At 38.6% G+C, this 112,500-nt stretch overlaps 2 protein-coding genes across 2 annotated transcripts; both read left to right on the forward strand.

Moving 5' to 3' along the window:
* Positions 1–4,951: 4,951 nt before the first annotated feature.
* Positions 4,952–6,991, forward strand: LOC137636601 (neurotrophin 1-like). The gene is made up of 2 exons (XM_068369002.1): positions 4,952–5,042; positions 6,242–6,991. Exons 1-2 carry the CDS (start codon positions 5,028–5,030, stop codon positions 6,914–6,916), a joined length of 690 nt encoding a protein of 229 aa, XP_068225103.1. The 5' UTR covers positions 4,952–5,027; the 3' UTR covers positions 6,917–6,991.
* Positions 6,992–19,109: 12,118 nt separating this feature from the next.
* On the forward strand, positions 19,110–94,881 carry LOC137636600 (dnaJ homolog subfamily C member 13-like). The gene is given in 41 exon segments (XM_068369001.1): positions 19,110–19,247; positions 24,617–24,695; positions 25,864–25,993; positions 26,358–26,498; positions 26,831–27,010; positions 30,723–30,886; positions 31,852–32,103; positions 33,173–33,422; positions 34,634–34,806; positions 35,499–35,706; positions 36,292–36,471; positions 37,776–38,006; positions 40,551–40,751; positions 46,043–46,129; positions 49,834–50,016; positions 51,604–51,711; positions 52,464–52,573; positions 52,726–52,933; positions 54,118–54,297; positions 54,722–54,725; positions 55,405–55,526; positions 55,528–55,569; positions 56,650–56,856; positions 58,196–58,360; positions 59,013–59,144; positions 59,384–59,608; positions 60,113–60,304; positions 60,817–60,952; positions 61,671–61,855; positions 62,341–62,532; positions 71,607–71,786; positions 73,396–73,566; positions 74,015–74,245; positions 75,650–75,812; positions 78,465–78,613; positions 79,510–79,633; positions 86,591–86,873; positions 87,692–87,902; positions 88,211–88,390; positions 89,422–89,709; positions 94,580–94,881. Coding segments are annotated over 40 exon segments (6,840 nt in total). The 5' UTR covers positions 19,110–19,247; positions 24,617–24,630; the 3' UTR covers positions 94,787–94,881.
* Positions 94,882–112,500: the final 17,619 nt, after the last annotated feature.

A 112,500-nucleotide genomic window follows, 5' to 3' on the forward strand; every position in this document is an offset into this window, starting at 1 on the left:
AATAGGCATAGGAGATGATGATGATGAGTATATATATATATATATATATATATATATATATATATATATATATATATATATATATATATATATATATATATATATATATATATATATATATATAAATGTGGGCCAAAGACCCCAGACATATCCTTACTCATGTCTGGGGTTTGGCCAGTTTTCCTCACCATGCTGGCGAGTACGGATTGGTGATGGTGGGAGATTTTCGTCTGATCACTCACAGCAACCATCCTAGTATGGATGCCCATGACTAGTACAGCTTTGCTGATCATGGCAATGCGTAAATCCTTTTACTATGTTAAGGTATCTCCAGTCAGAATATATATATATATATATATATATATATATATATATATATATATATATATATATATATATATATATATATATATATATATACAGTATATATGTGTGTGTGTATAAAAACGATCTGGACAGATAAGTGTAAAAAGACAATAAAAAGGAAAGTATAAAATTTTAGTATGAAAGACATGGCCTATAGAGAAATAAAGGTCTTAATTTATTAAAGATATAAAAAAAAACGATCAAAAAAGTTAGATCAACAGGGAATACCACTGAGCGAAATCGCTACAAAATAAGGAATGTTCGCCATCTTGGAGATGGCGCTGTTGTCATACTCAATAGTAGTACGAGAACGGGGGTAACCTTGAAACGGCTCCCCTTCTATTCTGCCACACCCCCCTCGAAGCGTAAACGCTATTAGGGGTGCAGATTGCTATGTGGCGTATCAAGAATACGTCCTCTGATATTATGCGATATCCTCGAGAGAAAATTTAAGGATATTCGCGCCAGGAGTTAGAATTCTGGATACCTAAAGGTACAATTCTCTGGGAATATCACTGTAGTACATATATCCCTTAAGAAGCTACTTTAAGGAACTTCCATCAGGCCGACATGGCTATCTCACCCAAAAATAGATTTTTCGCTTTGCTTCAAAATCCGTTAAAAATTCACACGCAAAATAGGGATGAAATGGCCCAAACTATGATGGGGGGGGGGGGGTCCAATTAGAAACAAAATTCTAAACACTTGTCATAATTTCAAGGCAAAATGAAGAAAATGGTATATTTAAATAACATTTTAGAGGGAAGCAAAGACATTTTAAAAAACTATTCTGGATTATTTGATATAATATCCTAATTGAAAGATAACTCATCTCTTCTATATCATAGAAACTTAATAATTCTCTGATCAGAAATTCCGGACCCCTCATAGTACGTACAATTAATTTAGGACAAGCAATAACTTTTACACCTAGCTAAGGCTGTCTAATACTTGTCCATGGGTCAGGTTAGGTCAAAATGCAATATGATATACTTTAAATCTTATAGCCATTTAGGTCGGGCCAAGTAACGAATGTCCCGTTGGCTAGGGCAAAACACCCTAGATTAGGTTAGGATGAATATCTGCAATGCTCATTGTCAGACTTACTCGCTTTATGATTTGTTTTGCAATTTAAACCAATTAGTCACATGAACCATTAATTCTTCTTACATACCATGTAATTCATGTTCTCTTTGTCATTTTTACTGATGCAATTAGTCTACATGAATTTTGGCTTTTTCTCCACCCATTGGATTCCCCTTGTTAGGGGTACATATAGTAAATAAAAGCAAAAACAGAATTTTAGCACAAAAATCAAAAGAAAATATAACAAAACATTAGATTAGTAACTGAAAATTGCACAAAAACCAAAAGAAAATATGACAAAACCTTAGATTGGCTATCTGAATAATATAGATTTTTCATACCATTGGCAAGGAATTAATATATCATATAAAAACCATTAGCTATGATGAGAAAATTTCTAGGATAGATTACTTCACTTATAATGAATATAGAGGATACTTTGCACCTTAGACTATTCTGATAGACAATTTATCCTTAATTTAACCTATCTTGGATAGCCAGGCTTAGCTTGTAGGCCTACTGATAAGTAATTTTTTACTTAACCTGATTTTGGATTGGAATTTTATTATGATCAAAACCTGGGAGGATAATTAAGCTTTGTGTGATATGACCTGAAAATAGTCTTTGCAAATAAAATCTCAAATAAGACTGTAGTCTAGACAAACTTTGACACTGGCATTGCCAAAAAAAAAAATTGAAACAGGCAGCCATTTTAGCTCAATTTCATTCTTAATATGACTTTTAACTAGACGTATTGTAATCCTAATTATATAATGCATATTGTTTTCAATCATTATCAAGTGAATTTAATTAATATGGACAATAGGCTTATAAAAATTACAATCTCAAATTTTGACTGGACACGAGTCTCCAGAATACTTTGCACCTAAATTCTACTTTCCTAAAAAGTGCAACAAACTTTCCCAACTTTTTCATTGTTATACAGTATCCTAAAACATCCCTGCATAACTATAAACACAAACATATATTATATTTTTACATTACACAGTGTAAAATACGCTTTTAAAAAAATATAACTAGTAGCCTACTTACCATTACGACTGTGTCCAAAAGTTTCAAGTCAGCCCAACCGTAGGTAAAGTTGCCATTCTTGATATTAAAATCGGTATTTATATTATCTTGTTAACATTTTTTTAATATTAAATAACACCAATGAATAAAAAATACACCATTTATTGGGTTATGTTGGTTTTAAACATCGATAAACGGTGGAAAATAAGCCATGCACTCGTATGGGGAAAGACGTTTGCCCACTGTGAACTATCATATTCGATTGAAATACCTATATAAAACTTATATCACGCATTGAATTACAATTATTCTTAATATATATATCTTCCAGAATTTCACGAGACAGATATTCACATATTTTAGTCCGAAAAAACAAATAAAAATCGTGGAAAAATACAAAATACACATCACCCGCGTTTCCATCAGACAAACGGGAACCGCGAACCTCACCACTTGACATTTCTTTCAAAACTAAAACAAAAAGTAACGTTCTGATTGGTTATTACTTTGACAGGTCGAACCGATTGACCAATAGCAAGGCAGTATTCATGTGACGTCACAAAACGTGTTCGGATACAAGTTTTATTTCAAATATGAGCTAAACGTGCTGCTGATAAACCTTATGTCTGTTATTTTGGAAATTTTATGTTTATGTGGTTCATCCATGATTCTGAAGTTACATATAACTGTTGATATTGTTTTTTTTTTTATCTATGAAATTGTAGTAGAACCGATTGACCAATACCAAGGCAGTATCCATGTGACGTCACAAAACGTGTTCGGATACAAGTTTTTATTTCAAATATGAGCTAAACTGCTGATAAACCTTGTCTGATGTTTAGGAAATTTCATGTTTATGCGGTTCATCCATGATTCTTTAGTTACATATAACTGTTGATGTTTTTTTTTTTTATCTATAAAAAAGAAAACTATGACCTGAAACTTTATAAGTATTTTTATAAGTTTGGACATGTTGATTTAAGTGCAATTCCTCCCTAGACTTGTTGCAATCAAACAGAAGACATGAGCCTATATTTTTCCTTTTTTTGAGTATTCACACTATACCACGGTATGATTATTCAATAAACATAACCAAAATAAAGTTGATTTAATATACTTTAAATGAAAATACTGAAATGAAAGTTAAAACAACGCAATGAATAACGAATTGGTAGGCATACATTTAACATAGACTTACACTAGCTTTTTATTTGTTATTAATAGCCTAAAAGGCTATTCATTTTCCTATAAACACAACTTTACTCTGATCTTCCATCTCAATACATGTAAATACATTCATATAAAGTAGTTTTCATATATTTATAATGTAATTATGCTTAGAATACTATAAAATGCAATTAAAATTCTTTAGACCTACACAGTTTTTGATGATCCAAGATATGTTTACAAGACTTCTGACGTAAAGGTTGTCAAATGATTCTATAAATGAAACCAAAAATTTATATTCCAAATTCAGTATAAGATAAAAAATATATAACATTTTGATATTTTTCATAACATTTCGACTGAAAATAACAGATGATATAGACATAGAAACGTGTGTTACAACCCCTAGCTCACGTTTAGTAGGTCCACACATCATTCCCAGCTTAATGCAAAGCATTTATGAGTATCTTATATGGATTTAGTTTACCTTTGAGGCTTCATTGAGATTCAAAATTTCCAAATATGTTATTCAGTTGCAATCTTCAAATTCAGTGTGGTTTGATAACCGTCCCATTGTGATATTGAGCTAACCTCATTATCTTTTGCACAATGGGAAATTATTGTCCTACTGAAAACTCATCATAATTGTTATTATAATTGAGATGTTATCTATAATTTCTACCGGAAAAACGTATTTATTGTTTTACCAATTTTTACTAATTAACATAAACGCTACTTTTCTTATACGCAAATCAAAATAATTTATTCTTACAGATTCAATGGCCAAATATTGATAAAAATCCGACATAGGTCTACAGTTGTAGCTACAGATAGGCCTATATATACATAGATAAACATGTTAGAGATGAATTTCTTATCTGTTTATCAATAATAAGGCATCCTTTAAATATATTATGACCTACAGGAACAAATATAGATAAACGAAACCTGGCCGAGCTTCTTTCCAATCTATCAAATAGGCAGATATATAATAGGCCTACTTCCTTACCCTAGAAGATATAGGCCTACAGATTGCTCCTGATCTACTAGTGCTCTCCAGTCTACCCAGGTATGAATGGAAAAGAATGTAGGCCTAAAAACCTCACCCTTGAGAAACTACAAAGTTGTGAGCTTTTTATACCCCTTACGAAGGAGTGTAGGCCTATGGTAAAATAAATACATCTATACACGGTGATATATTTACTTGTTTGTAGACATATATTAATTACCCAACAAAAAAAGATTATATATAAGTTTTTGCCTCTCAAGGTTACTACAGGACTAGCCAAGGTAACAGCCTCAGCTAAGTACAGTATATAAAGAGGTTTGCTGTGTCCAAAAACACCAGTGTCCTATTGGAAGGTGGACTGTAAGCAATGGATTCTTCTATGGTAAGTCTCTCTCTCTCTCTCTCTCTCTCTCTCTCTCTCTCTCTCTCTCTCTCTCTCTCTCTCTCTCTCTCTGTGGGTAGAAGTTTCTTAAACAGTAAACCTTACGTCAATTCACAACGCAGCAGTCGAATGATGAATTGGGCATGGACTATTGTGATTCTACATTCTAGAGCCACCCCTGTTAAGGCAACTGCTTCATGTGTGTGTGTGTGCTTGGGTGTGTGTTTATGTAATTTTCCTCTTATAAAGAAATTTCCTTTAGTAGTGGGTGTCTCCAGAGATAGAACAACATAACGGTCACTGCTACATTCCTTCCTACTACCTAGTGACTTTGAGACTGGTCACACTAACATGGGAACCTATAATAAAGTTTCTTAACTGTTTTATTAACCTTTCGTGTTTTTCTTGTTCTTTTTCTTCCATTCATTATATTGTACTTATTATTCCATTTGTTTTCATGTTTTTTTAAATAATGTTATTTCCTTATGATTAATTCTATTCTTTGCTTTCTTTTTCTTCTTCTTCTTCTCCACAACCGTTATCCTCACATTAAAGGGTCGGTTGCCTAATGCGCCCTCTCCAATGCCGTCTATCCTCTTCTCTCCATGTCATCCTTCACCTCATCTCTCCACCTAAAACTCTGCCTCCCTCTTCATCTTCTCCCCCCCCCCCCAACAGGTTCCTCCCAAGCCCTCTTCACTCCCTCCCCTCCTCACCACATGTCCACACCATCTCAATCGTGACACTCATATCTCTGTAATCTTTACTATGCCTGCCATTCTACTTATTTCATCATTTTCCCATCAGAAGTGATAAGATAACTGCATGGGTATGCGATCGTAAAAACTCCCTGCTAAATTAGTTACCGTATTTGATGCTATTAAAGTGAGCATTGGTTACCCGATGGGTTGGACAGAAGACTTGAAAAGGCTGCATACATTCTTTATTTTTCTTTATAATTATAGAATAATTTTTGCATAATAATGACTATGATTAATAGTTATCTTTTACAAAGAAAATCAAACAATAATAACTGACTCTCCTTCAAAAACTATTCATAATCAGCATATTCATCAGTTCTAATCATACTGTTTTCACTATTACCATTATACAAAATGTTACCAGAAAACCTTTTATTGTAATTCTATCTAATTTTCCTCTCACAAATGAATTAATAAATGTCAATGTTAATTATTCAGATGATTTGGCTGGCAGCTGCTGCACTATGGCTGACAACGCTGCAAGTGACCTCGGTTAACCTTGCCTCAAATCCTGGCTACGTTCTGACGTACAAACAGCGGGTGCATTGCGACGCCTCTGCACAGCCATCTTGCGCCAACGGCTCTGCTCTCAGTTACTGCTTGGACGACGATGAATACCCTCTGAACGAGGTGAAGGCCTACGTCCATGCTGACCCCATCTTTCGGAAGAAGTATTCCGACATCAGGAGCCAGTCCGCCAACGACCTGGTAGAGGACGTCAGTCGCGGGCAAGAGATAAGCTTCAGTTACCCCTACACTGGAGCGTCAACCTTAGACTCCCCTTACGACGTGACCCACTGGGTCGGTCCCGAAGGTTATATCTGCCCCTCGGAGGTTGCTTACGCAACGCCGAAGCGCGCCCAAAACGGAGAAGGCAAATGGCGGGTGATTATCAACGACGTTCCTTTCTATACTCAGACAGTTCGTTTGGAGACTTGCTCTTACCCAGGCGCTGCCTGCCGTGCTTTGGCGCCGTGCTACAACAGCGGCTGCACACAGAAGTACGTCTACCACCGCCTTCTCTCGTGGGACCCGTGTGATCCCTATAAGGGACTCTTCATCGACACTTATCGGTTACCCTCTACTTGCTCTTGCCATGTGCCGGCTATCTGATTTTACATCCTACCCCATGAACTCTCAATATCAAATTTATATTTGAATAAACTACAAAGCAAATGAAATACTTTGTTACCCTTTTTATGTAGGCCTATTGTGTTCTGCAGAAACTTAAGGTCTACTGTCTATAAGTGGAATATAACATTTTCTAATGGGTCAAACAATAAAAATATATATCATATTGTATTATGTGTGGATGAATTTAAGCACAAACAGTTGGTATTTACAACAACTGTTTACACACATCTATATTTCAAGAGAGTAGAGCACAAGATTTAATTTCTTTTGTTTATAACAAAACGTGACTTTCTTCGAGTTTGAAGAAGAAGAAGAAGAAGAGAGAGAGAGAGAGAGAGAGAGAGAGAGAGAGAGAGAGAGAGAGAGAGAGAGAGAGAGAGAGAGAGAGAGAGAGAGACTAAATACTTTGAAAAGAAAGAAAAATTCAGATATAGTTCAATAATTCAAAGCTTTTAGATGTAGGCCTATTATTATCAAACTTGAATAGACCTAATAGGCCTACATATATTAAAATTAATTGATGAAATTGATAAACATTTAACATTAACTAACCAAATAATACTGGATAATCTAGTATTTTGTATACATTGAAAAACCATATGTTAAAAAATGTAATACCTAATGTGAAAATGATGACGTGGCAAATAAACAAATCAAGTACTGGACGTGAAGGATAGCGTGACGTCACAGTTTCACCAAGGCCACACGTCAAAAACATAGACAAGCAATTTGCATACCTTTTCCTTTCTAATTTTCATGGTCTATCGAATATATCAGGCAATTTTAGTTGGTTATTATAATTTCCTTCATTCTATGCTACTGCTTCTATATTTTCTTGATTCTCTATAGATAAATAAATGCTCTTCTCTCCACAACTCACATAAACCTATTATTTTCATTCCTGTTTCTATAATTCTAAGTATCGTATCCAACCTTGTCTTCATTACTATAACAGCTTCTTTAGAGTAAATTAATCTATATAATTTCTTTTGTTGTTACCAATTACAATACTCAACTTTGTCATTTCTACTATATCTTTTTTTATTTTCTTTTAATTTCATTTGTCACTTTACATTTTAATAATTTCTTGAGGTTTTTTTTTCTATGTTTTCTTGTCTCTCCAATTTTAATGTTTTTTCTTTTTTTTTTCTTTTTCATATTCTAGAAGATTTGTTTTCCCCAGAACTCCCCATACAATATTTCAAGAAGATAAAAAGAAGAAATTATGGAAATGGAGAAAGGATAAGTAACATGACTTTGAAAATACGAATTAGAATATATAAAACTATTGTAAACCAAATGGGCTAATGTAGAGAGAGAGAGAGAGAGAGAGAGAGAGAGAGAGAGAGAGAGAGAGAGAGAGAGAGAGAGAGAGAGAGAGAGAGAGAGAGAGAAATGAACTGTAAGGCATAGGCTAGGCCTACAACCTTCGACAACACGCATAGGTTTAAACATAAACAAATATGTCATATAACAATATATTACCTAAAGAAGGAAATGTATTAGTGCAAGAGATTGTAGATTAAATTAAATAAGAAAAATGTATAAAGAATGCTTGGGTGAAAGTATGATAAAATTAAGTAAATCAAATATTGAAATAAATGGTGGAAGAAGAGAAAAACAAAAATAAAACTTGAAAAGGGAAATGAAGGATAACATAGGCAAATAAATAAAAAAAAGAAAGTTGTTAAAAAAAACAGATGACGTTGAGAATGATCTAGCCTATATAGATTAGTACAAGGGATAGATCATGAAGACCATAGGCCTACACTTAAACTGCAAGTTAAGATTTCAGTATAAAGGACTTGCAGAGCACAAAAAGGAAGTGGACCAATATACAATAAAGTCAATGGAAACTAGAAAAGTATATAGGAGGAAGGAATTGCTCAACTGGTAATTAATTCCAGTCTGGGACCAAGAACTGTCCAGCTAGCTACCAGCTCTTCACACCAGGAACCACAAGCAGAGCTAAAAAACGGATTTTGAGCGAAGCGAAAAATCTATTTTTGGGTGAGATAGCCATGGCGTCCTGATGGAAGGTTCCTGTTTGGTAGCTTCCTTGGGTATAAGACTACTAAGATATTCCCAGAGAATTTAACCACAGGTTATCACAGAATTCTAACTTCTGGAGCGAGTATCTCAAAGGTTTCCCTTTAAGACATCGTAATACAACAGGGGACACGCATGTCTGGTCGTGCCACATAGCTATCTCCACCCCGAACAGAGTTAACGCTTCGGTGTGTAAGGGCTGAGAATAGCTGGGAGCCGTTCCACAGCTAATCTCACTCGTGGCTACTACTGATACTCGAGACGTAAACAAACGGACGCCATTGCTCTAATGACGTCACGCGCGTCTTTATCCTGGCGCCAGTTGCTGCCCATCACCATGATACAATTGTGTAGGGTGGGAGCAAACTGAACGAAGTAGTAGGGAGGGTCCATCAGGACGCCATGGCTATCTCACCCAAAAATAGATTTTTCGCTTCGCTCAAAATCCGTTTTTTGGGCTCAAGCCATGGCGTCCTGATGGAAGAGTACCAGAGAATCAATGTATCGTGGTAGATTTTCCCCCAGAGTTAAGTGCCTAGGCATTGACAAAACAGCAAAGTAATCTTAGGTAAGAACCATAGGAACGAAATATCCTGCCCCCCATTGGTAGGAAGTTCCCATGGGCTATGCCGACGTCAAAGTGGTATTGAAGGGCTATTCATCTTGACAGAAGAACTTTTAAGAGCTTAGAGATGAAGCAGAATGTTTGATATTTGTATAGGAACATTCTGAAGTAGGCCAGTGGTGGTTGGGCACTGTGTGTAGAGTTCATCTCCTGATTATCAGAAGTAAGTATTCGTGTAGGAACCTTACTGAGGCAAGGTGAATATAATTTAGGAATAGACATCTTAAATTCTTCATGACCATAAGAAAGGAGGAATAAATAAAACTATGACAGTATGTATTTCATAGTAAGTAGGAGCTGAAAGAGACGCATAAGTAATAAAATAGAAATTTTATTTCACAATGCAGAAATTAAATAATTTACAGCAAAAGTAAAGTTCATTTACAGTAATAATAATGTACATAGAAATAAAGGCTTGCTCTTGAATCTGAAAGGGAATTTCAGGATTAGTAGGTACTCGTTCTCGAGGAACGCAAGTCTTTAAATAACACATCATGCTCAAGGCATGCGGCACTTGTGTAACACTATGACATTTCACCTGGGATAAGAACAGTTATAAAAGCACTAAGTGTTTTTAGACATCACTATGAATCACTCGAGGGTCAACATAGGCACCCGAAGAGTTAGAGTCCCAAGTAACTCACTGTTCTACGCAGAGTTAGGTGCAGGTTTCATAACACTACCTGCGGCTACCACAAAATGTTTGATTTCGTGCACTTGTTTCGCATAATGTTTAAAGAAAACTCGCGAGGACTTCCAGCCCGTAAAGTTTTTAAGGCTCTCAAAGTCCATGCTCTGAAAGAAGTTCAGAGAAGATGCCACTTTTCTAGGATCATGACCAGCGGGTGTACTGTTCGGATCCGCTCTGCGAATGAAGTAGGTGATTTTCGCTCTTAATTGTTTCAGTGACAGGTCGCTGCCCGATGTTTCTCCTTTGAAGAGTTGGCCTCCACCAAAGTTTGAAGTTCTGCGAAGATAGACCTTGAGGCTCTCTACTGGACATAGAGAGACATCCTCCTTCAGGGGGCATATTCTCCAAGGGCCCCATCTTTTGGTGGGTAATTCATTTTTGGCGAGAAACGTCGGATCAGGGGAGAGGGTCACTTCTCCTGAATCAGCAAACAGGATGTGTCCCTCTTCTCTTGATAATGCCACTATTTCGCTGACTCGAGCTCCCGAGGCGAGAGCAAATAAAAATATAACTTTCTGAGTCAGATCCTTGAGGGGGCATGAGTCATTGTCCAAGTTGGAGGCGAAATGGAGCACCTTGTCTAGTGACCAGGAGATCGGTTTCGGAGGGGGTGCTGGGCGTAGGCGAGCACATGCTTTCGGCAGTTTGTTAAAGATGTCGTTGGACAGATCAATTTGGAAAGCATATAGAATTGGTCTAGTCAAAGCCGATTTGCAGGTTGAAATCGTATTGGCTGCTAATCCTTGTCCATGAAGGTGAATGAAGAAGGACATACAGAAATCAATGGTGATTTCTTTAGGATTTTTTGCTTTAACAAAGGAGACCCATTTCCTCCAGGATGATTCATATTGCCGTCTCGTGGATTCGGTCTTGTATTCCTCTAGGAAGTCTAGACTTTTCTTCGAGATCCCAAACCTCTTCTTTGCGGCAAGGGAGAGAAAATCATGAGATGAAGGTCCTTGATTTTCGATGATGAAGCGAAGACAGTCGACTTCTGTACTTGTTGAGAGAGAACTGGGCCCGGGAGAGGGATCAGCTTGGGCTGCAGCTCCAGGACCAGGGGGTACCAGTTGCTCCGGGGCCACTTGGGAGCCACTAGGGCCGCTGTCCCTTTGAAGGTTCTCAGTTTGGAGAGGACTTTCAACAGAAGGTTGGTGGGAGGGAACAGGTATATCTTCGACCATCTGTTCCAGTCCAGTGACATGGCGTCCACCGCTTCTGCTTTGGGGTCCTCGTACGGGGCTACGTACAGAGGAAGTTGATTGTTGTCGCTCGTTGCAAAGAGATCTATCTGAAGTTCTGGGACTTGATGAGAGATGAAGGAGAATGATCTTGCGTCTAGAGACCATTCCGACTCTATCGGGTTTGTCCGAGATAGAGCATCCGCTGTCACGTTGCGGAATCCTTGTAGGTGAACTGCAGACAGGTGCCACTTCTTCTTCTCTGCCAGACGGAAGATTGGGAGAAGCACCTGATTTATCTGGGGCGATCTTGAGCCCTGGCGATTGAGACAACGAACTACCACCGAGTTGTCTAGGGTTAGACGGATGTGGATCGAGGGCGGCGGGGATAGCTTCTTCAGAGTAAGAAGGACCGCCATGGCCTCCAAGATGTTTATGTGGAACGTCTTGAATAGTGGAGACCAGGTCCCTTGAGCTTGTTTCAGGTGGGAGTGACCTCCCCAGCCCTCCAGTGAGGCATCCGTGTGGATGTTGAGTGATGGAGGAGGGTGTTGGAGAGGAATGGACCTTTTCAGGGCCATTGCTTCCGACCACGGCTTTAGGAGGCGTCGAAGTCTGTTTGGAAGCCGTCTCTTGAGGTCTCTTCGAGCGATGGATGCCGATCGTCTCCAGACTCCCGCGGCATCCTTTAGCTGTGCACGAAGCACTGGGTTTGTCACTGAGGCGAATTGTAGAGAGCCTAGAACTCGTTCCTGCTGTCGTCTTGAAATGCGTTTGGATTTCAGTAGTCGCTTGACAGACCCTGCTATTTCCTTCCTTTTCTTCTGGGGGATGGAAAGGCGGTGTGACTGAAGATTCCAGTGGATTCCCAGCCACTGAAACTTCTGAGCCGGAGAGAGGCGAGATTTCTTCTCGTTGATCTTGAATCCCAGGTGTTCTAGGTACTGGGTAACTTCGTCGCAAGACTTTGTACACTCTTCGGGCGATGGAGCCCAGACTAGCCAGTCGTCGAGGTAGGCCATCACCTGGACGTTTCTTAGGCGGAGCTGTTGTACTATGGCATCCGCCAGCTTTGTGAAGATCCGAGGGGCCACATTGAGGCCGAATGGCATGGCCCGGAAGGCGTAGCTTTTCCTTTGGAGTCGAAATCCTAGGTAGGAGGAAGCGTGATGGTTCATTGGAATGTGCCAATAGGCATCCGCCAGGTCTATAGAGACCGTGTAGGAACCTTGAGGCAGAAGGGTCCTTATTTGTTGAAGCGTCAGCATCTTGAATTTGTTGTTCTCTATGAACTTGTTGAGGGGGGATAAGTCCAGAATGACTCTGAGCTTGTCTGAGTCCTTCTTGGGAACGCAAAACAGTCTCCCTTGGAACCTGGTGGACTTTACCTTCCTTATCACCTTCTTGTTCAAGAGGTCTAGAACATATTCTTCCAGAATGGGGGTCGATTGTTGGAAGAACCGCTGGAAGATTGGGGGTGGTTGCACCCAACTCCAGCCTAGACCGTTCTTGATGATGCTGTGTGCCCAAGGATCGAAGGTCCAACGATCCTGGAATTGGCGGAGTCTTCCTCCCACCGGAAGCACTTCATTGCTTCTGGTGTCCCGAGGACTTGTTGCCTCGGCCGCTAGCTCCCTTTCCTCCTCTACCTCTGGAGGGACGACGAGAGGCGTCTCTGCTTGCACCCCTGGACGAGCCTCTACCTCTGGCATGAAAGGTAGTGGATGGCTGCTCAAAGGCAGGGGTGAAGACCGGTGACTGTGACAACACCGGTTGGGGGACCAATTGAAAGGTCTGTTGTGGTTGGGCAACCACTTGGGAGGTAGCGGGTCCCGGAAACTGACGTCTTTGTTGACGTTGCTGGGGTTTCGGCTTCTGAGGTTTCCTCTTAGGCTGAGGTCCATCGTCCTGAGAGGTTTTCCTTTTTCTGGACATGCCCCACTTGTGGAGAAGGTTCCTATTCTCCGTGGCGGCTCTGTCCGTTATTTCCTTGACAAGGTCAGAAGGAAACAGGTGCTTTCCCCAGATGTTGGAGGAAATCAGCCTCCGGGGTTCGTGTTTCACGGTGGCACCGACAAACACGAATTCACGACAGGCTCTACGAGCCTTTATGAAATGGTACAAGTCCTTCATTACCGTGAGTAAGTGGGATTTGGCCAGTACCATGTAGTGATCGGGTACTGCTGTGTCACAGGCCATAACTTCAAGTTGGACTTGATGAGAAAGAGACGCTGCAAGCCTCTCCTTCGTGTCTTGTTCCCGGCGAAGGAGGTGATCATTGAGCTTAGGGAGGTCTTCATTAAACTGACGTCCGGCGACGTCAGGATCGAGCCTACCCACAACGAAAGTATGTTGGACATCTTTCCATTGTCTAGTGTCAGGGGGTGTCACGATGGAGAAGGGTCTGCACTCCTCCAGTGCAGGGCAGGGTTTTCCTTCTTCCGCCGCTTTAAGGCATGCAGCCAAGGCCTTTTCCAAAAATGGAAGAATCGCAGTGTCAGGTGCGACATATGTAGGATGCTTCTTGCTCAAGGCAGGAAGCTTAGAGCAGGTAAAGCCCCTGCTCTTAAATGCGGAGGCTAGCATAGCCTGGGCCTTTGCGAGATCGAACACTATCTCTTCTTTAGGTTCGGTCTCCTCCTTCGAGGCAGGTTCGGAACGAAGCCGGACGTAACAGTCCGGGTAGGCCTCGAAGCTTGGGAAGAATTCCACATCTTCCAACGGGACCGTGCCGATTTTGTCACTAACAAAGATCCTGCCGGTCGCAATAACCATATGCTCTGCATACCTCCACGGGTTGGCATGAGAGCAAGCTGGGAGATCCTTGACCGAGATCTTCTTCGGTTCTCTGGATCCAATCATAGACCTGATGGACTCCTGGTTCTCCTTCAGTCTGTCGTCCATGACAGCTCTAATCAGTCGGATCAGTTCTTGGGTAGAAGAGGAAGGATCCGGGGTCGAGGAGGTAGACGGGATGGACACATCCGTCGGTGTAGGAGTAGGCGGAGGGATGGACGAGGGAGTAGCTCCAATCTCCGACTCGGTGTATTCCACCTTGTCTTCGTCCTCTTCGGCTCCTTGAGCCATAAGCGTCTTCTCCGTGTCTTCCGAGACGTCAGAGATCTGTTCATCATCCTCGGAATCTAAACGACACTCGTGCATGGACTGAGCCATGACCACATCAGGTTCCACCGTAATTTGGACAGTGGGGATTGCTTCCTTTGGAACCACTGAGTCAGGGGAGGCCTTAGGGAACAACAGGGACCTCAGTTCTTCGGTGGCCAGGTACGGTCCAGTAGCATTTCTCTGAAAACCACGCACCCACTTGCGCAGTTTCTCACGAGCAATGTCTCTAACCTCCGCTGAGGGAGGGTTATGGAAGGCCTCAACTAGGTAGGCCTGGCAGACCGTACATTCCAGTGGATTCCAGAACTTCCAATCCCCTTTCTTGTCTGAGCAAGGGGCGTGAGTCCTGCACGCCGTATGTCCGTAAAACTGGGAGCGTTTCACAGCACAGTATGCGAAATCGCACTTCATCTGCTCCTCCTGTGGAAGAAAGAGAAAATGAGTATGGGGGAGTCATAGGAATGGCTCTTAAATTAAGTTAATATTAATCATTAATTTTAACTTAAAGAAGGTGTGATGCATAGAGAATGAAACAGTAAAGGAGAACACGCTCCATGCATCTCGCCCGGCTGGTTACCATAGGCTTGGTCCTGGGATAATCCAAATGACCGAGATCATTGGATATAGTTTTCTAGGATTCCCATTATATTGGAACTCCATGGAAAGCCAAGGACAAGGTTGGGATCGAATTCATTCGGTTCCCAGATAAGAGCCAGAAGGTCTCATTAAGGGAAACTGCTTCTGGCAACCAGCCGTGCTAAGATGCACATAGCATGCTGGAAATAGAAGAATGCAAAGAGACAGCATGATCACTAATAGAGCAGTACTAGGTACTGATCTTAGAAGCAAAGCAGCTTATCTATTTGCAAGGTAGGGCTATCTTAGTCTTATGATAGCTACAGAGAGGGGGTGCAAGTATTCTTGACGCCTCCGGGGCATCCGGCAAGCCGCCGGCACGCCGGAGCTCGCTCCAGCATAGATTCTGGCACTAGAACAGACAATTTTCAAAGTCAGTTAGATACCAGGATGGCGGCCGCCGGCACAACGGCGGCACGCCGGCAGGGAGCGGCGGCTCCGGCAGCCGGAGGATGCCGGATTGGTGACTGGGGTAAGGATGGTACAGGTAGTATCGGGTTGCCGGCAGTATATGCCGGCACTCCGGAGATCGACCGGCAAGCGGACGATTAGATAGGAGTAGGAGAGCTGCCGGTAGTAGCCGGCGGCAGCCGGCAGTCCCTCGGTACACGGGGGGCTGGCGGCAAGGGTAGGGAAGTCACCAAGAGGGAGGCAGGTATTGCCGGCAGAAGAGGCGGCAAGAGACCGGCACCCGGATAGATAGAGAGACAGGGGGAGGGGGGGGGGAAGGATGCAGGAAGTACCTTCAGGGTTCCAGACATCCCTCCCCCTCCCTGAGGGGGTGTACCCATGATAGAGACAGGCTCTATCATCCATAAGCAGGGGTCACTAGGGACCGGGAGCAGGTAGCCCAAGGGAGGACTAGGGAACACCCAAGAGGGGGGGGGGGGGAGACTCCCCTATGCAGAGCTACACTAGTAACTAACCTTATAGGACACTATGAAGGTATATGTACCAGAGCGGACTGCACAAGGAAGCTCGGGTAGCCCTACTCTTCCACCCTAAGGAGGAGTTGTAGGACAGGGGACAGATGAGTATAAACTAACCTAAGCATAGGCTAGGCTATACAAGAGATAGGTGGGGAGGGAGAAGAGAGGGGTCTTCCCAGGAAGGGTTTCTGTACCAGAGCGGCCACAAAGGGAAGGGAGGACACTCCCTAACCTAAGATTAGGCTGATCGGCTAAAACGGTGCAAGAGTACAGTTTCAGCATGGAACAGAGAAACCTTCCTAACCCGACCTAGATCAGGGCTAAAAGTCCTGAACTAGGCAAGGAAGAAGACGTATCGCTATCGCAGGAAAGTCGTAGACTATCCTAGCCATAGAGGTAGGCTAGCCTAACCTCACTCTCAGACGCAATCCTAAAGGGGGTTCATTCCTTTAGGGAGGACTGAGAGGCGATATAATACTCTATTAGACAATAAATCCCTTTACTCAGAAAAGGGATCAAGGCTAATTAGAGGGAATGCCAAGGCAGCGGATGAAGGAAGCATATAGGGGTCCTAAGGTTAGGTTAGGCTAGTAAGAATCACTGACTAGCCTATCCCCTATATGGTCCCTGAAGGCGAAAACATTTGCATCACTAGTCAAAAGTATTGTAAAATAATAATGCCACTATCTTCATAACTTAGTCTAGGATCACTGATAAATCATGCATGAACACTTGTATATAGGCTCCTGGCCTGGGGGCTATAGTAGCCGACTGGTATGAGGTCAATCGATGACCGATAAAAAGCGTCTAAACACGATATAAAAGTTCCTAGCTATGAAGACTAAATAAACTAATGTATTCGATTAGTATATAAAGCCGGAAGCGTTGTTGTGGCTAACTAAATAGAACATGCAAAACAACAACGACGCCATAAAATGGCGGGTCCGGTAGAGGCACAGCTCTGCCACAAAACATCAATTATTTCGCGAAATAATATTTACTTTACGGCCAGAGCTTAATTAAACAATACTGGAACCTTGTACTCAACTTTCCAGAAGAAGGCGAGGCTGAAGGTAACGACATAGCGAAGATGCAAAGCGATAAAGTTCACACAAGGGAAAATCCGTCTCAGTAGGGCAGCTACTAAACAAAGGATGAAGACGCGCGTGACGTCATTAGAGCAATGGCGTCCGTTTGTTTACGTCTCGAGTATCAGTAGTAGCCACGAGTGAGATTAGCTGTGGAACGGCTCCCAGCTATTCTCAGCCCTTACACACCGAAGCGTTAACTCTGTTCGGGGTGGAGATAGCTATGTGGCACGACCAGACATGCGTGTCCCCTGTTGTATTACGATGTCTTAAAGGGAAACCTTTGAGATACTCGCTCCAGAAGTTAGAATTCTGTGATAACCTGTGGTTAAATTCTCTGGGAATATCTTAGTAGTCTTATACCCAAGGAAGCTACCAAACAGGAACCTTCCATCAGGACGCCATGGCTTGAGCCCAAAAAAGAAAATATTTAGGTAATTACATTAATAAAACAAATGCATAATCTTTGTTATTGTCTGTGATTTCAGCCTAGTCACACTTTTATAAGATTGTATGTCACTTATCTAAATATACTGATTTATGTAACTATTTTAAGTATATAAGTTTTAGTAAATACTATTATTGTGCCAATATTTATATTTCACCTTAATAATATGTTACTTCTAAACTAAATAATTTCAGAATAAAGACCTAAATAACCCAGAAAATGAAATGGGTTTAATAATTTCCAATTCCAGCAAACCCGTGTATGGAAATTGACATGGTGCCTAAAATCTTTAACATGTTCCACCCCAAAAAACATTTTTTTTACCACTGATTCCTATAAATATACCAATAATATTAATAAAACAGATTATAGGTGATTATGATGCTTTAATGGTGACCCACATGGCTGGCATATACTGTACATCTATGTAACTATTGCCGGAATATAAGAGAAATGAGACAAGGCCGGCTTTTGGGTGGAGCCTGTTAAAGATTTTAGGCTGGACATAGAACTCCTTAGGTATAGTGTTAATTCACAATAGCTAATGTACAGTTAATCTACTAAAATCCTTTATAAATTTGTAAAATTAACATTATAATAACTATATGATATATTACAGTAAATTAATCTCTGCCAAGAATTTAATTTATTAAATAGATTATGCAAATATATATTTTGACTAAGTCTAAGTCATATCAATCGATTACCAAAAAAGAAAAAAAATTACTAAAACAATGTATTACTATGATTTTACTTATGTAAATAGTAAATAATATATTATAAACAAATATATCTATTTCTTTTCCCCCATTGAAATAACTTAAAAGATTTAACAAGAAATTAATCCAAAAGGAAAATCTTGTGTTCGAAAGACCCGCTGTTATCAGTATTACCATCATGGTGATGTTTTCTTCTCTCAGCTGATCATGATTCTTGCATTATAACTAGGAAATAAACATTATTTATTAATAAATAAACAATTATGAATTAGTAGAAGATAATTTATAAGATAGAATTATATATAAAATTAGTAAAAAATTAGTTAGAATAAGTTTTAAAGATAATTTTCGAAAATCGGTCTAGTGATGGTATAAGGATATGCTCTAGACTACATTAAAAATACTACATTTTCAAACGATAAAATTAAGAAAAAGATAAATAAAAAGTTGATTATAAATATAAAATCTATAAAAAATCATATAGATTAAGTTTCGAGGTTTAGAATAAGTTTTTAAAATAATTTTCGAAAATCGGTCTAGTGAAGGTATAAGGATATGCCCTAGACTTACATTAAAAAATACTTCATTTTCAAATGATAAAATTAAGAAAAAGATATATAAAAAAGTTTATTATACATATAGAAATATAAAAATTCATATATATTAAGTTTAGAGATAATTTTCGGGTTGTCAGGACCCGAGTTCCTCCCCCAGTAAAAACACCCACCGTAAACATTGTGTGAACTGTCACAGATGGAGCAAATGGAGACTTGTTAGCCGTAGTACACCTTTTTTTCCAATTTGTACTTCTTAAACAGGTGTGTATCGTATCCCCAGTACACCTGGGTGTATCCCCCTCGAGGTGTATCCGTTTCTTTTCCCCTATTTTTTGATTTATGCCATAAACTTTAGTCGGGATAACCTAGACCTAGGTTCGTATTTTGGCTTATCAGATGATTCTGTCTGCTTTATTAAACCTATTTATGTAATCATGTGTTGCAATTGGTGATTATTAATTGTATATTCACAATTATGATTAGATCTTATTACGGATTAGCCTAGGACTATGGACAGGGGAAGATAGATGGATATTTTGACACTAGGCCTAAGTCAAAGTTAGGATATCTTTATTCTGTCCTTATACTAGTTATTACCAGTTGCCAATGTAGAGGGATTCGTTATATAACAGGTCTTTAAGCCTAATTAGGTTCTTGGATTAACAAACAGGGAATAATGTCCATGTATTTTGACAGTTGGTCTAGGCCTAAGCTAGGCCTGCTTATCTTAGTAGTCTAGGCTAGCTAGGTTTTAAAGTTGGCAACCTGGATAGAAATTGAGTCGAGAGAGACTTGGTCTAGCATGGTGGTCAATGCATAACTTTAACCTAATTACTAATAAAGGCGTTTCCTAGACCAGGTTAATTTCATCTACGTAAATGGCGATATCTTAGTTTTTATCGGAATATATTATTAGATTTGGAGCCTTTGTATATCAGCGGCCAGTTCCTCACGCATTGATTGAAAATGGACATCAACTAAATTATGCTTCCCCCCCTAACCTAACTTACAAGGTGTTTCTTTACTTATTTGCCTATCGGGGTGGCTAACGCCCCTGCGACCCCCTTACACTGTCGTATTCTGAGTTAGCCATAATAATACATACAGGTGGCCGCTATCATACATACACCCCTTAGATTTAATAGATATAGTATAGTGATTAAGTTTCCAGCTGAAACTATTCTTATAACACCAATTGCTTTGTGATGCTGATGATTGTGTGTTTTTTTCCTTGATTGTTATGGGCTAATAGCATCGCCTATTTGATAAACTAAAGGAGATATTTTAATTCAATTGTAAAGATTTCCTAAGTGGGGGTGTATGTATGATTGCGGCCACCTGTATGTATTATTATGTCTAACTTAGAATACGGCAGTGTAAGGGGGGGTTGCACGGGGGCCGTTAGCCCCTCGTTAGGTAAGTAGGTAAGGACACGGCTTATAGGTTAGGTTAGGGGGGAAAATTTAGGCTTGTTGATGTCCATTTTTAATGAACGCGCGAGGAACTGGCCGCTGATATACAAAGGCTCCCCTAAGTGTTCTATAGATTACAAATACGCAGCCCCAAGACTATATAGCAAACTACCACTAGACATCCGAAAGACTGATGATGTTAAGTCTTTCAAGAAGAAACTGATGACTAGTGTTCTAAGTGTTTTGATAATGTGGATTTGACAATTGACGCATACATTGTGCGATATGTGAAATACCCAAGAATGTATTCGACATGCAGATCTTATCGGTCCTTTAGTGCATAGAGTTTACGTGTGTGATATCGGGAAAATACCTCTTAAAGTAAGTGATTTTTTCCCCAAAAGATCTAAAGGATATTTTTGGACTCCGCCCACTTCCTCTGGTTTTATTACAATATAGTACAATATTAGTTAGGACTCCGGAAATGATATAATTGAATAGATCTCTTCAAGCCGACTATTTTGAACCCCATAACCAATAGTGGATAGCAATTGATGACCTAAATGATTATTTTTTGTAAAAAAATCTTATTTTACTCCTGCCGTTCTATATTTGATTAAGTCGATCTGCATCCCGGTGTGACGGTCTGAACGATCCCCCGGTCTCAGAATTCTCCTTGATAATCTGCGCATGCGTGAACATTACCTTTTGTCAGTGGATACGAGGTTGATGTTTTATTTTCCTGTAATGTTAGCGTGCGCAGCTCAACATTACCGCTTGCCAGTACATACGAGCTTGATGTTTTATTTTCATGCGAGCGAAGCGAGCTAATGGAGGAAAAGAACCATTATATAATGTCAAGGAGAATTCTGAGACCTGGGGATCGTTCAGACCGTCACACCGGCCACAGGAAGCACTTGGATACAGTTCATGAAAATCCCAACCGCTGTTACTCTTGCCTCGACTTTGATATCCCATTTTCTTTATTAATTCAGGTAGACTTTTTCAATTTTCAATCGGAAATGTGTTCACTGTCACGTGGCTTTCCGCTGTTACTCTTGCCTCGACTTTGATATCCCATTTTCTTTATTAATTCAGGTAGACATTTTCAATTTTCAATCGGAAATGTGTTCACTGTCACGTGGCTTTAGGCAAATCTCCTTCCTCCATATCTGACGAATTGAAAATCAAATTATTTTTATTTTGAATCTCAATTAGTGAAGCTGTCTTTATTGGGAACCTTTCAAACAAAGTGTCTTAACAATTCGGAAAGAATAAGAGATATTATGGTATGTTTATAGGTATTTTGAGCAGTCTTTATGACTCGATCGTCAAAAAAATATAACAAATTTCAAAATACATCTGAAAAGCCTGTTTACAGAAGGGAAGCCAGTCCATAAGTAAACTCAAGGTTACAACTTGTCCTGGTGTAAGCTAAGCACCTGGAGGTCTAAAGTAGGAAAGGATTTCACTCTTAGGTTAGGTTAGGTGGGGAACCTTAGTTTAATTCCCATTTAGAATAATATTTTTCAGTCGTAACTGCTTGAATACTAAAACGTGTGTACTGCTATTTAAAAAATGTGAATGTCTGCCAAATACTGTATTCATATGAGAAGAACCTTTTCATTCTCCTATGAATATGCCAGGAACACTTTTTTTTTTCATCATTACGGGTATTGTACTATACTCGTACAATTTAACCTTATTGCTAACATGCTATTTATCTTCAAATTCAAATTGTACTTTGTGTTATTTTTAAAACATTGCGATCTGTCATTCCTGAGTTTGTGCCGATTTCACACTTTGTCAGATTTCATTAGTCAACATGACTCGACTGTCCCTGTGGGCTCTGGACAGCCCATGGTTTGGTGGGTTTAAAGGCCGCTCATGAATGGCAGAGGCAAGGGACTGTGACATTGCCCTATCAAGCAGGTCAGTGCCCTAGACACTGACCATATATACATAATCAGCACCCAAGCCCCCTCTCCACCCAAGCTAGGACCAAGTAGGGCCAGGCAATGGCAACTGATGACTCAACAGATAGGTCTATAGGCTCCCCCAAACCCCCCATCCTTAGCTCACAAGGATAGTAAGGTTGGAGGCACTAAAGGGACTAACGAGTTTGAGCGGGACTTGAACCCCAGTCTGGCGATCAGCAGGTGGAGACGTTACTAACAAGGCCACGACAATCCTAAAATCTTACCAAGTCATGGAAAGCCTTCACCTGCTCTCAAGTTAGACTGATCATATATGCATATATTCTGTCTGTAGAATCACAAATCCTTTGTGTCTGCTGCCTATGAGCAGCCTTTTATCTTCTATTGATATTTTGGATCTTGTCGTTGAATCTGTGATCTCATACTGGGAGTTTGTTTCATAGCATCAAGAAACATCGGCATGAGCTACTCTCGTACAAGGCTGAGCACACTGCTGATTGGGATGAAAGGTTGCCACTCTTCTCCCACCATTCTAGACTTATCTTTCTCTTTTGGGAAAAAGGTCTCTGGTGTTTCTCCACCTGTGTTTGGTCTTTTACCGAATACAGCACCCTTAACCAAGTACTACTTTGCCTAAAGAAAAACTTGTCTAAAATAACTGATCAGTGTAGCTCTGTCTCCATTTACTGTATATCTCCCCCATGATCGTGAGGATGGTACGTACCAGGAGGAGTGGTATGTACAAAGAATGTACCCAGCATTGAATGGTATGTAGTACAGGTGTTTATGTGCTCGTTACCAGTAATTATGCCTTCGATCGGGATAAAGGTCGGTGCCCTCTTTAATGTCCTTCTTTCGATGGTTCCTGAGAGACGACGAGATCACCACCAAGGAAGATCTCAATTCAACAGAAGGATCATGGGGACCAAACAGCCCTCATACAAACAGAGTGAGGATGTAAGGAGACTACCGAGACAGCTCTCCATGTACAAGGCTTCCTCACACACTGTCTCGCTACAGTCACAGAGACTGCTGTCTATGTGCATAGACTAAGAATGTGCTGCCCTTCAAGTACACAGTCTCCATTTGTACAGACTTTGACTGTACTGCCTTCCACGCACGCCTGAAACTCATGGCACCTGAAATCTACACCTGGTGCTTACTCATCAATGACCATAACATTTGAGTCACAGGACATCTGTCACTGCTTCTTTTCAGCATCCTACGCTGACATATCAAGATCTTCCTACACTGAGATCACCCTGAATAACTGACAGAGGGAACCGAAGTGTATGCGCTTGCCTTCCCCTATCACCTCGTCTGTTCTTGCATCTTCTTCCTCACCTCTTGCCAACCCTTGGATGTGATGCCTGCTGCCCTCAAAAGATGAACCTAGTCACCGAAGCAAGGGACGACCAAACTGGCCGAGTCTCATGAGACATTGACTGATTCCTCTACATGGTTTCCAGGGATGTGCCCAACCGTGTTTCAGTACAAGGTAATGCAGCTCTCACTCCTGCTACCAGTGCTAGCACAAGCATTTAATGCTGGGATTCTTCTGTAAATGTAATAACATTAACAGATAGTCTTGTTTCAGCTTACTGATTATATGACAGAATCATCACTCGCATAATCTCCACAATCCCGGCCTTCCATATCACCAGCGGTCCAAGTGCTCCATCACTGCTTGAGCAGTCTCGGTATGACCAGTCAGTACGGGATTGGTCTTCTACATGCTTGTAGGACTCCAAATGATTGGATGTCCCGTCCTTATCCTTCAGTGGCTTTCGTGTAACTTCTGACTTCTGCTTTGTTCCAACTTTTCCAGTCTACGATACCAGCGAATGAGGAAACTATCATGGTTCTCTTTGCTTGTACAGGCTGCGATATCTTCACAACTGCCAAGATATCCTTGTGGTCATCCCTTCGTGTTTCGTCTTCACAGGAACATTCTGATTGCGTTTCTCTCCCCTCAATATAAATTCCACGCGCTTTTTCTTAACGATTGTCCTTTCCCATGGCATTAGTTGTGCACTGTGAGCCATGCAATTGAGAATCACATGATTGGAACTTACTGTACGCTCATTTTTCAGGTAACCGTTACTTTTGAGTCAACAGGGAAATATTACACTATTCACGTACTGTAGTATATGTTCATTCTCACTCAGGTTTGTATAACTAGCAATACAAATTATGTCCGAATTTGTAATTTCAGTCACCCTGAAATTGTCCCGATTGAATAGATTTAATCTCCAATGTAATATGTAAATTTTTCTTTCAGTTTTGTCATGAGCCATGGGTACTAACAACCAAGATGTTGCCTGTTATCTTGTCACCAAACATTCAGCATGGAAGGGAAAGTGAGTATTAAGGTGGAAAATCTTCATCCTATTTATTGATATGGCGCTGTCAGATTTGCTCCTGTAATGAAGGACAGTACGTACTTAAGTTTCAGTGGGAAAAATCCATTCTTGCACTTTTTAGATTCTTTTTTCTTAGTTGGATAAAATTCCGAGTGCTTACAGGTCTGCTGTTATTTACCTTACAGGAGTTATATTAGTTTAGTGTAAAATCTTTGATAATCTTGAAATATATAGAAAATGATAAGTCATAAATACTACAACAGCATTTGCAAAATATGACTTAATATTTCTGATAAAATATTTATGTGAAAGTAAGTCTCCAAAATCTCCGTATATACATTGCATCCTATTCCCTCTCAAACAATTTTCCAAAAAAAGCCTTGCCGGGCAACTTTAGTCGATTGTTTGGGAAAAAATTAAGAAGTTATATTGTTTTTAAATACTGTCTTTTAAAGTTAAGAGCATTCTCATCAGGGGCAAACTCATCGTACTGTCGCTTGGATAGTGATATCACAGCCACTGAGCTTGACGTTGATATGCTCCTGTAGTAATTGTGAGGAAAATTATTCTTGTCTTATTTTGTAAATAAATTTTGTACGAGTCAGTTATGATTTCAAAAAAAGGAAAAATTTCACCACTTTACTAATTCCTCTGTAAGAAACAATCGGTAGATATACACTATTGTACGGTAGCTTTTATTTGCTCAAGCTAAGGAATTTTATGTTAACCCTTTTACCCCCAAAGGACGTACTGGTACGTTTCACAAAAGCCACCCCTTTACCCCCATGGATGTACTGGTACGTCCTTGCAAAATACTGCTATTTATATTTTTTTTTAGATTTTTGATAACTTTATGAAAAACTTCAGGCATTTTCCAAAAGAATGAGACCAAACTGACCTCTCTATGATGAAAATTAAGGCTGTTAGAGCAATCTAAAAAATATATACATATTGCAAAATGTGCTTGAAAAAAAAAAACAACCCCTGGGGGTTAAGGGTTGGAAAGTTCCAAATAGCCTGGGGGTAAAAGGGTTAAGTTTATAAGATTAAGAATTGGTATAGTCTTGCACATTTAGACTTGTTAAAACTTCAGTGTACGTATTGCCTTTTTTTTTTCATCGTACTTTTATCTAAACGTCACAATTCTTTATCAAATTCCTTTTAGATACAAGAGGATATTCAGTGTGGGGAATGCAGGCATCACCACCTACAACCCAAACAGCATGGAAATTACCAACCAGTGGTATTACTATGACTTTATTAACATAACACCAGCCTTGAAAGGCATTGGGCAGGTAAGACACCTTTAAAATGTTATGAATTATTCTTCTGACGATAAGAATTTCTTCACTAATGTATGTGTTACGTAGATTAACCTGTCGTAAGTTTGTTATGGGGAAGGGAAAGTTATCACCTATTCTGTCATAACTTGGATGAGAAAGATTGAAATGTTATAATTATTCTCTTGACGATAAGAATTTCTTCACTAATGTATGTGTTGCGTAGATTAACCTGTCGTAAGTTTGTTTTGGGGAAGGGAAAGTTATCACCTGTTCTCTCTTAACCTAGATGAGAAAGATTGTAATTTATTAAATCTTTGGGTTTCAGAATACAAAATAACCTTGATCGTTTCCAGCTGATTTTCGTTTGACGTTTCAGGTTCCCAATGAATTCATCATAACGATGCGGAAAGGCAAAAAAGTTGACCACATGAGATTTTCGTCCGAGCATCGCACCGACATAATTTCCGAGGCTCTGGTGTACAGACACAGTTTTTCAGAGTCTGTCTCGGATAATTTGGTGAGTTTCTGTGAATGATCTTTTATTTAAAGTTGTAACAATTGAGTTTTAAATTGAGTATGTTATATGCTAAAATATATGCTCAAGTGAATGGAGGAAATAGAAAGGATTGCTTTTTATTTGGTTGATAGAAATCCCTGGTTGGAAACCAATGGTCACTTTAACTTTCAAGGAATTTTCCTGTGCCTCAAGCTTACGTGCCAACTGCTTCCTATCATAGTATACTTAAATTTTTTATTAGTGTAATTGGTAAATTTATTGACAATTTTATAATAATTCGTACTTTATCCTTCCTTCTCATACTTACAAGATATACTTTAATCTACCAACAGCGAGCTAATGCACAGAAAGTTCACTGGACAGAGAGTAAGCAGTCGGTGGTGCTGGAAGTGACACCCTGCTCTGTCGATCAGCTGGACCCTACCACGGGAACCCCCCTAACATCATATATGTTCAAAGACATAGAAGCTCTAGTTCCCATATCAGACCTTCCTGGAGGTATTTGTATACAGGTAATAATCTTATTTGTTCCTACACATATACTGTACAAACCCTTTGTCCTTTGAAATACAGGTATGTCTTTAGTGATGTTGGAAGGACGTTGAATCGTTAATGAGGTAGTATGTTAACGACAGGTGCTATAAGGGGAAGCTCCGCCCAGCTCCCATCACGGAATAAGTACTTTTGTCTTTAGCTGGATTGGGTACAGACACTGTTTCTTCGTGCTTGATGGGCCTCTTTGCTTGTAGATGCGACTTTGCCCAGTGTGTACCTCTGCCACTTCAAGTAAGAACCCACAACCCTAGCACTTTCAGTACCCTTCTGGTTTATCTGTCGGTAAGCTTGGCACTGAAGGTGGGTCTGAAAGTGCTGGACCACCTTTGTATCTCTCTACCTTATGAACATTGCCCACAGACCCTTAGACCTCTCTTTCATGGGTCCTGAGATGGCTACTTAGTAAATGTGTAACAGTCCCATTTCCTGTATGGAACTTAATATGCATCATGTGTAAGGTAAAGCACTAGGAACATATCTTGAGGGGAGGTAGAACGACTGACTTCCACCTCTTTCTTGTTCCTCTCTCAAGAGGGCGTCAATGACCTTTGATGTCAGAGAACTTCAAATCAATGAATCTCGAGAGGGCATAGCAACTGCAACTGTTACATGCTGGTAGGACATCTGATACCGACTAGAGTTGCACGACAGAGAGCACATCTGTTCCGTCTGTGTATAATGGGCCGTCGGCGGACACGCGCAAGCAACTCGTGTCTTGCCAAGAAGCATCTCTTCCATGCTCCTGGCATGGGCGAGGATGGGTCATCTTATCAAAAATTTTTCTTGATTTGCCTGGTTTGGCTTTGAGGGAGATGGTTCTTGGGGTCATATTAGTATCTTCTATTTAAGCCGGTACTGTCCGAGGCCCTAATAACTTCTGCATCCTTATAGTTAGCTGTTAGGATGTTGTCGAAGTCACCTTTCTCGCTCTTGTATTGGATCAAGAAGGATGACATGTCCAGGGAAGAAAAGAACCTTCCATTTTGGTTCTTAGGGATTTCTACTCTCCAGTGAGTAAGTCTCTTTCTTTCAAAGATTGAAATTTCAATTAATTTTCCCCACCTCACCACCTATCTTAGACTTAGGCCTAAGGACAAAAGTGGTTATTCTGCGACACTTGGGTAGGTCGGTGTTCCTTCTCATTCCACTTGTTAACGATTAAATAGTTGTTACAGAGCCGCTAAAGACATATCCGTCTTTTAGAGGACCGTGGTGTTTGTATAACTACAGAAAATACAAATTAATTTAGATTTTTTCATTTTTATTATTACGTATTGAAAGCACGTTTAGCTAGTTTTTAAGTGACAGGTAATGTGCATATTGAAGAACTTTGCTTCAATTTTTGTAGTAACTAGGTAGAAAATTAGTCTCTTAGAATATAAGAAATAATCACAAGTTGTTGCCTATATTATGAATTCATATCTGATGGTTGCAATTTCCCTCTGTTTGCTACAATATCCTCGTGTTATAAATTACCATCGTTACTTTCTGTTCATCAATCCAATCATTAAATTCTGTTTGATATCAAGAAAAAAATTAGAATTCTATCGAAACTTAATATCAACCTATCTTTGAACAAGCCGGCAGACTTGCGATTCCCAATCCCAGTTGATCCTAAATGTTAGTAGAGACCTGAAGGAGAAGTCTCTGAAGAATGTGTGTGTTCCTCCTAGTAGTAACATTTGATTTTATTGTACTCATTTAGGAATATCTTAAAAATCGCACAAACTCACAAAAGGCCATGCCAAAGTAAGGGCTTTTTAGGGGAAGTCGTTTTTATGCCCTTCTCTTTGTAAGGAAGATATATACAGGCCAGAGCTCGCTGATAATAGATGATGATACATTCTCTTTACAAAATTGTGAAGACAAACCTACAACTATCCTGAAGCTGAGGATAGGCAAACTAACCAAATAAAAAAACCAATAGGATGGATTATTCCACAACGGTGGGAGCACACTGAAAATAAAGAAATAAAAATGTAGTGGGGAGGGTGATTTGTCAAGCTTTTGGCATCAACTGTTGCCGATAGACTTGGATAAGGGTATCGTACAGTGTAGACAGGATTGTTGTTCTTATATTTTAATTGTCTAGAGGTTCTTGGCTCATTTAGGTAAGACTAAATGAAGATTTGCAGGTCCCCAAAACATTCTGAGATACAAACACAAATCAAACAAATAAATTTCAGATGTTGTATCAAAAGTTCATAATGAAATACTGTTAATATTATATGAATTAATGCAATAAGCAAGCCGACATTTGCAATATGAACCAGGACTATTTGTTGACTTTTGAAGCTGAAAATCTTAATCATGCGAGTTAGGTGAAACGTATTCGAGGACAAATTGTAACAAAATTTGACTTTCAAATAATCCGACTCACAAATAAGTTGTCTTACAACCAAATAATTTGTCTGACAACCAAATAATTGACCCACAAATAATTTGTCTGACAACCAAATAATTGACCCACAAATAATTTGTTTTACAACCAAATAATTTGTCTGACAACCAAATGATTGACCCACAAATAATTTGTCTGACAACCAAATAATTGTCCCACAAATAATTTGTCTGACAACCAAATAATTGACCCACAAATAATTTGTCTTACAACCAAATAATTTGTCTGACAACCAAATAATTGTCCCACAAATAATTTGTCTGACAACCAAATAATTGACCCACAAATAATTTGTCTTACAACCAAATAATTTGTCTGACAACCAAATAATTGACCCACAAATAATTTGTCTGACAACCAAATAATTTGTCTGACAACCAAATAATTTGTCTGACAACCAAATAATTGACCCACAAATAATTTGTTTTACAACCAAATAATTTGTCTGACAACCAAATAATTGACCCACAATTAATTTGTCTGACAACCAAATAATTGACCCACAAATAATTTGTCTGACAACCAAATAATTGACCCACAAATAATTTGTCTTACAACCAAATAATTTGTCTGACAACCAAATAATTGACCCACAAATAATTTGTCTTACAACCAAATAATTTGTCTGACAACCAAATAATTGACCCACAAATAATTTGTTTTACAACCAAATAATTGACCCACAAATAATTTGTTTTACAACCAAATAATTTGTCTTACAACCAAATAATTTGTCTTACAACCAAATAATTTGTCTGACAACCAAATAATTGACCCACAAATAATTTGTTTTACAACCAAATAATTGACCCACAAATAATTTGTCTGACAACCAAATAATTGACCCACAAATAATTTGTCTGACAACCAAATAATTTGTCTGACAACCAAATAATTGACCCACAAATAATTTGTCTGACAACCAAATAATTTGTCTGACAACCAAATAATTGACCCACAAATAATTTGTCTGACAACCAAATAATTGACCCACAAATAATTTGTCTTACAACCAAATAATTTGTCTGACAACCAAATAATTGACCCACAAATAATTTGTCTTACAACCAAATAATTTGTCTTACAACCAAATAATTTGACTTGCAAATAATTTGTCTTACAACCAAATGATATGACTTACAAATAATTTGTCTTACAACCAAATACTTACACTTACAACCAGCTTCTTGGAACCCAGTAAGCTGACGACTTTCTGGTACTGAAATAATTACCTCTTGAATAAAAATTATATCATTCATCAATTACAGAGCGGAGGTTTTGGTAGGCTGCACATATTTTGTACCGACCGTCGAGACGAAATCCTGAAGAAAGTCGAGGATAATGCTAAGAAATACATAGGAATTACTATACCAGCGAAAAAAGTCTGCATAACGTTACAGAAGGCATTAGACACTAGGCTAGGAAAATATAGGTAAGTGCAATTTTAGTTCCTGTAATTTGCAGGTTATTTCCTTGAAGGGTTTTTCATGCTTGTGATAGAAATTGTTTACCCGAAGTATGATTGATTGATTGACGAGCTTAGGAGTTGAAGAATTAATTGCTCGTTGTATGTGTTTATAGTTTATTTGGAGAGCTTATTACAACCTGGAATTATTATTATTATTATTATTATTATTATTGTTGTTATTATTTATTTATTACCTGCTAAGCTACAAGCCTAGTTGGAAAAGCACAATGCTAGAAGCCCAGGGGCCCCAACACGGAAAATAGCCTAGTGAGGAAAGGAAACAAGGAAAAATAAAATATTTTAAGAACAGTAATAACGTTAAAATAAATATTTCCTATATAAACTATGAAAGCTTTAAGAAAACAAGAGGACGAGAAATTAGATGGAATAGTGTGCCCGAGTGTACCCTCAAGCAAGAGAACTAATAAAAAAAGAAAAAACGGGATTGAAATGATTACTCCTCTAAGGAAAAATCGTCAAAAACTGTTTGAAATTATATTTGATTAGAAGTTTCATTTAAAATTAGATTGCATAAAGATAGGAACAAAAAGAAATTACCTGAACATTATTTTGCACAGACAAACGGCAGCCATTTCATGATTTACTCTAATATCTCTCGCATTTGCCAAAAGGGAACGCAATATATGAAAATTAAAATGCTTGGTAATGCCTTCTGTAACCATCGCTTTCCCTATTGAAAACAGTTTTCTGATCCTGTAATGAGATGATAATAAATGATTTAGCATTGATTTATATACTCTGAAATCTCTACAATTATTTTGTATCTAATTTTAAAACCTTTTATACTATGTACGTATATATTTTGAATTATTACAGACATTTTCTTTCTGTTAATGTTAAGCTTTTACTCATATAAATATTTGCTCAACTTCAAAATATGTATCTCTGAATCCTTCGTATTTTTCCAGCGGCGATGAGCACATCACATCGTTATGTGAATTTTCAGTAAATAAAGTGACCCACAGACACAACGACCCGGTGAGAAGAACGCTTTGCATAAGCGAGACGTGTCTGATCGAGCGAGATCCCAACTCGTACTCGATCGTCACTCTAAAACCCCTCTCGGACGTCTTTGCGCTTGTCAGGAATCAGGAGAATCCGCAGAAGCTCACAGTCGAGTATGTTCGCGGAGGCAGTAGGGTCTACACGTCGTCCGACAGGTGCGTCAAGCTGTTTTACCGTTCTTTTTTCTTTGTAGAAACTCTGTTTATTTGTTGTTCAGTTTTTTGTAGACTTCAGTCCTCATCATTCAATATTAACTCTTTCCACTCTTCTGAACTCATCCTGAAATTCCTTGTAGGGACGCTGTTTATGCTGTTATCATTGCTGTAATATGTTTATTGTTCAGTTTTTTTGTAGACTTCAGTCCTCATCATTTGAAATTAACTCTTTCCACTCTTCTGTCTCCTGAACTCATCCTGAAATTCCATCAGGTCTAGGTCTCTACCTATCCAGTATTCCCATGATATGCATATCTATCCTACTGAGTCCTTGTCTTGCTTCCTCTCTATCTGCACTGCTTGTTTTCTGACCAACTGTTCGTCACCCCTTTACATCACTTCTCTGAGCTGTGGTTTTTGCTCTGATTAAAATGTTTTAGCTAGCTATAGTTAATGGCTATCTTTTTACAATCTCTGAGCAATTTGACTCATCAGAGCAAATCACAAATTCTAGTACAGCCCATTATTATATGTTCATCATACTATCCTGTGCAACACAGGATCCTCCTATGATTTTCGGCACTGAGCCAGCTGGCTCAGTTTTGTATTGCTATTAAAATATTTATCAACAGTACATACATACATATACCAAAGCACTTCCCCCAAATTTTGGGGGGTTAGCCGACATCAAACAAATTAGAAAAAGGGGACCTTTCCTCTCTATGCTCCTCCCAGCCTGACGAGGGACTCATCCAAGTTTGGCTGGTACTGGTAGGATGCCACAGCCCACCCTACCCCGTTATCCACCACAGATGAAGCTTCATAACGCTGAATCCCCTACTGCTGCCACCTCCGAGGTCATCCAAGGCAACCGGGAAAGCAGCAGGGATTACCGGAACTGCGTCACAATCGTTCGCCATTCCTATTTCTAACACGCTCTCTTTCCTCTCTCACATCTATCCTCCTATCACCCCGAGCTTCCTTCACTCCATCCATCCACCCAAACAGTAACTTTATGAATTTAACCTAGGCCTCAGCAGTTTTTATAATCCGTAATTCTCTTTCCCAGAGATTCTTTGCTGGCGTCGCTCATCGACGGCGTCCGTGCGTCGGGCAACTTGGACGTTCACGTGCGCATGACACCCACGCCGAGGGGAAAGAGATTAGGGCCCCTAGAAGTGCCAGTCGACGAAGAGGTCGAATCTATGCACGTCAAATTCCTCCAGCAGCCGCCTCCCGGCTGGACTTTTTCTGAAACTGTCGATAGATTCAATGCAAACGTTTCTTACTCAGGGTTATTACATGCTGTCACAGGAGAGGTTAGTGTCGTTTGTAATTTTTGTATTAGAAACATTTGATAAAATTTGGATAACTTAAGTACTCTATGAGGTACAGTTGTAATATATTTTATGTCTGAGAATTTTGACAATTATAATATTAGCTTTTTCTTTAAAATATTCAATATATGAATGTGAAAAAAATTGTACTATTTAAAGAATATCCATCATACATAACCATCGAAGTAATGTACTCTCAGGCTTAGCTAGGTAATTTTCTTTTGAGGTCAGTGGTTTTTCTTAAAGGGTTATTCTCAACCATGACTTAAACATCTTTTCTTTACCTGATTTCATAATTATAGATAATTGAACTTTTTATGTAAACAATGTATTCTTTTTCCCTACTATTCTAACACCATCTGATAAATGTATAGTTTTAAATTCTAGTTATGTATTCTATGTATATGAATACAGTATATACAGTCATACCTCTCTTCACGAAAGACTCGGCTTACGAAATTTTCAAGCTACGAAACGAGATGCAAATATTTTTATGACTCGCTTTATGAAAAATGTTTCACTTTAAGAGATTTGCCAGCCAGGCCGAGAGTAAAATAGTCACCCATCACAGAGTTGAAGAAAATGGGTTGAGACGAAAAAGGTAGCTGTAGTCTATTATAGGGGTAACTATAATAGTGCAATATTGTACTGTATGTATTGCATTATTTTCAATTTATTATTACATTATGTTGTAATAACTACTTAATTTACAGTTATTAACATTTAGTGTAGGTAGATTGAAAGGTTCAAATGTATTTGGCTGTACAGTATTTCATTGTGGTTATACTTTAAAGGTAAAGGTAAAGGTGTCTGGTTTCAGTTCCAGTTCCATCAGAATAGATGCTTACCAGAACGTCAGCCGGGCAAGCCCAGCCCCCCACTGTGGTGCCCTACCACAGCAGTAGCCTCCCCAGTAAACAGCTTAAACTCACGGCCCTGGGCGGGGAATCGATCTCTTGCCACGCGAATGCGAGGCAATCACGTTACCACTGTACTAGCCAGGAGGATAGCTTTATAATGAGATTTAACGTGGTGTTTTGTAGGGTTTGGAACAAATTAGGCAATTTGCATATGAAATGTGACTCACAACACGAAAAAATCACTTTACAAAAGCCACTCCAGAACGAATTAATTTCGTGTTGTGAGGCATTACTGTAATAGTATGTGTTCATACGTGTTTTTTTCCCGAATAGGGACTGTTTGCCGAAAACAAAGAGAGACTGATCACGGGAGGATTGGGTGCACTAGTCTTAAGAGAAGGAGACCAAACGACATTGCCAGCCGAGGAAGTTGAGGCACAATTTCACGCTCTGCGGAGATTAGTGGCGTCGAAGGCTGGCTTTGCCTGCCTCACGTCTCTACCGGGGTACGCCTCTATACTTTTTGTGTGTTAGCTGCATCTATCTAATAACAGCCCTATAAAGCATTTGCTGTTCATGAATCTGGCCTGGGCTCAACGGTACATTTATTTATTGGACTCGAATACAGCACTGTGAGCTCCCAGGTGTCCATCATTTCTCCTTTTCATTAATGTGTGATCCTGAACCTACACTTTGCAGTAGGATCTGTATTCCAGCGCAAAATAAGATGTGTCTTAAGTCCTGTCCACACGATCGAGCTTGCCCGAGGGCCGAACAGTGATACTAGGCCACAATAGTTAGCGAGAATGAGGGTTGATGACGTCAGAAGCGGAAAAACTAAAGGCAGGGATCTGGCAACACTGTATGATGCCAGATCCGTGTCTGTGTTTTCCCTCTTCTGACGTCATTAACCCTCATTCTCACTAACTATTGTGGTCTGGTATCACTGTTTGCCCGTCGGGCATGCTCGATCGTGTGGACAGGGCTCTACATACACGGCAGTCATATACGGTGTTTTAGATAGATGGATTTGTTAATTTTTTCACTTAGAAACAGTCATTTTGTATCCTGAATTGTATTTAATAATTATTAATTTGAGCGTTATCTGATTTTCAATTTAATGAACATGACATATCCATATTGCAATAGACATCATGTTCCATGTGAAGCGAACATCTTTAGTGTTTTCTCCGTGCAGTTTCAGGGAGAAAGTCGGCGTGAAAGTCGTCAAAGCGCTCCAGAGAAACGACGGCGGCATCAACCACGCCGCCCTGGACATGCTGTGCGCCCTCATGCAACCGATGCACGACTACCCCGATCTGAAACAGGAGCAACTCAACAAAGCGTCGCTTCTCGCCTCCCCGAAATTCCAGGAGAAGCTACTCGAGACTTGGGTCAGCCACGTGGTGAGTGTGGCGACAGTTGTTCGAGTTTGTTTGGAAACGTGGTAGTGTGTTGTCTCTGCTTTTCTTATCAAAGTAGAAGGTCCTCAAATTAAAACTTTCGATGATACAAATAAATCCAACGGAATTCATACAACTTGGATATTGTATCAAAAGTTTGTATACTGTAATTAGATAAAGTAATACTATAATCAATCAATATATCATTTAACATAATCAGCAAAATAACTTATGTCGTAACCTTATATTTATTTCATATGAAACCAAGTTATTTGTTGGCTTTTGTAGATGGATATCGTAGGTTTGGGAGTCAGGTATATCTCTCTGAACTCCTAATAATTCTAGTTGTTTGTCTATCTACCTTTCCTGCCATCTGTTCCTCATCATTTGTTATGACATTTCTAAGCAATCTCCACCTTTCAGTTACCCTTTTTTCTCTGTGTTCTCAATCTTTTCTCCCATCTTCCAGACACAAATCCCCTCCGTCAATTCCTCATTCATAATTCAATCTTCCCACCAAATATCCACCATGAATCTAAACTCTTCACAATTGGATATTCAAAGATATTTACTCGATTCTAATTCCAGACCCACGGAACCGGTGCCTTAGTGGTGTTAGCCATGTTGGACTTCCTGACGTTTGCCCTCTGCGCACCTTACAGCGAAACGACGGACGGAGCTCACTTCGATCGTCTCTTAGAAATGGTTGCCGAGAATGGCAGGTCCCTCTACAGATTGTTCCAGCATCCATCGCTCGCCATCGTGAAGGTAAGTTTACTTTGATGAATAGTTATCTGGATGGGTACCAGTAAAGATTTACCTTCCATTTTCCCTCTGTTTAAAAACAATTCCTGTGTCCATGTTCTTCGGTAGTTTAGGGATTTGACGCATTGATCTTCATGAATTCAAATTGTTATGCTTTGACTACGTGCTCTTTTGTTATTTAATCATTAAATATATTGTAGTTATCTAAATAGTAAATATTTTGAGATATACAGTACATTATAACATTTATTTCTCTTTTACATATTGTACCTTTATAATAGGATGTATATTTTATGCCTAATACAGTGCTCTTGTCCCAAAATCAAAACTAGGAAGGATCTTGTATCGAAATGAGTATTGACGTCTTTAAAATTCTCAATTAAACTTCTGGCCTTTGAATAATGTAATGTAATTCTCAATTAAACTTCTGGTCTTTGAATAATGTAACGTAATTCTCAATTAAACTTCTGGCCTTTGAATAATGTAATGTAATTCTCAATTAAACTTCTGGCCTTTGAATAATGTAATGTAATTCTCAATTAAACTTCTGCCCTTTAAATAATGCAATGTAATTCTCAATTAAACCTCTGGCCTTTGAATAAAGTAATGTAATTCTCAATTAAACTTCTGCCCTTTAAATAGTGCAATGTAATTCTCAATTAAACTTCTGGCCTTTGAATAATGTAATGTAATTCTCAATTAAACTTCTGGCCTTTGAATAAAGTAAAGTAATTCTCAATTAAACTTCTGCCCTTTAAATAATGGAATGTAATTCTCAATTAAACTTCTGGCCTTTGAATAATGTAATGTAATTCTCAATTAAACCTCTGGCCTTTGAATAAAGTAATGTAATTCTCAATTAAACTTCTGGCCTTTGAATAATGTAATGTAATTCTCAATTAAACTTCTGGCCTTTGAATAATGTAATGTAATTCTCAATTAAACTTCTGGCCTTTGAATAAAGTAAAGTAATTCTCAATTAAACTTCTGCCCTTTAAATAATGGAATGTAATTCTCAATTAAACTTCTGGCCTTTGAATAATGTAATGTAATTCTCAATTAAACCTCTGGCCTTTGAATAAAGTAATGTAATTCTCAATTAAACTTCTGCCCTTTAAATAATGGAATGTAATTCTCAATTAAACTTCTGGCCTTTGAATAATGTAATGTAATTCTCAATTAAACTTCTGGCCTTTGAATAAAGTAATGTAATTCTCAATTAAACTTCTGCCCTTTAAATAATGCAATGTAATTCTCAATTAAACTTCTGGCTTTTGAATAATGTAATGTAATTCTATCCTTTACAGGGTGCTGGCTTAGTCATGAAAGCAGTCATCGAAGAAGGCGAGGGGGACATACCGGAACGGATGCAACTTCTGGCCCTGACAGAAGGAGCGTTGCCGAGGCACCTTTACACGGCCCTTTATACCCAGACCTCCGACGGCCGGCTTCTCACTCATCGCCAGCTCTCTCGTCACTTGGTTTCTCTCTGGTCGGCAGAAAATCAGTCGGCGATAGATCTCTTGTCGAGAACAGTAGTGAGTATGGGTTTGATTTTCTTTTTCTGCACCTGTAGTTAATATTTATGATGCTTTTGTATTTTTGGACTCTTAAATTTATTGTTATGGAACAGAGGACTCTAATTTATTGTTATGGAACAGAGGACTCTAATTTATTGTCATGTAACAGAGGACTAAATTATTGTTACTGTATGGAACAGATGACTCTAAATTATTGTTATGTAACAAAGGACTCTAAATTTATTGTTATGTAACAGAGGACTCTAATTTATTATGTAACAAAGGACTCTAATTTATTGTTATGCAACAGAGGACTCTAAATTTATTGTTATGGAACAGAGGACTCTAATTTATTATGTAACAGAGGACTATAAATTTGTTACTGTATGTAACAGATGTCTAAATTATTGTTATGTAACAGAAGACTAAATTTATTGTTACTGTATGTAACAGATGACTAAATTATTGTTATGTAACAGAGGACTAAATTTATTGTTACTGTATGTAACAGAGGACTCTAAATTTATTGTTACTGTATGTAACAGAGGACTCTAAATTTATTGTCATGTAACAGAGGACTCAAAATTATTGTTATATAACAGAGGACTCTAAATTATTGGTATGTAACAGAGGACTAAATTTATTGTTACTGTATGTAACAGAGGACTCTATATTATTGCATGTAACAGAGGACTCTAAATTTATTGTTACCATATGTAACAGAGGACTCTAAATTTATTGTTACTGTATGTAACAGAGGACTCTATATTAGTATTATGAAACAGAACTGAAGTCATGTAGTAAAATGTATTTTCATACAAAATTCTCACTGACAGACGTAGCTACTGGGCATTTAATATCCTTAGTTTTACAGCCATCAGTGTAACTGACTGAAGAAGGCAGCCATAAGTCCATTTTCTTACTTGTTGCTAAATATACCAGATTAGTGATCCATGTCTTTAGAGTCATGGAGAACATGTTCAGACTGAAATGTTTTAGGATCCAGATCCTGTAACTCCAATGCTAGCTGAAGGACAAATCCTTTAGAGTGTAAATTAAGGGAATTGTGATCGATAGGTGAAAAGTGACGTGGAAGTTTTGGATACTTTCCGTTCATCTACACCCTTCAGGAGTTTATGTCTGTACTATAATGCTAGAAATTAATGGATGAAAAATAGTTAAGAGTTAGGAAGAGAATTGTTTCCCTCATGTCCCCCAAGGGTAAAACTTGGCTCCTTGCGGCTCCAAGTCCCAACACGTAACACGTAAACCTTCCATTTTTTGTGAGTCGTAGTAGAAATCCAGTACATGTACTTGGCTCCTTGCGGCTCCCAGTCCCAACACGTAACACGTAAACCTTCCATTTTATGTGAGTCGTAGTAGAAATCAAGTACATGTACCTAGTGGCTTCCACTCCCAACATGTAAACTTTCCCCATTTCGTGAGTTGTGTCTTAGAAGAAATTCAGTACATGTACATTTGTAGTAGTAGTAGTAGCAGCAGTAGGGGACTCAGCAGTATGAAGCTTCATCTGTGGTGGAAATGTGGGAGGTTGGGCTTTGGCACCCTAGCAGTACCAGCTGAACTCGGCTGAGTCCCTGGTTAGGCTGGAGGAACGTAGAGAGTAGAGGTCCCCTTTTTTGTTTTGTTTCTTGTTGATGTCGGCTACCCCCCAAAATTGGGGAAGTGCCTTTGGTATATGGATATGGACATTTGCTGGCCAGGAGAAGGCGTAGACTAAAATACGAAAGCAGGTGTGTGCATATCAATGTCATGGTTATCGTCATTATCCACTCGATTGTGTCAGTACTTTACTGAGGACCTAGGCATATTGAAGGGAAAGAAAACGAGAAATTTTTAGTTGGGGGTAAACATCAATATAACCCAAGCTTCGAGAGAGAATATGAACATCAATAGAGGTTCATGGGAATGATAGTAACTCCGTAGTAGGAGTGTGTAGTGCTATCAGTTTACCTCACGCTTACACTGTAGGCATTAACTTTGGGATCTTTACAGCAATCCTTCGGCCCCAAGCTGAACTTGCCTCATATCCTTTTACTTTACTCTCATTCCCACTTCCTCTCTTCTAACATTTACTTCATAGTGGAACTGTTGAGATTTCCCGTAGTTGCACTTTGGGGCTGAATAGTCTCCCGGGCTTCAGCACCAGGTTATAGAGCCTAAATTCATAAATCCAGTCCAAAAATATTAAAGCTGATATAAATGCCTCGTTGCCACTGAAGAATCAAAATCAAACCTATGCAGTTCCCAAAAGGAATTGATGCTTAAAATTTGCAAACAAATTTTTGCACTGAATACTGAAAATTTATTTTTTAAGAAATTGTTTGTGCACGTACATATTTGATATATAATACTGAGGTTTTTTTTAATGTATTTACCCTGCTGGAAAGTTATGGTAGTATTTTCATAAATCTGCATATTTTATTTATTTATAATTAGACTTTTCATTGTTACTTATTACGTTAGTAATTTATTTAAACTTATCGTGTATTGTACACTAAATTTATTTAATGATACAATTTTTCTCCTCCAACTCCTCAGCCTCCAGGATTATTAACCGTCCTGGAAAGCAAAGAGACCGTGCCAATCGACGACATCGACCGGCTCAACATGCGGGACAACATGAAGATGGCCGAAGAGAACGAAGAGAAGAACAGGAAAAACCAGGTCCTTGAAAGTCTCGACAGAGCTTACAAGACGTCGGTGAAGAAAGTTGAAAGTCTCGTAGAGAAACATATGGACGTAAGCAAAGTATTCAGATCGTTTCTTTCTCTCTGATCCATTCCAGGACTTGTTTCATGCTGCTATGGCTTTTATTTGTTGTAAATCTGTTCACCTAAATGCTGTAAATGCTTTAGAGATTTCTTCTGAGCAGGCAAGTATTTTGTGTTATCAAGAGCATGATTGGTTTTGAAAGTACGAGTACGGTATGTCCTTGGCGGTTAATACATTCGCTGTTATTAAAGGACCCCGGGGCAATGTGCATGGAAAGGTAATGAATGAGGTCTGGGTATATTTCTTGATCAGTTCTTCATTTTTCATTTTGTTTTGATGTTAATGATAGGTTATTCATTATATTCATTATGGAACATTCAATGGTTTACTTAAAAGGAGGTCAGGGTTATTTCTCAAAATGATATGTCGAGTTGTCACGTTTATCTCTGCTCTTGTTCATTTGTTTTACAAGTTAGTGAGCTCTCTTAGCATTTTATTGTAGCTCATACAGACTTGATCAATCAAGTCGAGTCTATAGATCTTCCTGCTTCCTCCGGTCGCCTTGGTGACCACAGAGGTAGCAGCAATAGGGGATTCAGTGTATGAAACTTCATTTGTGGTTGGTAATGGGTAGGGTGCGCTGTGGCACCCTAGCAGTACAAACCAAACTCGGCTGTCCCTCATCAGGCTGGGAGGAGCAGAGAGATGAAAGGTCCCCTTTTGTTCCTTTGCTTGATGTTGGCTACCCCCCAAAATTGGGGGAAGTGCCTTGGTAAATAGAATAGATTATATAGACTGTTGAGTCAAATATTTAGTGTTGATTGTTTTTATACAAACATATGACCTTTACAATTTGGAATTATAATTTTTAATAAGGGTTCACGGCAGCAACCTTATGGTCGCCTATTGAAAACCTCCTTGCGTAGCATTCTCCCAGACTGTGGTTCGAGTCCCACTCAAGTCGAAAGTTTCTTGTAGTGTCTATAACCTCACCATCCTTGTGAGTTAGGGATAGTGGGTTTAGGGGAGCCTATAGTTCTGCTTGCTTAGTCATCAGCAGCCATTGCTGGCTCTCCTTGGTTCTAGCATGGGTGGAGAGGGTCTTGGCTGCTGGTCAAATGTTTACATGGTAAGTCTCTAGAGCATTGTCCTGCTAGCTATGGCAATGTCACTGTCCCTTGCCTCTGCCATTCATGAGTGGCTTTTAAAACCAACTTCTGATTTGTGGTGGCAATTATTGTGGAATCGTTATGTCACTGTGTTGGCCTGTTGGTTTTCTATTTCTGTGGTTCATCTACATGTGGAAGAAGCCTTGCCTGCTCTCTTATCTCACCGCCACTTTGCCAGAATTTAAATTTTGCTGCATCGTTGTTGGTGGATTTCGTCCCAATTTATTTATAGCCTACCGCTTGAATACATCAGTTATCTGCATTCCCTCTAGTCAGGATATTTCCACCACTTGGCTACTTTTCCCAACAGATACAATACTCATTTTAAATGTCACACTTGAAAGATTGGAAAATGATGAAATAAAAACGGCAGGCGTAGTAAAGATTACAGAGGTGATTAGAATGTCACGACTGAGATGGTGTGGGCATGTGTTGAGAATGGATGGTGGGAAGGGACTAAGAAGGGCTTGGGAGGCACCTGATAGGGGAAGAAGATCAAGAGGGAGGCAGAGAATTAGATGGGGAGATAAGGTGAAGGGTGACATGGAGAGAAGAGGTTTGGTGGAAGAGGATACCTTTGCTAGCGGGCATTTGAGAGGACGAATCAGGCAACCAACCCCTTATTGTAAGGACAATGATTTGAAAGAAGAGTAAGAGGAGTTAAGCATGATACAAACAAGAAGTTTGTATACATAGAAAAACAAATCACAAATTTTTAAAGTAATTTGTATTTTTCCTAACTATACAAACCTTGAAGTCATGCCCCCCACCTCATCCACTTTGTAAGTTGTAGGTTACGGTCAAAGACCTCTCGGTTAGCTGGCAGTGGGCCTGGGAATTCTCCTGATACCCGCTAGTAACTACCGACACCTTGTTATAATCATAACAGCCGATTTTCCAGCTTTGCTGAAATTTTACTCCTACTAAAAGATAAGAGTTTGTAGTTAGGAAAAATGTGTCTTAAAAATTTGTGATATTTAAGCTTTATACGGTTTATTTTTTTTATTCTTTACTAAATAATTCACTTACAGAGTTCCACAAACAAGGCTTGAGTTGACTGCCTACCTTACATTTAAGTTTTAGTTTATTGTGAGATTTACTCTGTGCGGATTCTGTAGGATACGTAACGGCTCCTCACTTATCCTTCCCCTTAGCTGATTAGACTGGGTAAAGTCTATTGGGGGTGCAGATATCTATGGTTATCTTAGGATACGTCCCTGATTATACACGATATCTTTGGATAGTCGTTCCAGGGGTTAGATTTTTCCTACGCCAAAATCCGTTATAAGACTTAAAAATCCGAATCATCCACATCAAGACTTAACTTTTTTTAGATATGGTTTTCCTTTAGTCGAGTTTGGTTTAATTTGGTGGTTTAGTACAGAATTCTGTTAACATTTCATAATCTATTTCTTTTGTGATATATATTTTCAAATATTGTATTTTGTATTTTGTGTGGGATAGTATGCAAAGAATATTTTTATTGTACAAATTTTTCTATTTTATTTAAGATTAATTTATCTTTCAAGTTTTGATTAAATATCTTTCAGATTACTTATTGGTTTCTATATTTTGTTTCGTGGTTAGTCAAAACTTTTTACTTTATTTTACCCTCAGAAACTATATTAGAAAACTATTCTCAGTACATTTTATGCATGTATGTTTACTGTACATATATTTTCTAAATTTGATTGCTCCTCACGTTATATACTCGTATTACTGTAGCACAAGAGAGATTTTATGTTTCATTATGTTTTCCATAGTCTTACAACCCGCATACCTAGCCTGGAGACCCTAGATAATTATGTAGTCCACAATATAGGTTCTAATTTGCTTTGATATTTTAGGTAATGTTTATTTTGAGCTGTAGATAAGTTATCGCTACAGCGTTAGATAATGTTAGATGTAGTATTCACAGCATTCATTGCTTTACCAGTCGTGTACATACCTTGGAAGGTTTTCTAAAGGTGGGAAAATAGTTTTGAGATTGCATCGAATGGTAGAAATTATATCCATGCATCTTAGTTGAGAATTTATGAATGAAATAGTATGAAAAAGATTTAAATGCACAATTTATGTCTGTCTTTTAAGCGTAGATGATCTGATATTGAGACAGCAATGATGATAAACCTTTGACATGACAATTGTTGCACTTGTTGAAGTAGTTGCAGACTCCTTAGTTCTTCATTTGGCAATTATTAGTTGATAATTTAATCTATTTTGCTCAGAGACAACATAGTATATAAACTTCAAAAGCTTCACTAACTTTGGGAAAATTTATTTAAAGAGGCTGTTTCTAGAGTAGATCTTAACTGCAAAAAGTAAGTTGGCATTGTCGAGTGAAGTCATCTGGCTTTCCAGCTCGAGGTCTCTTAGTGAGTGGCCTCTCTCTTATTGAGATGTCAGGATGCCTGAAAACTTTAAATCAATCAATCAATCAATCTCTCTTATTGAGAAAAGAGAAAATGTATCTCACAATGTTGTCCCTAAAGAATGGGCCTGAACTAACATTCTATAATTCTTAGTCATTTTACGGGTTTCATATAAAGTCTGTCTTAATGAGTGTGTTTCCATGTGGGACCCTTGCTTTAGCATCATTTGATACATTCTTGGCATGACAGCTCGAAGGCCTCGTTGACTTGATTTTACAGTAAAAATTCAAACAACTTAGATATTTCCTTCCACTATTCTATATAGAATATTATCAAAGGGTCAGAAAAGAAAATCATTCATGTTTTGCTAAACCATCGGGGGCTACTTTCAAATATTTCCACTGTTAGCTTTTGTATATTCTCGAGAAGCTAAATGCCAATTTAACCAGCCTTTCAGGTAGGGTTTTTCAGTTTTCACAGTAGAATTTCAGTACCTAGATAACTTTATTTGCCATTTGAATCACCAATCATCGTTAGTAATATAGTATCTTGTATTCTTTATTGGTAAAAATTGGACATTTCTGTAGCAGTGGTCTTTTTATATAAAAAGAAAATGAAGTTAGAGAGAATATTTAGGTAGTCTCCTAAAGAAATTGCATCCCTTGAGATTTACTCTATACGTTCATTGAAATAAAAGTGAAGGAAAGTTAATTTCTTAAGGCGTAGAAATTTGTAGAAATTTAATTTTTTCTCTTGCATTTATTTGCCAGTAAATGTGTGTGGGTTAGCCATGCATACAGTAATGTTTTCTTCCAAAAATTATTTGTAAACTCACTGCAAGGTCACTAAAAATGAAAGTTTTAATATTGGATCCCATTAAAGTTTTGTAACATTATTATTACTTGCTAAGCTACAACCCTAGTTGGAAACGCAGGATGCTATAAGCCCAGGGGTCCCATTAGGGAAAATAGCCCAGTTAGGAAAGGAAACAATGAAAAATAGGATATTTTAAGAACTGTAACATTAGAATAAATATTTCCTATATAACTATAAAAACTTTAACAAAACAAGAGGAAGAGAAATTAGATAGAATAGCGTGCCCGATTGTACCCTCAAGCAAGAGAGCAAGATATGAAGGTATTCTTTGAGGCTGTACAAAACTTACATGATTCATACCGGTAATAAGTACAGGGAGAAATATTTATACAGGGATATAGCTATTAATACCTCAGAGAAATAAATGAACCCATCGTATATCTCATTGCCTCTGCCAACATGTTTTTGTGTTTGTTTTTGAACAGCTTCCTGGCCATAATGTTAATCATAGAGTAATGAAACTTGCAGGGATTAACTGTTATGTAAAAAGCTGGAAATTATTAAATTTTGGAAGGTCAAGGTCAAAGGTAAAGGTCACTGTCAAGCAAAATGTCCAATTCACGTAATCAGCCATGATTTTGGACATCATTGTCACAGACTTCAAACTTGGTTCATATTTGCATGTATGAAAATTCACGCCAAGTAATACATGTTTAGGTCAAGGTAAGCGAAAGGTTGAGAAATGAGCTGCCGCGGCGGAGGTCTGCGCTCTGCCGAGCGCCCTCTAGTTAACATAATGAAATAGAAAATCTCATTGACATTTTACGAATGCATGTCTTGATTCATATATGTCACAAGTCAACGTCCATTTATTTTTGTGAGCTTTTCACTACTCTTTTGTTTTCATGTGGATATCTATGTGTTGTGAGTTAAGGCGGATTCTCCTACTTTGATTGTACAGAAAATTGAAGCTGTGGAAAGACACTTGCAAACCGGAGCCAAGCACGTGGAGGCCTACTACGAGGCGTACTTGGAGAAGCACGTGGATGTAAGTACCTCTGTTTTTGTGGGATGAATTTTTCATAATTTGAAGAGGTTTGGTGATGGTATATTGGCGACGCTCTGTGTCTTTGCTATGGCCAAGTTCTGTCTTTTGCCGTGTTTGCTATAGTTTACGTTTTTCGTTTTTTATAGAAAATAGTTTTCGGTTGTTTTTTTTTTTGTTTTTATAGAAAATTGCCTCCTTATTCTTGTGAAGAGATTGAAAGGCTTTTATATAATAGGTTTACTAACAATTAAATTAATCTAATAAAGACTTATTTAATTGAATTTCTTTATAATTAATTTAATAATGCTTATTACTATTGATCTTTTGACTTGGCCAGCAAACACAATTAGAATTAACAGACCCCTTTCAAAAAATTCATATGTAAAGTCAAGCAAAAAAAAAAAAAAAAGTCTTATAATTTTTGAGATATATAGTAGTCTTTGTAATTTCTTTACCTTTCTCTATACTCTAAGATTGAAATGTTAATGGTAGCATTAACTAGCTGCTTTATACACCTACCTTACACCAAAGACTCACCAGGAGCACATCTTACCTTCACACAAACACTACACCATTACCAGACATCAAGTCCCCTTTTTCTCAGTCTCTTGCTCACTCCATCCATCCACCCCTTTTTGGCTTTCTCCTCTGTGTTATATGGATTAGGTTGGTCTAGAAAAATCCTTGGTGACTTGTGATGAGCCATGAGTTTAAAAGCATCGCTCATGGCTTGATGAATTTTACTAGTTAACACAATTTTGCTGTTCATAGTTTAAAATACACGTAACACTTCCCATGCTATATATATATAATTAAATTATTCTTTGAACTTCTAACTTTGTTGATGAATATTAACCCTTTTACCCTCAAAGGACGTACTGGTACGCTTCACAAAACTCATCCCTCTACCCCCATGGACGTACCGGTACATCCCTGCAAAAAAATGCTTTAAAATTTTTTTTTTTTCATATTTTTTATAATTAATTGAGAAAATTCAGGCATTTTACAAGAGAATGAAACCAACCTGACCTCTCTGTGACAAAAATTAAGGCTGTTAGAGCAATTTAAAAAAAATATACTGCAAAATGTGCTGGGAAAAAAATAACCCCTTGGGGGTTAAGGGTTGGAAATTTCCAAAGAGCCTGGGGGTAAAAGGGTTAATAACAGGTAATTAGAATGTTTATCCTATGAATATAGTAAGTAGTATGATACTATAGTCAATTCTTTTTAGTGAGGCAGATTTGCACCGACTTATTGGGGTGCCCTTTTCGCTTGGAAAAGTTTCCTGATCGCTGATTGGTTGGACAAGATAATTCTGATCAATCGCATAGCAGGATACTTTTCCGAGCTAAAAGGGGGCCGCTGTGAGTAGGCCTAGGTGCAAATGCGCCTCATTAAAAAAAATTGAGTATAGAGGTAAACACCTTTAGAATTTTACATCTACAGTATACAGAAAGTCCTCAACTTACAGATTTAATAGATTTTTAAGTTTAATTTTGTTGAATTTTACTAAATTTTGACCTAGGGTAGGGTTAACCTAACTCATGTCTAAGAGTTTCAGCAGCGTAAGTCAACAAATAGTCGCGTTTCATATTGGAAATGTAGTCTTGCTTACTGCATTAAATTACATATTATTTGATTACAATATTTCATTATGAACTTTTGATACAATATCCGAGATTTACGATTTTAGTTGGAATTGTGTTTGTATCTAAGAATGTTTGCAATTCGAAGACCTGTATACTGTCGTGTTTGTGTCACCAATATGTTAACCCTTTTACCCCCAAAGGACGTACTGGTACGTTTCACAGAACTCATCCCTTTACCCCCATGGGACGTACTGGTACGTCCTTGCAAAAAACTGCTATTTACTTTTTTGCATATTTTTTATAAGTTTATGAGAAACTTCAGGCATTTTCCAAAAGAATGAGACCAACCTGACCTCTCTATGATGAAAATTAAGGCTGTTAGAGCAATTTAAAAAAGATATATAGCAAAATGTGCTTGAAAAAAAAGACCCCTGGGGGTTAAGGGTTGGAAAGTTCCAAATAGCCTGGGGGTAAAAGGGCAATAAACGAAGTTTTAATAATCGTAATGTAACACAAGCTTCAGTTCCATATCAAAATTGTACGTACAGTATTAACCCTTTCACGTCCAATGGACTTACCGGTACGTCCTTGCAAAAAACTGCTATTTACAATTTTTTTTGCATATTTTTGATAACTTTATGAGAAACTTCAGGCATTTTCAAAAAGAATGAAACCAACCTTACCTCTCTATGATGAAAATTGAGGCTGTTAGAGCAATTTAAAAAAGATATATAGCAAAATGTGCTCGAAATTTAACCTTACCTTGGTCGTAAAAGGGTTAATAGAATTCAACTTCATTTAGATTTTTCCCCATAATGTTTTATAAATGGCTGTTGATAGATATAAAGTCTCTGCCTTCTACATAAGCAAATTGCAAATCGGTCGAAATTGGGAGCGGATATAATAGTGAGCATACATCCTGTACATTTTATGTAATAAACATCCTAATTTCAGCCACTGTTGTTGCATGCTTTGTCTGATGAAACCTGTATATACATATTGTTTTTTTCTTTTGCCTCTTGCTTTTCAAGGACTGGGTAAGTGAATCTCGGTAGTAAATGTCGTGGTGTGACGTATAGCCTTCGCTTGGTTTTAAGTGTAGTCTGCATGATGTGGAAATTCTATAGGGAATAGAATTGGGAAAAGTTTTTCAAAAGAATGATAATCTGAGAGGAGTTATTTGTTGGTTATTTTCATAGTTCGGTCGGTAATTGAATTAATGCTTGAAGAAATAAAAGTGTTTTAGTAATTGAGTTTGTGAGTGATTTGAGATAGCAAGAGTGGCTTGCACCTAGAGTGGCTTTGATTTAAGAATATTCAAATCCCTGTTAGGCATTCTCTTTCTTTCCCTCTCCCTCTTCCTCTTCCTCTTCTTCTCCCTTTTCCTCTCATCATCCTGCAAAATAGCATTTGAGATATATTCCAGTTGAAATGGAGAAACCATTAGTTTTCCTATTAAAAGTCAGCGTAAAGTGTCATTGAACATGTTTCAGGTTTTTGACAGATAAATTTCATACATTTAGTCTTTGAAAAAGTCATTACTGTAATTGAAAGACAGGAAAAGCAATCAAAGCTATTAATGAGTATGTTGTCATTCACCCTCTGATAAATAATAAAGACTTTATAGTCAAGTGTACTCATGAACATTCAAGATATCCCACAATTAAAAGTAATTCCTTGGAATGTGTATGGCTCGACAAATACCATATATAAGTCCAATAAGTTTGGCTTAAGTAGAGTGGTTACGGTCTGTTATTTCAAGACTGAAACATATTTTCATTCACCTTTCAGACTGAACATTTGTTGAATATATTTTATAATCTTTTCTTTTCATTCTGAAACTACTGTACAAGAAAACTTGATGGTTTTCATCTCTTATTTTGAACATTCAAGGTAATTTTTTTGTAATTGATTTTATAAATAAGTTAAAAGTACTATATTATCTCCTAAATACTGATTGAATATTAACCAATTTTCAAAATACTTTAGTGGGATATATACTAAGCAAACATTTCAACTAGGACCTTCAACTTATTTTCTTTGCGAGTGGTTTTGATAATAACGAATCTCGTAATGTTTACTATATCTTTAATCCAATCAATAATTTTTTTCCAGTTTGCCTTGCAGCACTGGCGATCTCGGATGAAGAGGGAGAAGAGCGCGGAGGAAAAGTTCCGAGAAAGGCCGCTGGTGTTGCGGAAGAGACGCGAGAAGTTGAAGATCACGGCAAATTGGCCTTTGTTCTACTACCACTTTAACAGAGATCATGCTCTTCCAAATCTCATTTGGAACTACAAGGTAATAATTCAGTGGTTACTTTCCCCTTGGTAAGGGTAGAAGAGAGACTTCAAGTAGTAGGTTGGCTAGGGCACTAGCCACCCGTTGAGGTACTACCGCGAGAGAGTTATTGGGTCCTTTGACTGACCAGACAGTACTACATTGAATCTCTCTCTGGTTACGGCTCATTTTGTCGTTGCCTACACATACACCGAATAGTCTGTCCTATTCTTTCCCTATTCTCCTTAGTCCTCACACACCTAACAACACTTGGAATGCCAAACAATTCTTCTTTGCACAAGGAGTTAACCAGAGCAGTGTAATAATTCAGTGGCTACTTTCCTTTTGTTAAGGGTATAAGAGAGACTTTAGCTATGGTAAGCAGCTCTTCGAGAAGGACACCCCAAAATCAAACCATTGTTCTCTAGTCTTGGGTAGTGCCATAGCCTTTATACCAAGGTCTTCCACTGACTTTGGGTAGAGTTCTCTTGCTTGAGGTTACACTCCGACACACTGTTCTATCCGTTTCCTTACTTCCTTTTTTCATTGGACTATTTTCTGTGTTGGAGCCCTTGGGCATATAGCATCCTGCTTTTCCAGCTAGGATTGTAGCTTGGCTAGTAATAGCAATTATAATAATAAGTATTTTCTGGATCGAGTCCTAAAATTTTCATATGCATAAATGATAAAAGAAATAAAAACCAGAAATGTGTCCTATACAGCTCAAGGGAGTAGAAATCCTAATCTAGGATACTCCCAGTGGGATTCATAGGGTTAAGTGTCAGTACAACAGTGTTTATATAATTTATTTAACTTGTGTTGAAAAGGAAATTATTGGTGTTTGGTTATATTTTTCCTTTCCAATCATTGAAGACACTTTATTGATTAACATTTAGAAAGAACTGTTGAGTAACAATTTGTATTGAAGTACTAGAACGAAGGGATAAATATTCACTTTTTAGCCACCTTTATCTCCATTCTTTTCTTCCATTTTGTGGTCCAACCTCTTCCAATTTTTACCTCATTGCACAGCAGTGGTCTTCTCCCTGGATGCCCCTTGTTATTGTATAATTTTCAGGCCCTCAGAACTTTGACCACATAGACCAAATTATATAAATCTTCCCATTCCCAAAAAGACAAAAGGTTTCCAGGGTGGAGATTAGTTGATAAAGACTTGGATATTGTAGGAGTTAACCCTCTGGAGATTACCTTGAGAAAATGACTATCAGGCTCATGACTTTTGGCGAGGGAGCGATGCACCGTGTGTCGACCTACTCGTGTTGACGTTTCAGTGGAATAACAAAGAATAATTATAGAAACTGAAAATTGCAGTAGAATGTAATTGTATCCTCAGAGGGTAAAGACAGACAGTAAGGTACAAGAGATAGAGACTTTCCTGGATTACACTTATAAAGTACGATAATGGTTTAAGCGATGGATAGAAGCTGCTAACATGAGAGAGATGGAAGATTTAGATGAATTGATAGTGCTGGATTATACCTAACTTCCATTAAAAAGAGAAAAATATGTTCAAGATGATAATGAAAGTTATTCTTTACTCTCTAAACCTTTATCGAAAGATTAAGGAAAACATTTTTACTCCAACAGACGAGAGAGGAGTTGCGAGTGGCCTTGGAATCAGACATGAGAGCCTTCAACGAAGATAGGGACATCAGGTCGTCGGTTGTCATAGCTTGGAATCATCATGAGTTTGAGGTATAGTATTCCATCATGGCTTTGGAGTTTGTTAATTTGGAATATTGAATCTGGAATCGTTATCATTGTTCATGAAGGCATTAAAGAATATGCACATGTAAAGTCTTAAAAAATTTGTTTGTTGTAATACAATACACATAACCCTTTTACCCCCAGGCTATTTGGAACTTTCCAACCCCAAGGTTTTTTTTTTTCAAGCACATTTTGCAGTATATTTTTTTTAAATTGCTCTAACAGCCTTAATTTTCGTCATAGAGAGGTCAGGTTGGTCTCATTCTCTTGGAAAATTTCCGAAGTTTCTCAAATAATTATCAAAAATATGCAAAAAAAAAATGTAAATACTGTAGCAGTTTTTTTGCAAGGACGTACTGGTACGTCCATGGGGGTAAAGGGATGAGTTTTGTGAAACGTACCAGTACGTCCTTTGGTGGTAAAAGGGATGAGTTTTGTGAAACGTACCAGTACGTCCATTGGGGGTAAAGGGATGAGTTTTGTGAAACGTACCAGTACAGTTCATCCATGGGGGTAAAGGGATGAGTTTTGTGAAACGTATTAGTACGTCCTTTTGGGGGTAAAAGGTATAACTGTATATTTCCCTCTAGTCTTTTGTATTTGTTAAGTACAAACACATACATGCTAATAATTTTATGGAAATATCACTCCAGTCTTTTGTATTTGTTAAGTACAAACACATACACGCTGATGATTTTATGGAAATATCAACAGTAAATATTTGTATGTCTATTTTCAAGGTGTCCTATCCCTCTTTAAAAGATGAGATTAAGATTGGGGATTACTACCTTAGGATATTGTTAGAGCAGGAGAGCACAGCGTCGCAGGAAGACTCGCCGATCAGAAAGTCGTAAGTGTAGAACAAGACATTTCCTCCGTATCGCAGAACATTTTCGTTTCTATTCATGTTTGAAATTGTTAACAGGTATCTTTGAGTATCATCATATTCACAAAATAAAACTAAAAGTATCTCAGTTATTTATTGAACGATTAATATTTCAGGTACGAGTTCTTCAATGACCTCTACCATAGATTCCTCCTTACTCCAAAAGTGGCCATGAAGTGCCTGTGTCTCCAGGCCATGGCGCTCGTGTATGGGTTGCACCACAAGGAGGTTGGTCAGTTCAACGACACGAAATACATAGTTACCATGTTGTCACGCACTTGCGACAAGCTGGAGAGGGACAGATTGCTGCTCTTCTTGAACAAGGTAATTTCTTTATTTTATTACTTTACTTACTTTACTTTGATGGCTGCTTTTCTGGTTCCATACAGCAGGGGAACCCCACTCTCTACAGGACCTCCACTGTTGTTTTATCTTGTTCGTTCAGAGTATTTAACGTTTCATATCGCGTATTGTTCATTTACTGTTTTGTCTGTAAATGGTACAAATCTTTACTTGATCTATTTGTGTGTGGTTGAGACTAGTTACATCAGGTAAAACTCCAGTAGGGATGGATTTCATCCCACTGCTCGTACTGCCCGGAAAGTTCTGAAATAGCAAAGGAAAATGAATAGTAGAAACGTCACCGCGCAAAGTACCCGCAACTTTTAAAAACAGCAACTAAAAATTGAGTGAGAATTGAAGTTAAGGCAGGAAGGGGACTTCATCTACTTGGTCGCTCACCTACCACCATCTCCTTCAAGCCTGAATAAAGGGGTTTGACATTTGTCTTGCCAAAAATTTTATTTAATTTGTTCATTTTTAGTTGAAACTTTCCGTCAAGGAATGAACAGTGGCACATGACTTCTTGGTAAATATTAAATAATGTTTATTAGGAATTGCTTACTGTACTGTTCTTGGTGTTAATATGAAAAAAAAAGAGACTTGCCTTTCATGTTATATCCAGGTCAGCCTTATTTTTTCTACAGTATTAATGATTCATCTATGAGGGATTCTATTGCAAAGATTGATAGGACCGGCTAATTATTGGCAACATTTACAGTAGTACTGTAGTTTTCAGTAAAAAGGACAGAAGATAATGCTGCAGTATTCAAAGCATCTGACATAAACTGAGGGTAAATCTGTCACTGATATTTTAGGAGAGGGATTTTGTATTTTTGATGAAAGATTTTTTTTTCCAATTTCTTTATTTTAGAAAATTGTGAATGTTATATTCTGTAAATACGCTTTATTAAGCAATGTTTTTAAACAGATTTTATTTATTGAACATCATTTAGATATTTATTATGGTTCTCAACGACCTCATCTGTCGCAGTTCCTTACCTCTGACCTAAATGAAATAACTCAATCCAATTCAATCAGAAAAACTGAGGAAATTTTTGGAAAATGGTTATAGATAAGCTTGATCCATACAAGGATGAATCTTGAATAATAGAATTAATTATCATCTTCTAAATATGATTTAAAACAAAACTACTGCTCCTCCACAGCTGATATTAGAGAAAGCAAACGTCCGAGAAGTTGTCGAAGCGGGTGGGGTCCGTATCTTAGCCGACCTTCTGACCCTCGCCCACCTGCACGTCAGCAGAGCAATAATGCCGACGCAGACCAATGTGATAGAAGCCGCCCCCGACATGCCCAGGGACTCTGAAAAAGAGTGGTATTACCAGGTGAGAATTTGCTTCATTTTGTTGGAAGAATAATTGCTTTCCTTGTTTGTATTTTATAAAGGATAACAAGTAAAAAATGAAATGTCATCATCATGCTGTTTTTGTATGGAAGGAGTTTTCCTCGTTTTGTGATTGTGTTTTTGTATGAAGGGAAATTTGTATAAATAGAAGAATAATACCTGGTGATTTATATAAATATATTTTACTTCTGTTTTAGTATGAGGAAAAGTCTATTGTTCTGACATGGATACAAACTTTTGTCGGCGAAAGGTAAAGATAAAGAAATTGATCCAGCTACGCCAGACTCAGCCCCCACTCTGGCGGAAGCTGAGGAGACAGAATCAGAGTTGGCTTTCTGAGAGTATTGAATCTAATAAGTCAGGTCAATGAATAAAGTAATGAATGAAGAATTTAAATATCTTAGATCAGTAACAACTTTAAAATATGTGTGGCATATATAAACTAAGAGAGATGCTCATGTCAGCCTGTAAAATTATTCGCTGCAAGTTTGAAACTTCTTAAATTCCATCAATTCAACGACCTCATTAGAAAGATAATTCCATGATTTGGTCACGGTTGGAATAAAACTTGTTGAATACTGTCTAGTATTGAGTCCTATCCCAGTACTCAAATGATAGGAAGTGGGTTGGAGTTAACACCCTTGCTCCTTGTAAGGGCTGAGTGTTAGACATTTTGGGATTTTAAACCAGCCAGTTTGGTTATTGGATAAGTCTCTTATAAATGGACAGGTTTGTATGGTTAGGAAAAATACAAAATACTTTTAAAAATATGTAATTTTGACAGGTAAAATTAGTAAGATTAGAATGATTCACACAAAAAATAACTTCATCTCTCACTACAATAAGTTTTGCATTCCATCAAGATGCATTATAAACTTCATTTCAACTTATATCTTCATTTCAACTTATAAAATTCATTTCAATTTATAAACTTCATTTCAAGTAACTCATTTTAACTTCATTTTAACTTAAAAATTTTGTTTCAATTTATAAACTTACATTTCAACTCATAAACATCATTTCAACTTCTTATCTTCATTTCAACCTATAAATTTCATAACTTCATTTCAACTTTCATTTTCAACAGGGGTGCCAACAAAGAGAGGGGCCGGTCCCTTTAGTTTTAAGGATCTGAAGGAATTCTGGGCCAGTGGCTCGCTCACCCTGAAGACACTGTGTTGGGCTCAAGGAATGGACGGATGGCATCCGGCTCAGCAACATTCCTCAGCTGAAATGGTCGCTCGCAGCCACGGTAAGTAAGATATCTTCAACAATGATAATTACTGGATCAGGTAGCTATTCTCTCTCTCTCTCTCTCTCTCTCTCTCTCTCTCTCTCTCTCTCTCTCTCTCTCTCTCTCTCTCTCTCTCTCTCTCACTCTCTCTCTCTCTCTCTCTCTCTCTCTCTCTCTCCTCTCTCCTCTCTCTCTCTCTCTCTCATCTCTCTCTCTCTCTCTCTCTCTCGCTCTCCTCTCTCTCTCTCTCTCTCTCTCTCTCTCTCCACTCTCTCTCTCTCTCTCTCTCTCTCTCTCTCTCTCCTCTCTCTCTCTCCTCCTCTCTCTCTCTCTCTCTCTTTTTTTTTTTAAGGCCTCAGTGTTTGTTTTCAGTCAGATCTCACCGTATCTTTTCCCAGCTTCTGAAACTATACATCTTTCTGTCAATTACTTTTTCATATACAGTCTAACCTTCCCACCTTCCTCTCTCCGTTGCGAGTAGTGCCGCCAGTGCACCTGAAGCTAATCGTTGTAGGCATTACTTAAAGGCCTTTGCATCGTCCTTTCAGTCCCTAGCGTCTCATTTTTCAGTGTTTCTCTACACCTTCGTTCCCACTTCATTTCGTTGCTGTCTAGTTCTTTAACTTAACCTTCATACTGCAATTTCAATGTTTTCCCTTGATGCACATAGAGGCTGAATGGTCTCCCAAGCCCCAGTGCTGAGTCTGTTGCTACTAATTAATAAAACCAATCCAGTCCTATTCAGCATCGTCTGTCTTTAAATCAAAACATCTCAACTTCTTCATCTGGTCTGTGTGCTTGTTTCTGCTGCAAAGATACATTACAGGTATTATAATGTGGGAAGTGTTTTGAATAAAGTGTTTAATGATAGAGAGTACAGTAGTTGTGTTTTACTTATGAAGTGTTCTCTTACGAGAAATGGAATTCAATGTTATTCGGCTTCAGGAGACGTGTCGTGGAAGACGCCAATAGCGATCTTGCTCTACGCTAGAGGACTGGGGCTAAGTATTCCGAAAAATCTCACTTTGCTGGCATAGTGTATGACCGTATACCTTTGAAAAAACCTTTACATATTATCATCTTCATTTCCTTCATCAGGGGAACGCAGTGATGACGGAAAGTGACCTCGGCACGCTCATCCTCAACATGCTCATCACCATGTGTAGATACTACCCTTCCAGAACGGACGACGGAGCCGTCATACGACCCTTGCCGAAAATCAAGAGGTGCTGCTGTCCGACTAGTTTGTCTCTGCCGCATATCGTCCAATTGCTGCTCACTTTCGATCCAGTTCTAGTGGAAAAGGTTCGTACTGAAGTTCATATGTGGCAGCTGGGTATGTGAACCCATGGGTCTTTTATTTTAGTGATTTTGCTTTGTACTGATTCTTGGCTTTCTGGTCTAGATCATTTTGGAGAAAACGTCATCCCTTTTTATGAAAGTGAGTTTGTTTATTACAATGATTCTTGAGGTACTGTACAGTATTGTTAACAATTTAAATCATATACAGTACAGTACTATATGGTGATAAACCCACATAAGAATGATATCATGTGAAAACAAGAATAGTTAATTTAATAACAGGAACATGATATGTACTCTGATGGTGAAAATGATAATAACAGTGTATGTATGATATGACTCGTAGGGGGATAGCGATGTTAGCGCACCTTACACTATGCTCTTTAGGCATTAATAAAGGGTTTTTACGTTTTCCCATAAGCCCCTACTTCCACCCTCTGATTAGCTTTGTACTTTACGTACGTTCCTGCTACTTTTCAACCATCTCGCTATCCAAACTCTAAAGATTTCTTGCACAAGGAAACTCGAGCTTTTCGAACAAAATGTCCTCTTTGAAAAAGCGACGGTTCATATGACCCAAATGTAATGAATCATCATCAAATAGATTATGACAGATTACTATTGCTGTATTATCATTAATAGCCAAGCTACAATCCTTGTGGGAAAATCATTGCCACAAGCCCAGTATTTCCAACATTACAACTTGTAAATCAATAAAAGAAACTGTAAGTTAACATGTCAACATTTCATATCAACCGAAGGAGAGCAGCAGCAAGATAATATATTGGCTATTAAATAACACTTGCTCTATTTAGCTCTTGAGAAAACAAATTTGACCCAAGAGAAAGATCTAGGTCATACTCATAAAAGCAACGGAAGCTGGACGAAGGCTATAATAGCTTAGTCCTGGTTTTTCCAGCGTCTGAGATTGTATCTAAGGGGTCCTACCCAGCAAAGTTATTAAATTTATTTATCATTCATGTATTACAAATAGCAGTAGAATACAGATCCTATGCTCAGTCATGAAGATACTGTTTATATTAAAAAGATTTATCATTAGACATGAAAATACTGTATAGATTAAAAAGATTTATCATTAGACAAGAAAATACTGTTTATATTAAAAAGATTTATCATTAGACTTGAAAATACTGTATAGATTAAAAAGATTTATCATTAGACAAGAAAATACTGTTCAGATCAAAAGGATTTATCATTAGACACTCCAAATATTTCTAGAATTTATGTTTGAACTAAAAAGTAAAGGGTATATCTGGTGTGGTAATTCTGTTAAGTTCCAGTGATATGATAATTCAATACCTTTACAATATTTCCCAAACAGGTGGCGACGTTGTTGGTCGAAATCATGCAAGACAACCCTCATCTCTCCACCTTATACACGACGGGCGTCTTTTTCTTCATACTCATGTACACCGGTTCGAATGTTCTTCCCATCGGCCGTTTCCTTCACATGTCCCACATGCATCAGGCGTTCAGAGCCGAGGAGGTAGGATAATAATCTTATTGTGTGCTAATAATCTCATTAATTGCTACTAATGTGTTATTGTTCGTAATGGTTCATGTCGCTTATTCCTCATTTCTTTTGTTTCTTGGAATCCAGCATTATATATTAGGTACAGTATACAACTTAAGAATTTAAATATGAATTCTAGACTTGTTTTGTATATTTTCAGATGATATAACAAGATTTATTAATGATAGGTATGATACTCAAATCAGGATAAGAGGATCCATTAGATATTATTGCTCACCTGAAGTCTGATGACTATATATTATACTTGTTTATCTATATACTCGAACATATCGTTTAGAGACCTAAGTGACATAAAAAAACTTGGAGGAAAAGCTACTTTTTATAAGGACTTATTCTAACAATGTACACGAGTCAACATTTGCAGAGAGATGGTGACATAACTGATGACAATGTTATGAAATGATGAGGACCATGAGTTATAATCTGACAGTGCTTTGAAACATTTACAGGGCTTACCTTCATGGTTTTAGATTCGCAATAAGGCGTTGCAAGTTAAGAGATAAAAGTAAAGACAGGGGCAAAGAGGGATTCATTCTTGGATTCAAACTTAGGAGGCTCGCATTTCTATTTCATACAGTATATCCTTTTTCGCATTTTTTTCCAGAATTCCGGAGGGGACATCATGCAACAGAGTATTCTGGGTCAGATATTACCGGAAGCTATGGTTTGTTATTTAGAAAATTACGGAGCGGACAAATTTGCCGAGATTTTCCTTGGAGAATTCGACACTCCTGAGGTTTGTGTCGCATGATTATTTGTTGATACAGTAATGTTTCTCAATTTGATTATGCTTTTATCTTGGAGTAGCCGAAATAAATGATTTGTAAGGAGTCTGCTTTCATCCAGTTCCATCATCTGTAACTGTACCAAATGTAAAACTGTAGATGAGCATTAATATGCTTTAAAAACTACTGACCAATACACAGGAAGTGCAACTAATACCCTGGAAAGCTTAAGACATCTTGATTTTGGCAGGTGATCTGGAGCAGAGAAATGAGACGTCACATGATAGAAAAACTAGCCTCTCACCTGGCAGACTTCACGCCTCGGCTTATGAGTAACACCAGAGCCCTGTATCAGTACTGTGCCATTCCCCACATTACTTACCCACAGCTCGAACAGGAACTCTTCTGCGATATCTACTACCTCAAGCACCTGTGTGATATCGACCGGTTTCCTGACTGGCCGGTTAAGGACCCTGTGAGTACGCTGTAATATTTTGGCAGGGGATTTCTTGTTTCACTAAATTGCATTTTGTGATTTATTATTTTGCAGGATATGCATTCATGGTTTGATTAATTTGCCTTTTTAAGTTTTGTACATAAAAACTAAAATGCAGATAATCTACAGAATTTTATTTCGTAAAGATAAAGAAATATTGATTCTAAGAAAAACTAGAATGATGTTGATATAACGTCTTCTGGAAATGATTTCTGTGGAGTTCACTGTCTTGGCCAACTACTTCAGTGATGTATTATCCAGGAACATTTTCAAGTATTTTCAAGTCACAAGTAATTGATGAAGGAGCTGTCCAAACGTATCATATTCGTTAGTGTAGTAATTCAGAGATTTTGAAAGCGTATCAAATCTACATCTTTGTTTCCATGTTGGAAAGGACAGTAGATTGCTTCTCAATTTCAGAAGTCATACAGTAAACTATATTGCTTAATTCATTCATTTTGATTATCATTCACATTATTCCAGGTTGCTCTATTGAAGAGAGTTCTAACGGCCTGGCGCAACGAGGTAGAAAAGCAGCCCTCGTCAATGAGTGTAGAAGACGCCTTCACCGAACTGGGACTGGAGCAGGAGACCAGACACGACGATGCAAAGATCAGGAAAGCCTACTTTAGATTAGCTCAGAAGTATCATCCTGACAAAAACCCTGATGGAAGAGTAAGCACAGCATTTGTTTTAAATTCTTTTTCAGTTTTATTTCTATTATTTAATCTTAACACTGATGTTTCTAGTTATGTGCTGACATCTGTACATTTCTTAATCCTTTGAGCTCCATAAGATGTAATTTATGTTGGGTTATAACTACTTCCTTCAGCACCCAATGTATGTACCATACTTTCCGCCCAATAGTTAACAGTTTTTTCTCTTATTAATTAAGTACAGTATGTGAAAATTTTACAAAATATGTAAAAATATATCAACGGAAAGGAAATTTAGTCTGCTACACGATGATAAATATTGTAAAATTCTATCTTGTATGATTTTGTGCTAAGATGAGTCAAGTAAAATATTAAGAAAAAGGGCCTTGGGCTTGAGTACCATATTACTTGAAGAGTTTGCACCTAAAGCTTTTAAGTATATTGCCGCGAGTTAAAGAACTCCCTAGCTTTTAAGATGTTTTTGTTTTCATATTTTATCTAAAGCTGCAAAACCAATTTGTTTAATTTCAGGACAAATTTGAGAAAGTCAACAAAGCCTACGAGTTCCTGTGTAGCAGATCAGCGCATTCTGTGGACGGACCTGATCCGAGAAACATTCTTCTAGTCATCAGAACACAAAGCATTCTCTTTTCGCGATACAAGGATGGTAATTATCTCTTTTTATAGGAGGATAGAGAGGCAAGAGAGCATGCTAGAAATAGGAATGAATGGCGAGCGATTGTGACGCAGTTCCGGTAGGCCCTGCTGCTGCCTCCGATGCCTTAGATGACCGCGGAGGTAGCAGCAGTAGGGGATTCAGCATTATGAAGCTTCATCTGTGGTGGATAATGTGGGAGGATGGGCTGTGACAGCCTAGCAGTACCAGCTGAACTCGGTTGAGTCCCTTGTTAGGCTGAAGGAACGTAGAGAGTAGAAGTCCCCTTTTTGTTTTTGTTTCTTTGTTGATGTCGGCTACCCCCCAGAATTGGGGGAAGTGCCTTGGTATATGTATGTATGAATAATGATTAAGTGTGTAGTTTTATAAGGACGACAGAATTGATAACTTTCTTCCTGTATCTAGATTAAGCTTACTGTATATGAAAAAGTGAAATGAGGCTTAATGCCAAGGGAGACAATTGGAGGGATTGGAAGATGAAATGGATTTTGAAGAATGAGTAAAGTATGAGGTAGAACGATTGGGGCAGACTTAATTGCCTTTTATTCAAGCATTGACTTTGATGTTCTTTTCATTAGTATTGTGATCGTCTCGCGATATCGAAGAAATTAATATATGAAATAAAGCTTTATATCAGTGAACAGAATTTAAATTATGTTTCAAGCAAGTATTTCTTTGTTTTTAAGTCCTTATATTTTTATATTTACAGTTCTAGCACCCTACAAATATGCTGGATATCCCATGCTGATCAAAACGATCCAGTTAGAAGCAGACGATGAACAGCTCTTCAGCAAAGAAACGTCTCTCCTTGCTGCGGCGGCAGAATTAACTTATCATACGATAAACTGCTCCGCGTTGAATGCTGAGGAATTGAGAAGAGAGAAAGGACTCGAGGTTCGTACCGAGCAATTGATTGATTTATCCATGGACAATTTTTTTTATAAATGATTGGTCTCTACCATTTTGAAACTTCCACTCTCCAAATTCTTTATTCATCATTTGAAATTTTCCCTTTCCAAAATCTTTATTCATCATTTGCAAACTTCCCCTATCCAAAATCTTTATTCATCATTTTAAAAACTTTCCCTTTCCAAAATCTTTATTAATCATTTGAAAACTTCCCCTCTCCAAAATCTTTATTCAATTATGGTTAATTTTTTTATTGAATCCTGCTCCGTAATGCATAAAGTTGAATATGTTTGCCCTTAAGTTGACCTGGAGCTATACTTTAGCAAATTATTTACTGTAATAGTAAATGCCATTTTAAATAGTTCCTTCATAATTGTATATCATCCCAATGTGTTTGATAAATGTTGTATCTTAAGAATTGTTTGTTTGATAAGGAAACCAATCTCATCTCCCGTGAATCCCGACAACAGGTGCTACAAGGTGCGTACAACCGATGCGTCAGCGTCCTGAATGCCAGCAGCAAGCAGGGTGATGTCGCTGTACAAGTTTGCACCAACATTGCGAAGTGTTATACAGCTGCCGCATCCTTCCCACTGTGTCGGGAGAAACTCATCGAGATGTCGCACTTCATCAAGGATCTCTGCCACACTTTGTATTTCAAGGTAAGGGCTTTACACGAAGTATCTGTACTGGTTTCCTTGGTGTGGTTTCATGAACTTCTGATACTGTAGTATATTTGCTTGAGTCAACTTCAAGGAAAGAAATGCTGTCGTAAGGTGTTATGTTGGTAGGAATGTAAGCCATTTGAGATTTAGGCGTTGCAAGATTACTCTGCAGAAAATTAAACATTGGTGTGTCAACGACTCTCCTTTCATCGTAAATTTATATTCATTTCTATTCATCTGGCTATAATGGGAATTTGAAGTTAAATATATCTACTTTATTGTACATGTTCAAGCTTATAAGAATTAGAAATAAAAGAGTGAAAAGGATAAATTGAAATATGCCAAAAAATTTCTCCAAATCACATAATTTGACGTTACAGGAATTTAAAAATAGTTGTGTTATATTTTACCAGTGATTCTGAGATCATGTTTGGGTTGAATTTGCATCTTCCTTATAAATGAAGAACAGAAGACTTATATGTTTACGATACAGTTTAGTTACAAATAGACATTTTACAGCTGCTATGTTCTAAGATGTTCTCTTTGATTTGAATACTAGTTATTGTACATTCTTCTTTTGAGCAAGAGTTTTTTCAAGAATGTCTCTTCTGTCTACTGTCCGTATTGGGAGAATTTATCCTGTGGTATCAGTTTGGTTTTTAAGACTTGATTTTGAAACTCAAAAGCGGGGCTAGGAATTGTAAGGGCATTATTTGCATGAACCGCCCATGATGTTCAAAGTGCTGCTTCTTCAGAAGCCTGGTTTGTCGACGTTTACTCCCAATATTGTATAGAAAATCATCCCATTTTCTTTCCTTTCAAAAGATACATGACCCCAGTAAAGTAATGGAACAATCTTGACTTTTTCTCGTTAAAAGTGTTTCGTCAAGACATGTATCCCCTCTTCCAGATTATAAGTGTTTATTGCATTTTGAGTAGATAACTACTCAATTGGTTAGCATGTATGGCATGCTAAGAGAGCAAAATTACCTTGGACATATATATGAATGGGGTTAAGATATATGAGAATTCCAAACCTGAACTCAGCAACTTTACAAAAGTGGCTACTAGACTTTGAAAAATGATTCGCAAAGACAAGATACTTTGGCATTGTAAAAGGAGACACTCTTGGTGGTTCGTTTGCTATGGAGTAGTGACTAGAGGTCTTTGATATGAAAAAGTTGAAAACTTTCTACTATTGAAATATCTGGTGTTTCTGAGCAGTATTTAGAGATAAGATCAAGCTCATGAAATTATTTTTTTAAAGTAGGATAAAATACAATAGTTTTGCTTACAGTAAGATCCGGGAATTAATATAGAAGGGATTTGGGCTCATCTGATTACACCTGGGGTTGTGAAGAGGTGAAAAACTATTAACTTGGGAGCTTGAATGTAAACCCTCATGAAAATGCTTAACTCACTATTTAGCTCAATTGAAACCCTCATCACTGACACTTTGTTTCATAGTTTTGCAACCCGATTTATTTCTGTTTCTGGTATTTCTCCTTTACTGTTTTGATGTTGATTCTAAACTTAAAGAGAGGCTATGATACTACTTAAAGGTACCATGTCTTTTAGCTTATTTCATAACTGCTTCTGTTTTGGTTATTTTCTTGTTTATATTTCATTTTCTCTCTTGATTACATTGTCATGTGAAATCTGGCTTTGCAAGGTAACTGCCAAAGTAAAAAAGAAGTATTTGAAGTAGTTCTGCATAGGGTAATAGATTTATCTTGTCTGTTTTGTGATAATAAGACCAGTGTTAATGTATCGATCGGAAACATGGGCTCTAAGACGAAAATAGGAAGCAAAACTTGAGAGAACAGATGAGAATGCTGAGGTGGATGATGGGAATATCATTGCTTGAAAGATTCGTAAATGATGAAATAAGAAGAATGGCATAGTAAAGATTACAGAGGTGAGAAGAGTGTCACGATTCAGATGGTGTGGGCACGTGTTTAGGATGGATGGTGAGGAAGGAGTGAGGAGGGCTTAGGAGAAACCTGTTAGGGGAAGAACCTCTTGAAGTAGACTGAGAATTAAATGATGAGCTAAGTTGGAGGATGATATGGAGAGAAGAGGTTTGATGGAAGAGGATGCCTTTGATAGAAGGCATTGGAGAGGCTGCATCAGGCAAGTGACCCTTCAATGTAGGGATAACGGTGTGAAAGAAAAAGTTATGCAGATAGTGACTCATTTTATGTGAACAGTTGTAAGGAACAATGCAGTGAGGCTACTTATTTCTTGAGCATATTACAGATTCTATAAGTATAACAAGAAGAAAAAAAGTGAAATTATGAAATTTGAGATGCTGAAATGAGGTACTGGTAAATATTGATATGAACATGAAGTCATTGATATTCTGGCTGCTTTATTAGATTATATCCCATCTGGATTTGTTTGTGAGATAATTCGCTATCCTGTTATATCTGAGACATCGAATGCCATGAGAAATTTAGACTTTTGGTTGGTATATCAAGCTAATTTATTTTCCCTCTTTAGTTTAATCAAATGTCAATGTGAATTTCCTTAGCATAGATTCCCAACTAGTGATTTTTTTAATAATAAATACTGTATCTACAAAGTATTTCTTGTAAGGATATTTTGATTGTATATAGCGGGTTCTAGGATATGCCAGTTTAGTACGAAAGAGTAAAGATATTCCACTAGCTACCTTGTCCTTTATAATGCTATTTAAATGCTAATGTTGTTACAATCAGTTTAGAGTACCGTTGAATTCAACCGTTAGAGAGTAACCATTTTTAACTATATTTTAACCATTTCTTTGCTTTGTATATCCCCCAATACTTTTTACTGTTTTACCGCATGCCTCCTCCCCAGGACGTTGAACTGTCCCAGTTTACGAGGGACCTTTGCCATACGCTCAGTTGTAAGGTGAGGGTGGGTCCGCGAGCGAGACCTACTCCTTTGCAGTTCATTTACTTGATTCTTGCATTCCTCAAGCCTCTTGTCGGTCTTTTGTTTATATTGCTTTCATGGCTTACTCTCTCAATTTGTTTGCCGGATCATCATTTTCTGCAGAGAAAGCTGTTTTTTCAATTTTAATGGAGAAAGATTGCTTCCATATTTAATTTTATTAGATTTTTACTATTCTGTTTAAAGACTTTTTGTATCTCCTGTACTGGGATGGGAAGTAGGTTTACCTTTTATCTATGTCGGTTTTTAATGGGTTGGCATTTTATAAAAAACAATTCCAAAATACCCTTGTTTTTCATCCATATCAATATCTAGTGGGTTTACCTTTCAGTGCGTTAGTTCATATAAAGAATTTACGACTGATTCTTGGCATACAGGTGTGGAACGTATGAAAATCACATCTAGAAATTATGAAAGGTTTAGATTTTCATATGTATGTTTTAAAAAGGGGTAAGTTTATATCCATTTGGCAAGCACATTTTTATACGTTAGATTTGATTTTATTTGCATTTTTTGTACTAGTGTTATATGTCGTCTACTAAACTCATGTTGATGCCATCTTTCATTGGAACATTTCTGAAGGACAACAAAAAAAATAAAGGCAATTATAAGTTTTCTTTGAAACAAGGTGTGAGTTTATATGACGATAAAGAAATAGGGTCTGAAATCACACCTTGCTTATTGACAGGGTCAGATTCAAAGACCAGAAGGATTTACATGATTTGAAGTTGAGAATAGGTTAAGACAGTGTTTGATAGTATTCTGTAGATTATAGTTTTTCCTGATTATTTATGAAATTTTTTTAAATTGCATACTTTTCAAACTGGTATTGTAATGGTATAATCGTGACTTAAATTTTAGCCTAATTTTCCATATACTCAGTTGAATCATTCTCTCACATCCTTTATTCAGTGAAGCTTATTGTGTATTCAGGGATGACCCTTTTACTCTAAGCCTCTGTATGGGACACAACACAATTTACTATTGAAATTTAGTTTTTAATGAAAAAACTCATATGCACAGTCTTGGGTGTATGCACGGCAGAAAACACTTAAATTATCAACAAAACTTTCAATTTATATACTATTAATTGTTTGTTTTTATTTAGTTGATTTCCTTTTTAACTAGAGTGATATCCACCAAAACACACATTGGTTATGTTTAAGTGTGTGTATGGATTATAGTTAGTAGAAAGGCTTGAGTATGATTAGTTATGCATCGTGAAAAGCACTCTCAATCTCGGAATTTGGCACATTTGTCAAGGACGCATTTAGTGTTTACGTAGTTCTGTAGTCTTTAGTGTCTGCTTTTAATTCATCAGTTCTCTGATGTACCCCAAGGTTTATGGTTCCCAGCAGACGACGCTTTCAAATCAACACATTGCTTTTTTAATTTTGAATTAGAATTAGATTTTCCTAGTGACTTAGTTTTGATAGATTTCGTTTCCTAATATACCGTCTATTTATGATTTTTTATACTTTATTTACTTCCCAGCAGACGACGCTTCCAAATCAACATATTGCTTTTCTCATTTTGAATTAGAGTTAGAAGATTTTCTAGCCACGTAGTTTTGATAGATTCCATTTCCTAATATATAGTTTATTTATGATTTTTTATACTTTATTTACATCAAGTTATGGTATCTTTATCATCCTGTAGATACCCCTCATACTCATTTCAAGATCTATGGACTCATTTTCAAATAAATGTTGCGTTTGTTATTCGCAGAAGGCTAGCGAGCCTTCTTTTATGGGCCTTAAGTCTGACTTGCCTGCCTGGCTGCTTACACTAACCTGACTTCCATATTGGGGTCTAATGGTCATAATCGCCCATAGTGTTCTTTCAGTAAGGGCGCTGAGTGTTCACTATGCATTACAGAGTCAAGTTCCTCGTATAAGAGTAGAATTCCCGAATTACTTTAGATCCTTCTGCTGCTAAACACAACACAGAGTAGGAAGTCTTGAATCCTTATATCCCTTCTCTCCCTAAAATAAGTTTTCGTAAACAATATTTTTAATTTGGGAGATAGTTTTTCATATTGTAGATGTTCTTAATTTCATAATGTTGGTGATCTATCAGCTAAAGCCGGTTAATTACATCATGTTCTGAATAACAACGTGGATTTGGTGTCTTCCAAACTCAGTCACTAGCTCACCACGGGGTTACATTAGTTGGGTAAATACTAATTTTTGAGCTTTATCGCCCACATGAGTTCACAGAAATTATAGTACTGTAGGTTATTTTCATTTAGTGCAAAAATATCATCATCTCCTCCTACGCCTATTAACGCAAAGGGCCTCGGTTAGATTTTGCCAGTCGTCTCTATCTTGAGCTTTTAATTCAATACTTCTCTATTCATCATCTCATACTTCACGCTTCATATTCCTTGGCTATGAATGCCTTGGTCTTCCAACTATTACTATGGAGGTGTTGTTACATAGGCCATTCCTTTCACCAATGAACCAGATATATGTAGTATGTTGTAGGTGTTGCAGTGATTACCAGAGTACGTCACCAGGTATTCACGTGTTTGAATCGAAAGTGAAATTGACTTTGAGTTGACGTTGTGTATCAAAGGCATTTTATTAAGGAATTAGAATATTTCTTTGAGTACTCAAGTGAATTTCTATTGTGAGTTAAGTTTTCATGGTCATTCATGGATGGGAAGATGAGAAGTATAAAGAAAGGAAAGGAAATATATATTATGAACATACACATAGTTTATTTGGATAATGAACTTTATTTGTGAAGTACAGTAATGATTAACTTTACAAAATAAATGACATACTTTCTTAAACATAACAGTTTTTCATATTTTTATTATATTTTGGTATTAGTCTTAGTACAGTGGTTCCCAAAGAACTATGATATAAAGTGCCTTGTATCACCACCTCTTCAAGACATGGAAAGTAATTAGTATCGGAGCGGATGATTATGATTAATTATGACATAATTTAAACTTATTTAAAGATAGACTGCTATGAGGGTGTTACACACTCTCTCTCTCTCTCTCTCTCTCTCTCTCTCTCTCTCTCTCTCTCTCTCTCTCTCTCTCTCTCTCTCTCTCTCTCTCTCTCTCTCTCTCTCTCTCTCCCCCCCCCATATCAACTTTTTTTATTTCCTTAATTTATTTTTTTCATATCATCGTATTAGAATATTTTAATTCTGGTACATGTTTAATATATTTGGGCAACTGCTTTATCAGTCATAAGACAGTTTTTCTCATTATGCTTTGTTGTAAATGACCCGAGAGAGTACAGCTGTAGCAGCTGTCTGTCATTTGCCAGACTTTTTTTTTTTTATTTTAAGATTGAAGAGTTCAGTTCCATCAGTTTACTTTCCTTGATACTGTTTAATCCCATCCATATACCAAGGCACTTCCCCCAATTTTGGGGGGTAGCCGACACCAACAATGAAACAAAACAAAAAGGGGACCTCTACTCTCTACGTTCCTTCAGCCTAACCAGGGACTCAACCGAGTTCAGCTGGTACTGCTAGGGTGCCACAGCCCAACCTCCCACAATATCCACCACAGATGAAGCTTCATACTGCTGAATCCCCTACTGCTGCTACCTCCGCGGTCATCTAAGGCACCGGAGGAAGCAGCAGGGTCTACTGGAACTGCGTCACAATCGCTCGCCATTCATTCCTATTTCTAGCACGCTCTCTTGCCTCTCTCACATCTATCCTCCTATCACCCAGAGCTTTCTTCACACCATCCATCCACCCAAACCTTGGCCTTCCTCTTGTACTTCTCCCATCAACTCTTGCATTCATCACCTTCTTTAGCAGACAACCATTTTCCATTCTCTCAACATGGCCAAACCACCTCAACACATTCATATCCACTCTAGCCGCTAACTCATTTCTTACACCCGTTCTCTCCCTCACCACTTCGTTCCTAACCCTATCTACTCGAGATACACCAGCCATACTCCTTAGACACTTCATCTCAAACACATTCAATTTCTGTCTCTCCATCACTTTCATTCCCCACAACTCCAATCCATACATCACAGTTGGTACAATCACTTTCTCATATAGAACTCTCTTTACATTCATGCCCAACCCTCTATTTTTTACTACTCCCTTAACTGCCCCCAACACTTTGCAACCTTCATTCACTCTCTGACGTACATCTGCTTCCACTCCACCATTTGCTGCAACAACAGACCCCAAGTACTTAAACTGATCCACCTCCTCAAGTAACTCTCCATTCAACATGATGTTCAACCTTGCACCACCTTCCCTTCTCGTACATCTCATAACCTTACTCTTACCCACATTAACTCTCAACTTCCTTCTCTCACACACCCTTCCAAATTCTGTCACTAGTCGGTCAAGCTTCTCTTCTGTGTCTGCTACCAGTACAGTATCATCCGCAAACAACAACTGATTTACCTCCCATTCATGGTCATTCTCGCCTACCAGTTTTAATCCTCGTCCAAGCACTCGAGCATTCACCTCTCTCACCACTCCATCAACATACAAGTTAAACAACCACGGCAACATCACACATCCCTGTCTCAGCCCCACTCTCACCGGAAACCAATCACTCACTTCATTTCCTATTCTAACACATGCTTTACTACCTTTGTAGAAACTTTTCACTGCTTGCAACAACCTTCCACCAACTCCATATAACCTCATCACATTCCACATTGCTTCCCTATCAACTCTATCATATGCTTTCTCCAGATCCATAAACGCAACATACACCTCCTTACCTTTTGCTAAATATTTCTCGCATATCTGCCTAACTGTAAAAATCTGATTCATACAACCCCTACCTCTTCTAAAACCACCCTGTACTTCCAAGATTGCATTCTCTGTTTTATCCTTAATCCTATTAATCAATACTCTACCATACACTTTTCCAACTACACTCAACAAACTAATACCTCTTGAATTACAACACTCATGCACATCTCCCTTACCCTTATATAGTGGTACAATACATGCACAAACCCAATCCACTGGTACCATTGACAACACAAAACACATTAAACAATCTCACCAACCATTCAAGTACAGTCACACCCCCTTCCTTCAACATCTCAGCTTTCACACCATCCATACCAGATGCTTTTCCTACTCTCGTTTCATCTAGTGCTCTCTTCACTTCCTCTATTGTAATCTCTCTCTCATTCTCATCTCCCATCACTGGCACCTCAACACCTGGAACAGCAATTATATCTGCCTCCCTATTATCCTCAACATTCAGCAAACTTTCAAAATATTCCGCCCACCTTTTCCTTGCCTCCTCTCCTTTTAACAACCTTCCATTTCCATCTTTCACTGTCTCTTCAATTCTTGCGCCAGCCTTCCTTACTCTCTTCACTTCTTTCCAAAACTTCTTCTCATTCTTCTGTTTAATATAGTCATTTTATTGGAGGTTTTTTAGTTACTTTGTACAGTACTTAGGTGGGAGTCTTATTTCTTCTTTTCTCCATTTTTAAACATGTAAAAGTACTAAGGTTAGTTTACAGTACAAAAATACCAGATTTCCAAAAGCAATATAATATTTGATGTAAGTTACCGTATATACATTATAATTCATGTCTTGTTTTCAAGTGGACCTCTTGCAGTATTTAGGGGTCACTTTCTTAGTAGACTCTTGGAACTATTGTCATTCTGATAAACTATAAAACTATACAAATATGTTTGAATGGCAGAAACCAAGATGGCTAGTTTAACCTAGGAGTAAAAAATACTCTGCCTATTTGTTTAGTTTAAGTTACATGCAGACTACATTTATTATTCTTGCAAAGTCTTCTTATTTATTTGTATCTTTCATTGATATAGATATATTTTATTTAATACAGTGCAGTCATGTATACTGCATTATAAGTCTGCATGTATGAATATATGAATATACTGCCAGATTTGGGGAATAATATTTTGAGTTATAAGAAATATATTGCATGGTCAGTGACATTCACAATGACCCATGGAGATAAGAAGAATTTTTAAATAATTAATCAAATTAAATTGTTTTTCATAGCCAAGGCAGTTCGTAAGTGACAAAAGAAGAAGAATTTTTAAATAATTAATCAAATTAAATTGTTTTTCATAGCCAAGGCAGTTCGTAAGTGACCATCGAAGAATAAGTTACGACCTTCTTATTCCCACAGAGTTTACTTCGCGTGTGCCTCGTTGGCGTGGAGTGCGTCTCGGCGCTGGCCGTGGACCAGATCCTTCAGATGAATCTTCTTCAGGCGGGAGTCATCTGGCACCTCTTACTATTCCTATTCTCCTACGATTACACTCTGGATGAGGGTGGCGTCAGCAAATCCGAAGACTCGAACCAGCAGGTAATTTCCACCCCAGTGGTCTTGGTTTACCTTTCTTCTTCCCTAAAGTTTCAACCCTTAAGGGTTAATACCGTTATTGCACCTCAAATGGTATACTGTAGGCATTATTTAATGGTCTTTGGTGTTCCTTCCGTCGCTTGCTGTAGTTTGTCCTTTTACCCTTTATCCCATCTTACTGTCTTACCTCTTAACTTTTACTCTTAGTATAAATGAAGGTTTTCCCTCCAATGTGCTTAGGAAATGAATGGCCTCCCAAGCCCCTGTGTAGGGCTATTTAATCCAAGTTCCATTAATCCCATCAAAGTTTCATCGTATAAAAGCTTTTCATCAACAACTTGTTCCCAAGTTGTAGTTACCATCAAAATGGATTTTACAATGTCTCATCTGCCTTTTGCCTCACTTATGTTCCCCTTTCTTTTCTTCCAATTTGCTTTCCACCTTCTTGAACCTCGGTGTGGAAGGGGGTTACCAAGCTTCAGTATTGAAACATGTAACCCAAATTCTACAAATCAATTTTTATTAACATTTTGTATGTCTCATTGTGATCAAACCACATAAAAATACAGATCCATCTTTTCACTCACCTGATTGAATCATACTATATCTGCGTTGTTTCACATTTTATTTTGTTACTTTTACTTTACATCCACTGTTTAAACTTTTCGTCTTAACAGGTCCTCAAGGGAGTTTTGACTTTGCAGTCTATTCATTTGTACATAATTTGTTACATTTACTTCGTAATTCTCTTTTCAACACTTTGCAGAGATCATGCTCTTCTACTCTGTGATTTATCACCCCTTATCCTTTCATCATCTATTACTGGTACTGTATTCACAGCTAAATATATTAATCAGTTGTTTCCATTCTTCCTTCTACAGAAATATTGAATATTTCATCTTTCTATTCTCCATTTAATGTCAAAATTATTTTGTTAGCATTCACTTTCAACTTTATATACTTTAACAAACACTTTTACGAGTCTCAAATTTTTTGTTGTCAGGTTTGTAAAAGGTTTATTTTTGTTTCCATTCTTTCCTCTACAGAAATATTGAATATTCTTCTTTCTGTTTTTTATTCAACGTCAAAATTATTTTGTTAGCATTCACTTTCAACTTTATATACTTTAACAAACACTTTTATGAGTCTCTCAAACTTTTCGTTGGCATAAGTTTATAAAAGGTTTATTTTTGTGTGCATTCTTCCCTCTACAGAAATATTGAATACTCATCTTTCTATTTTCTATCGACGTCAAAATTATTTTGTTAGCATTCACTTTCAACTTTATAAACTTTAACAAACACTTTTAGTAGTCTCTTTAACTTTTTGTTGCCATAAGTTTATAAAAGGTTTATTTTGCTTGTATTCAGAAACCTTTTTATTTATTCCACTAGCGAAAGGGATAAACAGTGCACTTTGTATATGTATTACAGTATATGGAACAATTAATGTGGAAATTTTCTGGTTAGAGTTTCTTTTTTACTCATCTTACCCTCTCCTGAAGGGGAGTCTTTTTTGTTTTTAGTTATGTAGAAAAACATTGTCATAGTATTAAGATGATAAGTCACTAATGATAGCTGTTGTAGAGTTTGCATGAATATTTTTTATACAGGAAATGTGTAACAGATTAGCCAAGCTAGCTCTTCGTGCTAGCGGCCGCTTGGCGGGCTTATTTAGTCAAGAGGCTGAGACCACTCCTGTCAACACCGTTATTCATGCCGTTCTGCAGAGGCTGCTGACGTCGTACGTAGTATCGCTGATACCAGAAAGGAGTCCGGAAGAAGTAAGAGGCTGGGATGATACTGTTATTTTTAAGAGTTATTTTAATGGCCTATCATCTTTTGTATTCTTCCATTTGATATCCTAAATGATGATGAAATAGAATTTTTTGTAAAATAGATTTTATCTCATAGTATGTAGCACTAGTGGGAAGAAGTTATCTTTTTGCTGTCGTAGATGACACAGATTCTATCTTGCTCACAAAATAAGGTCATAAAACAAAAGAAAGCCATAAATAGTCTTATTTATCAAGTAGAGTTGTCCTTATACCTGTTTTTAATAAGAATAATTAAGATTATATGTTATTGTATCGTTAGGCTGGGAGGAACGTAGAGAGTAGAGGTCCCCTTTTTTGTTTTTGTTTCATTTGTTGATGTTGGTATATGTATGTATGTATGTATGTATTGTTGTTGATCATAATGTGAATTCACAATAATCTTAATCCCCTAAAGGTTCTCAAGCTCTTGACGAGTAACGTAGAAACTCCCTATTTGATTTGGGATAATGGAACTCGCATGCAGCTCCTGGACTTCCTCAATGTGAACCAGCAGTCTCACGTGCGAACGGGGGAGTCGGATCCGGAGTACGGCGCTGCCTTCGAGTTTGACGCGCATAAAGACGAACTGGTCATTGGAGGAGTCTTTATTAGAATCTACAACGAACAGTCAACATTCCCAATACAGGTAATACTCGTTGACTATCTTCTCAGTTTCCGAAGTTTTCCCTTTGTACTCTGTATGTGTAGTTTGACTTGTTAGTCATTCTTACACGGATACAAACCTTCAGTCTTTAACCCTTTTACCCCCAGGCTATTTGGAAATTTCCAACCTTTAACCCCCAGGGGTTATTTTTTTTTTTCAAGTACATTTTGCAGTATATTTTTTTCAAATTGCTCTAACAGCCTTAATTTTCGTCATAGAAAGGTCAGGTTGATCTCATTCTTTTGGAAAATGCCTGAAGTTTCTCAAAAAGTTATAAAAAAATATGAAAAAAAAAATATAAATAGCAGTTTTTTGCAAGGACGTACCGGTACGTCCATAGGGGTAAAGGGGTGAGTTTTGTGAAACGTACCAGTACGTCCTTTGGGGGTAAAAGGGTTAACAGTGTTCTTTATTTATGCCTGGGATGGAGTTCTGGCGATGAAGTTGACATACTTGTAATGGATCAGTCAGTTAAGAAATCTGCAACTTAGATTTTTTATTTTTGTATTCTTGTTTTTAGATGCTGAGGACAGACGAAATGTTTTTGTAAAGCAATACTATAGTTTTCTATCAGCTATTGATCAGCATTTGATAAAATTACTTGCAATTTTGCCTAGACATATTACAGCACATGCAACTCAAGATTTTTTTTATTTTTAATAATATGTGAATTACATTGCTGTATTCAATAAAAGTTTTGGATTTATGATACATTCCAGTGGTAAATTTTACTGACTTCCACACAGCAAGAAAACTGTCATCCATTATAAAGTATATACAGTGATACCTCTGGATACGAAAGTTTCTGCTTACGAAAAATTCAGGATTTTTATGCCCCAGTAAACGAAAAAATTTTCAGGATACGAAAAGCTTACGAGATCCCAACTCGTCACCGAGAGTACAGTACCTTTTTTTTCAGGGTATCAACCCTTAATTTAGGTGTACAGGTAACAATACACCTTCACTGATCCAAATGCTTTACATACAGTACCGTAACTTTTATACAGTAGTAAAGAAAATGGACCGTTTTCTTAGAGCTTGGAGGGGATAACTAGGCTATAACTACATTATTGAATAATCTCATGGTGGTTTCTGGAATGGATTAGGCTGTTTTTAACGGTTGGGTTAATTATTGAATGATAGAAATGGCTGCATTGCATGTTTATTACTACAGTTTAGCGTGTTTATGAAAGAAAAGGTGACTTTTTGTAAGGCTTGGAACGGATTAGGCTATTTACATGTAAAACGCGACTCAGGATACGAAAAAATCAGGATACGGAACCGTATCCTGAACGGATTACTTTCGTATCCTGAGGCATCACTGTATATTATTTATTATCTTGTTATCATCTATCTATATTATATTTTTCCTTTTATGATCTGCAGAATCCGAAAGATCTGACACAAGAATTACTCCAGTACATTGGAGGAGAGACTCAGTACGTACACTCGCTTCTGTCCATCTCGTCGGCGTCGGTCTCTCACCCGAGGCTCGCACGCGTCGGCGATGCGTTGAGAGCGCTGGTTAATGTGATAAAAAATAATCCCGGTAAGTGTAGTCAATGGTCCTTCTGATTATTATTTTAGTTTTTGTTTTTTATTTTGTGATAAATAATAACCCTGGTAAGTGCAATCACTAGTCTTCTTCTGATTATTATAGATTTCCGAGTTTGTGTTTCTATTTTTATATCTTTTCATTTTTTGGTCTTCTGATTATTATAGATTTTCAAGTTTGTTTCAAATTTTTTATCTTTTCATTTTTTATGATTTTTTTTTCTATTTTATCACTTGTGTTTAGAATAAAATTATTCTGACTTATTTTTATTTCTGTTTTTAAGTTTTTCATGTAAGGCACTGTACTTCTTCTAATTTTAACCATGGCTTACAGGGAGTATACAGTCTTATGGTAAGAAAGGACCAGATTCCAGGTATTATAGAGATTGCTCTTTAAGCAGTATGGTATTTCTGGAAGTAGTATGATAGTGGTAAAAAAATTTTTAACTAAAAGCTAGTCCTCCTGTTTAGCATTTGTGTACGCAGAGATCTTTTGGATAAATATATTTTTTGTACGATATTTTCTCTTCATTAGCCACAGTGAGATCACCGATCTATCATATAATGTATAAACTATGTCCATGCTTCGAGTAATTTTGAGAATTTCTTTGATTTTTGAACTATTACAAAGTCCCTTTTTTATTGTCAATGTCTTGGTAGGAAAAATATGAAAAATAAGGGTCTGTCTTCCTCTTTAGCATTCAAGCAAGAGGTCTTTGGGCAAATAGATTTTTTTGTACACTATTTTATCTTTAGCTACAAGGAGCCAGCCTTTCTATCATATATAAAAAATTTCAATGCTTGAGTAATATTGAAAATCTCTTGTTTTTGTGTTGTTTTCAATCTAATATAGTTCTTTTTCATTGTCAAGTCTTGGTAGGAATTAGAATAATCTCAAATACTTACAAATGCCAAAAAAAAAATAAGAATAATTCTGGAGCATTCAAAATAATCCCAAAGCTGAATGCATTGTTTTTACCATGTTTCATATGAATTAAAAATTCCCAAAACTTATTTTTACCACTATCATGCTGGTATGTAACAAATACAGTAGTACACTAATAAAGGTTTTGCATTAGCTTCAATCCCTAGAAAGTACTGTACAGTACTGTAATGGAGTGGTGTTTGTGTGCTAGCTATTACAATTTTCCATATTTATACCTTCTGCGTATGAAGCATATGTGTTTTTACGATATGTTTCTGTATGGCTATTTCTAACGTGTGTTCTATGCCTGGTCATTTCTTTGGCTGTGGTTTTCTTGTAGTTTGTTGGTGAAGTTATAGAAATGTCAGAAATTAATTTTTATTTTAATTTTTATTTCTATTGGCATTCAATGCAGTACTGTTATGCTCAAAAGTCAGTAGTTAAAGAATATTGAGAACTGCTTTTCTGGTTGCGGTGATTAAAACAACTAATTGTATTGCGTGTTGCATATGTGCTGCCAGTTGAACACGTGTAGATTTTGATTCCAAAGAAATTTTCGGTTTTACAAATCTGGGCTTCAGCTTTTTTCTGTTATTGGATAGTTTGTAAGTTAGCCTTTATGGATGAGAAGCCTTTTAGATTGATAGGATTATCTTCGAGGAAAGTAGTTTCTCATTGTAAGTACCGGGTAGTTCCATAAATCTTAAACCGATAAACCAGTACCCGGAAGCGTAAGTAGTCGTGAATGAACAAGTCCCCTTGGATGATACCAACCAACGTTTTCATTGCAAACATCAATTTGGATTCACATTTGTGGTCTCAGATGTTCTCAAAACCATTAGTGTTTCGTCGTCCGCACGGAAGAAGAAGGAGACATATCGGTAGGTACAAATGACCTGCTTCAAACTTTGTGCATTTGCAGTGTACTTTTAACATCAGAGTTTCAGCAACCTCTTAAGCTCATTAATCCCAGACAGTTGTCAGTCACCAAAGCTCATTAATCCCAGACAGTTGTCAGTCACCAAAGCTCATTAATCCCAGACAGTTGTCAGTCACCAGCATATTCAGTACCTTTTGATAGCATGACATATCCATTTCAACTTTATAGCATCCGTTTTGAAAAATCTTGTTTGTAACCATCAATGACTACAGGTTTTTATCTGCTGAAATCCTTTAAGTATCTCTCGCTAATCGGTGAATTTGGATTCTGTCTTTCATTTGTCCATAATTTAGGTTTGTTTTTACGCATATACAAACCCTCGTTCTTTAATAGCTGGAATTTAACTGTTAAAAATTTAATGAGGGGTTGGTATTTAAAGTTGGTGGCAGGTCTATGGCCTGTCACTTGGTCACTTACCGTGGTAATGAAGATGTGAACGTTTTTCTCGAGTATGTTGGTGGTTATTCAATTTAAAGTTTGAAATTTTTATTTTATTTTTTACAACTAATAAAAGTGTATTGGTATGAGATTTGTTGGGTAGCTAAAAGTATTTTATTTTCATTTTTAAAAGGATTTATCTGTTACTGGGATATTGCTCAATCATTGTTGAAATAGGATTCAATGACTTGAATTCTTTCTTTGTTTTAATTTTCCTTTGTAATGTTTTCATTATATGTATTATTTAATCTCTTTAATTCCTGCCTAAAATGCATGTCTGTGTAGACCACATTCATATTTACATATCGGTTATAACGAAGTAACAAGATTCCATATTATTTCAGGTGTGGAAATGCAGTGCATAGGTCACTTCAAGCTGCTGTTTTCGTTACTACGTTTAGAAGGCTGCGTGGCTGTGCAGCAGAGTGTTTTAGCAGTGATCGAAGGGGTCACGGGAAATGCGGACTGCGTCAGTGACATTGCTGGATCCGAGGTAAAGGTTCGGGTGTCTTTGTCATTAGAAGACGCCAAAGGAAAATGTATCATTAAAATACTGTTCAAGACAAATATTCTGATCAGAAGTAAACGTTCGGGTATCTTTGTCATTAGAAGATACCAGAAGGAAAATGTATTCATAAAATACTGCTCAAGACAAATATTCTTTTATGTAAATGATTAATGCATAGTAGTTAGGCAAAGAAAAACATTAGAAATTTAGGAAATATTAACTTTGCATGACTTCTTGGTACAGTAATATCTTGCCCATGTTAATAGGTTCGAAGGGACCTGAAGCTAGTCTATTTTCGCCTTATAAATAGATTTATACGTTCCCTGTGTATGTACTGAACACAAAAAAGTACTTACAACCTGCTATCATTTTATAAATACAGATACATATAGTAATAAGCTTCTATGTGAAGTCAGTATTGTATGGCACAGTACTTGTTCGTTATTTTACGATGTAGTGACTCACATGAGTTAGGGCAAATCGACATAACATGGACTTTATTTTTGTATATAATATTTAAGGGTGAGCAACCTAAAGTCAGAACCGATGTGTGTCGAACTGAGGTAAAGAGGGTACTACTCTATATTTTAGAGATAGTGATGAACAACCTTATAGTTAGGTTCAAGTTGTGTAAGTCTTGTGGAGTTTGTTCTTATATACTTCCAATTTGAACCTCCATTTGAATGACAACTATCCACGTGATTTTATAAATTCTTGGTAAATTCAGTGTTCGTATGATAGATCTGACAATACTTCTAGTAGAAGATTCTGTTATTTCATTTCTATCTGGTACACCTTTGTCTATCAGGTATACGACACGATGGGCATTCTACTTTCTACTCCCACTGCTTTAGGGTGTTAACGATCTTTTAATTTTCCAGGTGTTGGTATACCTGATGTTGGCGCTACACTCTCCGGCTCTGGTACCTGATCGTATGATGTCTCTCAACATTTTACACGCGTTGATGTCCAACACCAAGATAGTGAAGGAAGCCCTAAATAAAGGTGAGACTTTAGTTTTCTTGACTGTCGGCATTTTGACCTTGTGCGTCTTATTTAATTTAGGTTAAATATATACTTTTATTGATTAAATAAGTAAAATATTTGTACATATGCTAAATTTTCTTATCGATTCTACTATTTACCAAAAACTTTAATGCCAGTGAAGATTATAAATTATTTTTTTGTGTATCTGTTTGTATTACAAACAACTTGGATTGTTCAGTTTTTTGAAGGATAAAAAACATAGGAACTGTATTATCATTTATATATTAATTAATACGTCTTGAAATATACATATTTCAAGTCATCAATGTTTAATTTTCAATTTTAAACTTAGCCGGTGATTATATAAGCTGCAGCTCTGCTGCCCGACAGAAAAACTCTACGTTCAAAATACGCCAGCGATCGCTATGCAGGAGGGGGTGTACATCAACAGCGCCATCTGTCGAGCAGGTACTTAGTACTCCATGTAAACACAGAACCAATTTTCTCTCTGTCGTGCCACCGGCAAGACCTACTAAATTCGCTGTTGCTTACTGGATTGGTTTTCACAGATTTTGGTGAAGTACACATTTCTAGTTATTAGCTTTCGCTTTGCAGAGGTTATCTTCAATACATCCTTGCATTCTTTTACTGATTTTGGATTATTTGTTGACGACTTTGGATAGATTTTGAATTCCCCTTTGACTAATTCAAGATGGCTGACCCTTCTCAAGTCCCTAAATACAGAAAGTGTAGTGCTAGGGACTGTTCAAGGCGTCTTCCGAAGGCCTCTATCGATCCGCACACCGTTTGTTCCAATTGTCGGGATAAAACCTGTCAATTGGAAGATCGATGTGAGGAATGCGTTGGGCTTTCGGAATTCGATTTTCTCGAATTCCTGAAATATTCACGTAGGCTAGAGAGAGATAGAGTCAGGAGAAGTTCATCTCGCTCCATTGATTTTTCCTCTCCTCATGCCCCACAACCTATTCCTTCCCCTGTAGTGGTTGCTCCTGATCCCCCTTCTAGCACTCAACAACCATCGATGGCAGATATGATGCGTGCCATCCAGACTCTGGGTGAGAGAGTCGAGTCATTGGCGAGTGACCGTAACCAACTCATGGCAGACGTCAAGGAGTTGAAGTGTAAGAGTGCAGTGGGTAGTGACAAAGTGAGTGGTAGTGTTGTGGAAAGTGTTAATGTTGCGCTTGAGGGTTCGTCTGTTCGTGCCTGTCGTCCTCCCAGTCCGGGACCTCTTGCAAGCTCCCAAGCCCAGGGGAGAAGCAATGTCGTACGACCAAAGGGTTCGACAGGCTTTAATCAGCGGACAGACGTTCCCTCCGTGGTTTCGGACGTATCTTACCAAGATCGCCCCACCCACAAGAAGACGAGAGAGCCCATTTATTCCTCGTCTGCGGAAGATGTTTCTCGAAAGAAACAATGGACCAAGGTCTCACGGCCTCTTAAACGCAAGTCGGTCCCTTCCGCGCAAGTCCAACGGCCCAGTTGTAGCCACTGGGTCAGTTCGGACTCGCTGCAGTCTTCCGATGACTGCACACCTCCTAAGAGAGGCAAAGCGGTACCGCAGCAGGCAGTAACACCGTCTGTTGCCGCACCTGCTACTGTAGACCCTAAGTGGTCTTTGCTGCAGACCATGCAGACGCAGTTAACGTCATTATGCAGGACTTTCGTGCGGAGAAGGTTGACGCTGCACCACCCGTTAGCCTACAACCACCCACGGTTGTGCGTCCAGTGGACGCTGAGGCTACCTTCTCCCGCACTCCAGCTGTGAGAGTCCCGCCTCCCATGCGCTCCAGTGTACCCTGCCAGCCGCATGTTGACGTTCAGCGACGCACGGAACCTTCCGTTGACGTTCGCGAGTTACAACAACAACCTAAGTTGTTTTGTTTTGACGCGGTGCGTCAACCTCCGCAACCCAGTGTGGTTACCACTACTCGCCCACAGCAGACTAGACAGTCAGGAGTAGACGCTTTGCGCCCCCGCGCTGCTATGGTTGTTGCCAGCTCACAGACTGGGCAACAGTTCCATGACGTTGCGTCCAGTGCAGTCACGCATGCACCCGTGCTGCCGGACTCAGCTGACCAGCCAATTCCTACTCCTTTGCCGCTTCCTCCTCAGTATTCAGACGATGGACTCTCTGATGATGACGACGCTGCACACTTTGACGACCCGCATACGGACATCGACGAACCCAAGACCACGCCTCCCTCCTTGGACTTTAGGAAAGTTCTTGCACTGTTCAGGGAGATGTATCCTGATCAGTTTGTTTCTGCAGCCCCACGCTCTCCTCCATCTGAGTTCGCTTTAGGCACGCAGTCATCCGCGCCTGCCTTTACGAAGCAAGTCCTCGCCCGCTCGTCTAAGAGAGCTTTAAGAGTGTTGGGAGAATGGATGCAGTCCAAAAAGCACCTTGGGAAGACAGCATTCTTGTTTCCCCCTGCGAAACTCTCTTCCAGATCGAGCGTCTGGTATGCCACGGGAGAAGTTCTCGGCTTGGGAGTTCCTGCCTCTGCCCAGGGCGACTTCTCAAGTCTAGTAGACTCTCCCCGCAGGCTAGCCATGAGACGCTCCAAGATTTGTTGGACTCCTTCAGACTTAGACCATCTGATGAAAGGAGTGTTCAGAGCCTTCGAGGTTTTTAACTTTTTGGATTGGTGTTTGGGAGCGTTGAGCAGGAAGACCTCCCCTTCTGACAAGGAAACTTCCATGCTCATTATGTCCTGCATGGACAAGGCCATACGGGACGGTTCCAGTGAGCTTGCGGCTTCGTTCGTTTCCGGGGTCCTCAAGAAACGGGAAAACCTTTGCTCCTTCTTGTCAGCTGGAGTAACACAATGTCAGAGATCGGAACTTATGTTTGCTCCTCTCTCAAAGTGCCTTTTCCCAGAGGAGTTGATAAAGGAGATTGCTGCCTCCTTGATTCAAAAAGACACGCATGACCTGGTTGCGTCATCTGCCCGCAAAGCCACCCCTTTGCCTACCGTGTCTAGACCCAGGATGGACACTCCAGCGTCCAGATTCATTCCGCCCTTTCGTGGCAGAGCCTCCAGCAGAGGAGGTGCTCGTGCCGAAGGGAGACGTGGGATTAAGAAGAAAGGTACCAAGTCCTTTAAAGGCAGAGTCTGACTGCCACCTTCTTCAGACAGCAGTGGGAGCCAGACTCAAGAACTACTGGCAGTCCTGGGAGAACAGGGGCGCAGATGCACAATCTGTGAAGTTGCTCAGAGAAGGGTACAAGATCCCGTTTGTACGCAAACCCCCTCTAGCAACGTCTCCCATCGACCTCTCTCCCAGGTACAGAGAGGAGGACAAGAGACTAGCTTTGAAGCAAGAGGTGTCTCTCTTACTAGAAAAGGGAGCGGTAGTCAAAGTCCGGGACCATCAATCCCCGGGCTTCTACAACCGTCTCTTCTTAGTGGTAAAGAAGACAGGAGGGTGGAGGCCGGTGCTAGACGTCAGTGCTCTGAATGTCTTTGTCACAAAGCAGACGTTCGCCATGGAGACGACAAAGTCTGTTCTAGCAGCGGTTAGGAAGGAAGACTGGATGGTCTCTTTAGACCTAAAGGACGCTTACTTTCACGTCCCCATCCACCCAGATTCCCAACCTTTTCTAAGGTTCGTTTACGGGAAGGTTGTCTACCAATTTCAAGCCCTGTGCTTTGGCCTAAGCACGGCGCCTCTTGTCTTTACGAAACTGATGAGGAATATTGCCAAATTCCTGCATTTAGCGGACATCAGAGCCTCCCTCTATTTGGACGACTGGCTTCTAAGAGCTTCTTCCAGTCGTCGCTGTCTGGAGAATCTAAAGTGGACTCTAGATCTGACCAAGGAATTGGGTCTCCTGGTCAATATGGAAAAGTCCCAACTGGTCCCATCCCAAACTATAGTGTACTTAGGGATGGAGATTCACAGTCAAGCTTTTCGGGCTTTTCCGTCGGCCCCCAGAACAAGTCAAGCCCAAGGATGCATCCAGAACATGCTAAAGAAGGACCGATGTTCAGTCAGACAGTGGATGAGTCTGATAGGGACGCTTTCATCCCTGGACCAGTTCATTGCGTTAGGGAGACTGCACCTCCGTCCCCTTCAATTTCACCTAGCTGTTCACTGGAGAAAGGACAAGACGCTAGAAGCGGTCTCGATCCCCATTTCCGAGAAGATGAAGTCATCACTGACTTGGTGGAAGGACAACATCTACCTCAGAGAGGGTCTGCCCCTGGCTGTTCAGACCCCCAACCACGTTCTCTTCTCGGACGCATCGGACACGGGCTGGGGTGCGACATTAGACGGTCGGGAATGCTCGGGAACTTGGAACTCGAATCAAAGAACGTTACATATCAACTGCAAGGAGCTACTGGCAGTTCATCTGGCCTTGAAAAGCTTCAAGTCCCTCCTTCTAGGCAAGGTGGTAGAGGTGAACTCAGACAACACCACGGCCTTGGCGTACATCTCCAAGCAAGGAGGGACCCATTCTATGACGTTGTACGAGATCGCAAGGGACCTCCTCACCTGGTCAAGAGATCTAAACCTTTCTCTAGTAACGAGGTTCATTCAAGGCAACATGAATGTCATGGCGGACTGCCTCAGTCGGAAGGGTCAAATCATCCCAACAGAATGGACCCTACACAAGAATGTGTGCAAGAGACTATGGGCCACATGGGGCCAACCTACCATAGATCTCTTTGCAACCTCGATGACCAAGAGGCTCCCAATTTATTGCTCGCCAATCCCGGACCCAGCAGCAGTTCATATAGATGCTTTTCTACTGGATTGGTCCCATCTAGACCTTTATGCATTCCCCCCGTTCAAGATTGTCAACAAGGTACTGCAGAAGTTCGCCTCTCACGAAGGGACAAGGTTGACGTTAGTTGCTCCCCTCTGGCCCGCGAGAGAATGGTTCACCGAGGTACTTCAATGGCTGGTGGACGTTCCCAGAACTCTTCCTCTAAGAGTGGACCTTCTACGTCAGCCACACGTAAAGAAGGTACACCCAAGCCTCCACGCTCTTCGTCTGACTGCCTTCAGACTATCGAAAGACTCTCGAGAGCTAGAGGCTTTTCGAAGGAGGCAGCCAGGGCGATTGCTAGAGCAAGGAGGACATCCACTCTTAGAGTCTACCAGTCGAAGTGGGAAGTCTTCCGAAGCTGGTGCAAGTCGGTATCAGTATCCTCAACCAGTACCTCTGTAACCCAAATAGCTGACTTCCTATTATACCTGAGGAAGGAAAGATCTCTTTCAGCTCCCACGATCAAAGGTTACAGAAGCATGTTGGCAGCAGTCTTCCGTCACAGAGGCTTAGATCTTTCTAACAACAAAGATCTACAGGACCTCCTTAAGTCTTTTGAGACCTCGAAGGAGCGTCGTTTGGCCACACCAGGTTGGAATTTAGACGTGGTACTAAGATTCCTTATGTCAGAAAGGTTCGAGCCACTACAATCAGCCTCCTTTAAAGATCTCACTTTAAAGACTCTTTTCCTCGTCTGCTTAGCAACAGCTAAAAGAGTCAGTGAGATACACGCCTTCAGCAGGAACATCGGATTTTCATCTGAAACGGCTACATGTTCTTTACAGCTTGGTTTTCTAGCCAAAAACGAACTACCTTCTCGTTCTTGGCCGAAATCGTTCGATATTCCAAGCCTTTCTAATTTGGTTGGAAATGAACTAGAAAGAGTCTTATGCCCCGTTAGAGCTCTTAAGTTCTATTTAAGACGAACTAAACCTTTACGAGGACAGTCAGAAGCTTTATGGTGTGCTATTAAGAAACCTTCTTTACCTATGTCAAAGAATGCAGTTTCCTATTATATCAGACTGTTGATACGAGAAGCTCATTCCCATCTGAATGAGGAAGACCATGCTTTGCTGAAGGTAAGGACACATGAAGTTAGAGCTGTCGCAACTTCAGTGGCCTTTAAACAAAATAGATCTCTGCAGAGTATAATGGACGCAACCTATTGGAGAAGCAAGTCAGTGTTCGCGTCTTTTTATCTTAAAGATGTCCAGTCTCTTTACGAGAACTGCTACACCCTGGGACCATTCGTAGCAGCGAGTGCAGTAGTGGGTGAGGGCTCAACCACTACATTCCCCTAATTCCATAACCTTTTTAATCTTTCTCTTGAAATGTTTTTTATTGTTGTTTTTTGGGTTGTCCGGAAGGCTAAGAAGCCTTTCGCATCCTGGTTGATTTGGCGGGTGGTCAAATTCTTTTCTTGAGAAGCGCCTAGATTAGAGGTTTTGATGAGGTCCTTTAGTATGGGTTGCAACCCTTGATACTTCAGCTCCTAGGAGTCGCTCAGCATCCTAAGAGGATCGCGAGGCTCAGTAAGGAAGACGTACTTAAAAAGGCAGAGTAATTGTTCAAGTCGACTTCCTTACCAGGTACTTATTTATTTTATGTTTGTTATTTTGAATAACTGCTAAAATGAAATACAAAATACTTAGCTCATAATAATGTAAACAAGTAATGCTGGTCTCTACCCACCCCCCTGGGTGTGAATCAGCTTATATAATCACCGGCTAAGTTTAATATTGAAAAATGTTATTTTTATTAATAAAATAAATTTTTGAATATACTTACCCGGTGATTATATATTAAAGGACCCTCCCTTCCTCCCCAATAGAGACCCAGTGGACCGAGGAGAAAATTGGTTCTGTGTTTACATGGAGTACTAAGTACCTGCTCGACAGATGGCGCTGTTGATGTACACCCCCTCCTGCATAGCGATCGCTGGCGTATTTTGAACGTAGAGTTTTTCTGTCGGGCAGCAGAGCTGCAGCTTATATAATCACCGGGTAAGTATATTCAAAAATTTATTTTATTAATAAAAATAACATTTCTTTAAGTAGTCTTCCTAGCATTAGGTTTTAATACTGAAGAAGGTGTTTATCTTTTATATATTTAATCATGATTTTCTTTCAACGAAATTTAATTCCTGGAAAACTGTCTCTCTCCTTCTCCTTCAGGCGCCGTCATGTACCTCCTCAACATATTCTGCTCCTCCGACGACAGCGACGTCCGCGAGAAGACCGCGGAACTCATGGGCAAGATGACCTGCGACAAACTGGTCGGTCCTCGAGTGAGACTCATCCTGAACAAGATCCTTCCCAGTGCCCTGGTCGACCAGATGAGAGATTCCCCGACCACGGCCGTCCACATGTACGAAGCCCAGCACGAAAATCCGGAATTGATATGGACGGACGAGTCCAGACAAAAAGTTTCTGCAACTGTTGAGAAATTAGTCGATGAGTAAGTTACCTTTTTGATGCTCTAAAATTGATAGGTGAGGAAGTCTGGGCTTGGAAAAAAACAGTAATGTTAGAATTTTATAAATCAAAGGGAAAAAGGTGTATGAAGCTTACGGAAGTTTCTGAAAGCTATGTAAAGTATTTACAAATCTTTTTTTTTTTTTTTTTAATCACCTATTCTAATGCTAAAGAAACTAATAATCTCAAAATTGCTGTTACAATGTGTACATACAGCAGATCCAAATGTTTGCATATGCTGATTGGATTTCTCAAGATTGTTGAAATTAGGCCTTTCAAAACTTATTTTATTAGTTCCTTTAGTGATGTTAAAAGATTTTATTTAAAAAAAAAATGGATCTGTCCTTTGTAGCAATAATTTTTTTTTTATATATACCATGCATTTTATTCTATATGTTCTATTTATACAGTACTGTATTACAATCATATGAGTATACTCAATTTTTTTTAACGAGGTGCTTTTGCACAGAGTCGCAGCGGTGCCCTTTTAGCTCGGAAAAGTTTCCTGCTATCTTATTGGTTAGAATTACTGTATCTTGTCCAACCAATCAGCGATCAGGAAACTTTTCCGAGCTAAAAGGAAAGAATTGACTATAGTGCTGTTCAGCTTAATGTTTTATAGCTATCTGTATTTTATTTTTTTCTTGGAAACAAAGCTGTTTAATATTGAAAACATCTGAATTTGCTATAGTTATTAGATATTATTGTGAGAATTTAAATACTTTCAGATCTTATTATAAAATGTAGGAGAGTTCTGTCAAATTTCCTGTCACCATGAAAATTTTTATCTTTTTTTTTTAGAATTCACGTGCAACAGCGTGACGACCCCAACGCTGTATGGAAGTTCCCCGAAGATATCACTTTATCATCGACGTCCGGAGAAGTGGTTGTCGGGGGAGTGTATCTCCGACTACTGGTATCCAGTCCCACCTGGGTTTTGCGCAAGCCTAAGCAGTTTGTTTCCGACCTGTTGGATGCTCTATTAGATCTGTTTGCCAAGGGAGGTGGTGATGTAAGTATTGGAAAGAGCAAACTTTAATTGCTTTGAAATTGTTTTGTCAATATGACTAAAATAAGTTTCATTTCAAATATTAATTGGTGTGTAACTTCTTGAAGACAGAATCTATGACCACTAAATAACTAGTCTTGTAAAATTGTCATGATTATTTGCTATGTATTATTTCATATAACAATATCTTTAGATGTATTTTCTTAAAGGTAAAGTTCTTTCTTCAAAGATCCGGCTTTTATATAAAACAATTGAATTCTCCTCATATCAGTTCCTTAACACGATTATTTACTGATTGTTTTTCTCCGCAGGATGACACTTTAGAACTGGTGCTTAATAGTATTGTTATGGTCCTCTCGGCTCAGCGCAACCTCTTAGAATACTTACCTCAGCTGGGTCACATTCCGCGAATAGTGTCGTACCTCCCGTCTAAATGCCTTCCCGTGGCTAGAGCCGCTGCATTAACTACTCACCAATTCACATTCAACCAGGTTGGTCATTAGGGTCTTTTGATACGTCAGTATCTGGGGGTTATTTTGTACACAGGTACCCCTTAAAGTTGTTACTTAATATATTTTATATATCATATATTTTTCTTTTATAGTTCATCCATTACTTCTCTATTTACTTTCTGCACTGGGCTGCTTCCCCTGTTGGAACCTTTGTTCTTGTAGCATTCTGCTTTTCCAACTAGGGCTATAGCTTGGCTGATAACGATAACAGTGATATTTGGTGGTTAAAACAGTTCAGCTTCGGAATATATATAAGGAAGTAATTAATGTCAAACTCTATCAGTAGACAATATATAGGATATTTTGCTTTTCCTAATATCTCGAGCAGATCCCTGTATTATTAGGTGGTATCAATGTGGCCTCATCAACTGAATTAATATGGGGTCTGTCCCCCTATCAAGTTGCAAAGATCATTTGGCATAACCTACCCTTAAATGGTAATTCTTTTAATTTGTTTTCTGAATATCAAGGGATACACAAGAATAAGATAATCACAGATGTCGTAGGTATTAATCAATTAGGGGTATTTTTGAGAACATACTTTTAAGAAAAGTTAACTGTAATAAAGTTATATACGCAGTATTATAACATTTCCAAATGAAGTTCTGGAAGGATTGTCCTTTTACTTTGGAGAATTAGTAAATTTAAAGATGAGAAGTAGAATGTGTCAATGTTTTTGAAGAGTAAGTAGTAGTAAGAAAACATAATAATTGTGCCATGAGTTCATAGGATTACTAAAGAGATAATGTGCTGTTTGTGATGGAGTGTAAGGTATGATAAGATGGGAAAAGGTGTAAAAAATAAAGGGCTTAGAAAAACAAATTGTTTATTTACTTAGATTGGAAGGTGAAGAACAACATTAATTAGCATGTAAAAGATTTTATATGTAAATTATTTATTCATGATCATAGAAATCTCAAATAGACTTTATTACTAATCAATGGTATGAGAAGTTTCAAATGAAACAAATGTTCTAATGTAAATTTCCATTTCCTTGCCTTTTTTTACAGGTATGCAGTAATATACTAGAAGGTACCGAAGTCATCTCGGGCCTCGTAGCAGCGATGAAATTACGTCCGGACGTGGTCGGCGTGTCCTGTGAAGCACTACATAATTTATTTTCTGAAGGTGGAGTGTCTGGTCCAGCTCTTGTTGAACAAGGGCTTCGAGCAAATGTGATCCCTTTCCTCCTGTCTTTGTTGGATACCAAACTCCAGGTCCCAAATCCGTCATCCACCAAAGCACAGATTGTTGCTTGTTTGAAGAGTATGGCATCATCTCCGCAGCATTCAGATGAGGTAAAGAGTTAAATAGCATTCATATTCATTATATCTTAAGAGTTTTGTTTACAATGAGACAAACATTGATTTGTTCCTACGCTTAATACAAACCTGCGACCTTTAATAGGAGGATGACGTCGTATAAACTTTTAACAAGGTTAATATATTTGATCACTGGGTGGTGGCTTAGCCCTGTCCGCCCGAGACTTCGGCTGCATACCTGACTGTTATTTTGACTTGTTGCTTTTTCTTACTTTTTCAGAGTGAATGTGATAAGCCAGATATATGGCTTTGCCCATTGTTCCCACTATATGAGTAAGGACCCCCAGATTTTGGTTTTTGTTGAGGACAAAACAGTAAGTCATCCCCCTGTGGGGAGTGCAGGAAGGAGCCTTCTGTACACTGGAGGCTACTTAAAAGAGCAATTCAGTGGCATCAAAGGGATGCACAAGCTGTTGCTCCTTCCCCCTCCCTGCAGAGAAGGTGCCTGACGAGGCCCCGGGTGATGACCCTTTTGGTGGAACCCTGCGAAGGCATTGTCTGCATTTATGAAAAATCCTCGACTGCTGGGAAAAAGACCCAAGATGGATGTGAAGCGTATCCTCTCCCTTTCGTCTGCTTCTTCTCTTGCTTAGTCTTTGTGTGCAGCTTCAGAGGTGTTACCATGTGCATGATCATTACCTCCTGCCCTAAGAAGATGATGAAGAGGTAGCGAAAGCACAGGACAACCTGTAAGGGGAGTGTAATGCTGCACTGAGCCCGACCCTCGGGAAGGAAACTCAATGGCAGGTTCCAGCTCTCGCTCCAAGGATTGGTGTTATAAGAAACAGATTGAGAACATTACTGGTAACGACTCTGGTCCCTCACTTGCCTCAGGATACTCCCGAGATCCTTTGGTGGCCAACTGTCCAATGAATAAAGCTGCGATGAAGAAGTCCAATTCTTCAGATTGTTTAGAATTTCCTGTCAAGCAGAAGGAAGAGGGGGAGAAGCATTCCCTTCTTGTTCTCCTTGTGAGAAACTATCACCACGCAACTGTTCCACTCCGTCTGGATTGCAATGAGGACAATCATCCAAGTCCCGGTCACCACGAGCAAGGAGATCTGGCACTTCTCCCTCTATAGATAAGAAGCCTCATGCTTCTGCCTTTCATTCTTTACAAGAGCTTAAGTCGTGGAATGCTCTGTCTCGCTTCCCACAAGATGGGAAGTTTCACCTTTCCAAGTCCCGTTTGGAGTGGCGATCACACTAGTCCTGTAAGCGGCACTCCACCCGAACATGTTCTCCGAGAACACGCTCTTGATTGCCATGATCATGGTCATTCAATCTGGTGTTGAACATGGGCACAAGCACACCAGTGCATATCACCGTGGTCTCTGCCTCCCAATTTCCATAGGCACATGTTGGTGATGTCTGTACAGAACACACTAGAAGTCATTTGAGACTGGTCTCCTGACTGTTCCTGTTTGAGAAATCGACAGGAGAATGGAAACTGATGAGCTTCTTCTTTTCTTTGAATGAGTTTGTCCCATGAAGTCCATTCAAGATGGAGATCGCGAGCACAGTTCGGGCAACCATCAGGAGTGAGGACTTCTTAACTTTCTAATGACCTGAAGGACAGGTATTTTCAGGTACCTGTCCATTGATCGAGCATTATGTACTTCTGCTTCATCTTCGACGGAGTGGTCCATCATTTCAAAGTACTGTGCTTCGGACTATTCATTGCTCCACAGTTGTTCACTCTAGTGTTTTTCACGCTACTCTCAGCCTGGGTCCATTTGAATGAGATTCTAATGTATATTGATGCTTGGTTAATCCCGTCTTCAAGAAGGTAGTTGCTCCAGGATCAAGAGACTCTTAGCCTTTTGTTATTTGGGGTATCATTATCAATTGGAAGAAGTCTTGTCTCAAGAAGGATGGAGTACCTAGGGATGTTGACAGATATGGCAGCAGTGTTTTTCGATAGATGATCGTATAAACAGACTTAGGGAGGTTGAGCTACCGTTTCTTACATTTCAACGTTTACCGGCATGTCCGTGGCAACGTCTTCTATGACATATTTTGTAGTTAGAGGATCTCATTCTCCACTGGTGCCTCCATCAACGATCGTTACCATGAGGTCTGAAGCCTCACTGGTCAGCTGGCACCAATTCTTCCATTGGTTAAGGTGAACACAGCGGAGAGGGAGGATCTAAAGTCTTAAGAACAAGAATGGTCTGCGCATCAACCTGCTGGAAATGTGAGCCGTACTTATAGCCCTGCAAGCTTTTAAGAGAGTTTGATTAGGCACTTAGTAGCGTTGATGAGCGACAATACTACCGTGGTAGCCACCGTCAATAAGAAGGGAGTGATTTTCATAGGACCTGTTTGAGTTGCCGAGTTAGACACACACTTGGGCATTTGACAGTGCAGTGGTTGTCAGCATGATACATTCCAAAGAAGAGAAATGTATTAGCTGATATACTCAGCCGCAGGGGGGGGGGGGGGGGGCAGAGTGGTCCCTTCTACCAGCCATAGTGGAAGAACTTTTTGCCCTTTCAGGGTCCCAAGGATGGACTTGTTTGCAATACACCTGAAGAAGAAGCTTACAGTATACTGTCTTCTAGTTCCAGACCAGCCAGTAGTAATGAAAGACACATTCCAACATCTATTGAACGCAACCTGAATGCTTATGCTTTTTTGTACGATTTTTCGAGTAACCAACAGTGTCAAGATATGACCCTGGTGGCTTGCAAGTGGCCAAAAGCCGAATTGTTCACCGACCAGCTGATAATCTTGTTGAAGTATTGAGAAATCTACCCCGGTGGCCCAACCTCTTCTGTCAGGTTCCACAACTGTTTGGCATTCCTCACACAGGTTCCACAGCTGTTTGGCATTCCTCACACAGGTTCCACAGCTGTTTGGCATTCCTCACACAGGTTCCACAGCTGTTTGGCATTCCTCACACAGGTTCCACAGCTGTTTGGCATTCCTCACACAGGTTCCACAGCTGTTTGGCATTCCTCACACAGGTTCCACAGCTGTTTGGCATTCCTCACACAGGTTCCACAGCTGTTTGGCATTCCTCACACAGGTTCCACAACTGTTTGGGATTCTTGTCACTCCACGTGTGGCGGTTATCCAACATCTCTAAGCGAAGGGCTTTCCTCGAGGCATTCCAAGGGAGATGTCCACGATTGGTGTAACAGCCTCTCTGCAAGTTATTACCGATTTATTTTTCTTTATTCTCCGGGAGAAGCACCTCTCAGTCATTGCGGCAAAGGGCTATTGCTTGGCCTTGAGCCTGTTCCTCAGACTGAAAGGCTTAAACATTTCTACTTTGTGGAGCTTTGAATAGTCTTGTCCTCCAATCGCTCAACATGCCTCCAAATGAACCTCTCAAGGAGGTATCAGATTGTGATCTGACATTGAAGTCTTTTCCTGCTTAGCCTGACCTTGGCGAAGTGAGTCGGAGACTTACATGGCATTGGTCATACCGAGTGTTGGAAGGAGGTATCTTCTTCATGCGTTCTACAGTTTGTGTCAAAATCATAGAACTCGGCGATTCACGATCCTAGGTTTGAGACCTTCTCCACCTCCTCATTGAAAGAAGCAACTAGCACTAGAGATGATCAGCTACCTGCATTGACACGCTACCTCAAAAGAACTTGGCACTCCAGATTGAGCACCAGAGACTTTTTCCTAAGCTCTTGGAAGATTAACAGACTGATCTCCAAGAATATCATCGCCTTTTGGCTTCTGAAAACTATCAGTCGCTCCTATGCCTTGGAAGATGCATAAGGTGAGGGCACACAAGTCAGGAGTATCGGCTTAACCTTCAGGAGGAATCTGTCCGTGGTGCAGGTCATGAAGGCTGGAGTCTGGAAATGTTGGAGGCCCACTACCTTCAGGAGCATACCCATAGGTCCCTTGTACCTGTGGTAGAAGCTCAAAAGGTGGCATAGCGAGCCCAGCTCCATCGCAGGACAAGTAGCATTGCATCTGAATAGTGGTTGCAACGTGTCTAGAGTGAAAGGTTGGCAATCTTTCCTTTCTTCTTCCCCCTTTTGGCATGTAGCAATTGTCATTATATTGCTGAAGCGGACATTACATGATGGTAAGCTATGCACCAGAGTGACTTCCTTCTCTATTGTGTTTTTGTATTTCGAGTATTTCCCCCTTCCTCCGAGTAAGGCGGAAATTGAAACCGTTGTATACACATTCATTAAACATAATACCTATAAACTAGAAAATATATCTTATGGATGGAGATTCTTCATTGACATACCAAATTCTGGTAATGGCCTACAGTAAGTCTTGTTGAATGGGAAGTTAGGAGGTACTAGTTGTAATGCCTGCTCCTCTTTAGGAGCAAAGTTTTTGGTCATAGGGACTTCTTTCCTCTTAAGGGCTTAAAGGTTGCTCATGAGTGGCCGAGGCAAGGGACAGTGACATATGGCCAAGGCAAGGGACAGTGACATTGCCCTATCAAGCAGGACAATGCCCTACAGACTGGGCCTTTAGGGTCCCCCAAACCCCCTTCCTTAGCTCATAAGGATGGTGAGGTTGGAGCGACCAAAGGAACTAACAAATTTGGACTCGATCCCCAGTCTGGCAATCACCAGGCAAGGACGTTACCACATTGTCCACATATAGGAACAAAGACCGAAGTCAGAGTCGCTTTACCCACATGTGGGTGGGGGTTCACCCAGCACCCGGCAACCAACTATGTTTACTTTATAAAAGTCAAATGGGAGTTTCAGCTTCGCCAATGTCATAGTCCTATTAAAAGTCTCGCCTTTATAACGTTAGGAAAAATACAATTTAATTCAAATATTGTGATATTTGATGTAATTTTTTTACTTCATTAGTAACTTTAAATTATCTTTTCTTTTACTTTCTTCTTTAGGTTGTGGAGCTGCTTGAAAAATCGAGCACCTGGGCGCAGTATAGGGATCAAAAGCACGACCTATTCTTAGACACCTCTCCTGCGTTGCACTGTTTGACCGGGACAGTTCCGGGAGTTTCCGGTTACTTAACTCAGGGGTCAACGCGCGTCATGCCCTCTGTACCGCCCGCTGTCAGCGACACGAGACATCAGCCGGAGTTGCCGTAAAGTGACGCCGACGCTCGTTGCTCATAGGTTTACAAGATTCAGTTCCATGTGATCTCGACAGTGGAAAGCTACAAGTTAATGGAAATCTCGTAATTTTTTTTTCTTTTATTTATGCGGCTTGCTGCCCAATAGTGTGCTTGCTTATTTTGAGAAGTGCGAAAATGCTTCCTCAGTAAAAGGACTGCCACACACTTTCATAGACAACTTAGGTAAAACTGGTATTCCCCCCCCCCCCCCCAATATGGAGAATAGCAAATGATTTTTATTTTCATTGTGAATTTACCATTGCATCCCCTAATTTTTTCTAACCCCCGAGATGAGGTCTTCTCTTACGTGATTCTGGATAAGTATTGCACCAATTGTAGTTACACTGATACAGTAGATATGTCATCATTTATCGGAACACCTGCACTAAAAGGAGAATCATCGGTTTGGCCAGTTATCCTGATTTTCATTCCAGTGTTTAAAAGTGATTCAGTTCGAAAGTTTCCAAGTACAGGTATATTGAAAGAAAGTTTTTGCTCAATGAGCAGTTGCACTAATGCTCAAGGATGGCTATTTAGAATTTTAGAAATGTCCAGGTGGATTGAAAAGATTGTTCTGTGGAGTACTGCAAGCGAAAAATTTGTCATCAGTTAGGAAAATTATCCAGAAATTGACATGAGATTATATAAGTTGAAGTGAAAATGTTATTAGCCAAGGGTAATGTTAGAATGGAAAGTCCTTTTCATTCTCCGATTCATATGATTTAAGGGGGACATTATTAGAAAAGCTCGATTTATTGTCATGGAAAAAAAATTAATCATGTGATTACAGTCTGAGAATTTTTTTTAAACTGATTTTCAGCAAAAGAATAAACTTTTTTTTTACAGTACATACAGCATCGTTATTTTAGAACGGATGCGCATCGTGTTAATTAATTTTGTGTTATTTATCCCTAGTTTGAAATATTCTAGAAAGATGATTTTATTCTAGAAAGATGATTTTCTAAAACAAAAAAAGTTATTTTGCTAAATTTAATCTGTCCTTTTTATTTATAACTATTTTCATTTTGAAATTATTTTGTGTTGGTTAAATGATTTATGAATGACTTATTTTGGTTACAGAATGTAATTTGAAAAATATATATATATTTATATATATATTAATCTGAGAAATAACTGAATTTATTGTAAAAAATAAACCAAAAATATTGTGTAGTTTTTATTTGGCGATTATAAAGATTGTATTTTTGTTTATGATCTGTGTGTAAATACAAAGTTTACTACTTGTAAGGATCTCAAATTTTCTTTGACGACATATATTTGAAGTACAGCTCCGTACTTTAGCTGACCAATTATTATGCATGATTAGCTTTCTGTTATAATGTTCTTTATTGTAAACTTAGTGTCTGTCCCACAAGATATTTTATTACCGATTGCCGAACGCCTTTTGCCGAGTTAGGGTAGTTTACCGTTCTAGGTCAAATAACAGCATCCCTTAACAACATTTTGAACTCATTACAACCTATGGTAATAAAACCTTTAAGCTAAAACACACTAAATTCCAAAGATGTTTATAAAAATGTTTCTTTCATGGTTTTGCCCGTTTTCCGTAAACTTTACAAAAATGTTCCATTTGTAACTTTGCCCGTTTTCCGAAAACTTGTTTATAGAAATGCGTCTTTCGTGGTTTCCCCCATTTCCCGAATACTTGTTAATAGAAATGTTTCTTTCGTGGTTTTGACCAACTTGCGTAATCCAAACAACACTGGTGCCCTTATGTCTTGATTATTTGTTCTTTGCCATCCTGGACAAATCTAATCTCGCTCGTTATGTGCCGTCTCGCATAACTGGTGCTTAACTGTCCCTTCCCTTCCTCTCTGCAGTGATTGATCTTCAGTTTGGTTTGATAAATATACCATGTAACATCATTCAAATTAGCTTAGCTTTAGTTCACATATTCATATCTGTTGGGTCTCTTTATTAGATTAGTTAGTGATCAGTGATCAACAATTTAGTCAGCTAGTTTTACCCGTCCTCCTTTGGCCTTGTGATCCTTAAACTTCTGAACAGATTGGAGAATATTTCAGATTTTACATAATGATAGGTGGCACGGAAATATGTTCCTGCGCTGTAAGAATGAGACGAATTCCAAACTCTAATTACCAAGCCCCTTCCCCCAGTTTTGTGGGTTAGCGCCGATATCAAAACAAATAAACAAGAGGACCTTTCCTCTCACCGCTCCTCCCAAGCCTGACGAGGGATTCAGCCGAGTTTGGCTAGTACTGGTATTCTAAACGGGCCCAATTAATCTTTGCTAATGAGTTGACAAGACATTTGGACTTTTCATATATACAGTTCATATATACAGTATATATTTTTTCAAAGTATTTATGAAGAAATCACCAGAGTGCTAGTTCTTATCTTAAACATTTTAAATCAGTCCAAATGTACAAATCTGTGGGTAACCAACTCGATTCAAGTAGGTGGAATGAGGTTATATTTTATTTCTAGATAAAGGTATTCTGCCATGCCAGTTTCTGGGTGGATTTAGGAAAAACTTCTACAGCACTAGGGGAGTATTTACATTGGGAATCCCCCAGTTAGGTTACTTAATAATGTCTTCAGCAGTGAACACGCCTTGTAGTTTTGGACCTTCCATGGTTCAAAACCTCAAGCCATCTATTAGTTAACTACAAGGAGTTTCTTGATACCAAATATACGTAGATGCTCCATCCATTGATGTCTAAACCTACATTCTTCGGTTTGGCATTTAAGTCATTCAAGTGGGACCTTCCTTTATAAAGAAATTTTCCTTCAGTTTAGTAACACCATATTCTCTACTTTTATATCTTCATACTTTTATAACTTCATTCTTTGAAACCTTGAATAAGGATACACATTTTCCAATGGCCCTGTAGGACGAGACTAGATTTATCCAAGGCTCCGATGACGAAAAGTTGGTTGTTTGGATTGCGTGGCACGTTTCTTTGCGTATCGAACTTTGTTTGAAATGCGTACGCTTCAAAAGGACTCGTCCCTTTCACAAAAACACATCTCCATCCCCCCCCCTTTCATAGAGTTCCATCTTTACCACATATTTTGAGAAATTATATCTTAAATGTGCGAATATTTTCAAGGCAAATAGTACGGCAATTACGTTACGTGAAAATTGATGTACCTAGCTTCGTTCTTAGAACTTCAATTTTGTTATCATATTATTATGGTATTTTCACAGCAGAGGCCAAGCTCTGGCCATACTGTACTGTATATGCATAAATAATTTAGTTATGTTTTATTAGAAATAAAACTTAGGTTATATGAGCGAGTACAAGGTGAAGAAGACTATCACGTTAAATAAACTGAAATTAAAGTTATGAATCATTAAGAAAATATATACCATGATATTAATAATAGTATGACAAAGCATTAATTTTCTGAGTTTCTCAACAATGTCTGTGTCCATTTTATTGTCTTATTGTATGTAGACTTGAGTAAAGTTTTTTATGCTTTTACGATGTAATTTCTTTTGTTGATTAAACTTTATATTAATACAGTTTTAATGTGGCCCACCTTGAAATAAAAAGTTCTGATTTGCGAGGGCTTTTGGCAGTGAGACGTTTAATTATTCCGTCATATTACGTGTTTGATTGGAGACGAAAATGAGACAGCCAAGATCTGTTTTAAAAAAATTACAAGCAGACCTGTGATGTAGGGAACAATGGTTGTAGGATAATTGTATATAATGTAATCAATTTTTATAACGAAATGTATTATATTAATAAAGTTGTTGCAGTATATATGTTGTATTGTTTCCCAATAAAGGTGTTGGAGATTTATCATTCCCTGTACACCTAGCTCCTTGTTATGGGTGGTGTAGGGAAGACCAGATCCTTATATTTTCTTAAATTCAAGAGGACTTTCATGCCATGAGCCTCAACTTGTATTTTCTAGACTTGCCAATTATTGACTAATAGTTCTTTTGAACAAAAGGTTAGGAGTTATCATAGCATGATCTTCTGGCTTGTAGACTTCCAATAAATAAAATAATTGAGCTGGATTAAAGTCTCAAATATGGCAGTCCACGATTCCAGGTAAAACCTTGACAAGCTGAATACCTTTGAGACCCCACCACTGTGTACAACTCCTACAATTGATGCTCTTATTGAGAAGACGTATGGCAGCTGGAGGACAGTCATCAACCTCTCAACCCAGAACAAGTGCCTGCAGACACTAGGATGCATACTTCCAAATCACAATCTAGCCTAATGCCAGGAAGTAGAGTCTTGTGTCATAAGCAAGCGGAGCATACCAAGGCAAAGTTCTTTGGTTTGTTCGCTCAAAAGCTCTGCAAGTTTCACTAGTTTTTACTGTATTAATATAGGCACATATCAACAGCACTTATCTCCTGGGCTACCCGGATGGTTGCTCATCCTGGCAGGCTAGGAAGACAACCTTCCCCGCCGAGACAGACTTCTCTTGTTCTGTTACAAGCTGGTGATCGTGGTAAACCTAAAGAGGTCCCCTCTAATGCCCAACAAATATTGATTTGCCCAGATATGGACATCGACACTAATGTCTTGGGACAGACTGGTATGCTTTCAATTGGTGAAAATCCCTTTCATTCAAAAGTTCTATCTGCCAGTACAACCTTTGCAGAATTGCCGAATCCTCTGTTCCTAGAACGTCTTGTTTCAAACAGTCTTCTCCACCGGCTGTCTCATCAATGAGATGTGAAGAGTCACGGGGCACAAGACAGACTACCTCCTCTATCATCAATGCTGATAAGTAAGGATTCCAACACAACCTGAGATGGTGGCGGGGCGAAACAAACCTTTCAAAAGGTTCGCCTCTTCTGTCGGTTTCCACAAGAGCTTCTGCGGTTCATGGATGGTACAACGAAAGTATGAGCCCAACCCCTACAATGCCTAGGATTGACACAATGGACAGAGAAAAATCGACGATGCCATATCAACATGCTGGCACATTGAGAGAGTCCTTTTGTGCTTCAACATTTTTGCACTCTGTGGCACAAATAGGTGACTAATCCACCGGAAGGAGATATATAATAAAACATGGCAGTATAATTTCTCTGCAGCTTTGCCAGTTAGCAGTAGAATTTTGGGAGTGGGCAGTGCTTAGCTCTACCTTTATGACAGCTCGCTTTATTGCTGGCAAAGAAGAGCATTGTGACGAATGAGTTGACAAGGGGGACTGATCGTCAAATCAGAATTATCTTTGCATCTTCGGATAGCAAACAGGCTCCTGAATTTGTGGAGTACACTCATTCATAGCAGCTCTAAACTGGAAGCCTCCGATTTACTGCTTACCAGGCCCTACCCCAGTGTTCGAGGACACCTTCCAACATTTAGGCGGCCTTAACGTCAACGTAGTTCTGTAGGTCTACCTAACAGGAGTGTCTTCAACTGAGTTTGGTCCACTTAAATTCTCAACTGACAAGAGTAATCTCTTTATTGTACAATAAAGACAATATTTTAGTTTTATTGTTAAGAAGCTCCCTTCAAAAGGTATGAGAACCATGAATTTCAAGTAAGTTAAAAATTAAAACCCTTGTACTCAGGACAGCTTTCTATAACCTTGGTACTTTATATATACAAATAATTAATTGAAATCAATAGAAATAACACTTACATTTAAAAGAAATGGAGAAACCAAATAACTATTGGTAGTCTTAAGCTATGATTAAATGAAGTGTTGAAAGGCCTTCAGCAGTTGCAATTCTTCCCCATTTCAAATAGTTCCACATCAAAAGTCCCTGAAAAAAAATTGAAGTCATTAACAGTCAATCATGGATAAAAATAAAATATATAATCTACATTATAAATACTCTATCTGTACACTATTAGAAATAATGTTTACATATGTAGGAGATTCATTGATTTCTTCAAAATGAAGTAAACATACCAAATACTTTCCAACATTTCCCCATACAGGACATTCTTGTAGTCCTCATATTTGCAAAAACTACTAATTTACTACAGCATAATCACCTTATATTCGAGAAAAAATCCTATTATACATGGCCTCAATGGCATGATGGGCAACTGTTGGAAAACCAAGCAGACTATAATCTTGAAAGTTATAAGGGGTTGGACTGCGTGATGGAAGAAATGAAGGAGGATTGGAGGTAAAGTAACTGGTTAACGAGTGGGAGCAGATTATGGTCTAAATACTTGAGCTACTGACAGGTTTTTCCCAAGTGCTTAGGAGGACCTGATATCCCTGAAGGAAGGCCCTTGCCCTACTTGGACCTAAAACCCCTTTGCTGGTTAAGGTACTATTATTATTATCATAATCCTTATCATTATCATTATTATTATTACTATTATTATTATTATTACTACTCAAGCTCCAACCCTAATCGGAAAAGCAGGATGCTAAAAGCCCTAAGGGTCCAAAACGGAAAATAGCCCAGTGAGGAATTGAAATAAGGAAACACATAATACTGTAGTGTGCCTGACTGTACCCTCAAGCAAGAGAACTCTGACCTAACACAGTGCAAGACCATGGTACGGAGGCTATGGCACCACCCAAGACTAGAGAGCAATGGTTTGATTTTGGAGTGTCCTCCTAGCAGAGTACACTTAATGGTCTCACAAAGTTAGAAACAAATAGTGTTTTTGGATAAATGTTTCTCTATCCAGAGAGTGTTTCGAAAAGTCTTTGGAGCTCAGGCCTAAGTGCAGAGTTCTCTTAAGATAATAATGTGTTGCCCTGCAGTCATTCTGATGTCCCCTGGACGCATCCTGATGCCTGACTTCATGTGTTTGAACCGCCGGTATGGTACCTCTGGAATTTCATTGGATCAGCATGGTTCAAGGGGCATTGATTAGAAGAAAAAAGGTTCTTGGATATCTTCATCTACTGTATACTATTTAGGTACAGAAGTCTTTGGTGTTCCACATGGGAACCTTTGACGTCCAAAAACCGATGTCGTGTCCTCATAGGACAGAGGAGAGTCATTCTGCCCCCACTAGTTTGAGACTGGAGTTATCCGCGGCTAGATGCTGGCTCTTGGACACAAACTCTGGGCCAGGAAGAAGAGGGCTTTCCTTCACTGAACATGATTTATGATAAGATGTAAAGCAGTCCACTCATTGAAAAGTTTAGGCTGAGGCTCATAAGAGATGTAGGGTCAAATCTTATCCGATGCCCAGACAAGGGTACTGGAAGATCTACTTGGAAGGCTTTAGGACTTGAGCAACCTCCCTAAGGGGCTTGAATTCCTAGAGGACCAACCATACAAATATACTCACAAGTCTAGTCAGGCCTTTCGAAGGGGAAAAGGTCCAAGCTTTTCAGTCAAAGTTCTAATAAGAATATGACAGACTTTACTGCAGAGACTGAAGGGAGTTTTCTTGGCAAAGTATGAGGAGGAGAACCACAATTCATTACAGAGGCTCTGCGGGGCAAAGTATTCCTACTGCAATGCCACTCGGAGAAAAGGGTAGTTCTATTGGTACTCAAAAGGAGATGCATCAACAAAACTAGATGCCACCCAGTAAGTGGCCCTAGAGAATCATTGAGGTACCTTGAAAGTCACAGAGAGAGAGAGAGAGAGAGAGAGAGAGAGAGAGAGAGAGAGAGAGAGAGAGAGAGAGAGAGAGAGAGAGAGAGTCGCTCTTTATTTCTACCACAAGTGCATGTGTTCATTTCCGTGAGAACCGAGCACGGGTTGCGGGTACGAGAGAAATCCTGTACTGTACTTTGTACCAGTCCAACTACAAAGAGAAGTAGACATCCCAGGTATGTAGTCTCCTATTTCACGAACAAAGCGAGAGCATACTTGAATTTTTTACTCCAGAGGAAGAATCTCAGAACTGCACTCACTCTCCAATCGGGGAACAACTCTAGGAGTCCTGGTTGGGCAACTCCTATAGAGGGGTCTGCCTGGAATACTACTGCAACATCATCTTCATTGAGAATTTCTTTCTCCCTTAGGATGCTCACCAGCTAGTCCAATGACGGAACCGTGTGATCGCACAACTGTCCTTGGTTGGAGAGGATTGTTTCCAAGAACTGTATGGAAACAATGTGGCATCTCAGTGCTTGTTATGAGTGCTAAAGTCAAACAAGGCTGCATTAAACATCTGGGGCCATAGGCACAACTGAGGGTATTGTCTCTCTTAATTCATGTATAAGAATAAAGAAAGCACCCTGAAAATGGAACATAGCTAGAGTACTTGCTTTCCTGAAACTGAACAAAGATCCAACAAACTCAAAGAGATTTAGGCCTATACCATTATTATGTACCAAGATGCTATTTAGGTGGACCAGGTTCTCAACCTAACCCAGTATGTAGAAGACAGATTTGAACAGCGACAAATCACCAAATCACAGTGGCCTACTTCTGAAGCTATACAAAGCATTAAAAAACAAGAGGATAGTATACTGTATACAATCTGAAGCTTCATAGAAAACCACAAATCTTAAGTACAGATAGATGGCACTAAATGCAGATATCAAACATAAAAGAATGGCCTACCTCGGGGCTCAGTCCTTGCACCAATGCTGTTCAACATACTGTCTATACAAATGATCATCCTTTCCCACCATATGTCCGCAGATTCATCTATGCAAACGATCTATGTCTGGTTACACAGGCCACAACCTTTGAAGAAGTTAAAAAACAACTATCGGCCACGAAAAAGCAAATGGGGCCGTACTATGACAAAAGGTCCTTGAATCCAAACCAGCTCAACTAAATGTGTATTTCACTTGAGGAACAGAGAAGCCGAACGCAAGCTCAAGATCCTCTGGTGTGGCAAAGAGCTAGAACATCACTAGTTTTTATTGTGCCTAGGGTAACACCGGATAGAACTCTGTCATTTACCAACCATGTGCAAAAGCTCCGAGGGAAGGTTGACTCCTGCAATTCCCTGCTAAAAAAAAGCAGGAAACAAGTGGGGAGCCAATGCTCACACACTAACAACGACTGCTTTAGCCTTGGGCTATGCACCAGTCGAGTACTGTACACCAGTGTGGAGCAGGGCATCGCATGCCAAGAAAATAGATGCTATGCTAAATGAGCCATGCAAGAGTTATCACAGGGTCACTATATTTCACTACCACTAACACCCTCTATAAACTTGTCAGGTTTCTGATCGTAGTCAGCGGTCGTCAGGTTTCCAATTCTAGGTCACCACTGCTGATCATAAGGTTTCCAAATCGTGATCGATCCCATGGGATACCCAATCGTGCAGAGAAAATTCAAGGCCATTGTATTGCAGGAAGGGAACATGATCGGAACATTCCCTTAAAGACGAAACACATATGTCAGGGCACAAGGAAACCTCAGCATTCGTTACAGAAAATCTCAAAACCTGTACATGCAATGATAATGATTCTAGGCTCTTCTTTCATTGTAATGCGAAAAGAAAGAACCAGGAAAACACAGCTGTCCAGAGTTACGTAACCCAAAAGTCAGTGAAAAACATCGTGAATTGTCCAATCGTATAGCGTAGAGCGAGTGCGGTGAACACCCAAACCCCATAATAAAAAGTATTCTGGAGGAGGAAAGCATAAAAAGGTAAAGTTTTAGATTCAACCAAATTGGGAAATGTATTATATTAATATATTTTCCTAGTAAAGCACGTGATAACAAAACACTTCTTCTCAATACATTATTGTCGCTAATGCATACTTACAGAGAAAAAAAATATTTCAGGAATTGAAGGTCTTGACTTTTTCCAAGTTTAGTGTTTATCTTTCCATGGCCACGCAAGGTAGCTCTTGTTCGTTTGTATATCTGTTTTCATCTTACTTGGCTCCTCCCCATTGCGCAATGTGACAACATTTGCTTGAATGCGCATTTGCTCCTCCCACTAATGTCACTCCTCCAATCAAAATACTACTGGGTTCTTTTCAAGGGTTATTATTGGACGATTCATTGGTCTCTCAGTCTTGTTTCAAGGATCTGTTTTTCGTGCAATATAACATTGTAGACGACAGTATTTTGTTTTTTTCCCTATTTCATTATGGGAGAAACCCGTGATTGTCGTTTGTTTTCGGTTTTCAAAAGTTGCTGTTTCTATATTTTCTTCACACGTCACTTGACTGTCATGGATCCTCCGGTACGGTTGTGTGAAATATGTCGATATTCCTATTTCGATGTGATCGGCAGATTTCATGGGAATTATAATGGAACTCCTGAAGTAGTGAATCGTTTTTTAAGGGAGCATTCCGTATTACCTTCAAGTGTGCAGTGTGGTAAATGTGATTCGGCTTTACATTTTCGTGAGGATAGACATGTGTGGTATTGTACCAAATCTGTAAAAATAGCTAAAACGCGAAAAAGACGTTTGTGTAATTACACTGTCAGTGATTTTAAGGGAACTTTTCTGCACGGGTCCCACCTTCCCCCGTGGAAATTAATTTTATTTGTCAACCATTGGTTGCATAAGTGTTGGGACCACCATTTCGTTATAAAGGGCCTTGGTATATCTTCTTCTACTAGTGTAGACTGGAGAAGCTTCTGTTCAGAAGTAACTGAATTTTGTTTTGATAACCAAGAGCCTATTGGTGGTGATGGTGTAATAGTGGAGATTGACGAATCTCATTTTGGTAAACGGAAGTTTGACCGTGGAAGGCCTCTAAGTGATATATGGGTGTTCGGAGGTATTGAGAGGGAGTCCAAAAAAACATTTATTGTTCCTTTAATTGACCCTTTACCGCAAAAGCGTGATGCAGCTACCCTCATCCCTTTAGTTCAGAAATACATTAAACAGGGCAGCATTATTGTGAGTGATAAGTGGCGGTCTTACAATTCTCTGGGCTCTCTGGGTTACGATCACCGCAGTGTAAATCATTCCAAGAATTTTGTGGATCCTTCGAACCCCGAAACCCATACACAAAATATTGAACGGCTTTGGCGGGAGGTGAAGGAGTGGATACAACGCCCTGGTAACCGTTGCGAATATTTCAGGCAGTATTTGTCCCGGTTCATTTTTATACATAAATACCCTGAGGAGGAGCTGCTCCATCATTTTTTTATTGCAGCCAGTAAATTGTATCCTCCCCAATCAGAGGCTGAACGTATTCCAGTACTTGATGATTCAGAAGAGGGTCATCCACAACCTTCCACATCTTCATCGTCATCTTCCGTTTAAGGTAAGAAGTGATTTAACAAAATATATATATTCAAATTTACCCCTGGTTAAAGGGGGGGTCGCAGGGGGGGCGAAGCCCCCCCCGGTAGGGGTACAGGGCCCCTAGGCTAGGTTAGGTGGGTTTGTTAGGTTCTGTGGTGCCCTGAAAATTACTGTGGCCTTAAGGGGGGGTCGCAGGGGGGGCGAAGCCCCCCCCGGTAGGGGTACAGGGCCCCTAGGTTAGGTTAGGTGGGTTTGTTAGGTTCTGTGGTGCCTTGAAAATTACTGTGGCCATAAGGGGGGGTCGCAGGGGGGGCGAAGCCCCCCCCGGTAGGGGTACAGGGCCCCTAGGCTAGGTTAGGTGGGTTTGTTAGGTTCTGTGGTGCCCTGAAAATTACTGTGGCCTTAAGGGGGGGTCGCAGGGGGGGCGAAGCCCCCCCGGTAGGGGTACAGGGCCCCTAGGTTAGGTTAGGTGGGTTTGTTAGGTTCTGTGGTGCCTTGAAAATTACTGTGGCCAAAAGGGGGGGTCGCAGGGGGGGCGAAGCCCCCCCCCGGTAGGGGTACAGGGCCCCTAGGCTAGGTTAGGTGGGTTTGTTAGGTTCTGTGGTGCCCTGAAAATTACTGTGGCTTTAAGGGGGGGTCGCTGGGGGGCCCTACCCCCCTCCCCCCGGTAGGCCTAGTTAGGGGTATGGGGGAGGGGTGCTGGAACATTAATTATTCATTTATTGCAATTATCATTCAATGCCCCAACACCCTCCCCCCCTTCCCCCACCCAAAACCCCGGTTCCCAAAGGGTTTCCCCCATAATTGGTGGGATGAACTAGGGTATACATAGTAAATCTCTAAATCGGTTGGTTTGCAGTCAAAATAAACGTTAAATTCATTGAAACCACACTATTTCTGATGCAACAAATATATTTTTATTGCATTTTTCCAAATTTGGCTGAAACTAAAAATTTACCCATAAAAAAACGTATTCTGGACAAAGAAAGCATTTCTGGTACGTAAACTTTTCAACTCCCATACGAGGCAAGAGCGTACTAGGATTATCTTCCCAGAGCGTAAAACACATGAACCATTATTGTGTGAAGAGCTTTGTGCTTGTAAGAGACAATCGGGTTCATGCTGGTTCTCCTGTGAGTGGTAAGAGACAATCGGGTTCATGGTGGCTCTCCTGTGAGTAAACGATTGTGTTCATACAGCCTCTATTGCTCATGGATGATCTCTTGCTCATAGAGATGCTTCACAGTTTATCATCTCATGCTTGTTGAATTGGCAACGATGGTGCACGTGACTGTATATATTTCGGAGATGGTAAACTTTGATAAAACAAAGTTAACTAGCATGAAAAATATACGGTTGATGTACTTGGCTAGAAATTAAATTATCACGTATTCACTCTAAAGAATCATATGGAAGGCGACATTTAAAAGATACAGGCACATATATGTCCCAGTATGAATAATGCCCATCTGCCACTGGTTAAATTAAACGTTCAAAGAAAAACTGGGGGAGTTATTCATTACAAAAATGCAACTGGAGGGAAAATACATTTGCACTATAAAGCAATAGTTAATAAGTTTAACCGATACACTTACACCAGCAAAAGAAAGAAAAATAATATCTTCCCTAACCCAACCTAGGATGCCATGTTCTAACCTACAATGACTCAGGACAACTGTATCCCACCAATGTGAATATTAATAAAAATATGAGTCTAGAACCATTTGTTTCTATTGTTTTAGTACGACCAACACTTCTGACAGTGTAATATATGATGTGGTGAAAGAAATATTAAAGAAATACAGTATATGGAAAATACGAAAAGAATTATCAGGAAATGTTTGGCTATCCAAGGATACAGGAGTCAAGGCAATGAAAATATTTTCTTCACCTTTTAACTTTAGAAACCTATAAGTCAACGTAATAACACTAGATTTCATTACCTTACAAATTAGCTAATCGAAATATTTCCTGGACACAAAACAAAACACAAGACACTTATGGTTCATGATGTCCACAGTATTGCCAGATGACTTAGTTTAAAAATCCCCAAAAACTCATGATAAAAAATCCATAAAAACAACCCAAAAAATCCCCATTTGCACAAATATATTTTCTTTTGATCAAGTAGGCTATGCTTATATAGAAATTACTTACTATACTTCATATAAGTGAGAGTAATCTAATTGCAACAATATAAATGTTTAGGCATCTGTCTCTTTTCATAGAAATCTGTACAGAATACCCACACCAGACACCCAAAATCCCCAAATCTAGGGATAAATTCCCATATCTGGCAACACTGTTCACGGACCTCAAACAGGGCACCCGTACGATGTTCAAGGAATTACCTCAAATTTAGAAAATTTACCTTAAATACTAAAAACTCATGAATCGCACAACAATTATATCATGATTAACGAAGGATATTTTGTGAAAAATCTGAAAGATAAATTTTAGATACACAATGTTTCTCTATAACCAAAAGATTAATTAATGAAAAAAAGATTACCTTGAAAGTATTACTCTATAAATTTCCTTAAATCAACCAAAATTACCCAACCTGAGGTAATTACCTTGAAAATGAGAGCAATTTTCAAAGCAACCTAAAAGGGTTTGAAGATGATATGAAAAAATATAAATTCAAGTTTAAAAGTTCCTTTTCTTGTAAAATAATAAATTATACGAAGTTATACGAATAGTTTTAAAATACTTTTGAAAATGGTAAAACATATTTTAAAGGATTGAAAATTATACTATCTATTATAATATCATTAATGGTATGAAATATAATTTTGAGGAAATCAACTTTCTCCTCGTTTTATTGATAATTGATTTTTTATTTAATAAAATCTATGTATTAATCTTAAATTATTTATATAATTGATAAAGCTTTTCTAGAATTAGTCCAAGGTGGTGTCTGTGTTCGTATGCTATGAATTTTGACTTCGACTATTCCAAAGATGTTTTTCTTATCGAGAATATCAAAATATGCCCTTTTTAGCTTAGTATATATAATAATATAATTAAAATAAACCAGGAGAATATATAAAACCTCTTCCTTGCTATAAATCTAATTTTTAAATAAATTAACTGTTCTTAAACCAAATCTTTGAGAGGAGCCAAACAATGGTTGAATTAAATGTCGTACTATAAAGGCAGATGACATTAGTAACTCGAAAATGAATTCTGAATCTAAAACAATAATATTTTATTCGAATTATTGAATTTTTCTGAAATATTTCTATGAAATTATTTGATGAATCCAAACCTAACACACACACCCATACACAAACACACACCCATAAATAAAACAAGAAAGTACTTTCTCTCTCTCTCTCTCTCTCTCTCTCTCTCTCTCTCTCTCTCTCTCTCTCTCTCTCTCTCTCTCTCTCTCTACTTCAATTTGTTGCTATGATGATTATAATTGATAGAGAGAGAGAGAGAGAGAGAGAGAGAGAGAGAGAGAGAGAGAGAGAGAGAGAGAGAGAGAGAGAAAGGCGTTCAGTATCTATACTGCTACACTGCTTTTCCTAACTAGGGTTGTAGTTTTGCAATAATAATAATAATAATAATAATAATAATAATAATAATAATAATAATAATAATAATACCTCCTGGGGTTGAGTGTTGATTTATAATTAAAAAAATATATAAAAATACATACATATGAATTATTGAGAGAGAGAGAGAGAGAGAGAGAGAGAGAGAGAGAGAGGGAGGGCCTTGATACTCGTATATAAATTCTTCTTGCAAAAAGAAGAAGCCGAAAATTCTGACACCTCATTCATGAGACGGGTCCATGAATAGCTGATGTCTCACACGAAAAACCTCAGAGAGAGAGAGAGAGAGAGAGAGAGAGAGAGAGAGAGAGAGAGATGCTACTAAATATACACACTACATAAATTGCTGTTTTGTGTTAGCCAAAACAAGTTAAGCCTTCTGATTCATAAGAGCCTTTGGAGGTGAGGTTGCGGGCCCTACACTCTTACTATTGGCAAATGTACATGCTCTCCTACAAGCCGCTGTTTCAGTGGATTCTATCATAGCTGAGCGGGGATTGAACTTAGTACCATGGAGTAGAAGAACTCTACTGCAAAAGTAGAGACCAACTGAGCTACATATACATATAAATGTATAGAATGTACAGACACATGTATATATATATATATATATATATATATGTATGTATATATTTATATACATACATATATATATATATTATTATTATTATTATTATTACTATCCAAGCTACAACCCTAATTGGAAAAGCAAGATGCTATAAGCCCAGGGGCTCCAATAGGGAAAAATAGCCCAGTGAGGAAAGGAAATAAGGAAATAAATAACTGAAGAGAACAAATTAACAATAAATCATTCTAAAAAAAGTAACAACGTCATAACAGATATGTCATATACAAACTACTAACAACGTCAAAAACAAATATGTCATATATAAACTATAAAAAGACTCATGTCCGCCTGGTCAACAAAAAAGCATTTGCTCCCACTTTGAACTTTTGAAGTTCTACTGATTCAACAACCCGATTAGGAAGATCATTTCACAACTTGGTAACAGCTGGAATAAAACTTCTAGAGTACTGCATAGTATTGAGCCTCGTGATGGAGAAGGCCTGGCTATTAGAATTAACTGCCTGCCTAGTATTACGAACAGGATAGAATTGTCCAGGGAGATCTGAATGTAAAGGATGGTCAGAGTTATGAAAAATCTTATGCAACATGCATAATGAACTAATTGAACGACGGTGCCAGAGATTAATATCTAGATCAGGAATAAGAAATTTAATAGACCGTAAGTTTCTGTCCAACAAATTAAGATGAGAATCAGCAGCTGAAGACCAGACAGGAGAACAATACTCAAAACAAGGTAGAATAAAAGAATTAAAACACTTCTTCAGAATAGATTGATCACCAAATATCTTAAAAGACTTTCTCAATAAGCCAATTTTTTGTGCAATTGAAGAAGACACAGACCTTATATGTTTCTCAAAAGTAAATTTGCTATCGAGAAACACACCTAAAATTTTGAAAGAGTCATACAAATTTAAAGAAACATTATCAATACTGAGATCCGGATGTTGAGGAGCCACTGTCCTTGACCTACTTACAATCATACTTTGAGTTTTGTTAGGATTCAACTTCATACCCCATAACTTGCACCATGCACTAATTTTAGCTAAATCTCTATTAAGGGATTCACCAACCCCAGATCTATATTCAGGGGATGGAATTGATGCAAAGAGAGTAGCATCATCTGCATATGCAACAAGCTTATTTTCTAGGCCAAACCACATGTCATGTGTATATAGAATGAAAAGTAATGGGCCAAGAACACTACCCTGTGGAACACCGGATATCACATTCCTACACTCACTATGGTGCCCATCAACAACTACTCTTTGAGATCTAATACTTAAAAAATCAATAATAATGCTAAAAAACGACCCACCCACTCCCAACTGTTTCAGTTTGAAAACAAGGGCCTCATGATTAACACGGTCAAAGGCAGCACTAAAATCAAGGCCAATCATACGAACTTCCCGACCACAATCAAGGGATTTCTGTACTGCATCGGAGATTGTAAGAAGGGCATCACATGCTCCAAGGCCTTTACGAAAACCAAATTGCAAACTAGGGAATAGATGATTACCTTCAGCAAACCTATTAAGACGTTTTGCCAGAAGACGTTCAAAAACTTTAGATAATATGGGAGTTATGGAAATTGGGCGGTAATCAGAGGGACTTGAGCTACCACAAACACATTTACATAGAGGAGTAACATTACCAATTCTCCAACAAGTGCTAAAAGCTCCTCTTCTTGCTAACTTGCGCAAAATAACAGATAACTTTGGAGCTAAGAAATCTGCTGTCTTTATAAAAAACAAAGGAAAAATACCATTTGGGTCTACACCTCCATAAGCATCAAGGTCCATCAACAGAGCTTTAATCTCACGAGATCGAAAAGCTAACTAGTTAGTTTAGCCTCAGAAAACAGGAATGAGGAAGTTCAAGTTTTTCATTACTCTGTTTACTGTCAAAAACATCAGCCAAAAGGGTTGCCTTTTCCTTTGGACAGTGAGTGACTGAGCCATCTGGTTTAAGTAAAGGAGGAACTGTTGCATCTACACCAAAGAGTGCAGATTTAAGGGTAGACCACCATTTATGTTCCTGAGTTGTACCAGAAAGTGTTTCTTTTATGATTAAATTGTACTCCTTTTCAGTTGAGGCATAAACTCTCTGAGCAAAAGCTCGAAGCTGAGTATAGTTGTTCCAGGTCAAATCTGATCTGTTACCCTTCCAAAGGTGATAAGCCTCCTGCTTCTCCAAATAAGCACGTCTACAATCATCATTGAACCACGGTTTGTCCTTCATTCGGTACCTTAGCACACGAGAAGGGATACGCCTATCAATTATGTTGACTAGATTCTCATTCAAAGAGACAACAGGATCTACACTATTATATAATTGTGACCAATTCAAGGACAAAAGATCATGCAAAATCCCATTCCAGTCTGCTTGGGATTTCATATAAATTTTACATGAATATGATATATCAGGGACAGGCTGCTCAGTCTTCACTAATAACGAAATCAAGGCATGATCA

The sequence above is a fragment of the Palaemon carinicauda genome, unplaced genomic scaffold (assembly GCF_036898095.1).
Source record: "Palaemon carinicauda isolate YSFRI2023 unplaced genomic scaffold, ASM3689809v2 scaffold34, whole genome shotgun sequence".
NCBI classification, from domain to species: domain Eukaryota; kingdom Metazoa; phylum Arthropoda; class Malacostraca; order Decapoda; family Palaemonidae; genus Palaemon; species Palaemon carinicauda.